The 144179-nt window shown below is 43.0% G+C and overlaps 2 protein-coding genes, 1 long non-coding RNA gene and 1 pseudogene across 13 annotated transcripts; 1 reads left to right on the plus strand and 3 right to left on the minus strand.

Moving 5' to 3' along the window:
• Positions 1–20184: 20184 nt before the first annotated feature.
• Nkx3-2 (NK3 homeobox 2) lies at positions 20185–22922 on the minus strand. Its single transcript, NM_007524.3, has 2 exons — positions 22181–22922; positions 20185–20879 (listed from the first exon to the last, which is right to left on the minus strand). Exons 1-2 carry the CDS (start codon positions 22644–22646, stop codon positions 20344–20346), a joined length of 1002 nt encoding a protein of 333 aa, NP_031550.2. The 5' UTR covers positions 22647–22922; the 3' UTR covers positions 20185–20343.
• Gm46910 lies at positions 21337–23787 on the plus strand. Its single transcript, XR_001784850.2, has 2 exons — positions 21337–21705; positions 23526–23787. It is a non-coding gene; the product is annotated as a predicted gene, 46910 (long non-coding RNA).
• Positions 23788–46239: 22452 nt separating this feature from the next.
• Bod1l (biorientation of chromosomes in cell division 1-like) lies at positions 46240–103057 on the minus strand. 11 transcript variants are annotated; one of them, XM_006504053.3, is made up of 28 exons: positions 102634–103017; positions 96742–96866; positions 92360–92550; positions 90913–91527; positions 90147–90296; positions 87455–87621; positions 85811–85922; positions 85165–85303; positions 82671–82743; positions 75702–80862; positions 74910–75113; positions 72833–72906; positions 71824–71908; positions 68757–68800; positions 67406–67466; positions 65874–65944; positions 65391–65463; positions 63854–63933; positions 59864–59942; positions 59462–59538; positions 58592–58667; positions 58474–58508; positions 56740–56785; positions 53772–53821; positions 53584–53665; positions 52929–53082; positions 50499–50639; positions 46240–47651 (listed from the first exon to the last, which is right to left on the minus strand). In XM_006504053.3, the coding sequence occupies exons 1-28, from the start codon at positions 102868–102870 to the stop codon at positions 47534–47536; spliced, it is 8520 nt and encodes a 2839-aa protein (XP_006504116.1). In that variant the 5' UTR covers positions 102871–103017; the 3' UTR covers positions 46240–47533. The 11 variants fall into 11 exon arrangements, with proteins under 11 accessions (XP_006504116.1, XP_006504113.1, XP_017176552.1 ...); XM_006504050.4 differs by having other exon boundaries at positions 74910–80862; positions 102634–103057; XM_017321063.1 differs by lacking the exon at positions 50499–50639 and having other exon boundaries at positions 72833–72897.
• Positions 111409–112954, minus strand: Gm5298 (predicted gene 5298; annotated as a pseudogene).

Here is a 144179-nt window from a genome sequence, read left to right on the forward strand (position 1 = left end):
AAATGTTTTAAAATACTTTCTCGACATGAAATCTATCGGACTTATGCATTATCTGATATGAAAGTGATATGCATAATACCTCCCCTGACTGAGCTCCCACTCTTTGCTTTACAGCTTGAATATGTGCCAGCACTTTTTCTTTCATATTGGCATTTCCATTTCTAAGCCTAACCACTGGTTTTGTTCCAAAAAAATAACATTTCAAAACAGAACAGCAAAGTAAAACATTTCAGACCTAGCAACTAGGACCACCTTCTTGAAAGGCAGGTAATGTTTCTTGGAGTCTAAGTTCATAGCCAATTCCACCATTTTGACTTGGACTATTTTAACTTAGTAAACATTTCTCTTTTTCAAATACAAAGTTCCGTGAATTTGTGTCTGTTCAGGGAAGCATGGTTATTCATGTCAGTGGAGAGATTGCAGCTTCAAGTGGGAGCTAAAATGTACACCCTAAAATCACATATTCCCACATTAAGCACTTATTGTCTGTATAATGAGAAGCAATCTATTAGTATACTCTTATTTTTATGTGTTCGTAAATGCATAAATAATGTATTTATAAATATAATGTACAAGTCTTTCAAAGGAGGACATGGAATGCCATTTGGAAGGGTACTAACTATAGTCCCTGGCATACAGCAAGCATTTAGCCATGTGGCTGCTGTTTTTATATTTAATTTGGTGTGCCTTGTATTCAATAAATTTTTGAGATCAGAAATGAAAAGTCTCATCTACTAAAACTATCAATAGTCAATAGTCAATCTAAATATCAATTGATCTATCACAGACTGCTTGTTCTCACCAGTTAAAATGTAGATTCTTAACTCATATGACCTCTCCTCCCCCCTCTCCGCCTCCACCTCACCCTCCCTCTCCTTCTTCCCTCTCTCTCCCTCTTCCCCTCCCTCTGCCTCTCATTTACCCCCTTTCCCTCTCCCCCTCCTTCCCCCACTTCTCTCACTCAGAACAAAAGCCAACAATTTTTCTCTCAAATACCTGACGATCTGTTCTCATAACCAGATGGGAAATGGCAATGGCAGTTTTCCACTTGTCTTCAATGTTATTTCTGTTGTGAAAACAACTCTAGTCTTTCCCTTCTTTGCCGCTGTGCATCAAATCATATTTTATAATTTGCTTCAAGATCTGTCTTGAAGATGACTTTAACATCTTACATCATATCATCCATTGTCAAGCACATCCGCACTGTCTCTACAGCTCTCTTGAAGACATGGCGACATTTTTAAGATTATTTCGTTCTTTATCAGGCTCCCTGTTCTTTGCTAGGCAAACCAGTCCTATGACGATAGCTATCCTCTTTAAAATATCTTTCTTTGAAAACAGAGACTGAAGTAAAAGAATAATTTAAGAAGCCACAGTGGCTCATTCTATGGAGATGAGATGAAGATTACTTCAAACTCACTGAACAAAGACAAGTAACAGGATCACCTGTTAAGAAAGCAGGGAAGGTTCCATGTAAAAATTTAACTCATAACAAAAGTGGCCCAAGCAAGCCAATAGAGAAGCCACCAAACTAATAATGGAATTGCTATGTGGTCTTCTAAAATAGGATGGAATGAAGAAACGGACCCCGGGGCCACATCCATACAGAGCAAGAGCTTCCTGCTGTCCTTCCAGACTAGCACCAAGGCCAAGTGTTCAGTTAACAGTAGGCATATAGAGACAGTCTTGATTTGGCCAGCTTACACTTAGCCATTTTCTTCTTACCTCCCTCCATCTGTGGAGGCAGGCATCTAGAAGTCAATAGGAGTTCAGGGCACATGAGCAGGTATAAAGAATGCCCACACAGCTCACCCAAGCCCATAAAAGCCAGGAAATGAACAAGTTCAAGTTCTCATAGTGTGTTAATGTGCCCACAAATGTACCTCCTTCATATATTTAACAGCTTTCGTGTAGTAATGAAAAATATCGTGTAGAACCCATAACTGTATGTGCAAGGTGGGCTAATTAATATGCCTATTTATATTCCTTAATTGTTTCATTCCTCATAATTTTTTTGGTTAATGTAACACAGAAAACTTTTATAGAAATGGTTTATATTATATATGGAATTTTCATGTAAAAGAATCCAAGGTGAACAAGAGGGGGAGGGAGTTCTAATGGCATTCTTACTGAATTTCATGGGCTGATAGCCTACCTTTCCTTAGACAAACAGCCCATCTAGAACAAGTTCTCTCTAGAACAAGAAAAAGAAGGCAAGGCTTCCCGTGACGTGGCCACTTGGTAAGCTGTATAGACAGCTGAGACTGGGAGTTTGAGGTGTGGAAGCTGTTTTCATCAGGTCACCCCAGTTGGGCCATCTCTGCTTACACCCAGGTATTAAACCTGGCATTTGTTTGTCCTAATGTGTTTGTCAGTTTCAAAACTAGGGGAGCTTGGAATGAAGGCTTGGATTTTTAAGTTCTCACTATTGCTAGTGAGGTCTGGGTTTGGGTTGTTTTTCTAAGAGAAGCCAAACGCCATGGAAGATGTTTTTCCATCATATTTTTTTCATCACTATTTAAGCTAAAGGTTAGAGGAGGATGGAAAGATAGGGGTACATGGTTTTCTTTGGGGAAGGAAATTAGAAGTCACCACAAATAATTCACCTGGGTAGTTACGGGCGAGCAAACACTGTCTGCTTGTGACTTCTTGAGGACATTGCCTTGCACTCAAGGGAGGGGCGTGGCCTCTAGCTCCATTACAGACCTTGAAAGGAAAGGACTTTGAGAAGGGAGAGGGAAGGGCCATGTTCCAGATGTGGGTTCACATCAGCACTTGCCAGAGGGTCTCTGCAGGTGGCTCTTACTGGTTGCCAGGTTCTGTACAAACCAAAGCCTGTTGTGACCCCCAACCAGGCTGGCTAATGCAATGGCCCAGTTCTCTGAAAGAAAAAGTTGGCCTCTGCCTAGCGGTTGCAGTAGGCATGCTGGACTTGGAGATTCAAAACTTTGCAAGATTCAAGACGACAAGCAAAACTTAAACCTCACACTCTTGGTGCCTGCGGCCTCCTCAGGCTTTACCCAGACTGGTGGCTTCAAAGGTGCTCTCCAAAATGCTTGAAGACAGACTGCAGTATTGTCCTGAGCCCTGTACAGAGTAAGCCTCAAGATTTCAGGTCGGAGAAAGCTACTCCCATGCCGAGAGAGGGCGCTAGAGCCAGGGCACACTGATCCTGTAGACTCTAGCAGCTTTTCAGGTGCTAGGTGGATTAAAGGTAGCTGTAGCCCCAGGGTTATTACCTCGCTGCTAAAACCGAAGAGCAGACCTTTATCCACACCTTATAGACTCCCTATAACATGGAGTTGAGGCCAGAGTCCACTCATCCTCCCTGTGAGATGCAGCACCACCTACACTGGGAGCAACCCCGGGGGCATTCAGACGGCTGGGCTCACCTCGCCCATTAAAATCAAGCACCTCAGGCTGAATTTTCCCACTTGCTGAAGCTAGACTAAGACAAGTTCTCTCTCCCCTTCTCCCCCACTTCACTCCCTTCTGCTGGCTCTTGCCTCTTGGTCTTAGGGGTCTCTCTCTCTCTCTCTCTCTCTCTCTCTCTCTCTCTCTCTCTCTCTCTCTCTTTAAGGAGACAGACAGATTAGTTCCGCCTGACACAAGGACCTGTGATACAGAGGGGATTGAGAAAGAAGCAAAGCCAAGCATCCAGGAGCAGAAAGCGGCCCACGCTGGTGAGGGGCTCTGCCTCCACCAGCACAGAACAAAACAAGAAGAAACTAGAGTAGGAGAAGCCACACCACCACCCTGCCCGCACTTGAATGTAACCTCCCCATCACCTCACAGCGTCTAGGTTTCAGGTCCAGGACCTCCTGTAGTTATTAGAGGGAAGGAAGGAGGGGGCGACCAGTGCAGAAGGCTAAATACAGTCAGCATCCCCTTGGACTCTCCTGTCCCTGGTAAAGGGAGGGAGGAAAGGACGGGGGGGGGGTGGGGGGGGAGGGAGGGGACGGGAGGGGCAGACCGGTTTTTTTGGTCAGATAACAACAAGAGTTCAAGCCTGCAATTCCCAATTCCACCAAACTCACACCAGCATGAGCCTCTTGCTTGCATGACCCGGACCCCCAGCAGGGTTACACTCCTCTGCCTCCTCCGCCACCGCCAGCCACCGTTTCTGTCTCTTACTCACCCACCTGTTCTGCTCTGCTTCCCGCCCCCCCCCCAACCAAACCAAATTGCTGTTCCTTGCTAAGTCTTTTCTTCAAGCACTGTGGGATGCTGGTAAGATTTTGGCCACCACAAAGAACTCACACACTCTAAGGTAGAGTGCAGGGTGGGGGATGGTGCTGCACCACGGACTGGGCCACAGTTTATTGAAAGGAAAAAAATAAATTGTGAGTAATTGGATGGCCATGACCAGCACACATCCAAAGCAACTTCAAAGGCCCTCTTAACTTGTACATTTTTGGAGAGGCTAAGAATGGCTCTGTACTCCAGAGCACACAATTTCCTCTTTGCAAGTTCAGTGTCACCATCAAAACACCAGGAGAACAGTTCCCTCCTCTTTGGCAAATATTCAGAGTAAGTTTAACAGTTGCCTCCGTTTGTTTGTTTGTTTGTTTGTTTTCCAGATCTTTCCACCAACTTGCTCTTCTGATGGGCTCGAAGAGAAAGGGTCCCAGAGGAGCAAGGCATGCTGGGGACACCTTGTCCCCACTCGCCCATCCCAGGTCCCAACTCCAGAGAAAGGTTTAGTTCTGAGTTCTGACCCCTACGCAGAACAGAAAAGTCCCGAGCTCTCGGGAATTAGTAACAATAAGGCGCAGAATCAGAGAGGTGGAGAGAGGCCACAAGTGAGGCAGCCGACTAAACTGGACACCCTCACTGAACACTGGAGCAAGTGCCCAGAGCCTTCTCTGGCTACCGTCCGAAATTCTAGTAGCAAAGGCCTTATGGTACCCTCCACTGAAATGGATCGAAATTGTCTCACTAGTGCTTCCAAGGCTTTCAGGGAAAGGCTTTCAAACGCACACATGATTTTTTTTTTTTTCTCTCAGAAATGCCCCCAGAAGGTTCTGTTCAGCTTTTTAGTTTCAAGCGTTTGGGTTTTGGCTTAATCATGGGGGCTCCCGGTTTTTCAGTACCATGTAGCAGATACATCATCAACAATTTGGATGCTGTAAGCCTAAGCCTATATATAAACAGAGCAGCACACACTGAGCTATTCCTAAGAGGAAGACAGTGACGCTAAGTCCGCATCAGGATACCCTTCTCAGAATGTGCCTTTGTGAACACAGAGTTCGGTCCTTTCTTTTCTAGGCACTTAAAAAAAAAATACTAAGTATCAAATGATCCCACTTAAATGTTTTTATTTTTTAAAAAAGACAGTTATCAAACTCCCTGCACACTTGAAAAGAGCCTTTCTGTCCCACCCAAAGACCTGAATTATAGTAGGTAAATTTGCTTACCATTTGGGTTTTCTCTCAGGTGCACAAGGGCAGTATCAGCAGCTGAAACACATCTTGGGACATATCCAGTGGAATTCTAGATCCTGGGCTCTCTACAGAATAGCTTAGAGATGAGCTTTTGACAGTCCTCTGTGCCCCCAGAAACCCTGGTACAGGAACATTGGTAACTAGGTCAGAGAGGCTATGGGTGGTGACAGCCCACCCAGCAAGTAAGTGGTCTTGAACTCAATCCTTAAAGGGCTTGTCTCTTAGTAATCAGCTACCAGAGAAGTGACCAATCCATTATCTTCCTGTAAACTGGCAATGCCTGCAAAAGGCAGTTCATATACTAAGACGGAATAAAAGCTAATAATACTGAGTTCTTGTGGAAAAACGTGTCTTTTTAAGCAAACAGAAAGCATTCATTCTATGCCTTGTATGGTTTAAAAGGCTTTGCATAATGACTGGGAAGCCCACACGCCTAACTGGGGAGCTCTGGACAGTTGATGGCTTCTGAGGAGTGGGGAGTCAGTTTTCTTTAAAGGCGTGGTTTCCTATACTCAGAAGTATATGGACAGCACAAATTGGAGTTGAGGGGCTATTAACTAAACTTTTGAAAAGAATACAAATCTGGGCAAAGGAAGGACAGATCTGGGAGGCAGTGCTGGAAGGTGTTGGGATGAAGATGATGAAAATACAGTGAATGAAATTCTTAAAGAAGCAATAACCTATTTTAAAATCTTTGTATTTATTAAACTTCAGAATACCTCTGAATACTTCTGTAGAAACTTCAGAATAGTTCAGAATACTCCTGTAGGTATGATATTCTTATTTTACACAGAAAAAAAAAGGCAAAAGGGGATTCTCTGTAAGCTCCAGAGTTGCTAGTATGTTGCAGAGCTGTAGCTGACATTCAGACCTCTGGCTAGGGCTCCCTTCAAATTACCATCTTTGGGCAGCCCAAAGGGCCTCTCTCTGCAAGCAAGATCCCTTCAGCTTCCATCGGTCTATGACAGTTTCTATATTTGTTTGCTTATTTGAATCTAGTCAAAGACCTCGTTTTCCTTTTCAAGATAGCTGTGCTATTTTCCAAGAATAGTAAACATGCCTTGAATGCTTTCTATATGCCAGGCCTCCATAATAAGTACTTACTGGATGCTGGGTACTATTCTATAAGTCAAGCTATTTAACATTTTTATTTCTTTAAAATGATAACCAGTACCCTATGGAATAAATTTTATTGCCACCCCAAATTTACAGATAAGTAAGCTGACAACCTAAGGACTCACAGCCTGTAAAGGATACAGTTGGTGCTGGCACCCAGGCTGAATGGCTCCACACCAATAAAAATGGAGGACTCCCGTGCTCTGAAAACCTGTGAACTGATACCCTATCTTCTTTTATCTTCACAACTTACTGAAGTAAGTGCCTTTGATAGAATGTCCATTCTAAGCTAAAGCTTCAAGCAACCTAAAGGGACCCACCACTCCCACCAATGGCCTCAGATTCTACCTTGGCAACTTGAGCAGTCAAGTCAACTCTTGCTGGTTTGAGGCTTAAGGCTTGTACCTGGACAGTAGTGTGGCTACAACCACAGTTCTGTGCATATGTATACTGTGCCAGTTACAAAGATCCTTTCATTGGCCCTTTCCATAAGTGCCTGGGAACCCCCTCTATGTTCACTAAAGGAACTGAAACACAGAAACACAAAAGCATCACTAATCTCCTCTGGCCAATCAAAAGAAGCCACAGGGCTCGTACTTTGTATCAATAGTTAAATGTCTTCTACTTCCCTTCATGAAAACCTCAAAATATTGTCACCTAAAAATACATCCAAGATCTTTTTAAACAGCAAGGCCTCATTTTGGAGGTGGGTCGCGGTAGGTGCTTGCATTTAACACACCTGCACCTCATCCTTTTCTCTCCCCTTCCCCTTCCAGGAGTTTCACGAAGTTAGTTGGAAATAACTACTGAGGTTGTGGAGTGAGACTGTGTAGAAATATCCTTCCTGGCGAGTTCTAGGGACCGGCAGGGGAGGGGGAATAGAGAATGATGTCAGGCAGGCTGGCCCACCGGTGATGTCCAATCAGAGTGCAGGAGCAGAGAGCCACTTGGCAGAATTCACTCTCTAGTTAATGTATCAGGTGCCTGATGTCATTGACCTACTGCTTCGAAATGCCTAGCGCTCAGAAAGGAGCATCAGATTTGGTGTTTCCTGTGTCGGGGGATGGGGGAGGGCAGGGCACATCAGGGAGCATTTGCCTGGCTGGGACTCACTCACCCTCTTGAACTCGAGGCCTGGATACTCTGGTCACCCCTTCCCCCACCCCCTTCATTCAGCTCAGAGCTCTGAATCACAAAAGACTGTTGAATTTCACCCTTACTCCAAGGAAGCTCTGGGCATTTCTCTGGTCTCTGGCCTCTCTGGGGGGCATTTCCCTTGGCACCTGCAGCTTTCTTTCTTTTGGGGGAGTGGGGCGGGGGTTGAGAGGGTTTCTCTGTGTAGACCAGGCTGACCTTGAATTCAGAAATCTGCCTGCCTCTGCCTCCCAAATGCTAGGATTAAAGGCGTGCACCACCACTGCCTGGCTCCTGCAGCTTTCTTACACCAACCCTTGCCAGCGCTTCTCTGCTTAGGTGAGTCAGTGAACACTGAGGTCCTGTTACCTGGACTGAAGGCCTGTCAATTTCTTAACCTCTTTTATAAGTGAGACTTTTAGACCCATTTTACAGAGGAAGGACCTGAAGATCTGTGATGTGTGTCTAAGGCAGTGTTGTTAAGTTGTGAGCTGACACCCATCACCCATTGAGCTATAGATAGGACATGCCTTAAGAGATGGACTTCATCAATTAATATAGGGGCATTCTGGCCTGCAGTGGGCAGGTTGAGGGCCTCCTCTAGATCTGAGCCTGAAAGAAATGAGGAGGGAGGGAAAGGAAGACACTTCCTATAAGCCAGATACTGAGGGTCCCTGGAGCCTAGACCTCTTAAGTGTGCAAGAGTTGCGGACACCTCAAACCAGTCTTTGATTTGGCTTTCCACCAAATAGCCTCAGCTTCCCCACACCTAAAGTGGCAATAATTATACCTGGCTCATGTCAACCCTTGAAAGCCAGAGGTCACCTAGGAAGTCTTTAAGAGCTGACGCTTGGGCTCCACGTCCCCTGGAACAGGGCTGTGTAATGGTTTGACCTCTCTGGGTCTCCAGTTTGCCCCTTGGCTTTAACCCAGGTAGGTTGTCAAGGTTTTCACAAAGCTTTGCTTCAAGGATGATTTTGAAACTTTCAAGTGAAGGCTTAAGCTTGTTCTTCATCCCCTGGCTGAAGGACACAAACAAGAGCTTCATGCCTCGGACCTGCAGAGATCATGCAGAGCAATAGGTCCTAAGGACTACCATGTTATCCAGCAGAAACTGCCCTCTCTCAATGACCATGGATCACCCTTAGTTAACCAGATGCCCCAAAGTTTGTCACATTCTGAGGCTTCTGAGCACTGGGCTTTCCTTAGAGGTAGAAGGGACCTTGCTCTTGAGAGAGGTAAAGAACTCTGAGAAGCCTGCAAAACCAAGCCCACCCTCCGCAAGCCTCATTGCTCCACCTCTCTGGGCACAGTTCTGGACTCCAGACCAGACTCTGGCTTTGGGATAGCCAGGCCCAGAGTTCCCCCTGCCACATATGGTCTGTGGATTTAGGTGTCAAAAACCGGAGAATTAGAAATGGTAATTTTCCGTCATTATGGCTGAAACGCGATCTGTCACAACAACTGGAACATGTCTCCTCGCTAGCGAAAATAATGTTCGTGATTAGGAATCATTATGCACGTCAAGCCGAGTCCATTAAGTTGTAGGGAGAAATTAGCCTTGACGGGTGGAATCAAACTACAAATATACAGGCCTTGCCTTCAGGAGGCTGGGTAGCAGCCCTGGGAAGGAGGCAGTCACAGTTGGGTGTTTTCTTAATAGGAAACTGCCCAAAGAATTAATACCTCCTTCCCACCCCCTTTAGGAGTCACCCTTCCTCTCACAACTGCCAAGTCCCCACCCTAGAAGTAGGAGTGGAGCTTAGATGTATTTGGTCAAATCCACTAGTTAGAGACTTTGATGTCCCAAGGCCCTCTGGCCAGTTCTTTGCCACCACTTCCAAACTGTGTGACCTTGCCCAAGTCACTTGACTCTGCCGGAACTTTGCTCTCCATCTGTAAAAGGATAATCCCCACCCACTTCACAGAATTCTTATGACGACTAAGCAAAGCCAGGTATGGGCTAGGAACCTGTAAAACTCTCCTCAGCTTGTCCTTCTCTGCACTGGGAACAAGATGGCAGAAGACAGGGTGTGTGTGTGTGTGTGTGTGTGTGTGTGTGTGTGTGTGTGTGTGTGGTTGATTGGCTGTCAGTGAGAAGCTCCGCCCCCCCAGGACATGAGGAAGGTGAACAGAATCTTTGAATCTCAGAGATGAAACTGAGAATACCTGTTCTGCCTACCTGACCCCACCTCCATCAGGAAAGAGAGAACCAGAGCACCAAGTCCACTTATGCTGTCTCCCTCCTCCTGTGCCAGCTGCCAGCCCACTAGGAACCAGGATGCTACTTCTCAGTATCCACACCACTGCCAAGAAGTGGTGTGCAGCAAGTGGGGCAAGCTTAAAATGCATCCTTTTCAAGCTGCAGCCTCTGTGCCCTGGATGCAAAGGGCAATTTACTATTCCATCTGAGCAGTGAGTTCCGAGAGAAAGAGTCTCTCTTTTTAGCAGGTGAGAAGAAAGGGGGGGAAGGGGACAAGAATCCCCTAGAGTCTAAGCTTGAAGTCCTAATAGTCTTTAGAGAGCTTCTTCTATGCCAGGCACCGACTCTACAGGATGATAACTCCTTTCATTTTCAAGGAAAACTATGTGTCTCACTTGTTCCATGAGTGACAGAGCCAGAAATTAAAGAATTCAACAGAACCACAAGACTGAGAAGAGCCAAGCTTGATCTCACCCCCAAAGCGTCTGTGCTCCCATCGTGAGATATGCACAGCTCCTTTTTACCAATCAGCGAATCTGCCTCTCAAGTTGTGGAAATGGGGCTAATCTGCCAAACTGGGCACCCAGCACAGTGCTGGACGCCTCAAGTCACTCATTTAGTCCCTAACTATGCCTGCCTGCCTCTTGTTTGTTTGTTTGCTTGCTTATTTTAATCTCTGCCAAAAATGCTATCCTTGTCCCAGAACCTGTATGCTGGGGAACTGAAGACAAATGTGGAGAGCCCTGTGGCCAGCTGTGAGTCTAGACTTGTACCCACCATCACCAGAAACCAGCTCTGTGTAAGTGAATTGAGAAAAAGGTGGACGGGGAAGGGGCAGCTAGCACTTGGAACTCCAGGCAGTCTTCCGTTGCTCCAATGGTTATCATAGCCAATGATGTAGGAGGGAAGAAGAAAGCCCCATCAAAGACCAAGCACCAATGTGCAGAAATTTGTGTTTGATCTTCCCTGTAGTAATCCACCCTGCTCTCTGTCAATCCATTATATATCTTCTTTTTGTTTCAGCAGCATCCTCAGTGTCGGTGTCTCCAGCTAGATGGTAGAGCTCTTCCCTCTTCTATATCACTGGCACAGAGAAGGAATTCAACAGATAGTCATGCATCTCTAGACAAATATATGAGTTAGGATTGAATGGTACAAGGCAGAACAATTCTACAGCAATGGTTGGTCTCATTAAAAACACTCAAAGGACCTCCGTGCAGCACAGTAACACAAACCTGTAATCTCATAATCCCAGCACTCAAAAGGTAAAAACCGGGAAGACTGGGAGACTTAAGCCCATTCGAGGAGCTTAGATCTGACATGTGCTCATGGGAGCGTGGAACACGAACACACACACACACACACACACACACACACACACACACACACATTATGTGAGAACTCCAAACCAGAGTGTGTGGTGTGTGTGTGGAGTATGTATTGTGCACTGTGCACCAGAATCTCCTCACCATTTATTTTGAAGCCACAGCTGTGATGATCAAGGATAAGGGGGACTTGCTGCTTTGAAGGTTTCTGATGAAGGCTGACTGATCTTACTGTTTGGACTATGTCAGTCACTATTGCTCTCTGCCCATTTTTTTTCCCTGCCCATAAAATAATTTTAAATGACACATATCCTTGTTTAACTTTGCAAATTTATCGGACAGTCCGCAAGCATTTTGTGATGCCAACTGCCCCTGAAGCATAGGGTTCAGTGACTGTCCCATCTTTGCTGGGGCTTGAGGGGGCATCCCAGCCAAACATGGCTCACTTACTAGGGCCGAAGGCTTTCTAAAAGTCACTGTGCACTGAGGGTCTTTCAGGATAACTGTGTTTCTACCTTTCCTCGTGTAGCATTAAGAAGATAACCTTGCCTGAGACTCTGGGACTCTCACAGAACCAGCACAGCTTGTAGAGAAAGTATCAAAGAATTCATTCTGAAGACTGCAGAGTGATTCTTTCATTTCATATCAGTATGTGCCAGACCCTGCGCTGGAAATCCGCACAACAAGATCAGTTACTGGAAAGCAACTATCTCCTCCATTCTTTAAGTTAAATCCCCACCACGCTGGAGTATTTAGCTATATCGCACCAACTAGGCCATCCAAGCACAGGCACTCTGCAAAACGCTGAACTCTGTATTTCTTTAAGGTTAGTACCTAACCAAGAATGTCTCTACCCATCCCAGTTGGGTCTAGAAATGGCTCACTCAATTCTATAGCATCTGTCCAATTTTGAAATTTAGTTCATTTTCAATATGATGCAGAAATGGAGAGTATATTGCCAGAGCACCGTTTTTTTTTTTTTTGTTTTGTTTTGTTTTTTGTTTTTTTTTTCTGGCCCTTTGCTTGTGGTGGGAGGAGTTAATGTATAGTTTCATACATTCAAGAGGGAGGAGGTAAGGCAATCAGGCAAGAATCCCCAGTACTGGCAAATGAGAGTGTGATCTCTAAGACCAGCCTAGGTTTTGCCAGAGGCTTTTGTCCCAGAATTCATGCCCAGCTACTTGGAAGAACACAAGTGTAGGTCTACAGATCTCTACAGAGGGCTCACCTGTCTCTGCGCGTCCCCTTTTCAGCTTTGTTCTGTGCCCCACAGAATCAGAGTCTGACTTTGAAGTGCTTTTCTGGTTTTGTTTTTTGTTTTTGTTTGTTGTTGGTTTTCTTTTCTTTTTTTTTTTTTTTTTTTTTTTTTTTTTTTTTTTTTTTTTTTTTTTTAACCAAGGAAGCTGGAAGATCCTGACTCTTGTTAACCAATCTTTCCAGTACATATTCTTTGCCAAAGAATGCCAGATTCGGTGGGAAGTGCCTGTGTAAGGTGCCTGTGTATCTAGCTGGCGCACTCATCAGAGAGTCAGGAAGCACCAACTCTATCAGTGAACCTGGTATCGCTAACCACTATGTTCAGGTAATACATACTCGGGTGGTGTGATCTGCTCAGAACAGACTTTAAAACTCAACGTTTGTGTATGAGGTGACCCCAAAGACTAGCTGAGACCTCACTGTGGAGAACAGAAAGATTCGTGAGAGTAGGGAAAGTCTGCTCAGCCCACCTTCACAGGTTGCCTTTGTGTCTGGACGTCTCTTCCGTCCTGTCTCACAGCCCTGGGAGCCAACTCAGATGATGGGAAGGAGATGCAGAACAGTGCCATAGACCTTCCTAGCAAAGCCGGCCGCTGAGGTCAGTTACCCTGGTGGAAGCTATTCAGCCCTTCTGAGATGCAGGGGCTCAACCAAAATGGATCTGCCTCGGTCAACTGTCAGAAAGAAGTGCACCGGAGCCGAGATTTAATTCCTCACGCAGGTCAAATCTCTAGAATCTTTTCCAAAGCCAATAGCGGAGCATAGAACAGAACAAAGCCTAGGTCGGTGGAACTTTTTCCTTACCTAGGGTCCTCCATGACCTCTGAACCTAGGTTCATAACTTAAGATGGACAGTCTCACTCTTACTCTTAGGACTGCACGTAGTAAGAATGGACAGATGCGGCATGTGGAAGTCCGGTGTTGGCTCTGAGGGCGCCTCCCAGCCTCTATAGCCTGGCAACGTCCTCTCTTGAAGAGAAGGCCCCGAAGCCAAGCGGTTTTTGTGGGTGTCAGGGCGCAAAAACCCCAGCGACACAGTAGGCGGCCCCTCTCAGGGAGGCCTTCACGCGCACAAGGGAAGCCTTTCAAAAACATTAATAAGCTTATTAAAATGAGCAGTTTTATTGGCTCTCGTTTTACAATGAGCCGCCCACCCTCGCTTTCTGGTGGACGGTGGCGCAGAACGCACTTGTGACCGTTGTTAACCCTTAATGTTTTGTTTTGTTTTGTTTTTCCTAGCAAAGAATTGGGACTCTCCTTAGTGTCCAGCACGCCCTAGAAGCGGGAATAGTCTCGGGTCTTCCCGTTTTAGCGTGGTGGGTGGAGAAAGGACTTCCTCTAGGAGAAGCTGAATTCCACAAAACAGCTTCCTAATCCTGCGGGGGAGGGAAGGCAGAGGGAGTCTGGATAAAAGCTTTCCGGTGAAGGCCTGAGGATCTGCTCTTTGGAGGAGACCCCAAATCCTTCAAAAAGAAACAATGCTCCTCCCCCAAATAAAAACCAAAGTTGCTCAGTAAGGGCTGGAGGATTTTTTTTTTTTTTTGGTTTTGTTTGTTAATAGATACTTAGAAAAGAGAAGCTAGTTACTTAGGTAAAATTCACCAACTTATTTGGCAAAGCTCCCTTTAGGTTTGTGATTTCCCGGACCTCAGACAGCCTGTGACTTGAATGTATTGGTCAAGCGGGGATGGGGGGACGGGGAGTGGGGATACTGGACACCAGTTGACTACTTCGCTCTTTCAGTGCGCACCGTGCGCGGAAATGATCCCATCTGGAGCATCCTCACACGCCCCGAGTCCTAGGAAGAGAGCCCTGGTGCTAGAGTGAGATTACTGGAGACAAGATCTCTTCAGGAAGCCCCCAGAAGCACGCACAGACTTCACGCTAGATCCTCACTAAAGAGGAGAGAGCACCCAGCCCGAACAGCGTCTCTGGCTCTTGGCGGACACACGATCTGTGCTGAGGTTAATGTTGAGACCCTTAGGTTTATGAACGGCAGGGTGACTCGTGGCAACTGTCCTGCCAGCAAGGGCACAACAAGGATACCCTAGCGAGGCAAAGAAACTAGAGCGCATCTTACACCAATTGTTCTCCCAGGCACGCACACTCACCCACCTAAGCTTCGGAGGAAATAGAGGAGCATAGCAGCTAGCCAATCTCAAGCAGAGACTCCAGGGAAGCGCGCCTGCACCCTCCCTGCAACATTGTATCCACCTTTCAACTAGATGCCTCAGCCTGGAACTATTCAGGTGGCCAAGTTAATCCGGTTAACTCTGAGTCCCCAGTTCCTACATCTCTTGAATTATACCAAAATTAGATGTTTGACATTTCCATCACAGGAGGGGCAGCTGCAGGCATACACTCCACAGGTCTGAGAAAATTTTATCATTCAACTTAAACTTGTACTTTACTCTGGACCACCCCTGCTAGCAGGGCCTTCACAATCTCATAAACGTATTTTTTCCACATCTTTTTAAAAAATTTTAAAAATTTTATTTTATTAGATATTTTCTTTATTTACATTTCAAATGCTATCCTGAAAGTTCCCTGTACTCTCCCCCGCCCCCGCCCCCCTGCCGCCGCCGCCCTGCTCACACACTCACACTTCTTGGCCCTGTCATTCCCCTGTACTGGGGCATATAAAGTTTGCAAGACCTAGGGGCCTCTCTTCCCAATGATGACTGACTAGGCTATCTTCTGATACATATGCAGCTAGAGACACGAGTTTTTAAGGACTCGAACAACCCTATGTGTTCAACAGGAGGAAAAACAATGTATTAGATGATGTAACTGTTTGTAATAAAACGATTTTTTTTTCTTCCCTGCTTTGGTCTTGCCCACACCCTTTTATTTGTCAGGGCTTTAAAATTTCTTAGTAAGTTGACCTCTAAGCTCGATGGGCCACAGTATACTTGGGCTCCCCTGAGTGTGCAGGCAATCAAGTCAGATTATCTGAAGTCAACAATGATGTCAACAATGCACAATTAACCATATTAAAGAGTTGCTCACTCCTTAATAGTTTTCAAAATCCATCTACACTTTTGTGATTCACTTCCAAACCCTGGAGTGCAGCACTCCAAGATAACCCTTTCAGCAGCCTCTGGGTTTTGAAAGCCTGACGCTGGTCCACTTGTGTGATGGTGGGAAAAACCACCTTTCCTTCTAGAATCTCCAACTCATCAGACAGAGGACCTACCCTCTAGAGCACGGGCAGTGCTGGTAACCCCAGCGGGAAGGGATTGGAGTGCTTCTTCCTGTGGTAAAGAATATTTCATAATTGCTGTTGTAATAATTATCAGCGCTATTATTGTTGACTATTGTTTCCGTTGTCTTCTTGGATGGTCTCAGATTAGGAGCCCCTGCTGTGGCTCCCCCTGGGAAGTAGATGCTGTCCGATTCCTCCCACTTCCTTGCATCTCTGTCCTACTCCCATTAGGAGAGCTGCCTAGGTGAGTGGTTGCCTAGGATAAACCCCCAGGCATCCTGGTAGTAGCTGGACTCCCAAACAGCTCTACACTACTTTCCTTTAAGATTCCTGCTGGTAGGAATATCCCTAGACTGTCCACCTTTGGGGCCCACGAGTTCCTTGGCCAGTTTTGAGATTGAGGTACATGCCCTCTGACTCAAATCTCACATCTTAGACTCATGAAGTTCTCGTGAGACGAGAACTTGTTTCCCTTTGTGCAAACAAGTTGAAGTCTGCAGACCTTACAGGTGGTTGCCAGATTCCACGTTTTGTTCTGAAACACATACAGAAACTTAGGTTGAGGACAGCATTGCCAGCATTACCCCTGCAGAACTCTTAAGCTTTGGCAATAGCTGATTAGACTGTTAGAAAAGCTGGCCTGGTGGGATGTTTGCAGGCCTGGGCTGTGGTTTGTCTCTCTGAGGTTCTTGGACTTTTTCTACCAGGCAGTATTCACAGATTGAGGTACGTATACACAAGACCCCCCCCCATCCCCGCCCCTTACCCTAAGAGAAAATCAGGGCAATTCCTGTGAGCAAGACTACAAGCCATGCCCCACTGTCCAGAAGCCTCAGGCACCACTCTCCAGTCAGCCCTGGCTCCAGCATTTTTTCCGATGCTGGCATTGCTGGCTGCTGTGCAGAGGTATTAGGACAGGATGAGATATTTCTGAACTGTCTCCCAGGAAGTCATATTTGCCATCATCTGCCTACTTTCTCAGTGTTGGGGGCTGTGTAGTGAGGAGTCCCCACTGCAGAAAGCTGTCCATCTTCTGAAAATAGGACCAAATTTTCAACTTTCCCAGCTCTATCAATATTCGACCAAGATACTCCCTGGAAAATTTAGAGGCCCACAAACTTAATATCATGGAATGGGACACACCTTGAGATAAGTAAAGCTTATCTCAACAGACACACACACACACACACACACACACACACACACACACACACACATCACAAAAATTTTATTGCTGGCCAGACTGATTTCAGGGCAGATCAAAGCTCATTGCAAGACAGTTCCTCACATAACTTCTCCCTTTGCTTTAATTGCCTGTAAGAGTGAGTACCTAGTACTCACTAACCTAAAACCCCTAAGCTCACCTTTATGCCAACTAAGGGTCAAACGTACTATAGGATGAAGTGGGAAAGGACCCTAAACTCAGGCTATATTTGTAACTGCTCTGGGAGAGGGGACCCAGGCAGCAAAGATAATGGGAAGGAATCACATCAAGACTCTTTTGATCAGAGATCAAGATGTGTGTGTGTGTGTGTGTGTGTGTGTGTGTGTAGAAGGTTTTTAGTTTTATAAAAGAAGGAAAAACAGAAGGAGGAAAGAAGGAAAGAGTAGATTATAGAGAGAAAAGCAGATGTGTGAATATAGTAATATTGTGTATTTCCAACAGTGCGTGTGTCCACGATCATATTCTTCCGTGTGGGATCCTGGTAAGCTGAGCTGGATCCAAAGGTTATGCTGCAGCCTCAGGATTCTTACCATGCAAACCCAGCAGCTGCCACTGTACTAAACAAATGGAACTAACTTCACTTGGGTTAGTTCCATTTCTCCAGGACAGCTTCAGAGAGCTAAGAGCAACTCTCCAAGGCTGAGTCCAGCAATCGGAGACCTCCCTACCCACTGAAAATGGGGTCTGCAAGGGAAGAGGGAGCTGTGAGGGTGCGACACTGGACCACTGGACGTCTGTTCGTCTGTTCGTTTTGCTTCTCTAAAGAATCTTTAGCTCTCTCCCGGAATCTGCAGGGATTAAACACAAACTGCATCCTTAGCAAGCAGGGCTAACAAGAGCCATTGTCAGCGGGGCTGACATCTGCTTCCCCTTCAGGAACATTCTGAATTGTAGCAGTCTTAAGGCGGACCAGTGGGGAGCAACAGGGAGAAGTTCCAAAGTTCAGGGAAAACGCATCACATCACGGCAAATTATAAAATAAACACTAGATATTTTTTAAAAATTAAAATGATCACAGGGACCAAACGCCTGGTAACTGGGGTAAAAGGAGCAATAAGGCCTAGCGGCTTTGTCCTAACACTTTCACTGTTTGTGCCCGCTCACTTGTACTACTATGCCCTGGTCACCTTGGTAGGCCTAGGCTTACCCAGGAGACTGCGGACTTTCCTGGTTCCAGTGTTTAGAACCCCAAGGCCTGGAGGCTAGAAAGCTGAGAAACCGTTCCTACTGGGAAGGGGAGTAGGGCAAACCAAGTTTCAGTTTTGGCTGTTCCCAGGCAGGAGTCAGGAATGTGGCACTGTGGCTTTATCTCATCCTCGCTTGCCAGGGATTCAGCTGAAGCGACCTCGAAGGCAAGCATTCAACTCCAGAAGACTCTGTGGACATTCTGGGAAGTCTTGTATAGCTGGGGCATGTTCATCTGTACTCCTACACGGGGGCCCATCTCACCCTCCACTGTCCTTGGGCTTCTGTGCAGATCAAATGATGCAAGAGCAGGGCTCTTGAAAACATTTTGGATAGAATAAGTTTCGCACCTGTAGGAGCAAAATGAGCAGGAGACCCTCTCCTGGAGTACCATTATTGGCACTAGACTCTCCTTAAATAGGATTAGAACTTCAGCGAGAGTTTTTGGTTTTACAGCCCATTCTGAAAAGATCTGGTCATTTTGGAGAAACACTGACAAAAAAAAAGAAAGAAAGAAAGAAAGAAAGAAAGAAAGAAAAGAAAAAGAAAAAAGAAAGAAAAGAAAAGAAAAGAAAGAAATAGAAAGAAAGAAAGAAAGAAATAGAAAGCAGAGAGGAGACTGGACGACGGAGAAAAATCTGCAGGTTTGGGTGTTGGGTGACTTGCCTGTGAGTTCTGTCAACCTAGGGCTTCCATATTTGAGACCCTAGGACTGAAGAAAATACGGAATCTTACACATTTGCTTTGAGACCCAGTGAGATTCTTCTGTGACTCTGAAGTTGTGATTCCCCAGGTTTTAAAGCCTTCACAGCAGGTGGCCAGCAAGGCTGCTGTCGGGTTGGGGATGGTTCCAGAGCGAGGATTCTCTCTTATGCACAGAAATGCTGTGGAGAATGACCCACCCTTGCCTCCAACCCGCTTCCATCTATCTCCTCGTCCCAGAGCCGCACCAAGAAAATTTCACAGAAAACAAAGCCCCGGGAGGGCATGATGAACTAAAGTTTATAAATTAAAGAGAAAAAAATACAGCGAATAGAGTTTCCAAAATTCACAAATCTTTTAAAGATAACTCTAGTTGAGTGCACAGTGCCCTTAAAGAGGCTAAAAGCTGCGAGGCTGACGGAGACACGTAGTCTCAGTAACAAGCAAGGCACAGAGGGTGTGGGGCTGAAAGAGAGGGACAGGGAAGGTGGAGGAAGAAGCGGAAACGCAGGCCAGGGATATTCACATTGAATACAAAAATAATCGTTATTTGAATACAAACAACCGAAAAGTGCTACAATTCTCAACTGTCTTTGAAAAGAAAGATAGAAGGAAAGAAAGAAAGAAAGAAAGAAAGAAAGAAAGAAAGAAAGAAAGAAGAAAGAAAGAAAGAAAGAAAGAAAGAAAGAAAGGGAAAGGAAAGGAAAGAGAGAGAGAAAGAAAGAAAGAAAGAAAGAAAGAAAGAAAGAAAGAAAGAAAGAAAGAAAGAAAGAAAGAAAAGAAGGAAGGAAGAAAGGTGGGATTCCGAAAGGGGCTTTAATGATGGCGGTGGACCGTCTTTGTGGGTCTCCCAGGCATTTTCCCTTTGGGTATGGCACTGAATTTACAGAAAGGTAAAGTGTAGGGAATCCCTGGCCTGCCCCGCACTGAAAGGCTCCCATTCTTACATTCAGCGTCCAGGAGGGCGCCCCGCAAGGGGTGGAGTGAAGGTTCCCCCAAATCAAACCCTTGGAGGTTCAATTCAACTCCTGGCCTGGGGCTGAAAGGATTCTGCACTCCTTTGTCACAAATGTAATTTTCAAACATTAAAGATACGTAGATACAGATCGGTAGCATGGATACCATGAACTAGTGTGGCCTAGCGCCAGAAGCGCCTGGCCGACCCGAGATTCCGAGGATTCAGGCTACCGGGGGTCTCCAGGAGTCCTCTCTACTCTGGGCAAACACCAACCCCTGGCAGACAGAATCCAAATCCAACGTTGTTGTGAATAATAAATAGCGTCCCGAGGCTTGAGGATCGGTGGCCCGGTGTGCAGAGCTCCTGGGGTCATAGGGCGCAGCTGTTCAAATGACAATAAGGCGCCCTCTGAGGGCAGACTCAGTTCCAGGGCCCTGTCACCCTGGATAGGTGTGTCAAGTCCCAGCAGGATTTCATTCCCCACCTGCCTCATCCCCAGTTGAGCAGAACTCGCCTGCACAGAGTACACCTGTCCGTGGCGGTGCATACGGGGGACGCAGGAATCCTTCTTTGCCTCGTCCCAAGGGCTTCACTGGGTACCAGCAGCGGCCGCGCACGTGGACAGCGCCCAGCCCGGGAGACAGTAGTAAGGGTAGTAGTAGGAGGGCTGCAGTGGCAGAAGGGAAGGTGGCCTCAGCACCTCTCCGGGCAAATACTGTCTTTGGTCGTCACGCACCAGCACCTTTACGGCCACTTTCTTGGCGGCGGGTGCAGAGGCGAGCAGGTCGGCGGCCATCTGCCGGCGTTTGGTCTTGTAGCGACGGTTCTGAAACCAGATCTTCACTTGCGTCTCTGTGAGCTTCAGCGAAGCTGCCAGGTCTGCGCGCTCCGGCCCGGACAGGTAGCGCTGATGGTTAAAGCGGCGCTCCAGCTCGAAGACCTGGGCGTGCGAGAAGGCGGCCCGGGAGCGCTTCTTTCGCGGTTTAGGGGCTGCGGGCTCTTCCTCCTCCTCCACGCCGCCCGCCTGCCCGCCGCTAGCCCCGCTGCCCGCGGCGCCGCGCAACCCAGGCACGCGTGCACCTCCAGGGCTAACGCTGTCATCCTCGCCTCTCGGGCTGTGGTCGCCTGCGGATTCCGGTAGGAACAAAAAGCAAAGAACCTGTCAGACTCGCAGAGGGGAAGATGGGTCTCGGTTGCTGTGGTTTCTTGCGGAAGATTGGCAAGGGAACCCACTTTGAGCCTACTGAAAGGGGAGGAGAAGTTCCAGAGGGTTCTGTTTCAGAACTCTGTCCTCCACGCTTCTCACATAATGTATCTTTTCTGCTGCTTGCTAGAGCAGTAGGGGAACAGCTCTTCCCGAGTTTTCCAGGCCCCAGATTTCCTGCAGGAATGTAGGATACTTGGCCTGAACATATCCACAAGTTTTGTTCTGTACTTAGCCCTGAATCGTGGCTTTCTACACTGAATTTCTGTTTCGAGTTGTACAGCACACCTTTGCACACCCACACCCACACATCCGTTGACTACAGGAAAGAGGAAGGTGGTGGTGGGGAAGGGTGCAGATCTTGAGGTCAGAGGTATAGAGAGTCTTCCGTCCTAAGAACCCAGAACTGTCAGGATACGGCAACAGGGAACAACGCGAGGCCCCAGTACACTTGCCTCCCTGTTCTTTGCATGAAAATAAAGGGAAGCCGGGTGCAGACAGTGAAGACCCTGATCTGAACCCCGTTTCCCAGCCTTTTCTGTGCTTCCTGCAGCACCGCCTGCAAAAGAAGTCAGCGCTCTGGCCGGCTCGAAGCCTATGCGAGGCCTACAGCAGACTGTACCCAATAGAAGCCAGCAGCCGGCCTTTCAGACTAAGAAATATACCCGTGAGTGGATACAGAGTCTTGACGATCCAGCGCCTCCCAGACCACCTCAACCACACTTCCCCACCATCTCCCGCCTTCAGGTAACTGCTACTTTTGTTTCTAGCTCCCTAGGTACTCAGCCAAAGGCTGTTTTGCCAGTCCTGGGGTAAGGGAAGTTAAACGCGCCCTTTCCCAAGGCTCCCCACTCCTACGCTGTGACAGGATCTGCAGTCGTTGGCATGGCTGTGTCAGGGATCTACCTCATAGATTTTTGGTCCCCCTTTCCTAAATCTAGAGATTTTAAATGGGCACAGCTGAGGCACTGCAGATGAACTCAAAGTTCTTGGTGCAGAGCGCAGGCCACATAGTACCAGGACACCCGGCTCTAAGAAGCTCACTTGCTTCAGGTTTGGGGCAGCGCGCGCCAACGCGAAGAACTTGGAGACTTCGCTAGCACTAAGCCCGGCAGGGCGTCGTGTTCCCACAGTAGGCCCACCCCGCCTCAGAGTGCTTGACCTCTTAACCCACCCCCTTCAGCCCAGCCCCCTTCCTGGAGAACCCCCCGCAGCAGCAGACCTGAAACGCTGGCTGACATCTCGCTGTCGCTGCGGACCGGGGCTTCCTCCTCCAGGTCCTTGGCGGCGTGCAGCTCGCAGCCTGGCTGGTCCAGGCCCAGGGTCACCCTGGCGCGGCCGGTTCCACTGGCTCCCGGGACATCGGCGCAGCGCCTCCTGCCCTCGTTCTCTTCGCTCAGGGCTGAGTCTGAGTCCCAACCTCCCGGACTCTCTGCGCTCTGCCCCACGGCTGTTCTGGTTCGGGCGGGAGATGCCAGAAGAGAGTCCTCGGCGCCCCCCAGCGCACCGGCCTCGGTCTCCCCGAAGATCCGCCAGCAGCAGACGGCGGGCGCCGCGGTCACCGCCACCTCTGTGCCCCCTGGTGCCGGGCGCCCCTCCGGCGTAGCCAACCCGCCGCGCTCCTCTTTCTTGTTGAGGATCGCCTGGATGGAGAAGGGCGTCAAGGTGCCGCTGCCGCGCACAGCCATCTGCGCCGCAGATCGGAGCCGGCAGCCAGGAGGGCAACTGGGGCGCGGGGACAGCTTCGAGCCTGACACGGAGCTCTGGGCGACCTCAGCGCGAGTGAGAGGGGCGCGCCAGGCCCCCGCAACCCACTCCTGCGCAGCACAGCAGCCCCCGCCCCCCTCAGTTCCAGGATCCGCGCCGACCCTCACCCCACCTCACAGGCCCACCTCGCCAGGACCCCCTCCCCTGGAATCCAGCGCCAGATGCTCTTCTCCTACAGCCCGGCCGATTATCTCTTCGCCCGTGGCCCTCTGGGGACCGGCCCGGGTCTGTCCTCTGGGGAGAGGCCGGCGAGAATTGTCAAGGGTCCTCTCCGCGTCTGCAGTCGCCTCCGGAGCGCCGCCGAGGCGCACCGCCCAAAGTCACTTTTTCTGTGCGCCTCTGTCTTCCCGGCCTGTAGGGCTTCGCTCCTGGCGGGTCCTCCCTCTTCCCCTCTGGGCTGGCTTTTCCGGAGCCTACTCCTCTGGCGCCCGCAGTGACAGCTGAGGCCCCTAAAATCGGAGAAGAGCGGGGACACCTTTTACCCTCTGCCGGGGTTTTATCTGTTTCTTCTCTTTGCTTCTGCGTTCCACTGTACCCCCCCCCCCCTCCCATCAGAGTGTCATTCCTCACCGCTGAGTGACAGCATCGGGCCACGCCCCTTCACTAGCTGTCCTGGGCTCTCCCGGCAGTGGATTGGCTGGTTCCAACTGGAGGCCGTTGACTTTAAGAGACTCTAGTCCACCAGTTGAGTAGCAAAAGACAGGGTCTGATTTAACCCCTTCCCTCCTAAACCTGGTTCTCAGTAGCATCCTTCAGCATCGAGGAGAACCATCATCCCGAAACTTTGTTTCTGATTTCAGTTCCGATAACCATCGACTCTAGCGCTTTTCTGGAACACCAGTATGAACCCCAGCTCAAAATTTCGGCGAAAACTCAACAGAAAGCATCTCCAGATGTGACGTATAGTTTCTGTTCTCTAGGAAGGAGCCCAGAGTCGAAGAACAAAATTCATCTTTTTTTTTCCTTCCACTCTTAAAGTTTCTCAGCTGTTTCTCTGCTAATGCTCTTTACTGAAGTAATCTGATAATTAAAATCACTCTACTAAGTACTCCTATCATTTTACGTTTGATTGGATTGGATTTCTGTAGACGACTTAAAAAGCTAGGTTGAAAAATATTAGTTAAGCACCAAGTGGGGCGAGGAATTGGAAAGCATTTGGGTAGAGAATTTTTGGAGCTGGGTATTCGTCTCCTTGGGCAATCAACTCTGAATTTAATTGGATTTGTTCAATTTGTTTTACATCAAGAAGAAAACATAAAAATGCTTTTAATTTGTTCTTTAAATATTCTGTTTCTTGTGAGTTGAGAAGGAGTAGATAAGTTTGAAAGAGACTAGCTGGGAGTTACACAATAGTGAGATCCAGAACTGAGATTTAATGCCCTTAAAAATAAGAACCAAGTTATTTTACTCACTAGAAGGAAGTAAATACAAAATATAAACATTGTGGTTATGTCAAAACATATGTTGCCTATTTACTAAACATCTTTTTAATGACAAGTTTGTTCAAGTGACAAATCTTACTGACTGCTCCACAAATGTGACCCGAGGCTTGGTCCAATACACAAGCTTGAACCTCTGAACACATTTAAATAGTTGTGATGTTAATTTCAGAAGCTGAGGAGGCCACTTCATTGGTGTCATTAAAATAGGGAAGGCCTCCTGCAGCTGCTTCCCAGAGCTGATCCGCACTGCGGGGGAGAAATCGTTACCCAGTCAAAGTCGTCCGCCTCGCCTCGGGAGGAAGGTTAGAAACTTGTAGACTTCGTGGCTTGCAGTTGCCTGTTTTCCTGCCCTATGAAGATGCTGCAGGGTCCCTTGGGGTAAGGGATGGGCCTCTCTTGAAGGGGCTACAACTCTTCATAGTTCTTCACAATTGTGTAAGTTTTGAGGGAAAGATTTAAATTCGTTGTTAGTAGCTGGCAACTATAACAGCCAAGGGACTAACTTCTGGCTAGGACAAGGATCCAATGAAATGCTTAAGAGGTTTCAAAATGAGGCTCTCCACTCCCCCTTCAACATTTTCATGCTTTTATTAAAATCGATTTTCTCTTCTCTGCATCCCATGCTGGGTGTTGAGAATGTGTATAGCTATCTTGACTTAGGGGCTAGTGGAGGACGAGGGACAAAGCTTGATAGAAAAATGAGGTTACTCAGGTGCAGAGCATGTGTGTGATGGCCTGTGGACATGGGGCTCTCTCGGTGGGGACAAGAACCAGTGAGCTCTGGACATGCTGATGGACAAGAATATCCAAGAGTGTAATACCTGAGCGCTAGGGTTAGGTTTGGGTATCCATATGCTTATTTGAAGTAATGATTACTACTTATTTGGCAGAAATAACCGGTTTTGTTTTGTTTTGTTGTCTTTTTTATCTCAAATCACAAGTTGACAAGAGGTAAGTGGCAGACATTTTTGAAGCTCGGAAAACCACTTGTTCGGTCATTTTAAAAGTTGTTGGCATTGCTGGTTTTTGCATGAGAATAACGAAATGGTTTCAATCCGCCTCTCCAGGAGGCGCGGGGCGACGGAGTTTGCCAGAGGTTAGCAGATCGTTAGGTCTAGTGAGTGACCGGTGCAGGCAGGGCCAGAAGGAGATGTGTTTGGAAGAAGATAAACACTCGGTTCTGAGCTACGGAGAGAGGAAGCCCCTGAAAGAGTAAGAAGTGAGAAGAGATGAAAAGGCGTTGGGGGCTATGGCCGGATGCACTGAAGTACCTAGAGTACATCCTGAGTCAAGGTCAGCTCAAGAGGTCAGAGGAGGTCTGGAACTGCTCGGCTAGCATAGGCATACCCCCCCAACCCCCTTCGAGGACAACGTGGGTGATAGCCTCTAGGCTAAGCATCCAACTTCGGAAAACCCGTGACTGCTGACAACTGTGGCTCTTGGCCTGGCGCAGGCGCTGCTCTCCGGCCTGGACTGAGCAGGAGTCGAACGAGTTAGGGGTTCTGTTTTGCGACAAGATCTGTCATCATTCTGCGCCTGTCTTCGTGGCCGCACGCCCTTCTCACCTCCCAGGTTCCACACATTCATACATGTATTCCTCTTCTCTTCTCTTCTCTTCTCTTCTCTTCTCTTCTCTTCTCTTCTCTTCTCTTCTCTTCTCTTCTCTTCTCCCCCCAATCTGTTCCTTCTCCAGCTGCCTCCTCTTCAAGATCCTTGCGTGGGTCTAGCACCTCTTCTGCAGTCTGGTTCCCGTGCGCCCCCTACGAGCTGCGCCCTGGGTCCCCTAGGCAGCCTAGGCCTGGTGTTCTGCTGGGCGGCGACGCTTCTATCCTTCGCAGAGGCCATGCTTTTGGAATGGCAAAGCCGCGAAAGATGCTGTGGGATGAGAGAACCCACAGCTTCAGTCTTTCGTGGCAAGCTTCTGCGCACACGCAGGCATTTCTTGGGCGCTCAAGTCAGTAAGGGAATCTTCCCCAGAGGTCAAGCTGCGACGCTTGGATGTCACCAGCACCTCTCCTGACCTGGAGAGCAGAGGTTGTCTTCTCTTCCCCTTCCCCGCACTGCCCCTAGCTCTCCGGTGCTGGGCACAGGCGGAGCTCAGCTCTACCCCAGCAGGCCACATACTGCAGACACTGTGACCTGGACTGAGGAAGTCACTTGTTCTCTCCGTTCCTTTAAAACCAGGCGTACAGCGGGGCTCTCCGCTGGCTGTAAAGCTGCGGGAGCAAGCGAGGAGAGGATGAGTTTGCTGGCTCACTGGAGCTGAATAGTCGCTCTGGGGATTGTCGGTTCTCATCTGCAGGCGCCCCCCGGGGGATCTACAAGCAGACACAGTACATCAAGGGTCAAGCCAGTTTCCCCAGTGCTCTAGTCAGTCGGCCCCTAGCAGGGGTTTTTACGCACAGCGTTCTGGTTTATCAGACTGAAGCGAGACACTTCACCAACGCAGGCCAAAGTACCGCTAACACACCAAAAACCCGAAGGTTTTTTGCTTTATTAAAAAAACAGACCTCCCAGGGCTGTGATGAGTTGAAAATCATTCTTGCTTTACAGAGACCAAGCAGATTCAAGGCTGTCAGTGGGTGGCTAAATCAGTATTCAAAATTGTCTGTAACCAACCAAACCGAATTTCTCACCCAACGGAATTTCTCACCCTAGCTTGTTCTCGCCAACCTTGTCTTTGCTCGTTAAGTGTTTCCTTAGAATTTTCTGTTTATTTATTCATTTTAAAAGATTCCAGTTTCTCTTAACCCGGGAGAAACCAAAGAAAGCACGCAAACCTAATGATGTCTTCTGTTCTGGACATTAGACAATGCACGAGCGAACTCAGGCCTGCGAGTTGAAACCAAACCTAGTAAAGAAAAGAGAACTATTTTTTTTTTTAATTTTGGTTTCTGTCTTAATATAAGTAAGCAACGAACTCTAGTTATACCTAGGAAGGAACAACTAGATGGTAGAAGCCATTGGGTTCAGAGAAAAACAAAAACAAAGAAACAAAAAACCGTGTTCTCAAGATGCAAAGAAAATGCCACGGAAAACACTTTCCTTTGGAGCGTAGCTTTCGCGCACGTATGAAAAAGAAACCAAACCACCCACAGCACGCACGGTGGAGGACGAGCGCCACCTAGCGAGCCCTCTTCCTGAATGTGCAACATACCCACGCACCTGATTTAAGGGAGAGCCCCACAGGGTGAAAACAATGGTTTGTTCTCAATTTCGCGTTTCTTCCGTTTCTCTGTCGTCCAGTAGTAGAGACATTCCATTTTAAGGTGATGCGGGACTTGTCAGCATCCTTCCCCCTATCAATGTTCAGTTCAGTAGTGGGCATGAGGAAAGGATTGGAAAAGAGCTAGAGAAGGTGTTGGATTCAATTGTCCTAGAGGCTGATTTACTAGAGAGAACTGGACCTGGTCCATCCGTTATTGCCCCGTGCAGGCTCTTCGTACTGTTCAGTATGGCTTGCCCTATGATGATTAAGGTACAAACACCTGAGAGTTGATTTGACACAGTAGGAATACTTTTGAAAATATCTTGTTTTGGTCTCTCTGTCTGTCTGTCTGTCTGTCTGTCTGTCTCTGAGAGACAGGGTCTCCTCCGTCCCAGGCTGTCACTCATAACCATCACCAGATTTAATGACTTTACCATCTACCATAAAACCTGAAATTCTGTCTACGTCCGACACTAACACGTGCCTCCTTCCTTCCCCATCTTTTGCCAAAACACCATTCTATCATCTCCACGAATTTGATAATGAGGACCAGGCCAGTCCCTCGGGAATGCCTCTGCCTCTCCAGGGTTGGTATTGAAGGTGTGCAGCACCACACCTGGTTCCCTTGGACACTTAGTTGTTTGTACCTCTCAGTAATTCTGAGACATGAAATCAATGCATATGCATAATTTGATGATTCACATAATAATACTAGGAAGACCTATTTATGCATAGAAAAAATCACACATGTAGATATTTCTTTCAGATCTTGCTTACAGTTCTTTAGAATACAGAGTCAGGATTTGGGGACTCTGTAATTATTTTATTTTTAACTTTTAAGGAACCTCCATCTCATTTTGTCATAATGTCCACACCATTTTACATTTCTACCTACAGAGCACAAGTATTCTAATTTTTCATCTCGTTACCAACTTCTGTTGTTTTCTGTCTTTGTGATAGAAGCTGTTCATTAGAGCATGCAGTGGCACAGTGCTGTTGGATTGCTTCACATTTCTTTAAGGACAGCTGATGGACTTATCGGCCATATGTCTATCTTCTAGGAGAAATATCTATTTGAGTTGTTTGCTTGTTTTAGAACTGGACTGTTATCTGGTAGCTGAATTTGAGAAGTTCTTTATACTTTGTAGATATTGGTTACTTATAAAAAGGACAGTTTGAAAACATGTTCTCCCATCCCATCTGTCAGTATTCTGACAGGACTCAGTGGGTTGGATGGAGGTGAGAAAAAGGACATAATCCAGGTGTGTTCCGGATCTGGTCTCAAGAGCAGATCCGGACTTGTGCTGACAAAGTTATCAGTTTTCGATGGATTCCATCTCACATACTGTTTAGAGAGTCAGACCCCAAATACTGACACCACGTCAAATGGGTGACTTCCCTAGTCAGTCTTCTATTGCTGTGAAGAGACACCATAACCAGGACAAATCTTACGAAAGAAAACATTTCATTTGGGGCTTTCTTACAGTTGCAGAGTTTTAGTCCATCTTTATCGTGATGAGGAGCATGGGGCCACACTGGCTGACACGGCTGGAGAAGTAGCTGACGGTTCTACATATGGCTCCACAGGTAACGGGAAGAAAGGGCCACTTTCTTCATGGTCTGGCTTGGGGTTGTGAAACCTCAGAGCCTGCCCCCAGTGACACACTTTGTAAACAAGACTATACCCCCTAATCCTTTCAAATAGTGCCACTCCCTCTGCATTTAAGTACATGGACTCATCAGTTTGAGGGAGAATCCCTCCTGCCACCTGGCCTCACACTTGCTGAAAGAATGAAAATAAAGAGCATTTCATATGTCTAAAGACCTTGAGTAGTGTACTGGCTAGTTTTGTGTCAACTTGACACAGCTGGAGTTATCACAGAGAAAGGAGCTTCCGTTGAGGAAAGGCCTCCATGAGATCCAGCTGTAAGGCATTTTCTCAATTAGTGATCGAGGAGGGAGGGCCCCTTGTGGGTGGGACCATCTCAGGGCTGGTAGTCTTGGGTTCTATAAGAGAGCGGGCTGAGCAAGCCAGGTGAGGCAAGCCAGTAAGGAACATCCCTCCATGGCCTCTGCATCAACTCCTGCTTCCTGACCTGCTTGAGTTCCAGTCCTGATTTCCTTGGTGATGAACAGCAGTATGGAAGTGTAAGCTGAATAAACCCTTTCCTCCCCAACTGCTTCTTGGTCATGATGTTTTGTCCAGGAATAGAAACCCTGACTAAGACAAGTAGCATCTACTTAAGTACTCAGTAGGTGCCAGCCTGCCTGTTATGATTCCCTTAAACAGTTTTCCTCCATATGAAGAACCTAGACTTAAAATCACACACACACACACACACACACACACACACACGCACACACACACACGCTGAACTACCAAGGCTTCAGTTTCAGCCTTAAAGTATTGTCAAGACAACATCAAATCAATGGATCAATAGTTTCAGTTTTTTTTTTAATATTTCTCACAGTACTGGGAATTGAACATTGGGCCCTATGGATGCCAATCAATCACTTTACCACTGATCTATCACCCCCAGAACTCACATGTGCACTTCTTTATATTTGTGTATGTGTGCAGGTCACAAAACAAGAAGGTACACAGAGATCGTAAAACAGATAGGAAGTAGAGAATGAGATGGAGAATATGTAGTAAGAAAGCAGACAGGGATGGAGGAAGGGAGGAGATGGAAGAACAAGTAACTGGGAGAATGAAAAGGAAGCTCCCTGTAAGAGGAAGAAGTGAGCAGACACATGGGTGGAATTAACTATAGTAAGCTTGTGAGAGATCTCACAGGAGCACCAGAGAATCAATGTTGTGTAACAAACTGGCGAGCAAACGACAGGACAGTGCCTTGCAGGTCTATAGACTTGGTTTTGGTGTCACTGACAGCTTGAGAACACTCCACAACCATCCTCTAAGTTCCCATCTCTCTGGACATCCTCCTTCTTCGTACTCTCATCCCCGGTGTTCATGTTCCAACAATGCTCCTTGATTTTCCCCAAAGGCCTAACCCACCAATCTGCCACAATAGGTCCTGTTCCTTGGGCTGGCATGTCTTTCAAAGGCTCATTCTGGGTTCCACAGGTCTGTGGTCACAAATCTCAGACAACCTTAAATCCCTGGGAGTTCCTGTTCTTATTAGTAATGGTCTAACTTTGGGAGGCCAACTGTTTCCCCCACCTCGGTCTTACCCAGGTGGACTGTAACTGTAAGTAGGCAGGCGCGTAGGTGAGTGCTCGCTGTTCACGATTTCTATCGCAGATGCCCCCTCTACTTTGTACAGATGTACAGTACTTCCCTAGTCTTTCCTTTCTGCTCTTTCTTGTCTGAATGGCGATGTGTAGGACTATCTCATCTCCCCTGCATATTTAACCTTTTCTCTTGGAAAGAAGGAAAGCCATGGCTTCAGAATGGTTTCCTCCTCTGCACATCACGAGAATTATGTTTTCAATTGAATTGACTCATTCAGGAAAGTTTTCCCTCCATGATAATAAACCACGATGCTTACATCAAAAGGGTGGTTTTTTTTTCCATTTTTTATTAGGTATTTAGCTCATTTACATTTCCAATGCTATACCAAAAGTCCCCCATATCCACCCACCCCCACTACCCTGCCCACCCACTCCCCCTTTTTGGCCCTGGCGTTCCCCTGTTCTGGGGCATATAAAGTTTGCAAGCCCAATGGGCCTCTCTTTCCAGTGATGGCCGACTAGGCCATCTTTTGATATATATGCAGCTAGAGTCAAGAGCTCCGGGGTACTGGTTAGTTCATAATGTTGTTCCACCTATAGGGTTGCAGATCCCTTTAGCTCCTTGGCTACTTTCTCTAGCTCCTCCATTGGGAGCCCTATGATCCATCCATTAGCTGACTGTGAGCATCCACTTCTGTGTTTGCTAGGCCCCAGCATAGTCTCACAAGAGACAGCTACATCTGGGTCCTTTCAATAAAATCTTGCTAGTGTATGCAATGGTGTCAGTGTTTGGATGCTGATTATGGGGTGGATCCCTGGATATGGCAGTCTCTACATGGTCCATCCTTTCGTCTCAGCTCCAAACTTTGTCTCTGTAACTCCTTCCATGGGTGTTTTGTTCCCAAATCTAAGGAGGGGCATAGTGTCCACACTTCAGTCTTCATTCTTCTTGAGTTTCATGTGTTTAGCAAATTATATCTTATATCTTGGGTATCCTAGGTTTGGGGCTAATATCCACTTATCAGTGAGTACATATTGTGTGAGTTTCTTTGTGAATGTGTTACCTCACTCAGGATGATGCCCTCCAGGTCCATCCATTTGGCTAGGAATTTCATAAATTCATTCTTTTTAATAGCTGAGTAGTACTCCATTGTGTAGATGTACCACATTTTCTGTATCCATTCCTCTGTTGAGGGGCATCTAGGTTCTTTCCAGCTTCTGGCTATTATAAATAAGGCTGCTATGAACATAGTGGAGCATGTGTCCTTCTTATCAGTTGGGGCATCTTCTGGATATATGCCCAGGAGAGGTATTGCTGGATCCTCCGGTAGTACTATGTCCAATTTTCTGAGGAACCGCCAGACTGATTTCCAGAGTGGTTGTACAAGCCTGCACTCCCACCAACAATGGAGGAGTGTTCCTCTTTCTCCACATCCACGCCAGCATCTGCTGTCACCTGAATTTTTGATCTTAGCCATTCTGACTGGTGTGAGGTGGAATCTCAGGGTTGTTTTGATTTGCATTTCCCTGATGATTAAGGATGTTGAACATTTTTTCAGGTGTTTCTCTGCCATTAGGTATTCCTCAGGTGAGAATTCTTTGTTCAGTTCTGAGCCCCATTTTTTAATGGGGTTATTTGATTTTCTGAAGTCCACCTTCTTGAGTTCTTTATATATGTTGGATATTTGTCCCCTATCTGATTTAGGATAGGTAAAGATCCTTTCCCAATCTGTTGGTGGTCTTTTTGTCTTATTGACGGTGTCTTTTGCCTTGCAGAAACTTTGGAGTTTCATTAGGTCCCATTTGTCAATTCTCGATCTTACAGCACAAGCCATTGCTGTTCTGTTCAGGAATTTTTACCCTGTGCCCATATCTTCAAGGCTTTTCCCCACTTTCTCCTCTATAAGTTTCAGTGTCTCTGGTTTTATGTGAAGTTCCTTGATCCACTTAGATTTGACCTTAGTACAAGGAGATAAGTATGGATCGATTCGCATTCTTCTACACGATAACAACCAGTTGTGCCAGCACCAATTGTTGAAAATGCTGTCTTTCTTCCACTGGATGGTTTTAGCTCCCTTGTCGAAGATCAAGTGACCATAGGTGTGTGGGTTCATTTCTGGGTCTTCAATTCTATTCCATTGGTCTACTTGTCTGTCTCTATACCAGTACCATGCAGTTTTTATCACAATTGCTCTGTAGTAAAGTAAAAGGGTGGTTTTAAAAGAGTGGTGTGCCCTTAATTTTAGTCTTCATATATCCCTTTTACATCTTGACCACTGTATGTATCCTATTATCACAACTGATTTAATAACTTTATTTAAAAGACTTGGTTTTAAGTCGAAAAGCTTTACACCCCAAATCTTTGTATAAGTGATATAAAAGCGGATAGCCCTCCCTTTTACACACGCACACACACACACACACACACACACACACACACACACACTGCAATGTGAACTTTGGCTTACAACACACTGGCATGAGGGTACCTCCTGTTCTGTGTACACATTAACAAGGCTACAGAGTTGTTATATCCTACCAGGTTCAACCTAGGAGTTTCTGGCATAGTTGGAAATACTGAAAGGGAATTGCCTGAATAGAAATGCCTACAAGTCCACCAAGACACATGTCAGAATGTTTGCAGCCTTTTTGTTTTGTTTTTGTTGTTTGGTTTTGTTTGGTAATAGTCAAAATCTTAGAAACTGTGATGGTTAATCTTAATTGCCAACTTGACTGGATTCAAAATCATATAATAGGTAGTAAGAAACCTCCAGAGAGGTGTAAATGAGGAAGGACACCCACCCTAAATGTGGCTGTTATCATCCCATCAGCAAAGGTCTTGGACTGACAGAAAAGGAGAAAGCACTGGTGAAAGCAAGCGTCTTTCCTTGTTTCTGCTTGTGGTTACAATGTGATATACTCTTCACCCTGGTTACAATGTGATATCTCATACTCTTCACCCTGGTTACAATGTGATGTCTCATACTCTTCACCCTGGTTACAATGTGATGTCTCATACTCTTCACCCTGGTTACAATGTGATATCTCAGCTTCTCACCCTGGTTACAATGTGATGTCTCATACTCTTCACCCTGGTTACAATGTGATGTCTCAGCTTCTCACTCTGGTCTATTGGCTGTGCCTTTGCACTGTGAACCACACCCACATGAAAATCCTCCCTCCCTCCCTCCCTCCCTCCCTCCCTCCTCCCTCCCTCCCTCCCTCCCTCCCTCCCTCCCTCCCTCCCTCCCTCCCTCCCTCCTTTCCTTCCTTCCTTCCTTCCTTCCTTCCTTCCTTCCTTCCTTCTTTCCTTCAAGTTACTTTGTAACTAATACATGATTCTAATTAATGCTCAGTGGTAGAATGGATAAATTGAGTGTGATGTGCGATGCACTCACAGATTAAGATATTATACATTAACGAGATGAACCATCTATAGTCTCATACAAACATACAGATAGATCTCATACACTTAATGTTTTATATGAGTAACTACCACATCCCTAGCATTGAGTGGCCCAGCACATGGTAGGCTCTTAGCTAATGTTTATTGCATGAATGGTCTCATTTTACCCTGAGCCCTTTGAGGTCACCCAAGCAGGCATCGGGTTTCTTTTTACAGATGATGAACTTGAGACATAGAGAAGCCACATGATTTGTTTCAGGTCACCTGGAACATGGGTGCTTGTCAGAATGCCTGTCACAGAGTGTGTCTAGTAAAATGTGTGTTCACTCAACATCACTCCAAGGCAACCGATTCTCCCCTTAGCCCTTTTAGCACAAATAACATATTTCAGTTTCTTTTGTTGTTGTTAAATCATCTTCTGAGATCTAACTTGCAGATGTTTATTTCCATGATGGGACCTTTTGGACTAGGTTCTGAAAGGGAAAATGCTAGAGGGACGAGCCTTAAGAGAATGAGGCTTAAGATAGGGAGAAAGCTCATCCAAGAGATTTATGGCACGGAATTACAGCGAGCGCTGTCATTTGGTCTGAGTAAGTGTGGCTAGAAACAGGAAGGGGAAAACAGGATCCTGTGGTAGAGCAAGGCTTAATGGAGTGTCAGAGGAACAGATGGGATGGGGCTGTCCTGGGAACTGTCAAAGGAAGCAGTTGGAAGAGGCTTTGGAAGAGCCTCTGTGACATGCAGGTGAACCGGGATAGTGACACATACTTCCTGTGAATGCAAAATGGGTTCGTGAGGTATGGAAAAGGCAAGCCTAGGCATACTGTCCAAGCTGTCTCTGCACCAGGTCAGAAGAGATCAGGGCCCAGGTATGTGGGGGTGGGGGATGGGTGGGCGAATCTTCTTAGACGGGGCTTTCACTGAAGGGATAGAGGTGCTTTTAAAAAAGCACTCTGAAATCCTAAGTTATATCCCTTTAAACTGGAACAGTGCACAGTGCATGCTGGGGAAAGAAGTTTCTGACGGGCCAGAGGGCAGCTTTTAGGAGGTGGTTTTCTCCTTCCATTGTGGGCTCTAAGAACTGAGCTCAGTTTCTCGGGCTTCCACAGCAAGCGAGCGCTTTTACCTGAAGGTCGACTACCTAGGAAGATGAGCCAGATGTAGAAGCAGAAAGTGGCTTGTTCTAATCCTCACGCCATCATCTCAGAAACTCATCTTTCAGTCTTTCTGCACTCTATGTTCTGCCTGGGACTTTAAAATCCACCATTCCCCTTTGCCAGTGGGTGTCCTGTAAGCTCTGTCTAGGGAGCATTGCTTCTCCAGAGAAAAAGAGCCAGTCAGGTATTTAAAGAGGCAAATGCTGACTGGCATTTATTGGGCGGACTTAGTTAATGCTTATGGAGGTTGGTGTTAAATAAACTATGTTGCCCGAAGAACTTGTTATGCCAGTAGCCTGGCTCAGTGCAAGTCCAAAGGCCTTTAGTGAAGAAGGAGGCTGATGAGGTAGCTGTCACTGAAGGCCTGAGAACTGTGGGAGGGGATGGTTGAGTCTTAGAGCCCAAAGGCCAAACAGATAAGTATGGGAGAGGAAGAGGATACTGAGCTCATGGAAACAGATACATTTACATTTTCATTTTCTTCTCCCTAACTTCTGCTAACTGGGTGTTATCTGCCCACATGGAGGGCAGAAGTTCTCTGTGTAGTCCATTCAAACTTACACACTAACCTCTTCGCAGACACATGCAAAACTAATGCTTCACCTAATTGTTAGGAGTTTCTACAGATACTGAGGATGATATCTTAACACCACAACGTCTCTGTTGTGCACATCATTTTAATTCACACTTAGTGTATGTAAATACTAATCATATAAATTAATAATGCTTTAATATTGATAGTATATAAATATAATGCAAGTATTTCACCCATCAAAGTGAACTAATCCTGCACCCCAGTAATAGGAGACAGAGTCTTGGGTGGTCTTTACTTTTCCTTGATAGTTCATGACTTAAATATATGTATATGTGTATGTGTGTGTGTCCATATATGCATATGTGTGTGTGTCTGTATCTGTATGTATGACTGTGTCTCTGTGTGTTTATATACGTGTCTGTGTATGCATATGTATGTGTCTGTGTGTGCATATGTATGTGTGTGTATGCATGTGTGTTTGTGTCTATGTATGTACATATGTGTGTGTATGTGAGTCTATGTGTGTTCTTAACAAAATAGAGAGAAAATATTTATGACAGTGTTCATTTCTGTGACTGGTCATATACTCATAGGTCATATTTATAGGTACATTCTTCTTCTACCCATTCTGTATTCTCTGCATTGTTCTTTACCTTGAAATATGGCCCAAGACCTAAGTCTCTAAGCCTTAGTAGTTCTGTATGAATTGGGTTGTTATAGTTCCCCACAGGACTTAATCATGGGATGTCAGGGGGCATCCTAGAGAGTATTCTGTTCTCTAAACATACTGATTCTTATTCTCTGGGTATTAGTAGAGTAGCTCTACACAGTTGTCATCAGTCACCCCAAACAACGTGATATCCCTTTAGTCTTTTGCTAGGAAGGATGATGATCCCTAGGTTGTCTTGACTTCCAGCTCAATGGAAGTTCAATGCATTTCCTAGTGGCTGAATTCTTCCTTCCTGAGCTAGGACACATAGGCTATCAACGCACAGAGCCATAGGAGCTGGAATCAAAGCTTCTCCTTAGAGGTAAAGTTCAGTGATACCACATCTAGAAATACCGAAAAGTAATTCAAAGAAAGAAAGAAAGAAAGAAAGAAAGAAAGAAAGAAAGAAAGGAAGGAAGAAAGGAAGGAAGGAAGAAAGAAAGAAAGAAAGGGAGAGAGAAAGGAAGGATGGAAGGAAGGAAGGAGGGAAGGAAGGAAGAAAGAAAGAAAAGAAAAAGCAGTTAGCACTGAATAATGGTGGCAGAGCTTCCAAAATCTCAAGCTAAAGTAGAAAAGGTCCTTTGGAAAGTCAGTTGTGTTGGATGGTGTTTTGTTGGGGCAAACACAGGAACACTTCGTTGAAACAGACATAGGTGAAAGACTAAGACTCATGAAGGAACATTTTGCTGAAGTAGACATAGAAGAAAGGATGTTCTATTAAGGTAAGTACATGAAAGGACATGTGATGACGGATTCTTCACTATTGACATGTATGTATTGGTCTGCCTTATATTGTGTAGTTGAGCTCCTTTTGTCAGGACTCTATAGAGAGAAATGCACCAAGAAACTTCTAGTGGTGTCCTGTAGTTTCTGTCGTTTCTTCAGATTTAGGCTGATTGGCAGAGTGATGTCAGCTGAGACAGACTCACGTGTTGAGGCAAGACACATGTTGAGAGGCAAGACCCATGGAGGATATGTGATGCTTGGAGGGAGGATAAAAAGGACTTGACAGACAACGATGGAGCTGAGCTTGGCTTGCTGGTAGAGCTAGCTGTAGATTGGTAGTGGGTCTTGCATCTTCAATGATCTTCTCTTCCCTAAGAGAGACACAACTGAGAACTTCTGGTGTGCCTCCTGGTCCCTCCTGCTGACTTGTGCTGAGGCTGAGATCTGGCTATCTTTTCTAGGTAGAGACACCACTGCTGATTCTTGTTTGCTATCCTGACTGTATGGAACTGGACTGCTGATGTACCATAAAGTGTTTAGGGGTAGATGGAGCTGCCACTGCTGACCTGTGAACTGAACTGCCAATTTCCTGACAACACAGATGGGACTTACTACAAAGAACCATTTTTTGTTTTGTTTTGTTTGTTTTTTTCAAGACAGGATTTCTCTATGTAGTCCTGGCTGTCCTGGAACTCACTCTGTAGACCAGGCTGGCCTTGAACTCAGATATCCACCTGCCTCTGCCTCCCAAGTGCTGGGATTAAAGGCATGTGTCACCACTGCCCAGCTAAAGAACCATTTCTAAACAGATCCAATTCCCCTGTATCCTTTCTTTTCCACTACCTCTGGTGGGTGGTGGACTAAAAGGGAGGTTAAAGTGTTTAAAAACCATCATTAAAAGTGGGTTTAAAGTGAGGGTCCCAGGATCCAATGGAAATAACTTTAGCCATAATGTGCAGAGAAGGGGGAGATAGAACCTGTGGAGAACCATCTCCAATAGATAAGCATGGCCCCACTCACCCATCTTAAAGTTTTCTTAACCCAGAAATATCAAAGGAAGAACAGGGACAAACAATGGAACAGAGACTGAAGGAAGGGCCAACCGGGAATCGCCCCACCTGGGGATATATCATGTCTAGAGACACCAAATCCAACACTGTTGCTGTGGTCAAGAGGCGCTTGTGGACAGGAACCAAGTGTAGCAGTTCCTGGGGAGGTCAGGCCAGTAAGTGACCAATGCAGAGGTGGATGCTTGGAGCCAACCATCAGACTGAACTCAGACTAGACCACCAACCAAGGAGTATACCTAAAGAAATCGTTGGCTTCAGATACATATGTAGCAGAGGATGGCCTTGCTCGACAGCAATGGGAGGGGAGACCCTTGGTCCTGGGGAGGTTTGATGCACCAGAGTAGGGGGATGCTGGAGTGGTGGGGTGGGAGAGTGTGGATGGGTGGGTGAGCACTCTCATACAGGCAAAAAGGAGGGCAGATGTGGAATGGGGGTGGGGCGGTGTCAGAGAGGTAACTGGGAAGTGGGATGGTGCATTGGTGGAGGCAGGTAACCAGGAAGTAGGGTATCATTTGAGATGTTAATGAATGGAATGATTAATAATAAAATAAAAAATAAAAAAATGGGTAGGTTTGAAAAAATTAAAATTACACTAAGCACCTGTGCTGTAAAGGGAGCCTGCCAAAGCCTCCAGGTAGCATTCTTATCTACCAAGATATTTCCAAAATTTACTGGCTCATATGGCTCAAGGGCACAGCAGCCTGCACAGGCACAGGGATCTATTTCGGAGCCTTCCTTCTGCTCCCCACTCAGAGCCAGCAGCTTAGGTCACTTGTGGGTGGGGCAGATGAAAATGTCACTACATTCCAAAATCCAAAGAGGCCTGCCAGGCATTGTGTCTCTTTCTCGGTTTTCTTGTCAGATGCAACAGATGCAGCAGTTTATCTTCGACCTTACAAGAATTTTCTCCACACATCTCCATCACAGGACTTCACTGAGGGAGAAAACCCTGCTTATTCCTTAGCTTCTGATATAACAAAAATCTCACCAACAAACCCAGAACAGTCATCGTTTCTCATCACTAGGTCTCAGTGCTGTAAAGTTACTGATATAATAGAACAGCGCACTGGCTTGTGGAAGGGAAAAGTGACCAAGATTTGAGCAAACCAAATAGTGCATAGGAATGTGAAACTGGGTGCATTATTATGACCCTGTATTCCTGGCCCCAACAGCTGAAAACAAGCTGCTTTGGGGAGGTCTTGTGGGTAGGAATGACAAAAAGGGTACTGTTCAGGTCTAAGGCTGCATAGCCGTTGTCGGGAGATGTGTTCATGTACGGAAGCAGTGAAAGCAAATCTGGTAATGTAGCAAGTCCCCAGACCTTAGCAAGTCTCCAGATGCCACGATTTCGACACACCATTCTGACCTGAGAACCCAACACATAGGACCCAACACCTGCCAAAATGGGAACAAAGACTTATTCCATCAAAGACAGTCCATAGGTCTAGGATTCAGGAAAATCCTTAAATATACTAACCTTGTTTTGGGGCTTCTGTTGTTTTACTTCTTGCTAAGTGTTCTTGCTAACTGAAGTGTGTCAATCAGAATGTGGGTTTTGTGCATAAAAGACAAAGAATAGTGAGGTTTGGGGCTACATGATTTGGGCACATTTCCCCTGCAGTCACTGGCTGTCGATACAGACTTTTCTAGTCAGCTCTAAAGAGTATCCGTGGATGTTCTCTGGTGAACTTACCTTGCAATAGCATAGCACCGGTGTGGCGAGTTTGTTAACCACTTTGTGCTCCCGATGGGTTGTATGCGCACACCTGCCCAAGGGCTAACTGGATTCGAGGATGAAACACACACACACACACACACACACACACACACACACACACACACACACACACACACACAAACACACGAGTTAATTTTGATATGATTTTGCTAGCTCAAAGGCTGGGCGCTTCTAATCCTTCCCATGGCTAGGACACACTCCCCTCCAGTATTCCGCAGTTAACGTCCTTTAAAATCTCTGCTACCCCAGACTCAATCAGGGAAGTGGCCACTCTAGCCACTTAATGGAATTCTTACATGGCTGGTTTGGGGCCTGAGTACCAGAGGCTTTCCGCGGAGATCTCTGGCCAGGCCTGGTGCAAGGGTTCTGGCGAAGGGAAGCAAGTGTGGGCAGGGAAGGCAAGTCGCTTCCCTGCTTCCGCTGCAGCGGTAGGCTCCACCTCCCTCTGTCTCTGTGTCTGCTGTAATTCCCTGCACTGAGTCCAGTCGGGCTGGGCCTTTGAGAAGCTGACTAGCCAGTGAGTAGTACAGCAGAGCCTCAGTAGGCACTTTGGGAGAGCAGATCTCTTCCCAAGTGTTACAGCTCTTAGGACAAAAGGCTCAGACGTTGGAGTAGTTCTCATATACCTAATCCTTCCGGATAGGATTCTTTTATACAGTTTTGGGATGGGTACGGGTCTGACCACAGGTACTTCTCATTGATTTGGTCTGAGACCTTTGGAAAACCTCATTTGCATGTGGGAGGGCTTGATGCTGCTCCTACATGACTGATGGCCACATACCTCTCTGCGGGGGTGGGGTGGGGGTGGGGGGGCTGAAGCTACTTGACAGGAGCCAGGGACATGGAGGTGTGGCCGGACACCTGCCATCCCATGCAGGTGTAAGTCACCACCATCGGGTCACTGGGGCTCCAGTCCTTTGCTCGACTGGGGACCAGGCTGTCTATGCATAGCCCACCACCCCACTGTTGGTTTGACCTATGCCCGTCTCATGGTGATTGGATTTTCTATCCTCTCTCTCCCAAGCCCAGGAATTCCAAAAGTCCTGCCTCTGTCCTGCCCAACCATTGGTTGCTGGCATCTTTATTTACCAATCAGAGCCAACTGGGAGCAGGGTCCCCCAGTATCTTACATGTAGACACTCGTATAAGCAGTTTTTGGGACCTAAATTAAATTTTAACACAAGCAGCTCTAGACCAAAACCACTTCACATGCATTGAAACTACCTCTTGATTAAGCTTGGGATAATCCATTGTTGTACTTCAGCCCCCATCTATCTTTTTCACGTGGCAAGTAAAGTTCAAACCTCCTGCCTGCATGCCCTCTGCACCGTGATGGGCTATACCCGCAAACGGAGCCAGAATCCACCCTTCGCTCCTTAATTGGATGTTGTCAGGTATTCTGTTACAACAATGAAAACAGTAAATTATCCAGGTCAGGAAAGCAGTGTTGGGTTCTGTCATCTGCTAAGTATGTATGTTTCAATCATGCATTCTGAAGCTGGGGAAACAACTCCAAATTGAGCTGGGGTGTCCCCCCCCCCCCCCCCAGCACACTGTGGGTCAGACTTGAGCTGGTACCTTAGGTATTACCTAGTTCCTGATTGGTGAAACACACTGGCCTGTAGGGCTTCTGGAATCAGTACCAGCTCAGAGATGTAGTCGAGTAAGCTCCTAAAGGTGTAACTGTCCCCCTTTCTATGATGAACAATTATTCTGACAAAAGGCTCTAGGCCTGCCTCTTTAGGGAAGAACTGGGAGAAAGATTTACAGTGTATTTTTTTTTTTCAGTAATGTTCTGGAGTTCTTGGTATAGACCCAAATTCCCCTTCAGTCAAGGGGTTATGAGCCTATAAAGTGCTCAAATCTTGGAAGCTCTAATGGTTTACATCTGGCCCTTCCCACCAAATAGACCTCTCTCTGTAGCTCAGGGAATCAATATAGAGGTATTGCTATTTTGTCTATCTGGACAAAGTTTGTCTATTCTGGAACTGGAAATGTGTCCACTGGGTGTCTTTTTTTTTTGTTTTTTGTTTTTTTGTTTTTTTGGGTTTTTTTTTTTTTTTTTTTTGAGTGCTGCTGAAGTTGTGTTCATTTAACTGGAACGTTAACCTTTCTGCTTGTACAGATCTGCCAAGAATTTAGTAGGATGACTATCTATCTTGGAACACCATGAATGATCAGGTAATGGTATAAATTTACATGGGCCAAACCATTTTAATTGCTGCTTTGCCTCTGCTACCCATCACAGTAATTACTGCCCTCTTACCTTTGAGGGTTGAGTAATCTAGGCATCAAATTATACTCATTGCATTTAAATCTTCCAGTTGAATCCCAATGGCACCCACTGTGAGTTGCTGAGTATGAAGAAGAGGGATCACAGAGTCTTTAACAATGCTAGGGCTCTTCCACCAAGCCACGTCCTAATGGACTGGTGAAAGGCACGTGACCCAAGTCTTTGTGGTGTGGATGGGTAGGTGTACTAGCTAGTTTTTGTCAACTTGACACAGCTGGAGTTATCACAGAGAAAGGAGCTTCAGTTGGGGAAATGCCTCCACGAGATCCAGCTGTAAGGCATTTTCTCAATTAGTGATCAAGGTGGGAGGTCCCCTTGTGGGTGGTGCCATCTCTGGGCTGGTAGTCTTGGTTCTATAAGAGAGCAGGCTGAGCAAGCCAGGGGAAGCAAGCCAGTAAAGAACATCCCTCCATGGCCTCTGCATCAGCTCCTGCTCCCTGCCCTGCTTGAGTTCCAGTCCTGACTTCCTTCGGCGATGAACAGCAATGTGGAAATATAAGCTGAACAAACCCTTCCCTCCTCAACTACTTCTTGGTCATAATGTTTGTGTAGCAATAGAAACCCTGACTAAGACAGTAGGTATCATGTGATGATAGTCCAGTCTTCCTTGATAATCCCCTGAGGCTTTTTCATATCTGTAGTGAGGGGAACTAGGTATCTCCAGTTTGCTTGTGGTAGGCCATCCTTTGATCCATGTTGTTTGTAGTCAGTTAAACAGATGAATGAGTAAAGGAATGAACAAGGCGGTTAGTACATTCCCTAACTCTCCAAGTTAGAACAGCGAAGTCAGAATCTGCCCTGAGGGGCCCATACCATTGTACTTTGCCTGAAGTAGCTTTGTATTTTTTCCCCATTACTAGTCTACATCATTAAAATTAGAAAACTCTAGATTCTTTTTTTTTTGTAATGTAATCATGTTATAGGTTTCAAAGCAAACAAGGAGGTAGGAGTGGATCCTGAGACTACCTAAAGTTCTTTCTTGGTACCTGCCTCAGTGGAGGACATTGTGTTTCCTCCTAGCAGTTCAGTCAGTGGTCTCAGACAGATGGGGGTGGGGCAGCCCCATGCTGTGATGGGAGAGGATGTGACTGCTTTAGAGGATACTTCAGGCAAAGAAGACTAATTAAAGATAGGAGTGTGGACATCTACAACCTCATTTGGTCTTCCCATAGATTCCCAGGGCTATATATAACTAATATAAGTTAGTGAGGTCATATAATGCAAAAAACACCAAAGTTAGAATACTTCAGAGACATGTGCATGTATAGCAAAGTGAGGTTAAACATCTGGTTTTGTAGACTGTTGGGAGTGACTTTCTTCATTGTTTGATGATCTCTACTTTTTTACAATTCAGACATGGCTTGATGGTACTATTAACTGTTGATATTTTATAACATCTGCTTAAAAAAAAACAAGTTCATTGCAAGAGGACAATCCAGACATGACTTGATAGTATTAATTGTTGATATTTTATAACATCTGCTTTAAAAAATAAAAATCAAAACAAGTTCATTGCAAGAGGACAATCCAGACATGACTTGATAGTACTATTAATTGTTGATATAACATCTGCTTTAAAAAAAAAATCAAGCTCATTGCAAGAGAATGAAAGAAAATATTAGAGTCCCCTGAGGTTACTTGTTGAGTGAGATGGAAGAAGCCCTAAACACTACAGAGATGACCTTGTTGCCAGACCCATTCATGCTTGCTCTTCATGTCCTCGAGCAAGCTATTATGTCACTGTGCATCCCAATTCTTCAAATTTAAAATATGGAATGTGATAATCCTCCACAAAGGCTCCTTTGCCTTAGAGTTTTTCAAGATGATACACAATATTGATTTCCCTGGATGTTGTTAGAGTCCATGCCTGCTGGGGAAGAATGCTGAATTAACCAGATTCTTCTTGTTTTTTTTTTTTTTTAATATTTTTAATTATGTGTATTCATGGGTATGTGCACATAAGTCCAGTGCCTATAGAGGTCAAAGGTGTTTGGCGTTCTTTGGAGCTGGAGTTACAGGTGGTTGTGAGTTGCCTGACTTAGGCGATAGAAACTGAATTCCAGTCCTCTGTAAAAGCCATAATCTCTCTTGACCACTGAGTCCTCCAGTCATATTTTCTTGATTTCGAAACAGTCTCTTTATGTAGCCCTGGCGGTCCTGGAACTCCCTATGTAGATCAGGCTGGCCTAAAACTCATAGATCTATCTGCCTCTGAATGCTAGGATTAAAGGCATGTGTCACTGTGCCTAGCTTCCTGATGTCTTAATACTTGTTAATGTGCATATAGAATGTCTAGGTAGGACCTGGAGAAAGCCTATCTCCTAGAATCAGTATTTTATGCCATTATTCACTGTCCTCTCCAGCAAGATTCTGGAAATTTGATGTGGTGATAAACAGCACCTTTGTCTTATCTTCCCATCTCAACCTCAACAATGCTCTTTTCTTTAGATCCAACTTTGCTTGGAACATTTAAAACTTGAATTACAAATCTGACCAGTAGTAGGTGCTTTGCCCCTTGCTGTGTTCTGTAGATGTGTCTCTGTTGTTGCTGCCACTCTTGAAGCCTTCAGATGGTGATGCATCCCTGGTGTACACACAGTCCTAGACAGACGTCTACTTCCCAGAACAGTGAGTGGTCTTGGTGGAAAGATGCATGCTGTAACGCTTCCTTATCCCAAGTCTGTATGTAGTTTAGGTTTAAAGATGATTGAACAGTGATTTTTAGATAAAGTGATGTATTGTTGCATCAAGGATGAACAATAAAGACAAAAGCAACAGCAAACTGTTTTTGGCCTTTATTTCATTTAGTATTCTCTCCTTGGATCTCAAATGAGATGGGTTTCCATCTTTTGCAAAGATGCCTGGAGGAAAACTCTGCTCCTGCTGGTCCTGAGGGCAGGGTTCCCCTGCAGAAAGCTTAGCACCTCCTTTGTGCAGGCAAAGGAAACATCCTTCTGGATTAGCGCTTGGAGACTAGGGTTGTTTCCAGTTTGCATCAAGTCACTATGAGAGTTCTCATTAGAAGAGTGGTGTTACCTGCAGACCATTCCTACTTAGGGTGAATGTTACTAGGGTCTGGATTTAGGAAGTCTGGATGGTGAGAGCTAAGCTGGAGAATCTGAGGAAAGAGGCCAGAAACAGAGATGGAGAATAGTGGTAGGTTATGAGTCAAGACCAAGCAGATGTCCTTTGTGGGCCACATCACCCTGGCATCTTCAGGCATGGGGCAACTCTTGACTGACTATGGCTCTGTGATGGAGCAGCTGGTGGATAAGGCTTCTCTGATGGAGTACAGTGGTGGCAATGTTAAGCCCAGAAAAATGAGAGTTGGAGACAATCTGTGTTTAAAGTGGGTTTGTAGGAGAAAGCCACAGGAATTCTGAGTTGGGCATTTTTTATGTTTATGTGTACCGGTGTTTTGCTTACATGTATACATTCACACATGTACACCATGAACATTCTCCGTGCTGGAGGCCAGAAGGCATCAGATTCCCTGGAATTGGAGGTATGGGATGGGACTTGAATCTTTTAAAAAGAGCAACAAGTGGTCTTAACCGTGGACACACCTTTAAGCCCCTGAGCCAAGTAGTCCTTAGGATTCTGGGACTACTATGTAAACGAGGATAGCTCATGCTCTGAGCTCCTCCACTCTGCTTAATACTATCAGCATCAAGTCATGACTGTGAACTGCTCTTCTTCACACTTGCAACATCCCCTGTCCCACAGGGTCATTTCTCTAGTCACCCTTGGCTTCAGAACCACTGGGAATTACTAAGAGGTAGCTGATGGGCTTCTCCACCAGAGCACAATGATGCAGTTCTACTGCTTGGCTCCATATTTACTAGGAGGCAGCTTTTCCTCACGGATAAAATTCAATCTCTATGGCTTCACAATGAGATTGTGCTCAGGTGTGCACTAGTCATGTACCAATCAACTTAACACTGCTATTCTAGCAAAAATGATTATTGGGATTCAGTCTCATTTCTAACCGCATTGGCTTTTAAGACATGGGGAAAAAAATTCTTGTCACTCAAGTTTTAGGGAAACATTTTATAATTTATATATAAAATTTCAGTAAGAAACAATGCAAAATGACAAGAATATCCACCTTACAAGAGCCAAAACAAAAAATAAAATCAAAATTTAAAAAAAGACAATGAAAAAAAGACAAAAAAATCATAACCCCAAACAATAAAAAAACCTACACATAATGAATGTAAATTTTAATTATAAAACAAGAGTATGAACAGAGCATTTAAAATTTCAATCATTTGGCAACTGATCATATCATTGCAAGAAACAGATCCAATCTTAAGAAAATGTTATTTTATGAAAAACTTAAGTCAGACAGTTTGTTCATTATGGGAGTTAAATCATGTTTAAAAAAGAATCTGGCTATATATAAAACCAGTTTCTATCCCGAAAGAACTGTATAAAACATGGCATCCTGAAGCTGAATAGCCTGGAGCAGTGAATCTTCAAGCACTTCTCTTCACTGAACAGACAGTATGGAGATGGTGGCTGAGGCTTGGGGTGAACACAGATGAAAACAATGAACCCACAGAGCTTGCTGCCTGCAGTGAAAGATGTGGCTTTACCTGGGCCAGGTAACTTACGTTAATGGGGCTGGCAGGTAGAGCCACAGGGGCAAGGGTAATCGAAAGACAAAACAGTCGCGGCCTTGGACGGAAGCAGCAGAGTCCGTTCTTTAGCTAACCTACTTTACTCGGATGCATGCGTGAATTTCTGTCTCCTGCCAGGCCATATGCTAATAGTTACAGGGCACTCGGAGTCCTAGAACTCTTCTATTAATGACTGCATAGCATTTAAAACCCTCTTTTTATTAAAAAAAATTAATAAAATAAAATAAACAGATATATAGTAAAGTTCACAGATAAGATTTCTCTGTAAAATAAATAAAGTGTTCATTGATTAGCATCATACATTGAGTAAAATACAGCCTGTTTTTACATGTTTATATACTATACACAGATCCCCATGGGCAGCCTGGTGTCTGATGGGCTGGAAGGATTCCATTCTTGATGTGTCACATTGGAAACCCCAATTTCTGCTGTTAAAATATACAACTACTTTGCTGAGTTCTGATACAAAGTAAACTTATCTTCCTTTATCTGAAGTGAATGTACATAATACCGTCCATGAACAATGGTTTGTAAAGCTGTTTAAAACATAAAATGAACAAGCTTGCACCTAGGAACTTACAGCACATGCAGATCCTTCTCTTGTTTTAAAAAAAGAAAAAGGCCATGGGGCAAGGCTTGTCCATTTTCTTTCCACTGGGTTGTTAGTCAGAAAGCTAGAGCCACCATTACCGCTTTGCCTTTTTCAGAGGGTTTTCGTCTACTTTCTGCTGGCCTCTCGTTCGAGCTCCAGGAGGGCTGACTTCTCTCTTGCGCTTGACAGAAGGGGAGAGCTGTGCCTTTGATCTGTATTGAGCAAAAGCCAAGGTAATGAGGAGAGTTAAAAGTCAGTTGCTTCAAACAACTTGGGAGTTTTTAACCCAGTACCCTGGAGGGAAATCCCCACGGTCTTTAATACCAGAAGTTCTTGAACGTCTGGTTCTTCACCAGCAACCTTGAATAGAGCAGACAGGGCTCTGGGGGAAGCACACAGAGGCCTGCACTCTGTGCCAGACCTGCCACCCTGAGGTACTGACCTTGGTCTTGTTAGCATCCTTTCCTACACGTCCTTTCTACTGAAACACACACAGACCCCACTGAAAACAACTAGCACAAACATAGCAGGAATGTAACCTAGCATCTGACACAGTCAAATCATGTTTCAGAGTAGTATTAGAGAAGCCAGCTTGCACAGTAGGAAAAGGTTTAGAGAAGCATAGTAACTGATTCAACCGTGTCACCATCCTCAGACATATATAGCTCTTGTTGGCTCTCTTCTGCTTCTCAGACAGTGGTTCTCAACCTTCCCAGTGCTGAGCCCCTTTAATACAGTTCCTCATGTTGTGGCAACTCCTGACTGTAATTTTGCTTTTGTCATGAATCATAATGTAAACAGCTGATATGCAGCATACATGACCTTCAAAGGAACTGCAACCCACAGGTTGAGAACCACTGCTGTAGGACAAAACAATCAGACCACAGTGCATGTGTTTACACAACCAGCTCTCTCCTTTCAGCACTCTGCACTGCAATGCTGTCTAAGCACTGCTATTTTCAAACAAAAAATGTCATCCTTGTCCACGTTTTAACTAGTGATTTTTTTCTTTTTAGTCCTTTTTGAGGATCATGTAGTTAGCCTAGGCAAGCCTTGAACTCCCTGTGTAGCACATGACAAGTTTGAACTTCTGATCTTCCACTTCCTAAGTGATCTTACATGCATGCACCATCATGTTCAGTTTATGCAGTGCCAGGGCTTCAACCCAGGACTTCTAGGGAAGCACTCTACCAACTGCGCCACACGCTCAATTCTCTCTTTCTTTCTTTTTTTTCTAGTCATCCTATATGATCCATCTGACCATTTTCACCCCCAACTTCAGTTCAAAAGCCCTCTCGTGAAAAGCCTTCCAGAAGAGCAGACAGCTTCCTTCCTAGGAACTACACAGTACTTTAGGCTTTTAACACAGCACTAGCCACTAGAACTTATCTGCTGTGCCTTTTCAGATTGCAGATTACAGCCAATACTTTCAAGCAACATGGTAACAGAAGATGACAGAAAATACCATGTCACCATACCTATTAAGTTTACTAGTGAGTGTTTTGTCTGTTACAGTAGTTTGAATGTGAGCACTAGTTGTATTGTGAAACATAAAACTATCAAATGCTTGAAAATTCTAAACACATCCACTTCTGTCATTAACAGACATTTCTCTGGGCAGTTGCAAAGATTAGACACATTATCTGGTTATATTTCTAATATCTGCTTGTCATATGGTAAACATGCAGACAATGTTTTATTGATAAATTAAAGAACTGGCAAACTAAAGCTTCAGGATAAAGAGCAATGCAACGTTTTTTGCTACAAAGGCATGGTTATTACTCTTCTGACATAGAAGCAAACACTGAGTTGGATGGGGTTGCAGATGACATGGTTCTTATAGGTTACCTAAGAGTGAGCTGAGAGTGGCTGAGATGCCTGTTAATAATTCATCCCAAGCTGTGTCATGGGAAGCCACTGGCCACACGGACCACTAACTCGCTGCAGAGCTGCTGTGCAACAGGAGCCAGTGTTGTGCTGTGAGCTGTTAGCAGGAGGCAGAATCCTGAGTCAGGCTCCATCTCTCCTCTTGTGGAAACTTGCCAGGCTGACCAAGTCAAGGCCTTTCCTTACACACAGAAGCCTGCTGGAAGTGCAGTCACAGGCCCAACTCTTAACAGTCACAATTGGAACCTCCACCATGTAATTCCTCTGCACATTTAATTCTGAGAAACATGTATCCATGCTGTCCTGATAGTCTGACACTCACATAGATGACTACTTCATCTCATCCAATGGCGATGAAATGAGAGAATTTCCTTCCTTCCTAAGACACATACATACCACAGTGTGCTGTTAGGATCAAACACTGTAAGAGTATGCATGAACAGTCTGTATAGTCGTGGGATCACCTTTTGTTTATGAATGTTACCGTACACAAAGAGGAAGACAAGTCCCACCTCAAGGAAGGAACTTAACAGCTCAGGGAGAGAGGAACATTGGCTACCTACACCACTGCCACCTGCTATTCCTAACTGTTTAGTGCTGACTGCAGATACAGTAGGAAGGAGATGAGAACAGGCTGCAGCAGATAGGAGGCCCTGAAGGAGAGGGCTTAAAGGAAGGAAGGACCTGTCTCACCGAGGCAGGCAGAGAGCACCCACTGCCTAAGCACAGAAGAGGCAAAGGAGGAGGACCATGGGAAGCAGAGGTGAGCCCAGCTGTGGTGGAAGTGCAAGCGCAGGTACCTGTTTGAAAATGCTTCTTGTTTTGTCACCTCTACAATAGTTTAAACCAGAAGTATCTCTAAACTGTGACATGATTCACCACATTGTGCAGACTGAACTATGCACTCAGACATGCAATCACTTGGGAAGAAACATGCCTGACTCCCGTCTTTGGACATGAGAGTTAGCTAATAAGGCTCACAAGAGTCAAGGACAAGTCTGTGTGGCTGGGCCACAAGGCAAAGCCACTAAAGACACTTTTATTTTAAGCCTTCCTATTTCTGGAAACCCATGATCCCCCAAGACAGCTATCTGGTGAAACAGATATCTTTAAGAAAATAGGAAAAGCATTACTTGGGAGTTAAACAACTTGAAGGGCAGGCAGGGACTTACCTTCCTAATGGGGGAGATTTACTAACTTTTTCGCTGGTAGATAACTTCTCTTTTGCTAACTTTTGGCGATTTCTAGGAGAAATTGTTTCTGGGATGCCAAGTTTGGATGTTGCACGTGTAGATGGCTTGCTATGATTCTTTCTGAAACACATTATAGAGACACTGGGCAATGGTAGCACTAGATTCTCTAGTCCGGGGGGCTACTAGAAAGGAAGAGATTTTGCCTGGGCAAGACAGCTATGGAGACTCATAGGATCAAAGGGGCTGGGTCTCTTGATCATTGCTAGTAAATTGGTGTCAGCCAGGACTAAATTCTACCTCCAGGAAACTGTCTTTGCTTTTCCTGTGCATATTTTACCACAATCAAGAAGATGACTCTGAAAAATAGCAAATACGCTGGCTGACAAGGCTAGCAAAGAGCTCATCAAACAGAGCAAGAGGCTAAGGTCACTGAGGGCATGATTCACAGCACTAAATGCTCCAAGTAGTCAGTTACACAAGACAGAAATCCGATTAAGGGAGAAGCTGACTTTCCAGAGAAAAGGGAGAAAAGGACTTATTCAATGTATGGTATGTATGCAATTCAATTTGAAGCAATTCCCGTTCAGGTGCATCCTGAGTATCAGTATCTGTAAGATCAGCAGAACAGCCCTTCTGGATTTTTGGTCCACACCTGGTGTGGACCATTTGTTTCTTAGAGAGGATACAGATTAGAGAGCAAACACTGCTAAGGAAGCTCAGGACACCAAGGCCTGGAAACTGCCCTCAAATACTTGCGGGAATTATTATGAGGTCCCAAGAGTAGAACTTCAAACACACAGAAGTCACAGGGAGGCTGGCATCTACAGTGCCAGGAAGAGAAGGCCAGGGAAGAAGAGGTTCGTCTGCCCTTGCAGTATGCACAAGAATATGACCAATACAGAGGAGGTACTGTGGCTCAGGCATCCAAGGTCAGCAATACAAGAGGATCACAAAGCATACATCTGACCCCGAGCACCTGGGAAACCATGAAGATACTAAAGCCCTGGGACCGACCAACCAATGCCGAGAAATTTAAACCAAACAGAAAGAGTCTGTGAATAAATCAAACATTCCTAAAGAATTTGACAATACTGGTAACTCAAATGACCATTAACCTACATAATAAATGACTTACTCTTTTAAAAATGTATTTTCCTTATCATAAACGATGCCATACATGTATATAATAAACTTAGGCTATTATTTTAAAAGGCAAGCCTGCTAGTAACTTTTAGATATTCTCTGGAAGACAGAAAGTCTAATGAACTTTCTGAAGTTGAGTCCCACTACACTGAAGGAGTCCCAGGACTTTCAGCCTAAGAGTCGCAGAGGTACATAGGGTCCTAGTGGTGCACCCATAGGACGTGCTCACTTTCTCTCACTAGGGCTCATGGTTCAGTCACTTTATTCCTATCGCCCATTCCTCCTCTCCAACCCCTCTCTTCAAAAGCCCAAACACCACACCATTTTAAGGTTACTCATGGAAGCTCCTTGATTTTGTCTTTTGTATTTTAAATCCGACTCTTGAGAAATCAAACTCTGTCACCAGAGGCTAATAATGTCTATGTTTGGAGGGTTTAGAAATGGGTTGATTTTAAATCTTTTTATAAACATGATACTACATTACTATTCTATTATGGTGAGATAGGTGTTAATGGTAAGACTTTCAAAATAAACATTTCAGTTCTTTTATATTAATTTTGGAGAATGATATTACAGAAGATTATGCCAAGACCCACAGTGTATGAATGACACTGAAGATGGAAAATACTGGTGAATACTAGGGAGAGCCATGCAGCATCACACACATCATCTCTAAGTGTTAAGTGGAGAACGGCACTGCTGGTGTTAACAGGTGCACCAACAACATGGAGGGTCTGGGGAGGACTCTGGTGGCTAAATATACAACCAGCTTACTTCCTTTAGAACACTGTCAAACCTAAAATACTTCATTTGATTTCACATACATTGACTTAGAAGAAGCAGAGATCATGACTTCTTCAAGCCCATTTGACCACATATCCAGTTTTCCCCCAGAAGGTTTGCACCTCTATCAGGGTTTGAGAGCACATACTTTAGGGAACATGTTCATCAGGGTCAGCACAGGTGATGTCTGTGTGGGGGCCTCTGGGTTCCTTCATGGTCCTCAGCACACACTGTCTGAGGTAGTAGATGCTTAGAAACTGTCTGGAGAGAGCTGACTAATTTCATCAGCCATGCACTTAAGTCAGTCAAGGACTCTGAAGTAACCCCAGCAACTGAGGCAGAAAAACATTCTCTCTGAGTTGAGACAGTCAAGGCGAAAACATGGAAAGAAAGCGTCTTTGAGAGAGTCCCATGCCACCAAGAGCTGCTTCCAGACAGAGTAGCTGCCCAAGGCCTCTGAAGGCTTCTGGTTGCACCCATTACCTCTGTGCCTCTGATCTGGTGGCTGATCTTGTGGTGGCTCCCAAGGGCTCCTCCTCCTCTTCCTCCTCTTCTTCCTCATCAGACTCCTCATCTTTTTTGTCCTCTGATGTTTCAGACACCGATTTCTGGCGCTTTCTTTCTGGCTCTGAGGATTCTGTTCAGACAGAAGGGTAACACCTGGACTATACAATTCCCAAAGACACTTCCAAAGGACAGCCATGGAATAGAACTTAGGATATTAGCAACTTGGAAGCAGAAGAAGTGGTTTTCCACTTCCTTTTAGTTTCAGTACTTGCAGTTCACAACTGTTTACCTTAATCTCAAACACATTTGGGATAGTTTACTTATGCAGTTCACAGCCAGCATTTGCAAAAAATTCACATGTGCTCAGAAAAGCATCTGGGATGTGCCATTTCTGGCAGGGATTAGAGCCATTTCACACACATTTATGCAACATTTATTCTAGCTGCACCCAGCTGGATTTTTCCTCATCCAAAAAAGATTGGTTAAAAAGTGTGATTCTGAAATAAGACTGTAATTAAAATGTACAGATGTATGTGTTTCTTGGTTTGTTTTTTTCCCTCTGTTGGTTTGAAGTTGGCCTGCTGTTTTCTAAAGAGAGACAGGGCGGGAAAAGAGTGTACCAGACTCATACCAGCATCATCTGATGAAGTCAGTGAGCGTTTGGGCTTTCTTCCTCTCAGACGCATACTTGCTGTTTTTTCTTCACTATCGTCCTAGAAACAGCAGCATTAAAGTTGAAAGGGTGGTTAGCTGGGCATTATCAACTTTATTTATGGAAGATACACTTTGATAAAAAAACAAAACAAAACTAGCACTTACATTGCTTGTACTTTTTTCTTCTAGGTTGGCTATTTCTTTATTGGACTCATCTTTAAAAAAAGCAAACCAGAAATTAAATTTCCACAGTAGATCTAGTCTGCTACCTGTCATCATCCCAATGTTAATACACTATTATATAATTCATTACTTAGGAAACACCATAATAAAAGATCTTAGGTAGGTGACTACATGCAAACATAGAAGGTAGCTCAGTCAGAAAGTGCCTGCCTTGAAAGCACAAGGGCCTCTGAAAGTTCAGAACCCTAGAACACACTGATGAGGTGGGGGAGGGGGGGATGCTATGGCTCAGGGCCAGCCTGTCTACCCAATGGGTGATTGGAAGCTGATGGGAGACCCCGTCTGGAAGGAGGCACACGGCATACCTGAAGACAGCACCTGAGCTTGTCCTCTGGTTTCCACAGGTAGGTACAGACATGCATGCAGACAAGTACAGCAACCCGCCCCACTCTCACATATACATATTAAAAAGACAGACATAAAATGCACTTCTATTTCATATATACCTCATTCGCATGCCTAGAAGGTACTACTCCACAATATTTTTAGTGCATCGGTACCCTGAGTGCAGGACAGTTATGGAACTTTCCACTTTATCATGTCAATATTGGAAAGGTTTTGGATTCTGAGGCTTTCAGGTTTTTGATTGGAAATGTTTCTTTTAAATCTCTTTTAAATCTTTGGATTATGAACCAAAGTAATCCCATCCCCTCTCAAACTTGTTCTCTCAGGCACTCCATCACCACAATGAAGATGGATGGATACAGAGCAATTTCTAGAATTGTATCTACCTGTGTGGTGGTGACGGAATAGAAATTCATCTAACCACTCACCCAAAATGCATGCTTCTTGTAAATATGGATTTTCCTTTTTTCTCTCAATAATTTAAAAGTCTGAGTGGTCAGGTAGAGGTTTAGAAGAAAAGAGACTGGATAATTAGTCATATTATCACAAGCTCCACTGTACCCCCTGACCGAGAATGATTTGCCACACAATCTCAGCCTCCTGGCAGAGAACAAATGAACTGCCTATTGTGGGGTGCACTGTGTGAAGGTTATCTCTGTATATTCAATTGTTGACTGCTGTAACAGCAGAGAGCTGAGTTCTGGCCAGATTTTGGTACTGATGTTCTTATGGCTTATCACCTGCCTCAGCATTTTGTAAACACTCTTCCTCCCTCACCTGTCATAAAGATCTGACAGACAACAGATAGGCAGAAAAGGGAAACAGGACTTCCAGGCTGAGAGAGTGTCTCTGGGAGAAGAATCAGAGGCAGGAAGATTACCCAGCAGGTGGGCTGATGGAAACACCAGCAAAGAGCTGGCCACATGGCTGGACCTGGGGCTAGAGTGGTGGGGATAAATTTAGATTGAGCTAGCTGAGAGTCTACCCAGCTAAAAGTCTAAGCTATAATAAAAATTCATAAGTCTCTGTATCATTATTTAACCAATGGTGGGTCCAGAAAGTTCCACTATAGCCTATATTGAAGAGTTTAGCAATGTTTCGAGTGAGTACCAAAATGGACCTTTTTAAAAAAAACTTTACATTTTCAAGTGTTATCCCTTTACCTGTTTCCCCCTCCCCTTCCAAGAAACCTCCCATCCTATTCCCCCACCCCCTGCTTTGATGAGGGTATTCCTACACCCACCCACCCACCCACTCCCAACTCCCTGCCCTCGATTTCCCTACACTGGGCCTTCGTAGGACCAAGGAGCTCTCCTCCCATTGATGCCTGACAAGGCTGTCCTCCGCTAATACAGTGCTGTCTTTTGTTCTGAAGAGTCACTACACTAACGACCATGAAAAGTTAATTCAATAAGATCAAAGTCTGCCCTAAGCTGGTCATCATTACCCAGAGTCAGAAAAGAACACAAAATCGAAACCACCATATGATCACATAGATCAGAATCTTTAAAGTGTGTTCAATGTATAAAGATTTCTTATTGTCCAGATTTAAAATACTATAATAAAATCAGGTTAAAAAGCATACCAAAGCAGAAGCCTTCTTCCTCCCTTAACAAACAAAAATAAAAGCCCACCCTCCCAAAGCAAACAAAAAACCCAAACCCAAACCAAAACAACAAAACCTTAATTTGCCAAGAGCCAAGAAAAAAACCTGAAGCAGAATGAAAAGCTTGTATAATTAGGCGTGCAAACACTGTCCATGGGTTCTGTACTTGATGTATCTTGATGGCCAGACTCCATGATTCTCAAACTGATTGTTATCTATTTACAAACAGCTGTCATAGTCATCTTTTCTGCATACTGCCAATCCTTTAAATCCACTGATAGTACTTTATTTCGTTTAAAAATCTTAAGCTATGAGATTAAAATGTACAAACTGTTAAAAATCTGGAAAAGACAGACTAAATAATAAGTAATACTTCTATTAGCCTCCTATCCAGGGGCAACCATTATTAACATTTTGGAATTTTCTCTCTTTGGAATGAGGACAAAAATACTTGAAATAATTCTTTTACGATCTCAGTCTGTAAGATGCACAGGTTTCTCTTACAAATTATCACTCCTCTGAGCTCTGTAGGTTGTTGCCATGAGCAACAACCTTCATAGTAACAGTGCTTCAAGAGCTACTTGTTCTGTATTATCTCAGCAGAATACAGCAAACCACAGCTTCAATACTGTGCTACATTTATCTCCAGCCTTCACTCTTTTCTTGTCTACTGCCTTGTCCTGCAATGACAGTGTCCCAGACTCAACTGCAGACTACAGAAAAAACAGTAAGTATATATAACTTTCTTTTTAAACCAAAAGTCAACTTATTTCATTGAGAAACAACAAAATTGTAAAATCTTCCTTAACAGCTAGGCTAGGTTCCCTGCTTAAGAAGGAAAAACATCTTATTTAGAAAATCACTCTTAAAAGTTCTTGCAAATGAACTGAAACAACAGCCCCTCCTTAGACCACAGGCAGAGGGATGCTTGGAACATACCTGCTTGGCTGACTTTTAGTTTGCCACTAGGTGAAGATTGTTCTACCTAAGTTTAAATGAGCAAAAAATAAGAACAGTTTGTCATTATCATACAGGAAGACAAGCAGTAAATGTTAAGGCCTTTATTACATAATCAGAGTAATGAGGATCTGTCTCCTGTGGCCAGTGAAACAGAGCTAGCAAGTGTGGATGCTCTCGATTCTGACCAGTCTCTAACACAGGACTCTTCCCGAGCACCTTGGTACATCTCTGGAGACTGAATGCCACAGTGGTGAATTATGTTCAAAGTTGTCGGCTTTCCCTGAGGTCAGTCCGACGTTTCACACGTGGTTCTCTGCGTCTGCAGCCTGATAGGACCATGAGAAGCACTCTGGTGCTACAGTACTGTACTATTTCACAACTCAAGGGAGCAGAGGAGTGCATGACTGGCCACGAGTCACAGGTCTGGGAGTACGTGGCAAAGCTAATATCTAAATCAAAAGTGATGTTTTCTAAGCCACTGCTCATTGCCATTGAAGTACATGGAACGAAATCCTCCTACAATGATTTCACTGCATATGTACTCCAGAGTCAAGGAGATAAAGTAGCAGTACTGGGAAATGGCTGAGTTAATAATGTGCCTGCTTCACAGACACGAGGGTCTCAGTTGAGATCCTAGTATCCATGTAAAAAGCTGGGTGCATGTACTGGCTGGTCTTGTGTGTCAACTTGACACAGCCTGGAGTTACCATAGAGAAAGGAGCATCAGTTGGAGAAATGCCTCCATGAAATCCTGCTATGGGGCATTTTCTCAGTTAGTGATCAAGGGGGCGGGGGACCCTTGTGGGTGGTGCCATCCCTGGGCTGGTAGTCTTGGGTTCTATAAAAGAGCAGGCTGAGCAAGCCAGGGGAAGCAAGCCAGTAAGGAACATCCCTCCATGGCCTCTGCATCAGCTCCTGCTTTCTGACCTGCTTGAGTTCTAGTCCTGATTTCCTTTGGTGATGAACAGCAATGTGGAAGTGTAAGCCGAATAAACCCTTTCCTCCCCAACTTGCTTCTTGGTCATGATGTTTGTGCAGGAATAAAAACCCTGACTAAGACAGTGCAGAAATGCACATATGTAACCAAGAGTTGGTGGGAGAGATGGGTAGATTCCACTGGTCAGCCAACCTATTTATATCATGAGTTATAGGTTAACTGAGAGACCCATCTCAAAAACTAAGGTGGAGAGTTAAAAGGAAGACATCTGATATAGGCCTCTGGCCTTCATGTGTGCATGTACATGCACACACATGCATTCACACATGTGTGCTCCCACATGAACTCGTGCACATACTATACCCACACCCACACAAAGAGCAATGATGGTTCCCCTGCACTAAAATTAGTGCATAGTGAGTACAAACACAATTCAAGAGAAAATCATAAGGCAGCAAAGGCCATCAGAAGCTTCCCTTGACAAGTTTCCACTCTAAATCACATAAAACAGTCCATTTCTTTCTGTATCTTAACCAAGGCTCTTTAACTTTAGACAACTGCACTCCTACATATGGATGGCATCAGCTCAAGAACAGCTATCAGAACTGTCCATAGGAAAATACTACTAAATCGAGGCATTATCTGAATGGGTAGCCACATTTTAAGAAAGTCTTTTGAAGTATGTAAATAATACAAAGTAGTTTACAACACGAGCTGTTCACAGGCCAAGAGCAAATATTTGAATAGTTCTTTTCCTATCTTTTATAATTACTTACTGTGGTAATGTCAGTCTCTGTTTTGGAATCTTCTTCTAAAAAAATAAAGTAAAAATTTACTTAGAAGATCAATTTAGAAAGCTCTTGTATATAACTTGAAGATGTATCTAACACCTACTTGATTTAAAGGCTGTTTCTGCAGGGTATTTGCGGGGTCTTCCTCTTCTCCTTTTAATAATTATTGGATGATCATCCTAACAGGAAAACGAGGGAAAAAAAATCCCCATCAATAAAAGAATAATTCACCCTCCCTTGAATCAATTCAGTGCTAACTTAATAGGAATGAAGCCCAGCTTAGGTGCAATTTTAGAGTTGTATTTCTTCTTACTGTATGTAGGTAGTCCCCTTGCTTACTGAGTACTGATAGTCCTATGAATCCAGAGTCTCACACGAGTAACAAATGCTTAGTGAGTGTTGTTCCAGACAAGAACTATGTCTGGGTTTTTTTTTTAAACCTACCTGTGGTCAAATGCTATTTCCTACCAAAAAAAAAATCTAGTAAATTTCTCACAAGAAACCATTAAAGAGTTGGTAAACTAGCAATGGATGCTTTGGGATTTAGAGGTCTGTCTCAGGCCACTATCATTCTCTGACGCAGAAGCTAACTGTCAACTTGAATGGGCTGGAAGCAGACATGGCTGGCATGGGGAAGCTGCAACCTCCTGGAAGCCACGACTGTGCCTCACCGAGCTAGGTCTCCTTGGGCCCTCCTGCAGATGTTCCCATTTCCTTCTGCAGCGTTAAGCTGCAAGGCCAGGAACCTGACACTGCCCCTGGCAAAATGTTGGATTGATCCTATCTAATGATGACATAAATAGGATTTACCAAGCAAACAAAATTAATCAGAATGACATTAATAAAGCATACTGTTTAAAAGTGTCCTGCTGCATTAAAAACAGCCAAAAAAGTACTTATGAAAAACTCACAAAGAGGCACATGACACACTGGAAGTTATTTTGAGCGAATAAATATGAAAAGCAGTTCTCACCTCCTGTGACTTGATGCTGCCATCATCTTCATTTGGCTCAGTCTTTTCTCCTGTACCCTCACTGCTGCTAAATTCATCTGAGGAAAAGGCAGAGCTCAGTGCTGTGCTGGTGACCAGGTAAGCATTCATCATACTTCAGAGGACCAGCTCAATTCCAGACACACATACACACATGCATACTTCATTTAATTACCATAATTAAACCAATACACCCAACTAAGGATATACTTTGAGAAGAGGATGAAACTTAAAAATAATGGCCAACTTTACAAATGTAAGCGTAAGGCTCTGTGCTCTATGGAGGGAACAAATGGGCAGGAGGATGCTCCAGCAGGTGAAACTTGGTGCAAGGTGTGGCACTGTGTGGCCTGGGCCCTGGCATCCCAGAGGGCTCTCCCTCACCTCTGTCTTCCAGGCCAGTGCTGCTGTTTGTCTTTGAAGTAACTGAGGAGAATTCCTCCACATCTCCAGAGTTCTCTTCCTGTAGAGAAGTTGAACAAGACCAGTGGTTTCATTTTCAAATTTTTTTTAATTAGGTATTTTCCTCATTTACATTTCCAATGCTATCCCAAAAGTCCCCCATATTCCCCCCCTCCCCCCACTCCCCTACCCATCCACTCCCACTTTTTGGCCCTGGTGTTCCCCTGTACTGGGGCATATACAGTTTGTAAGTCCAATGGGCCTCTCTTTCCAGTGATGGCCGACTAGGCCATCTTTTGATACATATGCAGCTAGAGTCAAGAGCTACAGGGTACTGGTTAGTTCATACTGTTGTTCCACCTATAGGGTTGCAGATCCCTTTAGCTCCTTGGGTACTTTCTCTAGCTCCTCCATTGGGGGCCCTGTGATCCATCCATTAGCTGACTGTGAGCATCCACTTCTGTGTTTGCTAGGCCCCTCATTTTCAAATTTGACTCTGCATTCATTCACACTTCCGTGAGTTCCTCTCAATAACAATTTCCTATTTGACACTTAGAATCCTATTTGACATTTAGAATAGTTTGATAAATGTTTTTTTAAAAATATAACCATCATTGCAGTTACTGGAACTGTTAAAAGAAGATAACAAAAACTGAAGGCAGAAAAGCAGATGTAGATACAAAATACCAAGGTTAGGTTTAGTTTTATTTTCTTCCTACAAAATGTACTTTGTCCATTTAAGAGAAACTCCAAAGGAAGAAATACTCTAAATTGCATTTCTTTACGGAGTGGCAGAGGAGAGGGGTATAGGGAAAGAGAAAGGGGGAATATGTCAAAAGGACATCTGGGGATTTAGTTGAACTAATTTATAGTAGTATCCTCTAGCAGGTAAATTATTCATCAGTAGCTGAAAAACGTTTTGAGCTCAAAATGTCAAGTGAACCCTGAAAGCTAGAGTAACAACTAGGCTAGCAAGACATGCCCACAGGTGTAACCACTTTCTGATTAAAGTCCCACTCTGCAAAATGAAACTCATACTTGGAACTATTTGCTGGACCAAGAACTTGTGACTGGAGCAAACCTAGTTTTTCCATGTTTCATACTATTTCTGCTAAATAGACACAGTATTAAATTGACTCCTAATGACTTAATGTCATACCCATAAATGCATCTCTCAACCCTCATTAGAGTAGCTTCTATTTATAGTAGATACAGAGTAACACAGAGACCCACAACTGGCCAAGGTACAGAAAGTAAAACACTGTTAACTGCTCAGCCCTAAACGGGCTATCTATCCCACATCCCCAAGGCTCAGAGATCATCATCACAGGAGCAGAAATACTGTGAGAGCCAGAAGTGGAGAATGAGTACAATAAAACTGTTCTTTGGACAGAGCAGGTAAATGCATACAGAAGCTCACAGTGCTCGTGACAGTAGACACAAACCCTATACTGCCAGCTGAGGCCAGATCAAATCCCAGCACAAGAGGGAGGGTAGGTATTAAGTCCCACCCCTAGCTCCTCAGGAACTGTTAGCAACTGATAGCTGCCGAGGGAGGGACAGTCAGTTTTCCTTAAATTGTCACCCCCAGTAGGTCAAGGGCTCATATCCAATAATATACGGGCAGTACAAATTGAACTTGATGGGTAAACAAAATTGTTTCTGGGTGAGTACGAAAGAGATTGGAGAATATATATATATATATACATATGCACACATTTATAAACATAAATATATATATTTGTACATATTTCCAATGCATTTTTGAAAATATCTTTTGATAGGTAGGTGACTGCTAAGTAATAGGAAATCCAGTTCTGGTGTTTACTACACAGTAGCATAACTACAGATACTAGTAATAGATTGTATTAAAATATGGAAGACACAATGTTGACTGTTTTCTACCATAAAGAAACAATAATATTTAGGGAAATAAATAAGCTTAATTTTATTTGTTTGTTTCTATCTATCTATCTATCTATCTATCTATCTATCTATGACTGTATCCACATCTTGCTGGCCCATTTTTCAGGAACTTAAATAAGTACCAAACAAAGCCAACACATCTGCATCATAGCACATCTCTGTCTTTCCAAACATTTGTGGTTTTGGGTCTACTTTGAGGCAGATTCTTCCTGCCTAGTAATGAGGATAAGAAGCAGCAACTTGTGTGTCTCCTAGCAATAGCAGTGTGAGCTCAGGCAGTTTTCATTTGTGTGTGATTACACAATGGATGCTCTCTTTGTAGGAGTCCTAAGGTATTCAGTGTGGAAGGTCACTGCATTTAACACTAGGCTAATAGAGCCTGCAAGTTCACTTAGCTGATTATCTGTAAAATCTAATCACATGATGCTGAAGTCCCTTCACCTGTGGAACACCCAGCTTTCCCTGGGACCTTGAAAGCACTTATATAACCAGTACCAAGACACTGAATTACAGCTCATGACAGACAATGTAGCTCTCTATGACTGCAGACACCAAGACTGTTTCTATATTAAATATTCACAGAGAATTTTAGAATAATTTTAAATAAAAATAGAATTAAGATGCAGTTGTCACTTTTTAAATATCCTTTTGGTCTTGGAGGGCATGGGTTTAGAATATGGAAGGTCTGCCCACCTGAGAGAGCCTAACAGCTGTCTGAAGAGCAAGCTATTTACTTTGTCCTCATTAATACATTATACAGGATCATGTATAAAGTGACTTCTAACCTACACTCTTTTCATGTGCCCTAGGCTTTTTCATGTGCTGGATAGTGGGAGGACAGGTGCATGCCTTTGTTGGCTGGTGTTTGCTCAGGCTGTCTTCATGGCTGGGACAGAATGTATTTCCAGTTAGGGATGACTGTTTCAGAGCAAGCACTAGGTCCCTCAAGAATTCTACTAGCTCCTCATGACAAGTAGGAACTCATTTTTATTCTCTGATTTCCACTTTTCCAGTGCCTGAGGTCTTTCTAAATCCAATTTTTATCTTTTTTTAGTTTTGTCATACCAACTTGACAATGACTTTATTGCTTCTAAAAGTGATACATCCTTACTTCATGAACTGTCTTAGGAATGGTAAAATCACCCCTGACCTAGTCTACAGATCACTATTACTGTAAAATGGGATATTAAATAGCTTCTGAACATAGCTTCTGTGCAGGAAAACAATGAAAATACAGAACATATTATCTATGGATGCTCAGGGTTCTATGTACTCTAGCCAAATGCTGTATCGATCTCTGAGCTATTAGATTTAAATAAATGATTTAAAGCTTACATGAAATTGAGGGGAAATAAAGTATCTTCCAATTGCTTCTCTCTTCATTTAGAGTACTTACTAGCTTATGATCCTAGCTGTGAACAGGGCAATGAGGAATGAGTTAAAAGCCTATTCTTTCCTGGGCACAACTCAACTGAAATTCATGGTACTGCGCTACTTTTCCTTCTTTGGCTGTTAAAAATCCCTTTTTAAATTTAGTTCCCAGCCCTTGTGGACACAAGGAGGACTGCTTTAGCAGATTTTATATTTGCATAGAGGAAAGTAACATGGACAAGAGAAGACAGAGAAGATAAAAAGTAGCCAGTCTCAGAAATGGCTCAGAGAACACTCAAGAAGTCCATGGCAGGAAGTGTGCACATCTGGGACTAGAAGGAAGGGGAGCAGAGGGAAGGCAAGTAGCGACAAGCCAATCTGGGGCTGCCAGACTTGGGCAGAAAGTAATCAGAGGCAGCTCATCAACAGTTAATGTGCATCCCCACTTATCACGGACTTCTATGGTAAACTGCAAGCCAGAAGAAAACATCTGAAAATCTTGAGAAATAAGGCCATTGAGCAAAATAGTAAGCAAGCATTATATCTAACTTTCATATTACATCTTTTATAACAAGCTGATTATTGTCAGAAGCATAATGTAGCAGAATAAAAATTACAAGTATTCGCAATGATGCAACTAGGTTCCAAACTTAAAACCAATCAGTAGAAAAATACCTTTGTGTCATGTGGCTCAGTCTCAGAATACTGTCTCTGTGCTGTTTCTATTCTGGAATCCAGGACATCTGGGCTATCATCTGTAAATCAGTGTGGACAGAATCACGAAAGAACAAAAAGTAACTGAAACTGAAATACAGTTCTATTTTAGGACAGTAGACTTTTTTTTTTTGTCTATGATACACTAAAGCCAATAGTTATTCTAAATATTTTTAGAATGTAATGGGACTTGCTGGCTTTCTGGAAAGGGAGCATAAAACAAAACAAAACAAAACAAAACAAAACAAAACAAAACAAAACAAAACAAAACAAAACACCAAAACTTCCAAATGTTATCAGGGCATGATCACTTAACTCTGAGAACCTAGGATAGTTTATCCCAGAACTCAGGAATGGGTGCAGGAGCACTGAGAGTTCAGGAACTCTCAGCTATATCTTCAGACCTTGCCTCAAAACGAAAACCAAACCAAAACAACAATAAAGAAGCTCACAGGGTACCCTGAGTCTAGGGAAGGGCTGAGTGTTCAGAGTCCCAGAGACGAGGCAGCTTTGGCTACTTGAATAAGTTCCATCCAAGAGGCACAGCCTTGAGCCTGAGACCTGGGCTGTGGGAGCAGGTTTGCTTGAGGAAATGAAGTAAACCTCTCAGAGCTTTACACTCTATTCACTAGATATTATGAAGATTAAAAAGTACCATGAATTGTATCTCAATATAAAATATGAAATCAATTTACTACCACAAAATAACCACATGCATCTAATTATAAAGGAGAAAATATGTATTCTTTCTATATGTTCATTCACTTGTATTTAATACATTTCTGCTTGTGTTAGGAAATGTCTGACATGGCAGCCACTAGCAACATGTGTTTCAGTATTACTCTGCAGCCCAGCTAGGCCCAGTCCTCCTGCTCAGTCTCTTGAAAAGCTGAAATTCTGGATTCATGGTATCAGGCTCAGCATTAAGACAGAAAACTTCATGGTGCAGTGTCATTATGTATTTATAAATTCATTACTATGGCCCATACTACCTAATGTACTGAAAAAATATTAATTAAAACAATCCAGCCTTTCATCCACACTGACCATATCCAAATGCTCAACAGCCTCTAGTAGCCAGGAGCCAGTAACAACGAACCATTTCCACCCTCGTAGAAAGTTCTATCACATGGCTGTTCTAGGCCATGTTATCAACAGGATGCAGCAGAGGCATTATTACATGCGCCTCAGCTAAAGAGCCTCATTATCTCTGCCCATTATCTGCCCATAAGAGAATCGCAGCATACAGTGCCATCTGGCCTGGTCATAGGTCCCCATTACAGAGATTTGTGAGATGTCCACAAGTTGGGTTTTCTGCAGGAAATAGTTTCATTTCTGGACCCAAGTCTGAAAAGATCCTGTTGGTGTCTCCAATTCGCCTCAAACATTATGAAGTAATAAACAGTTACTATCTTCATTAATTATTTTCTTGTCCCACGTTACTAAGTATAAGGACTGTAACTTTTCTGACATCTCAAACAGAAGCCCATAGGAATACCTAGTTCTTCTTCTGAGGAGGAGTAATCCGGCTTTCTGTTTCTTTGAGATATTTGCTTTTCTTCCTCTTCAACCTGGAATTAAGAATGAGCATGATATAGGTAGCAGGACCTGGAGCCAGTCATTTAAAGAAGGCTGCACTTTGACCATATAGCAGGGACATAGTAGCTAAGTGTCACAACAGTAAGCAGGCAAAAATGAGAGCGACTCTAACATCCACCTAACTTATATAAAGAAATAGTATTTGAGCAGCACAATTGGTCTTGAAGAGCTTAAAAAACAACAGCAACTACAGAGTTGAATGGGTACAGGACTATGGAGAACTGGGAGGAGGGCAAACAACCAAATTATAAATGAAACTTTCAGATAACCAATCAAAATCCAAAACCACAAAAAGAAAGAAAACCTTCCTACCACCTTTCTTCATGTTACGGGAAAACCCTACATATAACACATGCGCGCTTAAGTGAACTAGGGAACACACCTCTTCAGGATCCGCTTCAACACTGCAACCGCTCAGAGCTTCCGTGCTGCCTTTTCTACCACAGCATATTTCTGAAATGGTAAATACAACAACTAAAACCATATTTAAAAAAACATATTAAATCTCTGAAATAAAACATCTGGATGTTAGGGGAAGCTGTCTAGTCATCCCTTTGAATAGCAGCTATATACTCGGCACTGTGAACAACAGTTCAGATAACTTTTGGTGGATAATAGGATGATAGGGAAATTCCACTGTCTGTCACTGTTGTGTGAATTAAGATCAGTGCTACAAAACTCAAGTTTACACAGCAGAGTTCAAGGCCTTCATACTTCAGCTTTGCAGGCAAACAGTGTCAGGTGTCCAAAGAAACCCTATGACATACTGTACCACAGCCATCAGATCAGCAAGCATCACAGCCTAATGAGGTCAGGCACAATGCAAGTGTGAAGTGACAACTATGCCGTCTGAAGATAAGCTAGCATTCAGTATACTGATGACGTGCTTGTAACCAAGCAAATCTGAACTCACAAACACTGCTCATGTTTTTGAGGAATAGGGACATGCAAAATAGTACTCTACAATTGGAAAAAGCTGCAAAAAGGTTGCAATATTAACACATAACAGAAATAAACAAACAAAATAACTGTGCCATATCAAACAATGTAATACTAACTGTTGTTATAATGAAGTAACTAGACTTACATAAAATAAAGAGAACAGAACCTCAGAACATATTGCAAAATAGGCAAATACTGTGGAAATGGTTTGTAAAACGTGGTTAACATTCACCTAAACAAAGCAACATATGCTACATATCTTTATGAAACTAAAACCATACCTAATTAATGCAGAATAGTAGTTCCCTTTGGATGGGATGAAAGAGAAAGAGATTGTAACAAGGTAGCCCTATTATGGGGACTCACTACATTTGTAACATTTTAACAATTGAGTAAGACAAATATACTACATTTTAAGGTATGCTAAATGAGGTGATGGGCATACACGTGTCTATCAATCAATGTCAGTGTTTTGCTATTGTCTAAAATACTATGTCAAATATGAGTTATCAACAAAATTAGCAGAAACCAACAAAACTCCACATGCTGGTTGAGAACAGAATTCTCTTTTTGGAGCTAGTGACCTTCAGAGGTGATGTATATCAAGGGCTGACTCATGATGTGATATGCTGACCTATTATCATACTGAGCCTGTGACTATCTCTACCATACAAATCACATGAGATTGCAGTTTGTGCCAACACTGGACTGAACCCACAGTGAGGCTGCTGGCAAAGTTGTTGTAGTTAGTTAAGGTCAAATACCAATTAGCTGTATAGCCAAATTACTCAATCTCTCTCAGTTATTCCCAAAACTACAAATGCAATGCTTAATGTTCACTTGATTGGATTATATAAACTACTTAAGAACATCTGTGAAAAGGAACAGAGCATACATAGTACATAGAAGACTCTCAAGAAATAGTAATTATAGTGAACATTAAAGTTATGACAGTGGAACTCATTAACTTACCTTCTTTGTTTTGAGATTCAAAGTGAATTTCTTCATTGATTCTTGACTCTGATTTTTCAACCTAAATATACAATAAACAAGTTGTTTCTCGATAGTCTCACATAAACTTAAAGGCAGGTTAAAAAGTTATGTGTATACCTGGCTGTTTACAACAATGCTGTCAGGACTAGGGGGCATGTTCTCTTCAGCTTACCCAAAAGCTCAAGGATACAGAGGGCCTGCTTTGTGAAAAATATTCTAACTTACTAAGTTATCATGCTTCAATGTTTATTCTCCTTGTCTTTAAAATGATTTTGGCAAAAGCAAAATAAGAAAAAATTCATGTTTCAGAATTCTCTTTCACTCAAAGAACTCTTACAAGTTCACCTCTTTAGCTATAAAACCTCTTGAGCTTGCTGTAGCACACATCGGCAACCCTAGCACTGGGGAGGCTGAGGCAGAAGGACTGCTGTAAGGCTGAGGCCAGCTGGTCTACATATGAAGCAAAGGTTATATAGCAAGACTGTTCCAAAAAGTTAGAAAATCTCCAACAACAAAACTCGTAAGTATGTCTGTTATAAAATTACCTACTCGGCAATCATACTTTAAACTATACAAAGTCTTATGCCTTACAACATTTTACATCCCTCATGACTATTGGCGGTTGCACTCTACTGGGGACTTGGAGTGAGGGGTGGCACACATGGTCTGGTCCTGGAGGTTTCAACTTAGAGGGTAAATTAGAGCCCCACTACAGGGGCTTCTCTTTCTTTTCAGCATAGTCTGTGAGCGTCTAGGAACAGAACTGGGTGGTTCAATAAATTGTGCTAAGGACTCTGACGCCACAGTGCCTGGCAATAAGAGCGCCTTCCCATTTCTTCTAGGACACAGGGAAGAATGGCTAATGGAGATTTGTGAGCATTTTATAAAAATGTTCACCCCCCGGTGTTAGGTTCCCTATAGATACACTGGGGCAACACAAAACAAAATTTTCAAGGATATAAAGAAATTATAAGAATCACACCTGGGGAAAGTGTTTATTGCAATCACAGTTCAGTCTATTCAGACAAGCCTTCTAATGTGAAGTTTAACTCTCAAATTATTTTGTGTACCGTGACAAGAAAATTTAAGATATTCCAATTGAATTTGCAATCCTATTATAATAAACCCCAGAAAGCTCAGAGTTCTTTATCAGGGATGTAGGCAACTGTAGAAAAGATCAAGTGAAAGCTGCTCAACTTGAGTGGAGAGCATGCTTCCACATGGCCTCCTGTACACACAAGTCCTCATAGACTGGTTATCTCTTCTCTACTCATCCTTAAATGAAAAAACACAAAACATCATCAAGGCCCAAACTATTATAGCTACTTACATTTAGTGATTCCCTCATCAATAAAGCTTCCATCTGTAGTTCAGCTGTTCAAAAACATGAGACAGAAGGAAACAACATTGTTTGAAATGTAGAGCAGCACATTTAAAGCTTTCCAGAGCAGAAGAGTTGAACAAGACAATCTCAAGTGACCACTATTTTTGTGAATCATAAAATTCTGACCAATCAGTTTTTACAACCTGTGTTCTGTGTATTACCAGAAAAACAGCTTGGATTTTTACAATAATGTCTGTAGCCCATTAAGTCACTGCAGTGATTTAACCATTTCAATATTCTGTAGCTAAGGAAAAGGTGGAAGGTCTTAAATGTTATCTGTTATACTGCAGTTAACACTGGCTCATTTAAAAATAATGCCAACAGATGAAAGGTTAGGTCCTTTCTCCTCCAACAGCAATGGTCTGTTTATATTCTTTGGAAGTTGAAGTACAAAGCCTACTGTTTCTTCTCAACAATGACAGAATATACATTTTTCTTTTAAACAGCCTCCTTCTATGTAAATAGATCTCTTATTGAATTGTACCTAAACACAGTAAAACAGTCTAAAAGTAGATATGGGAACCAAAGACTGAGAGTGCACAAACATCTCCTTCTTGACAGTGAACATTATACAGTATTTAAAAACCCATACCCATTTAACCAATAAATTCATATTTTGGATTACTTAACTTCCGCATAAATGACTCGGCATCTTGGTGTAGCCTTGAGGACTGTGAATTTCTGTGTGGCTCCTATGGCCATTTCAGATGGCTTTGTCCAGAACGGTCCTCAGTTATGCCCTTTCCCCCAACTTTCCAGATAGCAGTCGTGTTGTGGATTATATGTAGTGTTTCTTGAATCTAAATGATCCACTTTTACATGCCTTACTCATGGCACGTAAGTTGGTTCTCATAGAAGCTAGCCTAATGTTTTGTTGAAGAAATGATTTAAAGAGCTAGCTACAGTAGGTATCATTGCTGCCATCCTAGCATCTTCTGTAGGAACCCAGACTCTGCAACACTATTCAATACCAGAAACAGCACTCGGCTTAACACATTCCTTAGGATTCTGGTCTGAACTAGTACAAAAGCGTTTTCCTCAAGGCTCTGCTTGAGAAAGCAGATCTATAGGAGGATGAGTGTAAGAGCTGAGATTCAAGTTTTACTGGCTGTGCCTGCATCAGATATTCCCTGCCTCATCTCAGCTCTGGGAGCTATACATTTCCTTTAAGGTAGTATTTGTAGGGTTTTATGTTGTTTGCCATCCAAATGACACTGGCTGTGCCACTTGACTTGTAAGATATTTAACACTGGAGAAGGGGCGGGGGGGGGGGTGGGCAGGAAGGAAGGGAGAGAGGAGAAAGTTCAAACCTCAAAAGTGAGAAGTTTCTAGTAACTTCCCCCATTGTGGTGCTGAAGATGGAACTTAGAGCCTTCTATATGATAAGGCATAATCGGCCACTCAGCTGCACCCTGACAGAGCAGTTCTTTTCTTCTTAGTATAGGGCTGAGAAGAAAACCATTTTCTATTGCTACAATTGTTCTCATCCTTATTGCCTTACGCTAATGATTCTCAGACTGGTGGAGCCCAGGGCAGCTCCTCCTTTCTGCTTCCACCTACTCAGATGCCTTTTTCATCCTTTTCTTTCCTTCCTTTCTTTTTAAAAATCATAGTATAAGAATAAAGTACACAGTAGACTTATAGTGAATTTTGTCTGGAGATTTTTTTGTTGGTGGTGGTATTGGTGATTAAAACCAAGGGCTTCCCACATGCTAGGCAAGTGCCATACTTACTGCTGAACTGAATTACACTTTCAGCCACCGCTGGCGTTAGGTACCCCTTTTAGTTAACTGTGAGCATAGCAGATGCAGGGCCAATTGAAAACTCCCTAACACAATCACAAACTCATAGGGCAGATAACATCTTAGTCGTCTTAATGTGAGTTTTAGTTACTTTCTCATTTTTGTGATGAAGCATGCTGACAGAGAAGGAAGAACGTTTACTCTGGCTTACAATTCCAGAGGTGCACAGTCCACTGTGGCAGGGAAGGCATGTTGGCAGAACACAAAGTGGCTGGTCACGTTGTTTCAATGCTCAGGAAGCAGAGTAAGAATGAGGAACAGGTAGGCTATCTAAACCTTTTCCTTCAGTAAGGCGCTGCTTTCAGTAAGGCGACTCTATAACCTTTCCAAACAGCACTACCATCTAGAGACTAAATGTCCAAGTTTATAAGCCTCTGGGGACATTCTACATTCAAACTGGCAATATTTTGGTCATGGAGTCCCATAACTGTCCAGAGTCTTGAGATGAAAACATTTGAAAGCTGCTGCCCTAACCTTTTCTAACTCTGAGACTTTCTCTTAAAAGTTTTATGGCTGACAATAGAGAATGCTGTAGCTTGAAAGAGGAGATGCAAGCTAAGAGTGGTTTTATACTGTTACTAGGGCAACAGCCAGCGTGCTTTGGCTTAGGGCACATGATTGGTTTTTGCAAACAGGCTGCAGCAGCCCTGGGAGGGCAGCAAGGGCAGGGAGAAACATGCAGGGAATGAAGCCCTTGCGCCCAGACAGTTCTCCTTTTTCTGTGATTATTTGGAGATGCCAGATTTAAACAATAATCCTATATAAAAGCGGACGTGAAAGGGGTATGTTAAAATGGAAGAATACAGGGCTCGAGGGAGAAGTCAGCAGCTATGCAGGTGTGCTGCTCTTGCAGAAGATCAAAGTTCAGCTCCCAGGGCGCAGGTCAAGTGACTTACAACTGCCTCTAACTTCAGTTGCAGGAGACCTGACAGTTTCGGCTTCCCAGGTCACCTGCCAACACTCATGTGCACACCCACCCACCAAATACACAAAATTTGAAACAAATCTTTAACCAAAAAAAAAAAAAAAAAAAAATAGAAAAAGGAATTTTCTCTGAACTATTTTAAAAGGTAAGAGGCAAATTCATTGTCTGCCAGTGTTTTACTCGAAACCATCAACCAACTTTAAACTTCAATGAAATTAAAAAAACCAATGCAGAGACAGACAGTGTGAACAACAGACAGTGTGAATGACTGCTAGAAGCAGCCTACCTGCCCCTCTCCGCCTTCCAACACACGGGTTCTCGGGTGCCGCTACAACTCCATGACTTGTATCTTCCTCTGAACTCACAGATATCTATGAAAATCCAAAGCACCACAAAAATAAGCGAGGTGAGCCTAGCTGGCAACTGATATATTTGATGTCTCCTCCCTCAGCATCCAGAATAAATTGAATAATCTACTTCCATGAACTGAAAAATTAGCATGTCAACATTTAAAAACAAAACAGGGAAAATCAGTCCAATCTCACATTTCACTCATCAATGCTTCTTTTACGGCAAAGGGTTAAAATTCTAGCTTAGCACAATCCATGTGGTCCTCCCTACTCCTGATTAAGCCTACTCCTTCACCAGAATGAAGTGTTACAGCAGGGAGCCTGAAGTACCACAGTATATTCCATCCTTTCTCTCTTTGCCTAGGTTTTCTCTTCTTTCTCTTCCAATGAGCTTCAACTCTATTTTATAATTCTGCACCAATGTCCTTTTGCAAACTCTCCTTGCTGCCTGTCCAATGCTCTTTTGGGGTAAGCTCCCTCTGCATTGTTGGTAACCTCCATTCACTGCCAGCTCATCACACTGTTGGCAGTACTGAGGAATCAGTCTACAAACAGGAAACAAGAGTCTAAATTGTATATGGTACAGATCTATCAAAATTAACAACAATTTTATTCAAAACATGAAACCATGGAAAAGTTAAGCAGAGCTATGACAAGACCCAATTACCATTTTTAAAGACACTGGACATGGCAACATAAACATGCCCATAGGAAGGGCAGCAACAGAAGTCAAGGTCTAACGGGAAACCACTAAAGTCACTGAGGCATTGGTGGTAGCTATGGGAACTCGCCTCATGTTTTGCTGACTGAAAATTAAACATGGGTGACAGAGAGACTGAAGGTGGCTACATGTCTGCCTCGAGGAGATGGAATTGACAACAGTACTTTTTACTAAGATTACTGCAGTTCTTAGCTTAGACAACACCACCATGTGTCGGGTCTTACCTCAGTTGTTAAGCCAGTCGACAGTTCCAATCCTCCTATACCCTTTGGTGGTGACTCTTCATTGCCTAATAAAACTCAAAGAATTAACATAATTTTAAAAACTGAATGCAAAAATACATCTCACACTAAAAACGAATGGCATGTTATCTGGTAGTCAGAGCCACCTATGCTGGCTGATTTATTTCACTGTTAGCAAAAGAAGTCCACCGTGGGGGAAAGGGACTGGGAAAAGAAGTCCACCGTGGGGGAAAGGGACTGGGAAAAGAAGCCCACCGTGGGGGAAAAGGGCCATTTGCTCATCTCTGGGGAATGTTTGCATAAAAAGGTAAGCTGCCCAGAAAGGGAGATAAAATATATTATTTGTGCTTACTTCCTAGTATTGTTCTATAGTCAGCTCCACTAAATTTGTCTCTAAAACTATCTAAGCAACATTCTGAACCTTTGAGATTTATAACTACCGACCCGACCAAGAAGGTGATGTATGGTAGACTCACTTTGCTTCCTGACACAGTGAAACTGAACACAGAATTAAAACCTGTCAGGCCGACGCAGAGACAATGAAATCTTCTCAGGGAGCAATTTTATCACATTCTTTGTAACTGTGGCTTATTTCCCTCACCTGCCACACACAGAAGCTGATAAAAAAAAGCAAGAGACTTCATTTCTCCAAGAGCCTGCAAGGTTTTCCTTGTTAAAAGGCTTCTATTTGCTCTTCCAGGGGACAGATTAATAAAAGAATGTAATGTAACTGATTCACACCAACTATTGGGAGTATTCAATTCATTCTAGGCTAAATGTAATGGGAAAGGTAAATTATTTGTTTCAACCCTTAGAATACGTTTATTCCTAAGTTTTTGATTTAAAAAACATTTATTTATATTTATGTACATTGTTCCGCCTGCATATACATCTCTGCAAGGGTGTCAGATCCTTCTGGAACTGGAGTTAGTTGTGACCTGCCTGTGGGTACTGGGAATTGAACCTGGGTCCTCTAAAAGAGCAGTCAGTGCTTTAAAGCTGAGCCAGCTCTCCAGCCCCTTTTATTCTTGAGATTGTATCATTTTCCCCTTCCTCCCTCCAAACTGCCATAGACCCCTCCTTGCTCTTTTAAATTCATGTCCTCTTTTTTCATTAATTGCTGTTATGTGCATATGTATGTACATACATATACATGTGCGTTCTCTCTCTCTCACTCACACACACACACACACACACACTTCTAAACATATAACCTGCTCAGTGTGTACAACATTACTTATGTGTATTTTCTGAGCTATTTGGTGCTAGACAACCAACTGGTATGCTCTTCCTTGGAGAAGATACCTTAGGGCATTTGTTTATGCTGCTTAACAAACAGGGCTTAATCTACTAGCTGCAGCTTTCTGAAGTTAGGCTTAGTGTAAGTAAAGTTGCTTCCTCTTTAAATGTTAAGGATACCATAGTTTATAAAGCTAAAATGGAGATAAATCAAAGTCTATGGCTCCTTCAATTTTAACTCAGAAACTGAGTTTGTAGAATATGTTGCTCTCTACTCATCCTAAGCACTTGTCATACTTGAGTCACTGTGGAAGAATTCATAGCTGTCTTTCCCACTTTGATTATCTGCACCTCTAGAGCCTAGCATAGCAGAAACTGTATACAGCACCTGAAACTGGATAGTATAATCACTGAACTATACCTTCGAAAGAGATTCCTGATTTCCACAAGAATAGTACATTTGAAGGCGCATACCCTCCTTCCAAATATTCTAAACGGGAAATTATTGCATCTTACTTGAATTGCCAACTCAGTTAATAAAAATAGGAGCTGGAAATGTATATGGCTCAGCTGTAGAGTATGTGACAGGTCCAGGATTCAATACCCAACCAACCAATTAAAGTATGGACAAACAGATCTTAAGATGGACGAAGCTCAGAAACTTGCCAGTCATGAAAATCAACATGTTTAGATGCCTCCCCTTAGCCTCCTGACTCTTCTATACTGACCCATGAGTAATGGTCTAGTTTTAATGTTTAAGACACAGGATGTGTTATAAAGTCACCTCTGTTAGAATAGACAATTCTAAATGGACTCTCACCTACACCACACCCATTATCCTCAGGAGGAAGAGTGACATCAAGGTTTCCTTCCCTGTGGAATGACTGCCTTGCACCAGCAACATGTCCCATTTTCTCAGGCGACCCTTCACTAGTCCACGTGCCACTGTGGTCACTTTTTGTAGGCAAGCCCCCCTCCTGTTCTGAAGCACATGGAGCTACATGGCAGACAGCTGAAAGGACTCCTGTGTGGGAAGAAGGCATTTGTGACTCTTGGCCTGTAATACATTTGGTGGTAGTTTTCAAGTTGCTCTCAGGTTCCTGGTGGTCAGGATACTCCAATGCAGCATGTGTGATGGGCAGCATGCCATCAGCTTCAGCACCAGGATTTACTGCTGTCAGACAGTGAGTACTGCCAGAGGTGTCCTCAGCAGGCTTCTGTTCTGGTTCTCTCAGACAGTTTGTCTCAGACAGTGAGTTGGCATTCCTCTCTGAGTCCTTTCTCACTGTTCTCCTGGCTGTGCTACTGTCCCCTGCTGCCTCTGCCTCTGCACTTTTGCTCTCCCTCTGAACAGAGCTCAGCAATGTATTTCTTTCTTTTGCATTGAGGTCTTGACCAGGGCAGTCCATGCCATGACTTTCTTCCTCTCCTAAGCACAAAGCAGTGCCTGGCTGGCCTTGTCCCACTGAGGGCTCACAGACTGGCAGCCTGTCATGCTCCCCCCTGGTGCCTACTGCCATTAAAGGACCTACTCCTTTGCCCATCCTGAATGGCCCAGGGCACTTACAATTACGCTCAGCCACGAGGCTGGGCATGGGTAATTCACACTTACTTTGCTTTGTAGCTAAATGTCCACCATTTCCTTCTGGGTTGTGCGTGGCTTGCTGATTCTCTTCATGCCTGCTTAGGCTAGTGCACGTCAACACACACTCTGCTGTGCTGGTGGAAATAATGGCAGCATCACTCAAATCTTCCCCTCTCACAGTGGTGGCCTGGTCATCATCTGTAGGGATAGTACCAACCATGACAGCTTCGCGTCCTTCAGAAGTGCTTGTGGAAATCATGGCAGTGTCACCTGTTTCCTCTACTGGTATGACTGAGGGACAGACGGACTCCTGAGGGACAGCACTGGACACAGAGCCTTCACAGTCTTCCACTGAACTTGTTGAGATGACTGCATTCCCATCTGTAACAGATGGTGCATTTCTACTTACACCAAAGACAGAAGCTTCACACTCTTCAGCTATGCTGGTCGAAATGAGAGCACATTCATCCTTCTCTTCTTTGCTGGTGGAGGCAAGAGGGCTTTCAGCTTCAGTGGGAGCACTGGGCATAGGTACCTCAAAGTCCTCGGTGCTTACCAAGGCTGGACCTGTAGTGCTTTCCTCAACTGCTGCAACTGGTTGCTGCCTTTCAGCACATGTGACTGTAACAGCGCTAGAAATAGGAAGTTCGAATTCTTCCCCTATGCTTGTGGAAATCATAGCACACTCATCCTTTTCTTCACTTCTGCTAGCAGTGAGCTGGCTATTCTCACCTGAAACTGCACTGGGCATAGGAGCCTCGAATCCTTCCCTGTGTACTCTGACGCCGTCCCTAATTTCTTCAGTGCTCAGAGTGCTCAAATGCCCTCCTCTCACATCTATGACTGCACTTATCTGAGGGGTGCAAGCATTTGTACTAGTAGAAATCATCAAGCCATTGCCCTGACTTTTACTACCTGCTAAGCTGTCCTTGTTGGAAACATCACAACTGGCCGTAGAAGCCATAAGGCCATCGCACTCTTCATTTTTCCTGGGTGACATGTGGCCAACTTCACATTCTGGAACTTCACCAGACACAAGAACATCATCACTGCCCTTCACCAAACCAGTGGAAATAGTTGTATCTTCTACTGTTTCTTTCCTGGTAAGCTGACTATCACTGTGGTGAGAAGATGCACTAGCCATAGGACCCTCACTACCACATAGAACTGGTGGCCTGTCACTGTTTCCTGCCAAGGCACTGGTTACGCTGCTTTCCACAATCCCTTTGGCACTGGAGCAGATGTTGGTGTCCTTGATTTCCTTCTCTGCACCACTCATACTATCAACATTACTGTCATTTGTATTCACAGTTGCTGCCCCAGCCTCAGCATTCACATGGTCTATCGTAGGGCCAATCTGAGCACCCCCCTCTCCACTCTCACAAACCATCATTCCTTCACTTTCTTCTATCCCTGTGCAAGCGGAAGCATGTCCAGGTTCATTTCCTCTTCCAGTGCTAGTCACAACACCCTCGTCCTCATCATCCTCTTCTTTTGCACCTGTGCTGGTCACAATGCCTTCATCATCACAGGGACCAGCAGCCACCAAAGGTGCATTAGTAATGTCCTTGGCTTCTGTGCTGTCCATGGCACTCTCTGCACTTTCTTCTGTTTCAGAACTTATGGCACAGCCTTCCCTGTTGTCTTCTGAGCCTGTGCAATTTGCTGATGCTTCCCCATCTTCTTCAGTAATGCCTGTGCTGGTGACTGCACTCTCACCTTCTGCACCATCAGTTCCAGAACCATCTCCTTGATTGGCATTTGCCTCTTGGGGTTTAGCAGCATTTACTTGGACCACATCTGCACCTGTAACTACACGTTGCTCTTGGGTTTCTACTCTAGTTACCAAGCAAATGAAGTTATCATTTCTTCCTTTGGTTTCAGTACATGTCACAGTGCCTTCTGTTTCTTTTTTAGGACCAACTTGTATCCTATTTTCTTGGGACCCATCAACATCTTCACTGCTCAGAGATCCTGCTCTTATTTCCGTTCCAGCACTTGTAACAGCTCCATCACTTTCAACTTCACCAATAAAAGTAGCCGTCCCCTCAACTGTACATGCAGATCCACCACACTTTTCCTCAGAGCCTGCACTGGTTACTGCATCGTCTTTTTCCTCTGTTGTAATACTGTTCACATTGGCTTCAGCTTGAACTGTATGAGCAGCCAAGGGACCTGCTACTCTGTCTTCTGACTCAGCCACAGCACATTCTCCACTTTCTCCTTCCTTGGAGCTTGTAAGCAAAATCTCACTTTCAGCAAATCCTTCTGTGACAACACCCTTACCCTCTTCAGCTGCAGCAAAAACAGTGCATTCACTGGCTTCTGCCCCAACCTGGAGGGGATGTTTTTTAGGGCAAGCACCCATCATGAAGCCTTCGTCCGCCTCAATACTGGTGCAAGGTAAGGCTGTCCCCTTCTCTCCCACTTCTGATGAAGTGGTGGTGGCATCTCCAGTCTTGACTGTGTTTAACATGATGCCTTTGTCCGTCCCTTCAGTACTAGTAGCAATAAAAGCTTTGTCTCGTCTACCAGATCCAGCTGCCCCCCTCTCCATTTTCCCGTGCCTTTGCTGTGGCACAGGAGCAGAATCGCGCCTAGCACTGGTGTCTACTTCACTGTTTTCAGTCTTCCTTTCAACATCAGTTGGTATTTCTTTATTATGCTTACGTCTGACTGTCTCAGCCTCCTTTCTTGTACTCAGGTCTACGACATGCTCGCCTGCAGCACTGTCTTGCTTTATATCAGGATTTACTTTCAGATCACTCTCTCTCTTGGCTGTGCCCATCAGGCTCCTTTGTTTGTTAATGTTCTTATTGTCCCCAGTCACACTCATTGACTTGTCAGCAAGAGGTATGCTTATTTTGCTTTCTTTACTGTACAGCAATGTGGCCTGGCTATCTTCAGAAAGATGCCTTTTGCTACCGCCATTTGCTTTTGTTGGCATATCCACTGTGAAGCCATCATTACCTTCTTTGCTGCCATTTGTTTTATGTACTTCTGACTTCTTAACAGTCGAATATTGGTTAGGGACATCAGAATGATTTGCAAGGGAGGTACTGGCTCTGCCGCCTTCTGATATGGCTTCTCTGTCAATTACAGGAATTGTATTAGAATTGTGAGATTCTTTCTGAGGAACAACAGTCACAGAGCCTGAGGATGACAAGAGGTCTGAGTCTGTAGAGTATTCAAGAGAAGCATTTCTGTGAGTGCCACATTCCTCGGTAGTTTTGGACATGCCTTTCAAATTCTTCTGCCCCTTCTCGTTTTCTGATGGGGCCCTAGAGAGTGCTTTCCGACTCACTTCAGAGTCTACACTTACTTCCTGGGCTCCTCGCTGAATTGGCTCTCTTTCCCTAGGAGCTGCTTTTGATGGGTTACCTTGGCTATGTACTTTCTTGGTCAAGGTGCTTTTATGGTCAGCATGCCTTTCAGAAATGCTCGTTACTGCTAGTCCACGCCCTGATTTACATGTCACAGCTGCTGCTGGTTTTGAATCTACCATGGAAGTTCTGAACTCATCCTTTAAAACTCCAGCAGTGGCTTTATGTTTTGTAACATTTTCAAAGTCAGTGTCTTGCTGAGAACTGTTACTACTGATGTCCTCAGTTTTAGAAAGTTCAGACACATTTTCAACAGCAGCCTCAGAATCAATTTCCATTGGCTCTTGTTCAGGGATCGATGTGGTTTCTGTGCTTTTTTTTGGTCTCTGCAGAGAGGAACTACTGGTAGTGCCTGACATGTTTGCTACTAACTTATCTTCCTTGGCCATTTCCTGTGACGTGCTTCCTCTTCGGTTTTCACACAGCCTTCTACTTAGTTTTTTTTCTGTGACTGGGCCATTCCCTCTGCCCTTTTCATGACTGCTGTCAACTTCTTTACCATTCTTGTCATCTGGCTTATTTTCTTCTTTCTTTTTCATGTCTTTATTACTATGCTTTAAGCTTCTGCTTCTGTGCCCGTCTGAGACCTTCCTCTCAAGTTTAGAGGAGGTTGAGTCTTTATCTGTCTTATGTTTCTCTTTAATTGATGCTAACTTAGCTCTGTGCCCAGAGTCCTTCTGCGCACTATGTGCTGAAGATACAGTATTCTCTAATGCAGGGTCAGTGACAGTTTCTTCAGAAGTTCTGTCTTCAAGTTTGAACTTGCGCTGCCTTTCTGTGTCATTGTCTTCTGTGTTTTTCTCTTTATCAGGCTTTGGAGTTGTCACCTGTCTTGTGACACCTTCCTGTGCTTCTGTTTCAGCAGCCTTGGTTTGTTTGCTTTGACCTTTTGATTTAGATTTTGACACAACCTTATCTTCTAACAAGCTCTTCGTTCGTCGCCTCTCCTTATGAGGAAGCTCTTCTGGTTTGAAGCTGCTATCGGCGTTAGTGGAGTCTGTCTCACACTTATCTTCAGAACAGCTCTCGCTTCTTTTCTGCGAGGTTACACTGTGCTGCTTGGAGCTTAGAGCATCTTTCTGAAGTTTAGAGTCACTTGACCTTCTTGATTTGTGCTCAGCCTTGGATTTTTCAGACGACAGGTGCTTCTCCTTTTTGTTATCTTTACGTGCATGCTCATCTGTTTTTATAGTGTATTCAGAAACTGGCTTCCCATCTCTACCCAATACTGACAGTCTCCTTTCACTCTTGTGTTTACTTTTACGTTCAGTTCTATCATCTGAAGAAAGTTTCGTTTGTTGACCTTGCTTCCGAACACTTTCCTCTGTTTCGCCCTTCTCAGAAGAGTGAAGTTCAGTCTCGTCGCTCATTTTATGCACACTGTCACCTTTGTGTTTGTGTTTTGACGATGGCTTGTCTTCTGATTGAGCTTTCTCTTTCTCAGGCCTCTCCTTGGCAGACTTTGCCTCTTTTTTAGGTAGGCCTTTCCCATGTGTTTCAGGATCATCTTTCTTTTGATACTTTTCATTTTTAAGGGTGCTTTTCTGCTTCTGGGTTTCTTCCACATTAGTTTCTGAGCGTTCTGGTTGTTTTTTTCCATCTCTGGTATCTGTTTCTTCCTGAGCTCCTTCCAATATAACAGGAGTGGATGTCCGTCGCTTATATTCTCTTTCTACTTTTGATTCAGTCTTGTTTTCATCTGCTGAATGCAGAGACTCTGACAGCCTCCTGGCAGGTCTACTTGGTTCACCTTTTCCATGAGTGTGCCTGAGGTCCTTGGAAGAGGCCTTTTCTTTTTCACAGTACTGTTGGAAAACAAAGGATACTTAGAAAACACATTTTAGATACAAACTTAACATTTGGGTATAGCTACTATGTGAGCTCTAGAACATCTGAGGCACTTCTGCTCCATGGATGAGGTAGCCCAGAGTAAGTACCAGGCACCAAGAAGTGCAGTGTAAGTACCTAGGTGATCACACTCTGCATTTCACATTCTTCCCAGTTATACAGAGCAGTTATTTCATCTAACTGGTTCTTGCCTTTAGGAAGTCTTCAATACTATAAATGACTATAGCTCACTAATACCCGAGTCCTTAGTAAATGTAAGCTAATTGGGGTACAGTGTTCTTTTCAGTTTAAAAATATACATGCTGGCAGATAAGTAAAGACTAATTTTATTTTAAAATTTAGAAACACAAATCACTTACAGAAGTCATATGGATTTAGACTATTTGTGCAAAATTTATAAAATTCCAAATGTATACAGTAACTGAGTAACACTGTAAGCATATACATGTGACATAAGCATAAACATACATGTATATTCATATGTTCTGGGAAGATGCAAAGTACCTGAACTTTCCTCTCCACCCCAGTTTTGGCATTTAGTACATTAACATGTGCAAGACTTCCTGAGATAAGTTCCAAAAAAAAAAAAAAAATCACAAAGGAAAGTTAAATATTTAAATATATACAGTAACATATCAGGACTATGTCTAAATATGACTCTAGTTTCTGAATAAAGAAACTTACTGGTTATTAACAACTACTAAGCTATTAGTGTCTCTATCTCAGAACATACGATTATGAAAATATATATGTATATATATATACAAATAAAGACTTAAATTCAGTTAAAGCTAAATCTGACCCAAGAAAATAACCCAATACAGGGAGAAATACATTCACTGCATAGATTTTCACAATTTAAAATGTGCACATTTTGGATACAACCTTAAGTGTCACATACAAGCCAGTGCTTAAAGTAATTGAGAATGTATCCATTCAGTAGATTAATCAATTGTTACATAATTATGCACATTAAGAGGTAACACAAAGTGAGCAAAGTCTTAAAAAAATTTGTTTTTTTGTTAGAATACTTCCCCTTCCAAAAAACTCTATACATGTGGAAACCAAAGAGATAAAATAGGGGACCTACTCTGGGCAATTTTAGTTTTCTCTTTCGTCTTCTTACTGACAATTGTGTTATTGCTGTATATAAGAAACAGGGTGAAGAGGGTAAGGGAAGAGAACGTACTCTCTACACAAAACTAAATATGCATCAACCCATTACAACAGGTAATTCAGGCCGAATAGGAAGAGGCTAAAAATGTTGAGTGGAATGGTTTTTAAGACATAATACCGTAAAGATCATATTATACTGTTTTGCTGCAAAAGAATACTGAATGACCCACAACTAACAAAAGGGCTTTGACAAGGGTTTCACTAAGACAAGTGTTGCAGACAGCCCTGGGGCTAATTATATTTGATGTTAATTCCCTTCTCCAAACAAGGAATAAGTCAGCACGCAGGTGATTTCCTGTAAACCTCTTCCCACCTTAATGTATAAAATAAAGGCTCGAGCTGGTGATTGGGCAGAGAAAGAGGGGGAGGTGGAGCTGAAGGTTTTGGGAGAAAAAGGAGAGAGGACAACAGAGGAGGAGGAGGAGGAGGAGAAGGAAAGTGCAAGTTCTAAGGGGTCTCTTCTATGGGGAAGATGGTAGTGTAGCGGTAGATCTGCCCAGTCCAGGCGCACAGCATGTATTCATATTAACTGTGTTGTGTTTTCATTGCCCAGGCTTATTTGGGTTGGAGATTTACCGCAACAACATACCTCAGTTGTTTTGAGGGCTTCTTTGGACTCTTCCTCAGCCTGAGGTTTCTTTTTGGAATTTTCATCAACATTCCTGAGAGGGGAGCAAATCAAATATGAACTTCCAATCTGAATCTAAGAACCTCACAAGAGAGTTGAAACTCTTTTCTGTCCTATTCACTTCATGTGTGAAGGCTGGTTACACTTCAATGTAACCTTATGTTTCGTCACCAGAGAGCACAGTTCAAGTGTGGCGTGAACATTCCGGGAACTAAAGGAAAACATGCTACAAAGACAGTTCCTAACGTGCTGCCTGCGAATACTGTGCCCACCGTGCAGACGCTTGAATGTCTCACCATCATTTGAAGACGCAGGAAGGCCTTTTTGACTCAGAGCTATCTGAACAGGGTACAGAAACCTGAGAACTGATCCCTCTCTCCGAGTTGTGTAACTCACGTCTCTTTAAGTTTATGGCTAATGTACAGAATTGTCATGATGGGCTCGAGAGAGGCTCAACCACTAAAAGCATCTGGTGCTCTTCTACAAGACCTGGGTTCAGGTCCCAACCCCCACAGGACAGCTCACAACTGTTGCTAACTCCAGTTCAAGGGTACCCAACCCTGTCTCCTGGCCTCCGCAGGCTCCTGCACATATGTGATACACAGAAATGCATGTAGACAAATACACATACACACAAAATAAAAACAAACAAGTTCAAGGAAATAATTGTAATTTAATGGAACAGTAAAACTGTAGACTACGGTTCACATTACAACATAGCTACTTTCAAGAGTGTCTTTGCCTTTGTAATTCTTCAATAAATAATTGAAGCAATGAAAATACATTGCTAGAAAAAAACAAAACAAAAACAAAAACCCAAAACCCCAGCTTTCTGTGAAGAGGAAATCATGGGGTGATGTCAAATAGGTGCTGAGAAGCCTGGTGAGCAGATGCAACCTCTGTTACTAAGTAGTTCCCACAGGCCCAGACAAAATACTTCTACACGTACTTCCAGGAGCCCAGAAACTGAACTCTGAACAAGGACAAATGTTACTGTATGTACACTTTCTGGGATACAATCTAAAGCTTCCGTCAGATTTTCACAAAATTACTAAAAATGTACTTTAAAATGCTATAGCTATCAATACAATGAAAGATGATAAAAAGAACAAATTCCAAGGCAAGGCCTTCATAAGCACATAGTAACATCTAAGTCAATGTGAGGTTCTCTCTGACTAATTTTTTTCTTTTTTTTCTGACAGGTTGTTGTTTTCTTTATTTCTGTCCTGTTTAAGTACAAATCATCCCCACGGGTGCATCAGTTCCTGCTTTTCTATTAAGAATGTCAAGGTTAGCAGGATGGCCCATTAGGTAAATCTGCTTCCTGCCAAGATAGGTGACCTGAGTTCTATCCCTGGACACGCAGAGGATAATGCTTCCCCTAGAAGCCTACGTTGCCAAGTAAAGACCGAGTGCTAGGTGTGAGATACTTCTCCTCAAGTTATTGGTTGGGAAGGGGTCTCAAAGATTCCCAAAATAATACTACCTATTACCAGTGATCTCGGTTGCAAGCGTAACTTGATAGTAAAATCCTATTGCTGAAAACGCCACAGACCTTGGTCACAGGGCATGGAGAAATCAAGCTGGTACTATTTTGAAAGATTCTTTCCTGCTGGGTAAATTTCAAAGAGCCAGAAGGTATTAAACAGGTCCCTGGGGATGGAGGGAGTCATCAACAGTCCTACAGAGCTGTGGATCCAAGAGCTCCAATAACCATCAGCATGGTAAGATATGCTCATAGGTGCAATAGTGCATGAGTATTAAGAATATAATTTATCATGTTCTGGTTGGAATTAAGGCCTGATCCACAAGAAGAAACACAAGCCTGTTACGGTAAATTTGACTAATATACATATTAGCCATACTAATATTAAATACTAATGACATTTAAAATGCATGATTAGAGACCTCATGAAACCTAGGGTGAACATACTACCTTTATTTTGCTGAACAGATATTAAATCAAACTGCCCTATAAATTCCTCTCTCTAAAAAAGCCAGGTATGATGGCACACAATAATTCCAGTACTGGAAAGGCTGAGGCAGAAGGATCAGAGTGAGCTCAAGGGTTCCAGGGCTATTTGTACACCTACCGAAATATACAAATAGTTCCCAGACCTCAACAGAGATGTCTGTGCAAAAGATGATTGTTAACACAGAAATTCACAACCCATCAAACTGCAAAGATTAAGTGAAAAGGACCCTTTTAAAAAAATAAATAAAATAAAAAGTAAAAAGTGTGGGGGGGAGATAGAGTCTCTGTCTATAGCCCTGGCTGTGCCAGAATTCTCTGTGTAGATCATGATGGCCTCAGATTCACAGAGACCCCATGCCTCTCCCCCTCCCCCCACCATGTCCAGTTACTTTTTCAGACAGCCTATGCCCACTTTCAAAGCTGTTCTTCTGAAAATGTACCACTAATATGACAATCAGAACATAGTAGGTAAAAATGCACCTTGAATCTTTTCTTCTTCTTTTGCTTAAGGCTACTTTCTTCTCTAGAACTTTCCGTTCTTTAAGGACTTCTTTAATTCTTGGGGCTTTGGGTTCCAAAGTCTTGGCTGATGAGTCTTCTAGGTCCACAGTACTTTTGCCTAGAAAGTAAATAAAGAAGCTTTAGTTCCGAAGACAGTTCTGTAACAGTGCTGTATTTACTTTTCATTACAGTTTTATACGCAGTATAAAACACAAAATAGCTCCGAATGAGTCTCAGTTTCTGCTAGGAAAAACAGACATCAATTTTGTTGTATTTACTGTGCCAGATGCATGCCAGCATGAGGGCTGTAGCACAGTCAGGGCAGAGCTAAGTTTGTGGTCTTGATTTCAATCCCCTGCATCAGAGAAAATAACAAGAGTAAAGGGAAAAAGCAAAGATGATGTGAGGTATAGGCTAGCTGCACTACCATCACCAGAAATGCTCAGCTACTTCTATCTGAAATCTATTCCACCAGTAGAGCAGGATAAATTCTTCCACACTTAGGAACTTTTTTATGTGCATATATAGCACCTTTTTATGTGCATATGCCACAAGCAATATGAGACTAACTAGAAAATGGTGGTGTGGATATGATACTCTCAAATAAAAGTAATGTCCGCTATACCTTGGCTCTTCACTTTAGAAGATTTTGTCTTTTCTGCTTTCTGCTTTCGTTTTTCTTCAAGTTTCTCTCTATTGATTCGTCTTCTTAAAAGTCTCTCTTCTTTTTCTTTAGCCTAAAACCATAAAATTACCTGTAGATTATCAGGTAGAAGCCAAGACACTCTGAAAGAACTTATGTGAGAAAACAGCTGAGAGTACCTCTCCGAGGTATTGATCTGGCTCAGCACACTTGAGTGAGACCTTGGGTTGTAAACCTCTTGTACTCAAAGTTGTCCCTACCGACAAAGTTTTAGTTTGTTCTTCTGATGTTTTTACACATTAACAGAATATGCAGAAGCACACATATATCAGGTTACAAAGATGACTCAGTGGCTAAGAGCACGTGCTGTTCTCACAGATGTCCCAGGCTGTTCCCAGCTAACAACCATCATTAACTCCACTTCCAGGGGAATCTAACACCTTCTAACCTCTGCAGGCACTAGGCATACATATACACACAAGCAAAACATACACATAAATCTAAAAAAAAAAAGAGGAACAGACATTAACTGTGTGTGCCTAGGTACAGATGATAGAGGCACAGATAGGAAAATTGTCATTATTGTTTTAGAATGCTATTGGTTTGAAGGAAAAAGTGTGATCTGAGAAAACGTGATGGGAGGAAAAGGCTATAGACACATAAGTACCAAGCACAGTGGGTATGTCTTCAGAGCTTCAAGTGGCAGGTAATTCTACAGCTAATCTGACTTGGTGGTTGTACTCCTGGGCCTAAACCGTGGCCTTGGGACTTTCTGTTGGCAGAATCTCAATTAGAGAGAATTCACAATCATTTTGTTATTCTAACCACCCCTTTCTGGTCAGGGCTCAAAGCCAAACTTTCAAAAATCCAATTAAAAAACCCAACAGGTGCATAAGTCCTATCCAATATCCTCTCTAAGAGCTAAGCCTGGAAGGAAAGCTAACTAGCAATCACATTTTATAGTGTTCTCTTCAATAGTTATTTCTATAAACTCCCTAATTGTGACATAAGAAACATTTTATATTTTTATGTTCCTTATATTGTAAGCCATTTAAAAACTAATGAATTTTATTTAAAAAGCACTCAATAATTGAATGGTACTTGACAATTGGAAGCATTTTCAAACCTAGAAAATTGGTGGACTACATTTCCCTCAATTTCCTTATACTCCTTACATACTGTATCTCTGCATGAAATGAGTCACAGGGATACAAGCACTTTTACAATATGAAGCAGACAGTTACATTTTTTCACTTTCGTTAGTAACAATGATACCCCTTTGTGTCTATTCTATGCAGTTCCATGGCAAGCTCCCTGAGGGCAAGACCATGTCTGCTGTGTGCATAACAGTACCTTGCACAGGCTACCATTCAAATTTTGTCAATCTGTTGTAGTTGGCTAAATCACAGTTGTGGCTTGTGACTTCTTTGAGGGTTGACCAATACTTTCACAGAGGTTGCATATAAGATATTATAATTCATAACAGTAGCAAAATTACAGTTATGAAGTACCAAGAAAATAATTTTATGGTGAGGGGGTCACTATAGCATGAGCAGTGTTTAAAGGGTTGCAGCATTAGGAAGGTTTAGAAGCACTCTAAATCTGCAAGTGATCAACTGGACTTACAATGGATTGCCGCCGTTGCTCCACTGTGAGTTCGTCATCAGAATCACTGTAGTACTTTGAGTAAAGATACGGTTTGTGAACATAAGCATGCCGTACGCCTCTGGCTTTTCCATCACTAGAATCACCAGGTTGAACTTTTGCTTTATTCTGCTTGTTTTTCTCTTCATCTGGAAAGAAGCAAATATAAAAAGTGCTTCTGTCAACAAGCATCAACATGTCATATATGCAGCAAAAGATACTAATATACTTCAAATGTATTTAAAGGTCCAAAGGGGTTGTCTGTATGAGAAAAGAAACTGACATTTAAAAAACTACAGTTCACCTCACACATAGAGGCAGACCAAGTTAGACATTTGTGTTATTAAAAGACAAAAGAAGTGTAGAGGAGAGTTGCACAGAGCAGGGCAGAAGCAGGACAGGCTCAGAACTAAAGAGGCAAAGGCTCCACTCTGCCCCTAGAGCAGGGTGGATCTGTAGGCTCTACATGGAAGCCAAGTACACACTGGCTGTGCTTCCGCTAGGCCTTTACCTGCTTGTGATCTGATGGGAAGCATCCACTCGGAGGACGGTAGGTGGTCTCTGCCAGTCTAAGCTTAAGTCTCCTTTTACCGTTTACCCTCTGGCTTATTAATTCAGGAGCCCACTTAGTTGAAGCTGCTGGAACCATCTTAACTTACTGTTCCTCCCATCAGTTATTTTAAACAATGTATTTTGACAAATAGTTCTTGGACTTGATATGAATGTTTTTATCACTGTTAAGTTGAAGAAATTCACTTGAAACTATACTTTAAAGCACACTTGAAATCTTCCTTATGTTTTTAGTTTTTTGAGAGTCTCACTATTTTTCTCTGGCTGTCCTAGAACTCACAATGTGGACTGGTCTCCAATTTACAGATATCCACTTGCTTCTGCCTCCCATTGTGTTGGGATTAAAAGTGTACACCACCACACCCAGATCACACCTGAGATCTTAATGCCTAGTTATGTGTTTAGGAATCAATCACACACACCTTACACTAACACCTCTACATTAGGAAGGCAATCTTTCCACTAGACACAGTATAAAGGCGGAAAAAAAGGAATGTTTTCATTTCTTATTACTTATTGTTCTTAGTGAACTTCTTATATTTAGAGCATGTACACAGAAAATCTAACCCCAACAAAGAAAGCAGCCTAGCAGACCCCAAAGCATAGAAAAAGCACAGGGATCACAGGGTAGGGACTCGTCTTCCCACACGGGCTGGACAGTAAGGACCACCATCATAGCTAGTGTACACTGCTGCTCCTATTCTGAATAACTTTCTTCTCCTGGACATACCCATAAAATGTAAAGATAGGAAAGGCTAAGAAAAGTATCTGTGGAGTTAAAAGGCTCTACTCCCCCGCTGAGTTTCTTCCTAGACATCCTATACAAAGCTAGCAGAAAATGTAAAAGATGTTGCCCACTGGCAAGATATGTCAGAGCAAAGAGCAGCATGTACTGGCTACATGCAGACTCAGCTTTGAATTCTGCCCTGGTGCTCAGTGGCCATGTGACTTTGGACTGGATATACTTCAAGACTTTGTTCCCTTTGTTGTGCCTCCTTTCCAGAGCTGCAGAAGTTAAGAAACAGAAAGACATTAGCACAGACTCTGGAACCCAGTAAGAACTTAGGAAGGGTCAGCTGACAAGCAAACTGTATAACAACGATTTCAGCTTTGCTCAGAGAGATCTGGCATTTGCCCTAAGCTTCTGAGAGGTCATCTCTGGGCTCTCATGATACTGTACTTGACTGATGTGTTTCTGCTTTCCTGGTTCTTTTATGGTCAAATCAAAGTCTACTATTGTTAAGATGGAGGAATGGGATTCAGTCCTGCAGCAAGACCTCTTAGGGCTAGAGGCACAAGGGTCACTATGACTATATCCTTTAGCCCAAATAAGAATTTCAGACCAAAGTTCTAGTGAACTTCTCTGGGTTCTCATAGTCTATCCTGATTATAGAAATGGATGTCAAGTTGCCTACAGTTCCAGAGAGGACATACAGAGGGCTCACGTTTGGAAAAGTTTCTAAACTTGACCCTGAGCACACTGTCCTTTCTCTGATTTGACCGTGTTCCTTAGCTTGATCAACTATATTGAGTAGACCAGTATTTGTAGTTATTTGAGGCAGAGCACTACACTAGCAGGATAGCCTAGAACTCCCTATATAGACCCAGTTTTAACAGTTATTCTTTTGCCTTAGCCTTCTAATTGCTGTGATTCTAAGCACAAGCCAACATACCTGACTAGTATAATATACCTGCTTTTGGTGCACTCTGTTATGCCTTTTAGGAAATCAGTTTTTCCAAGGGTGCTCTTTATGACCCTCAAATTTGTAACTGGTGGTAGAAGTGAGGACAGCCTTCCAGCTTGTATTCACCAAGCACCATTCACACACAAACAAAAGCAGCTCTATGTACACCATCTCCTCTCAACTTTGCAATAACATCAAATGATGGGGTTGATCATGGAAAAGTAGGCTTGTTGAGGGCTGGTAACATGTACAAGGATAACTAGACAGACAACCCTGCAGCTCAACCAGCAGCCAATCTTACAATCACAAGGTAGCAGACTCTAGCTATACCATAGTCAGGAAGTAGCCATTAGAACAGAAGGCAAATAACGCTTACCAGCACTGTCACAGAGACATTGAGAAAAATGTATCACCCTTACCCTCTGATGTAATCTCTCCTTCTTCCATGCTCTCAGACACGACAACTTCCTCCTCTGTGTCTTCTTCAAAGGACGAAAGGTCACTGGTGTGGACAGAGCTGACTGTGATATCAGTGAGACCATCCACATCAGAATCTAACAAAGAACAATCTTTAAGGAAAAACAATGAAGCAAAATAAACAACTGATCACAAGAAGGTATTTAAAGCCTAAGCCCTCAATATTAAAAATTTCCTGCTTTAAACAGGAAATTTAACTATCAGAAAAGCAGCTATATAAGTAAAATACAAAGGTAAAATAGTTACTTGAACTATAAAAACTATTGATTTATAATGTAAGGCTATATACAAATGTAGATTTTAAGTAACCGATTATTATTATTACTACCTAGTATTTTGAAGATTAGCATATACAATTTAAGTTGCTTGGAACAGTGTGAAAAAAATGATAATACAAATTATGAAGTTTATAGCTTTTCTGTAAACTTTCTTTTGTCAACAGACACATCAGTATAGTTAAGAAGGCCAACTGAGGCAGAATGATTGGGCTCAGGCTAGCCTGAACTGTACACTAGGCATGCATGTCCAGCCCTGAGATTACTGCTGGGTGCCACCGTGCACAGCGTAGTACTTTTATTGCTTTACAAGTTTTCAAGTTTTGACATGAAAACACCAAAATAAATCATTACAATCAAAAGCCAAACGTGACACTGTCCTCTTCCTGTAAGGAACAATCCCTCTTGAAGCCATGCGGCCTTGTGCATGTACCTTCTTTTGTCCCCTCAGCAGCCCTGGCTCTGCTGTTGCTCTTTTCAGAAGGAAGCTTTGTGCTCTCCACTTCTTTGTCCTTTGCTTGTCTCTCATCTTTCACTTTCTGTGTATCTTCATTCCTTTTAGAGTGATCAATTTTTTTTTCAGTCTTTTCCTTCTTCTCTTTCTTTCTCTCTCCTTTCTCATTACCATCGGGTTTCTTTTCTCCTTTGTCCATTGATTTAATTTTTGGGTCAGTGCTTTCCTGCTGAGCATCCTTACTTAGTAACAGTAAGCTATTATTCTCTTTCATATGATTTTTAGTTTCTTCCACTGGACAAGGGAGATCACTGGGTTCTTCTGACTTGAGAGCAGCTTCTAGCCCATCTCCTCCAGAATCAGAGGTAGCCTTTTCTCTCTCAGTCGCATCTTCTGAGCCTCTCTCCTTGTCTGTGCTAACGTCAGTGCTTGGCTGAGATGAGAGTTTTCTGGATGTTCTCTCACTGACCTTGGCATTTGACATTTCTGTTGAAGCTCTGGCAGCGTTAGCTTCTTGGTTAAGAGAAGTTATGGTTTCCAAGATTGACATGGCATCACTGGCTACATTAGCACTGGGCCCAGGAGCAGGAGCACCTTCAAGGAGAAGATAAGAATAAATTGGTCACAGTCAGCTATAGGATGGATCACAGGGGCCCCAATAGAGGAGCTAGAGAAAGTACCTAAGGAGCTAAAGGGGTCTGCAACCCTATAGGTGGATCAACAATATGAACTAACCAGTACCCCGGAGCTCTTGACTCTAGCTGCATATGTATCAGAAGATGGCCTAGTCGGCCATCATTGGAAAGAGAGGCCCATTGGTCGTGCAAACTTTATATGCCTCAGTACAGGGGAACGCCAGGGCCAAGAAGTGGGAGTGGGTGGGTAGGGGAGTTGGGGGGGTGAGGGCATGGGGGACTTTTGGGATAGCATTGGAAATGTAAATGAAGAAAATACCTAATAAATAAATAAATAAAAAAAGAAATAAATGTATGAAAAAGTAGATCCCTCTACTTCACTGACAGTACACACTACTGTTATAAGCTGAGCAGAAATGCATGTTCCTGTAGGCTTTTCAGGTACAAAACTAGTACACATACTCAAAAATTTCTATCTCCTAAGTACATAGTGTCTTATAGGAAAGATGCCAACACATGTGAGACCATTCCAGTTGTGAGAAGAATGCCTTTACTATTTCAGTGACATTCTCTCTTATAGCGAGTGTGCACACACACACACACACACTCACCATTATTATAATGTTTTTTGAAATTAACTTCAAAATAGAAATGTCATGCTAGTTAGGGAACTTGAGCAATATTGAAAGCACATATAATTTCACTAAAGTAGTCAAAAGGAGCAATGTATTAAAAACCAAACATCTCTATCCAGGCAGTCAGAACAAGAAGAGCCTGGGAAAGCAAAGCACCTTGGGTAATGACAGAAGATTCTGGCTTCTCATCATCAGGAGCTGTGCTGCCAGCAGCTTCCTCTTTGTGATTCAATGTGGCCAGGAACTCGTGCACAGCTTTTTCTACCTGAGGCCTGAATGTGTGGTTGATCTTTGGATCCACAACCTGAGAAATAATTCGGTCAATACCAGACTCCAGCATTCCTGATCTGAAATACAAGCAATTCACAGGAAGGTAAAGAAATAACTTTATTATTTGCACAAATTATTTTGAAGAAAATAGTGTCTATTATATATGTCTTCAAGACTCTATTTGGGAAAGTTAATACAGTAATGGTTTTAAGTATGCTATACTACAAAGACATTTGTAAACTGTCCCCCAATGCATTGCTGGTAGAAAGACTAAAACACAAAAAGGCCTCTGGAGTAGCTGCAGTACTACAGAGAATAAGGGAGGTCGTGCCTCTCTCAACCTCCATCCCTGGAACATAAGAGGATTCCATGAGAGATGAGTTCCAGGCCTAGTAAATCTCTTGACTCTGAAATGTTTTCTTCTTAAAAAATAGAAAATATAAACTTTTTCTAAGTCTTAGAGTTTCTAGTTAAGGTGAACAATATACACAACATATATTTTCATCAAATTGATAAACAAGAAACAAGAAAAATAAAAACAAAACTCAAGATGTCTGGCTTTCTTTTTATTACTTTCCTGCTATAAAATAGGATGATTTAGTCATTTAAAGAGGTAGGTTATGAATGTCTTCTACATAAAATGCACCATGCTGGCCACCAGGCACTATAGACCAGACCTGAGCCTGGGCCCTGTGTTGGTTAAAGATACAGATACAATTACAATACAAGAGGCTAGACATTAACATACACAATGTATTGTGGGGAAAGAGAAGAGTAAAGAATTATTGGCTGTGTTCACAATAAGGTGGGAACACTCCACAAAGAGAAGTCATGGAGCTGAGTCTTGCTGTGTATAAAAGAGGGAGGGAGGAAGGGGGCTATAAGTCTAAGAGGACAGACAGAGGAGTGACAAGAACATGTTTTAAGTAGCACTTGTGTAAAATGGCATCTGAGCAATACAGACTTAAGATCACATTTCTTCGTAGATTGCACCAGGAGGAATCAAAGTGCACAGGACAGTGTTGGGAGACCCCCATCTTTCTGGAGAGAATGGGTAGGAGGTGTTGACCTTTATACTGTCAAATGCTGTTTTTGAGTGTACCTGTCTGAAGTGAGGGTGGACTGGATTTTCAATTCCCAAGGCACTTTGAAGCCATGTGATAACATAATTCTATTTATGTGGGACATAAAGAAAAATGAGCTGACATGCAACAAAGTAGGTTACCTGCTTTTTCAAGTTATAAAATTAAAGAACAGAATGCAAATCCTGAAAACACTGCTGTATCTTAAAGCTCTTTTTGTCCCCTTTAAAGATGAGTTGCGAATGTAGCAGAAAGAATCACTAAAAAGTTTTGCAGTAAGGCATAAGTACAAAGACATAAAATTAAAGAAGAAAACCTACTGAACCCCAAAATATTGCTTCGGTTGCCTTCTCTGTTTGCGTATATTTTTGGCTTCTTGTCCTGTAAACAAGAGTACTCTTAAATGTAGTCTTCCTTCTCATGGAGGAAGATCTTATGTAAAAATAGGGTCTACTGATCTACTGTTCTGTAGACTCCCTGCCTTGGGGTATTCCCTAACTGCAACTCAGAGAGAAGTCTCAGCCCCCATAGGTAAAGTCTATCTGACAACAGATACATTCGCTGTTAGAGTTACTTACCTGCAGGCCTGGTTAGTGCCTGTCTGTAATACCAACCACTTAGGAGGCTGAGGCAGGATAAACACAAGTTTATGACTGGCCTGAGCAATGGGAAAATTTCAGGGTAAGAGTTCAAGGCCATCTTGCACAAATTGAGCCTTTTTCTCAAAATAGAAACAAACCAAAATGGGCTGAATCCAGGCAAGGTGGTAGATGCCTGTAATTCCATCATTCTAGTCCAAGGCCAATCTAGGCTACATATAGAATATGAGAGCCATGGCTACATACTGAGACCCTACTGTTTTTAAGAAAGTACCTCAGCGATAGAGTGCTTATTTTTGCATGTATGACGAGCTGGATTCCACCCCCAATACTGGAGGAAAAAACTAAATAGATAAGTAAAACTAATCCACTTCTTTCTCTTTTAAAATCCTGCCCAAGTCATTACTGAAAGCTATCCAGTATTTCCAGATTTTGCAGCATGAATACATGCACAGAATAAAAATTTCCTTTCTCCTGAATAAGAAAATAAGCTAAGTTCCCCCACTTTAAGTTGCTGGTAGTAGGCATTTGTTCTATAGAAATGGCAACTGCAATGGCTTAAGTCAGCTGAGTACTTTCTCAAGTGTGTGTGAAAACCTGCTTGAGATTACAATTATTTATAGGGCTAGTCCATCCACGCAGTTCTAGTTTGCATACAACTAAAGAATCCTTCTCTAAGCTGGACATAGCAGTGTACATCTCCTCATAAGGCAAAGGCAGGTGGATCTGTGAGTTTCTAGCCTGGGCTACAGAATGACTTTTAGGACTTCCAGAGCTATGTAGAGAGACACCCTGTCTCAATAAAACAAAAACAAAACAACAAAAAAGAGATGCCCTGTCTCAAAAACAAACAAAGAAAAAAACAAACAAACAAAAAATCAACTGCAACAAAATCCTTCTCTAAGGAAAACTTCAAAATGCTACTATTTCTAACATAAAGCTTTGCAAATAGGATAAGCAAGATGTCTTAGTGGTTAAAAGCTCTTGTAGTACAAGCCCAATGACCTGAGTTGAATCCCTGGATTCCTCTGAAGGAGATTTTCTTTGGCCTCCATACCCAAAAGGTAATAAGGGGACAATGTATAGAAGTCTCAGAAGAGTGGCTGGTGAGTTACCAGAATACAGCTGTTCCCTTCCCAGTCTCTAGTCTCACCACAGGGTTCCTTCACTCACTGCTGCCGCAATGTTTGGCTTCCTTACCTTTTACCAGGCAGGAACTGTGGTCAAGATGTCTTTTATTGTACTAGGGTTGTAAGTGATTGACTTTTCACATTTCCCTCACCTAAAATAAAATGACAGTCCTTGTCTTAGAGATTCTGTATACTAAAGTCTAAATAAAACTCCAGAAAACTGTTCTTCTTGAGACTGTCAACACTGGATAATAAAATAGTGCAAGATTTGCTGGATCCCGTGGACTGGATCATCACTGTAAAGAGAAAGATACCCTTCTCCTGAGAAGGATGCAAGAGCTTCTAAACAGGATGGTGATGAAGCAAAGCAATCATCTGTAGAAGGCTGGTAGCTATCCCTGTGCTCCTTTGCCTGATGTTCTACTCTGTGGAAATAAGGAGCCTTCTTGGCCTGCCACTCAAAAGACTCCTTCTAGTCTCTTCTTTTCAGGAAACAGCTTTGACTTTTTACCAAGAGGTACCGTTAAGCAGCCTTCCAATGGCATCTTTTGATCTCACCTAGACTCTTTCATAGGTTCTCAAACAGCTTTTAAAACACAGTCAAGAAACCTAGTGCTGTTTCCTTTTCTTAAGTACAGGGAGACACAGTTTAAGCTTCCTGGCTCTGGGTTTCTAGCATTACTTGGGGGTTAAATGAACTTTCTAGAGCATTTTTATTTCTGGGGCTTCCTATGGCTTGGAACTATCATACTACATAGGCTTGAGTTAAACTGCTCACCTGTTTAAAGCCACACTTTACAAATGTTAAGTATAAATATTTGTCAAAGCAGGAAGAATAGGTACTCTTTAAATAACTGGGATAGAAAGACTTTTTTGTCTTAGCAAATATTTATATCCAAAAACAAGCAGAAGACTGTAAACCAAGTTCACAATCTTTTTAAGGTAAATAATCCAGACTTTCTAAATATTTCAGCTTTTATTCTTTGTGTCTTATGCTGATGCAAAAATGACTGAACAAATCAAAATACTTTCATTTAGCTACATACTATATATTAGAAGACAACATGTACAACCAAGGGATTGTTTTAAATTTCAGAGCTGTGTCATGTACGTTCTAATTGTTAGACAAGAAAATAGTCATTAATGTAATTGGATAGGACATTATAGCATTTACATCCATTAATATTTACATAGAGATCTTTCTGATGTGTTTTTTTTTTTAAGTCATGCTATTTCTTTTCCCAAATACTTAAATACCTCTCTAAGTCTACAGGAAAAGCTGAGTAAAAATTTATAAAGGAAATATGAAATGATGAGGTCATACTCCAAAATATACTGGACTAAGTCACATTAAACTTCCAAAACTGCTGACTTGAGGAGAATGTATTTCTGGTTGCTTTCAGACAAAGTAAACAACAGCATTTTAAATCTAGCCTGTGCCCCTAACTCAGACTTACTTCAGAACTTGCTGTCGGATATTGTTTCTCAGTTGGTTCTTGTTGAGGTGGGGACTCCATGTATGAGTTGCCAAGTGGTTTGCAACGAAGTTGTCAACTCTCTGCCTGAGATTCTGATAGGCAGGCTAGAAAGAAAAACAAAACCCACAAATGCTAGAAACCTTTAATTCATACAATAATGAAAATCAGTTCAATAATTTTAACATATTTAATAGTCCTAAGGTTTGTTATAGTTGATGGAAAGCTTCGTAGTTATAATTTACAAATACTTCCTGTTTTATCTAAGACAAGTTGTTTGTAAATAGAGTTAAAATAAAGAAGACAACCCTTTTTGTAGACAAACTAGAAGCAAAACACAAATGTTAATGTTAGAGGCCTGGAAACAAAGAGAGGGAGGAAAGAAGTCCTGAGAAAGAATGTGACATATGACCTACAGGGAAAATTAGTTTCAAAGTTGCATGATGTCACCAGGAATGAGAATGACCTTTGTGGACAGAGCCAACAACAAAAGGAAGGAATCATTGGACTAGAAAAAAAATATAATGCTAACAATGCTACAAGTACTATGAAAACTCATATGCTGTATTCTAATGTAGTTAGAGAAGAGAGTCCAACAACAGAAATGAAGCTCGAAACAGACTGGGACTTGGTGCTTGCACAAGGAGGTTTGAGAATGGGAATTCATTTCACATATGAACACAGTGGTTCAACAGCTGAGTGTAAGTAGACACAAAACTCACCTGGAAAAGTATGCAATAACTAAAATAATGAAGGTCTGCGGTGGTAAGAGATGAGGTGGAAGTTACAGACTTAAGAGAAATTACTCAGGAACAGACCACTGAACCATGTACTGTATCTGGGGTAAAGTAGTTCTCAAGCAGTCTTAACCTCTCTTCCCTCAACGGGGATTCGGCACCGTCTAAAGCATGTTAGATTATAACTGAGGAAAGCGAGCAGGAATACTGCACACAGCTCAGGGCACACCCTACAAGTAACCACACTGTCTAAGGCTTAGAAAGCCTACCTCCCCAGTTCTCCACACTGCCCCCCAACCAGCCCCCCCCCCAAAAAAAAAGAAAAGAGAAAAAGAAAAAAGCAGAGGAAGATGAAAAGGAGATCCAGTCTTTTCTATTTAAGAAATGGTGGTGAGGGCACACACCTTTAGTCCCAACACTTGGGATCTGAGTTCAAGGCTAGCCTGCTCTACAGAATGATTCACAGGACAGCTAGAGGTACGCTCTGTCTTGAAAAACAAAACAAAACAAAACAAAACAAACAAGAAGTTGGACTATTTGACTGGGTTGCAGTGGTTTATGTACCATTAATCCTCAGCACTCAGGAGGCAGAGGCAGATAGATCTCTGGGTTCCAGGACAGTCAGGGCAACACAGAGAAACCATGTCTCAATACCAAAATACAATAAACAAAACAAAAAAAGGGTCCTTACCTACATCAGTCCCCTCATCTACTCATCCAGGGATATCTTTGCTTATCTTTTTTCCCTTCAATATAAGTGAGTGGAAGGATTTTATGGAAAACAGAGCAGCATCACCCGGTACCACTCCTCCCTCCCTCCTGTCAAAGGTGCTATCCCAGTAACCAATTCTCACCTAACCATTCTCTCTAGCTGTCCGCCTGACAAAATTCTCATCTTAGAGCTCTCATTCTAATCAGGAGGTCATTCTGGCGCCCAAAGTGAGCTTGCATCCTTTCCACTCCTGTCGTCTTCTATACATACAACCACTCAGCAGTTCTCGCAGGGCACTGTATGTCTACACACTCGTGTCCACACTGCTTGGCAGCTCAGTGATTACACACTGTCCTTTGGTAACTAGGTAACTACCTCCCTAGAATTGGAGATTATGAGATGCTCTTCTATCACTTCTAATTTTCAAGTTTTGCTTCTTTCTCTTTCCCAGGAAAATCACCCAATTATTTATTCATGGCCCTCTTCACTTACCCTAAATCAACGTGAAAATTTCTTTCTAACATTTATAACATGTATTTCTTCTTTTAATAAGCATTTATTAGACTTAAATACATTTAGCTTTTTAGTCCCCTCAAAATAAATTCAAATTTCACCCCCCCCCCCAAAATGTTTCTTGTTTACACTTTTTTTCCCACTAGCAGGGCATGATGGTCCATGTCTGTAATCAGCATTTGCAAGGAGGAAGGACAGCAATGTCACAGTCTACTCTGCCTACATAGTGAGTTCAAGGCCAGCTTGCACTATATAGCAAGCTCCTGACTTAAATTCAAAGTCAACAAGTTCTTCTGGTCAGCAAAGTCTGCAGGTCCTAGCAGACACATCAGAGGACATTCAGACCCATTTCCTACTATCTTTTCCACCCATGCCCCAAGGCTTCTCACATCCTGACATTCCTGCTTGCCCACGCCAAACTCCATCTTCCAAGAGAGTACATTAAATCTTCTAAAAATCAGGGTTACAAAACATTTTAAGTCCAAAGTAGATCAAGAATTATTATCTCTTCTAAAATACAAGTCAGATCATTAACTTTTCCTCAAAACTCACTAACTTCTTACTACAAGAAAAACCCTAAACAATGAATTCACAATGCATTAGAATATGTGTGGAGGGGCCCACTGTCCTCTCTCAGCAGTCCTGCCTCAGGTCTTTGGCACGTCCTCTGCTCTAGGGTTGGAAGGCATCCATTTTTTTCAATTCCTTCAAGGATAGCTCAAATATTATCTTAATTGAAACCTTATCCAGAACAAAACAGTAGGCCTGCTCATGTTCTTCTTGCTTTATTCTTTTGTATAATCAGAGCTGATTATACACTACTTACTTTCTTTTTCCTCTGCTAGGATGAACTGTGAAGCAGCAGAACTCTAGTTTACCGTTGTATTTCCAGCTTCTAAAATGTCTGGTATGTAAGATTTGAACAATGAATACTATTTGATCCATGAACTAACTGACCAGAAGCCATTCATAATTGTGAAAGTATCCAAAACTACCTTCACCAGTCATCAAAATTGAGGCTGAATTTTCTTGGTCCATCAGATTCTTGTCTAGGACACAATGCTGGGCCTCTCAATTGTCCCTCTTCATTCTCCTGTGGATAGTCAATAAAAAGGGGCCAGGATGGCTTTCAAGCCACACAGCTTGAGTCAGACACCTGATGACTAGTTGTCTAGAAAGAGCAGCCTTAGTGGAGTAGCTAGATGTTGGAGCTGTCCAAGGCTACAGCTCTTTCAAGAATGATAGTCAATCTGCCATAGAAACACTCTTGCTTCAGGACCACTGGAGGCCTACCAGGAGAGTTATGTTTGTTGGCTCCAGGAGTGGAAGTAGACACTGGTACCTCTCACCCTGGTGTGGACACACGGAATGGAAGACTGTCTAAGACAGCACCTGCTACTGTTACACATGTATGTGCCTGACACAATCCACCGACTGTTCATAGCCTATATACCACAGGGAAGACTTTCAGGTGGAAAGCAGGCCAGTCTTTCATGTTCAGTTGTGAAGAATACCATACTTCCTACAAGTGGCAGATGAGACTCAAGAGTTCCATTAAAGTGACAGTCCTTTATATGAGTAGGGAATAGTACCTCTATTTTGGCCTACTCATTGTGTTGTTATAAATGCTACATTCCTAAGTAGTATTCTTTTGCATTTTACATATTAGGAAAAATAGAAATGTGATTTAATTATAAATATTTTAAGTTAAAACCAACACATCTGTTATCTAAGGGTGAGGAAGATGGGGGGGGGGGGGTAGAAACAGTGGTACGGAGGGGAAGAGAGAAGGAATGATTATCGAGGAGATTCAGCAACTATGCCCCGCTGTGCTGCTCTCTGGGAAGAGAGTGTCTTCTCTGTTCCACTCTTATCTAGCGTAAGCTTTTTATCTACAGAAGAACATTCTGTGGTCCCTCTCTATACATAGCACAAGGTTGAACCACATGAAAGTACCTCCAGTCAACTACTGTCAACTATTGAAAACAGCACTTTTGACGAGAAAGGCCTAGCTTTCCTTACACTGCCATACCAATTTTTCTTCTTTCACCCAAGGAACATTTTAATAATCTACTTTTAGAAGTTTGGGCAGGGATACCACAGACAATGGTAATATTTAATGGAGATGAGATAAATAACAGGTTGAATTGTAAAAACTGCACCTGTCATCAAAATATTAAAACATTAAATTTATTATACACAATATACACAGTGACAAAACAAACACACAGATTTCTAAGAACATCAAAGTGTAATACCCACCTGTTGCTTGCAAACAACTAGCTTTATATGGGGAAACATTTACCTGACCATGCCTAATATTTTCCTATTAAAATACTTTTCAAAAGGCAACAGCAAGGACTTTATAATATGGCCGTGATAGTCCCTAAGCAAGGGAAGATTATACTACCTATACACATTCAATTAATTGAAGTCCCTGTGAATAAAACCTACAACATTTTGGAAAGGCTACGGGAACGGGCCCAGGACCAGAGTCCTTGGAGAAGATATCCTCAGGTTGTTCGGAGGACTTATTACAGAGGAGATGACAGAGCTGTGTGCTGGTGACCTCAAAGCTCAAGGATATGCAGATGCTGCAAGCACCCCTCTTTTAAAGGTTCTTCATTCAGATCTGCCAGTCTGAAAAAAACCTTACATCATCACAACTCCAATCCAACAGACCAACCCACACTGAAGCAAAAGTAAACAGATACACAAACCCCCAAACAAAACCAAATGAAAGCAACAAATACCCCACAAGAGGAACCAACACCTCTCCCTTCGCCTGCTTCCAGACACACTTTCATAGCTTTTCACCAACTTCACTGACTTAGTCCTGCAACCTTGGCTTGCTGCCAAGATGACAGTTTCCCTGCTAAAGCTCGCTTCCACGTCGGTGCTGGGTGCCTGCAGCCCTCCCCTTCTGCTTGGTTAGGGAACCTTTCTGCTGACCCTTGCCTCTCTGTCCTCTGTCTCCTAACATATAACCTAACACACACCCCCTCCCCTTTCCTTCTTTCACTTCAAGTTGCTGTCATTTCCTCTCCACAGATTTCCAACGGAATGGCTGGCTCCATGCGCTATACCTCTCTTTCTCTCTGTCTGTCTGTCTGTCTGTCTGCCTCTTCTCATCTTAGTAAACTACTAAGCCAGGCAGCCATTGCAAAAGATCAAACGACAGTCCCATCTCCCAACCCACTTTTTTTCTCTGCCCAACTTTGCCTCTCTACCTTTGCAAGTTCACCCGCCCCTCAACATCCAGCAAAATACATTGTAAATCGTTGCCTTACCGTTTTACGATATCTGCAAACGCTACATTTGTTGCATTTACAAGCCGAAGAAACTTTTGGTAGAAAAAAAAAACCAATTTAGGTGAAAAAAGTAAGTAGGTAGTGGTGGCACACGCCTTTAATCCCAGCACTTGGGAGGCAGAGGCAGGCGGATTTGAATTCAAGGCCAGCCTGGTCTACAGAGTTCCAGGACAGCCAGGGCTACACAGAGAAACCTTGTCTCGAAAAACAAAAGAATGAACTCTAAACCGAGTCCCGTTTGCCTTAGTGCTTCTAAACCAGTCTCCCTAGGAACGACTTGGGTCTTGCTTACCACAGTGGTATACTAGCTAAGGCCAAGCATTGCCTGGCACATAATAGGCATTCCAGGCTAGTGTTTCTAGCCGGAGAAAGGAACACAAGGGCAGGGGAATGAATGAACATTCCAAGACTTGCAGAGTGCATGGCACACCGCCGCAAGTCTAACAAACAAACAAACAAGCAAACAAACAAATCAACAAACGAAGCAGCTGCAAAAGGAGCCCTGTATGCAAGACAGTCCCGAGGGTCCGGCTCGGGGAAGTCGCCCCTCGGAGCACACGGGACCCCACTCCCCGCGCCGCCCGCCGCTCTAGCCCCGCACCTTGGTGTCCACATCGGCCAGGCAGTCCCTGCGGAACTGGTCGAAGAGCCCCTGGCTCTTGAGGTGGTTTACGATCATGGCAACGAGCTGCGGGTCCCCAGCACCAGCCCCCGCGCTTCCCGGCCCGCTCGCTCCCGGGCCAGCCCCAGGGCCAGGCGGCGGAGGCGGCGGCTGTGGTTGCGGTGGCGGCGGCGGAGGCGCGGGCGGCGGTGGCTGCGGCTGCGGGTTGGTGGCCATGGCGTCCCGGACCGGGGAGCCCGCGAGCCCAGGCGGGCAGGCGCTCCGAGGAAGGCGGCTACACAGGTCCCGCCGCCTGAGGGAAGCCAACGGGATGTTGTTACGGAACCAGCGGATCTAGAGCAACCCCGGAAGTGAAAAGGAACTGAGGGAAAGGAGGAAAAGGCGGTGACAGCAGCAACTCAAGTCTGGCTACCGGGGCCGCGGCGGGCCAATTCCAGCCGCCTCGAGGCGCGGGCGCCCTCACGAGGCTGAGACGGGCGGGAACAAGTTGTGGTGGCGGCTGCCGCCGGGGAGCGAAACAGAGAGCCGGGTAGGAGCGTGCGCCCGCTGGCTCTCCACCTGTAGCTTCAGCTCAGAGGAGGCAGGAGTGAAGCGTTGGTTTAGTTTCACTGTTGCGGCTGCCCCAAGCCCGCCGCAGTGCGAAGCAGCCGTGGACTTTCTTTCTTTCTTTCTTTCTTTCTTTCTTTCTTTCTTTCTTTCTTTCTTTCTTTCTTTCTTTCTTTCTTTCTTTCTTTCTTTCTTTCTTTCTTTCTTTCTTTCTTTCTTTCTTTCTTTCTTTCTTTCTTTCTTTCTTTCTTTCTTTCTTTCTTTCTTTCTTTCTTTCTTTTTCCACCCACCCATCCCATTCTTCTGGTGTGTCTATCTCACTTGCTCCAACCTACAACCTCCCATTACTGTCTCTTAAGTAAGCTACGAGGGTTTTGCTGCACATGACGGTACTAGCGAGTGAAATCTGTATAGAGTTGTGTCTCAGGCATGACCCGTACACGCGTTAAGGCGTTTAGTCCTTGGGTGACACCTAAGACTGAGTCCTTGTATGATCGGGCTAGTTTTATGTCACCTTGACACAAGCTAGAGTCATCTATGAGGAGAGCACCCTAGTTAAGAAGAATGCCTCCCTAAGATCTGGCTCTAGGCAAGCCTGTGGGATGTTTTCTTAATTAATGTAGGATTAACTAATTAATTGATGTAGGAGGGTCCAGTCCATTGGAGGGGGCTACCCCTAGGCTGGTGGTCTTGAGTTCTGTAAGAAAGTATGCAGAGTAAGCCAGAGGGAGCAAGCTACTCGAGTACTCCAGGACCCTTGCCTTGGCTTCTGCCTCCAGGTTCCTGCCCTGTTTGAGTTCCTGTCCTGACTTCCTCTGATGAGAATGAACAGTGATAATGAAAGTATAAACCAAATTGCCCGCACCCCGCACCCCAGTTGCTTTTGGCCCTGGTGTTTCATTGTAGCAGTAGTTACACTCAGACATTCTACTAATTCCAATTTGCACATCAGGAAACCACGTAAATCATACAGAGTTGCACAGCGGGGGGGAAATCGCCTGACCTGGGACGGCGTTGTCTTTAAAATCTGTTCTTAAAGCTGAGTGGTGGTGCTTTTAATCCAGAAGCAGAGGCATGCAAATCTCTTGAGTTCAAGGCCCCTCCAGTCTACAGGTCTACAGAGTTCCAGGACAGCCAGAGAAATTCTGTCTCAAAAACAAATCAAAACAAAAAATTAAAAAGAGACAAACAACAAGAAAAAAAAAACATAAAAAAAGCAGTCAAGTTTAAAGTGGTGTAAAGTATAATTTAATTCCTTCCTTTCTCCCTTTCTTCGTTCCTTTTTTTTTTTTTTTTTTTTTCCTTTTTGAGACAAGGTCTAGCCGTGTAGATTTCACTGGCCTTGAATTCAATATTTAGATCTACCTGGCTGTGTCTCCAGAGTGCTGGGGATTAAAGGTGTGTACCACCACACCTGCCTAGTATAATTTTCTTTTTGTAAATATTTTTCAAAATAAGTTTTCACAACAAGATGAGATTATAACTTGTTTTTCCTAGTGTACTAACAGTGAAATGCAATACACTAAGTGCTGTTGTCAAGTGTGTATATAATATAAAAAGACTTAATGTTTATTTGGTATATAAGTATATACCTAATTAATTCAACGTTTCCAAAATAGCTAAGAATCATCCATAAAACTGAAAAACTTCACAAATTTAATTAGGCACAATGACTAAACTTTGAAAATTAATAAAAGGTATTTGTTGCTAAAAAGAATTTGTGGCTCCAGGCTAAGAGGACTGGCTACTCTTCCAGAGGTCCTGAGATCAATTTCAAACAACCACAATGTGGATCACAACAATCTGTAATGGGATCCGATCCCCTCTTATGGTGTGTGTGAAGACAGCATACTTATATACATACAATAAATATACACATACATAAATTAAATATAAAATCTTTTTAAAAAGAATTTTAAAATATTATTTACATATAATATACAAAAGGTGCTAAATCAGTTCTGAAATATATGCAGGTATAAGTTGATGATAAATTAGATAATTTCTGATTGATATTCTAAACTGTGTGATGCTTGACTTACTGAAATCTTAGAAGTAGAGTGCTTGCATTCTGGAGCTCCAGTTATACTGATCTCACATAGGAGATACAATGTATCTCGAGCAATGCTCTAGCCTTGAAAAACTTCCCAGACAGACTGAGAAGAATCCAGGTCACCGATCTGTACCGTTGGCCTGTCTCAAAGGCACTTTTTCTTTCTGTTTGAGGGCAGATTCTAGGGCTGGGTATTACAGTTACCCGAAGAAAAGGGAAGGGGGCACAGTTCAATTTTTATTTTTAGAAAGCTATTTAAGTAGTTCTTGCCAGTGGCCCTGTTTACTTTGTGTACTCCGGACTGGCTTATTTTATTTTTTACTTATTCACTTTGCATCCTGCTCACTGCCCTTCTCCCAGTCACCCTATCCTACAGTTCTTCCACCCCCTTCACCTTCTCCCCTGAGCAGATGGGGCCCCCTGGTATACCCCCACCCTGGCACTTCAAGTCTCTCTGAGGCTAGACACTTCTTCTTCCTCTTATGCTAGACAAGGCAACCTGGCTAGTAGAATATATCCCATGTACAGGCAACAGCTTTGGGGATAGCCCCCCATTCCAGTCCTTCAGGACCCACATGAAGGTCAAGCTGTACATCTGTTACATCTGAGAGGGGAGGCCTAGACCCAGCTTGTGTATGCTCTTTGGTTGGTGGTTCAGACTCTCAGAGCCCCAAGGGACCAAGTTAGTTGGCTCTGTTGGTCTTCCTGTGGAGTTCCTACCCCCTTCCGGCCTGCAATCCTTCCCCCTATTCTTCTGTAAGAGTGCCCAAGCTTCATCCACTGTTTGGCTCTGGGTATCTCTGTCTAAGTTAGCTGCTGAGTGGAGCCTCTCAGAGGACAACATACTCCTGTCTGCAAGCATATCAGAGAATCATTAATAGTGTCAGGGATTGGTGCTTGACCATTAGATGGGTCTCAAGTTGGGCCAGTTATTGGTTGACCATTTCCTAAGTTTCGGTTCCCTCTTACGTGCCTGCATTACTTGCAGACAGAATAAATTTTGGGTTGAAAGATTTGTGGGTGGGTTTGGTGTTTCTATCACTCCACTGGAGTTCCTGTCTCAATACAGGAAATGTCCTCTTCAGGTTCCATATCCCCCGTGTAGTGAGTCACAGCAAAGGTCACCACCATTGATTCTTGGGTGCCATGTCTTGTCCTGGAGATGTTCCCCCCACCCCCAACCCCTGACCTCCTCACTCCTGTCAATTGAAGATCTCCATTCATTTTCATGGCCATCTCTCCTGTCCTTCCCCACACCTGATCCTGAACTCCGTGTTCCCCTCCCCCTTCCCTTCCATTCAGGTCCCTCCCTCCATCTGCCTCTTATGATTATTTTATTTCCCCTTCTAAGTGAGAGTCAAGCATTCTTGCTTGGGCCTCTTTGTTTAGCTTCTTTGGTCTGTGGAGTGTAACATGGTACCTGTGTTTTATGGTTAATATCCACTTATAAGTGAGTATATACCATACATGCCCTTTTAGGACTGGGTTACCTCACTGAGAATGAGGTAATTCTCAAGTTCTATCCATTTGCCTGCAAAACTCATGATGTCTTTGATTTTAATAGCTGGATAGTATTCCATTGTGTAGATGTACCACATTTTCTGTATCTATTCTTTAGTTGAGGGACACCTGGGTTGTTTCCAGTTTCTGACTATTATGAATAAAACTGCTATGAACATAGTTGACTAAGTGTCTTTGTGAGATGTTGGAGCATATTTTATGTATATGCCCAGGAGTGATATAGCTGAGTCTTGAGGTAAAACTATTCCCAGCTTTCTGAGAAGATGTCAAATTAATTTCCAAAGTAGTTGTACAAGTTTGCATTCCCACCAGCAATGGAGGAGTGTTCTCCTTGCTCCACATCCTCACCAGTATATGCTATCTATTGAGTTTTTGATCTTAGCCATTCTGATGGGTGTAAGATGGAATCTCAGAACTGTTTTGATTTGCATTTCTCTGATGACTAAGAACTTTGAACATTTCTTTAAGTGCTTCTCGGTCATTTGAGATTCCTCTGTTGAGAATTCTCTGCTTAATTCTATACCCCCTTTTAAAATTGGGTTGAGTGTCTAATTTCTTGAGTTCTTTCTAAATTTTGGTTATTATCCCTCTATCAGATGTAGTGTTGGCGAGATCCTTTCCCAATCTGTGGGCTGACTATTTGTCCTATTGACAGTGTCCATTGCCTTACAAAAGCTTTGCAGTTCCATGAGGTCCTATTTTTCAAATATTGATCTCAGAGCCTGCGTCATTAGTGTTCTGTTCAGGAACTTGTCTCCTGTACCGATATGTTCAAGGGCATTTTCAACTTTCTCTTCTATGAAATTTAGTGTATCCAGTTTTATGTTGAGGTGCTTTATCCACTTTGACTTGAGTTTTGTACAGAATGATAAGTATTTTAATTCTTCTACATGTAGACATCCAGTTAGTTCAGCACTATTTATTGAAGATATTTTCATTTTTTTTCATTGTATGGATTTGACTTCTTTATAAAAAATCAAGTATCCATAGATGCATGGGTTTATTTCTGGGTCTTTGATTCGATTTTGTTGATCAATGTGTCTATTTCTATACCAATACCATGCAGTTTTATAACGATTGCTCTGTAGTACAGCTTGAGGTCAGGGATGGCCATTCCTCCCAAAGTTCTTTTTATTGTTGAGGATGATTTTGCCTATCCTGGGCTTTTTTGCTTGAGAATTTCTCTTTCAAGGTCTATAAAAAATTGTATTGGAATGTTTATGGGAATTGCATTGAATCTGTACATTGCTTTTGTTAAGGTGGCCATTTTCACTATGTTAATGCTACCTATCCATGAGCATGGGAGATCTTTCCATCTTCTGACATCTTCTTCAACTTCTTTCTTCAAGGACTTGAAGTTCTTGTCATACAGATGTTTCACCTGCTTTGTTACAGTTACACCAAGATATTTAACATTTTGTGTAGCTATTGTAAACGGTGTTATTTCCCTAATTTCTTTCTTGGCTTGTTTATCATTTGTATAAAGGAGGGCTACTGCTTTCTTTGAGTTAAATTTGTATCCAGCCACTTTGCTGAAGGTGTTTCTCAGCTGTAGGAATTCTCTGGTGGAATTTGGGGGTTGCTTGTGTATACTATTATATTATCTACAAATAGTGATACTTTGACTTCTTCCTTTACAATTTGTATCCACTTGATCTCCTTCAGTTGTTTAATTGCTCTGGCTAGAATTTCAAGAACCGTATTGAATAGATAGGAAGAAAGTGGGCAGCCTTGTTTTGTCCCTGATTTTAGTGGAAATTGTTTAAGTTTCTCTCCATTTAGTTTGATGTTGATTCTTGGCTTGCTGTATATTGCTTAGATTATAATTATGTATGTTCCCCAATATCCCTGATTTTTCTAATACCTTTAACATCAAGAGGTAATGGATTTTATCAAAGGCCTTTTCAGCATCTGATGAAAAAAAATCATGTGATTTTTAAATTTCAGTTTGTTTATATGATGGATTATGTTGATGGATCTCTGCATCCTCTGGGATGGAGCCTACTTGATCTTGATGGATAATATCTTTGATGCATTCCTGGATTCAGTTTTCAAGTACTTTATTGAGTATTTTTCCATCAATGTTTATGAGAGAAATCAGTCTGAAGTTCTCTTTCTTTGTTGAGTCTTTGTGTGGTTTAGGTAGCAGTGTGACTATGGCCTCATAGAATATAGCCTCAAACTCATAGAATTAGTTTGGCAGTGTTCCTTCTGTTCCTATTGTAGAATAGTTTGAGGAGTATTGGGTTTAGCTCTTCTTTGAAAGTTTGTAGAATTCTGCAACAAAACCATCTGGCCCTAAGCTCTTTTTTTCTTTTGGTTGATAGACTGTTAATGACTGCTTCTGTTTCTTTAGGGAATATGAGCTATTTAAAAAGTTTACCTGATCTTGACATGATGTTGGTAAGTGGTGTTAGTCTAGAAAATCATCCATCTCATTAAGATTTTCAATTTTGTGGAGTACAGACTTTTGAAGAAAGATCTAGTGATTCTTTGAACTTCCACAGTGTCAGTCATTATGTTTTCCTTTTCATTACTGACTTTGTTAATTTGGATACTATCTCAATGTCCCTTGGATAGTTTTGCTAGGGGTTTATCAATCTTGATGATTTTCTGAAAGAACGGCTTTTGGTTTTGTTGATTTTTTTGTATTGTTTTCTTTGTTTCTAACTGATTGATTTCAACCCTGATTTTATTTCCTGCCGTCTTTGGTGTGCATGTGTGCTTGCTTCCTCCCCCCACCCCCTTCTTTTTTGCGCTTTCAGGTGTAGTTTTAAGTTGATGATATGAGAACTTTCTAATTACTTTATGGAGCCACTTAGTGCTATGAACTTCCTTCTTAGAACTGCTTTCATTGTGTCCCATAAAAGTTGGGTATGTTGTGCCTTAATTTTCATTGAATTCTAGAAAGTCTTTCTTATTTCTTTCCTGACCCAGAGATCATTGAATAGAGAGTTGTTCAATTTCCAAGAGTGTGTAGGCTTTCCAGTGTTTCTATTGTTAATGTTTTAAATCCATGGTGGCCTGATAAGATACAAGACTGTATTTCAATTTTCTTGTATATGTTGAGGCTTGCTTTGTAACTGATAATATGGTCATTTTTCAAGAATCCATGAGGTGCTGAGAAGAAGGTATATTATTTTGTGTTTGGGTGAAATATTCTATAGATGTCTGTTAGGTCCATTTCATTCATAATGTCTATTTGTTTCATTTTTCTCTGTTTAGTTTTTGTCTGGATGTCCTGTCAGTTGGTGAGAGTGGAGTGCTGAAATCTCCCACTATTAATGTCTGAGGTTCAATGTGTGATTTAAGCTTTAGTAATGTTTCTTTTACAAAAGTGGGTGCCCTTGTGTTTGGGGCATACATGTTCAGAAGTGAGATATCATCTTGGTATATTTTTCCTTTGATGAGTATGAAGTGTCTTTCACTGACTCTTTTAACTAACTTTGGTTGAAAGTCTATGTTATGATATATTAGGATAGATAGATATTCCAGCTTGCTTTTTGGGTCCATTTGCTTGGAAAATCTTTTTCCAGCCATTTACTCTGAGGTAATATCTTTATGCCTGAGGTGTGTTTCTTGTATGCAGCAGAATGATGGATCCTGTTTTTTAATCCATTCTGTTAGCCCGTGTCTTTTTATTCTAGAATTGAGTCCATTGATGTTGAGAAATATTAATGACCAGTGGTGGTTATTTCCTGCTATTTTTAAAAAAGTTTTTCAAATATTTTTATTTCCTTCTCTATGTGTGATAGGTGTCTGTGGAAAGCCAAAGAGCACTTGGAGCCTCCTGGACCTGGAATTCTAGAGGCTGTGAGCTGCTGCACATGGATGCTGCCCTGTGAACTCGGGTCCTCTGCATGAGTGGTCCACACTCCTAACTGCTGAGCCATCCTTCCCGCCCCCAAAACAAGAATTTAAAATCTTCACTAAACATTCAAAGTGGTGTTGGAGAAGTACAGGTAGAAAATAACAGGGACTTCTTGCTATCATCACGTACTAGGAAAGAGAAGCCCAGACAACCACCAAGGTAGAAAAGTAAAGAGTAGGTTAGCCAATTGGAAAGGAAGTGTGCACTCTGTCCTACCTCAGAACTCTTTATTCTACCTCTAGAATATCATTACAAAAATTACAGCCATCAAGAACTCATGCCCATTGCCAGAAGTACAGAGGAAGGAACTAATATTCTTAACTGAATATCAGAAAAATGTCTTTACAGAAATTCTGTCATATGCCTAATATACGACACACAAGAAACCTGTGGGATGGCTTAGTATCTAATACCATGATGTTTCTATGGGAAAATACCTTTTGAATAGGACACTTACTTACAAAGGTCTCTTGGGACCCCACTCTGACCTAGGGAGGCTACTGCTTAGACTTAAGTTGAGAGAGAGAGAGAGAGAGAGTACCCAACTGTGAATAAGCAGAATAGCTGGAAATTCTTAACAAACTGAATGTATCTGCAAATGATGCCCAGGGAATTAACAGATAAAATACATCAGGGGTTAATCTCTTTTAAAGATGATTTTGGCAAATGTAGAAACAGATGCAAAGCTGGAAACAAAACTCAGCAAACTGATCAGGAACATGGTATTTTATAGCAAATTAAAAAATGACTCAAGTGCAATGTGTTCATGGTATAGACTATAAAGGACACAAGACTATGTTTTTGAAAATGTTTTCTCAAAACATAAAGCCCATGATGCTAAGACATTACATTATTGTATCTGAAAGACAGTATGAATGTGTTCACATGCAATGTTGTCCAAAACACTTCTATGACAAAAACATTCCCCTTTCTGTGCTGTCCAATATGGACTCTACCATCAGGTGCATACCTGAAGTGTGGTAAGTGCAATTGAAGGTGTAAAATTTTCATAACTGAGATGGTCACATAACTAGTCAATATTGATGCTTCATGAGTCAAACCTTGGGTTTATTTGGGAGGGTGACTTCTCTAATTACTGCTAAGAAGTTAAGGATTGGGTACAGACATAAGAAAGCTCTAGGTACATCTGAAAGTCTTCGTTGGCTTTGGAGATGAGGTTGTGGCAACCTACAGAAGAAGGGATTTCTGAGGAGAATTCAGTGTGATTGTCCCAGCCCCTGGCTAATGACAGTGGGAGCAAAGGCCTAAGGCTTTGGTCTCTCAGGAGAATGCTGACTCCTGTTTGAGGGTGGGGCCGCCACAGGGCCATCTGTGTCTGAATGTTACTGAGGTGATAGAATGCTTATTTTCGGACAGGGTTTCCAGAGCCTGTGGAAGGCTTAGAGGTAGGAGGAGCTAAGGGCCCACACCCTTTCTGGCCACTGGCAGGCTGCACAGGCCCTTTTTTTTTTGGGATTAAAATCTTGTTCTTGCTCTTGAACACTTTGCTGGGGTCCAGCTTGTTCACAAAGGTGTCGGACTCTTCTGTGAGCAGGCTTGTGTTGTAGGTGATAGGTTTGTACATACTGAACCATTGCTTGGCCTGTGGGCTAATGCCGTAGCTGGTAAAGGCATATTGCCACTGGGGCAGGCCCAGGTGGGTGATGTGATGAGCAGGCGGTAATAGGCAGTAAGCATATCTGTGAGGAAGTGCCAGTATAATGCTCTGTCCAGGAACCATATCTCAGTGTCATGAGCTAATCCAGGTTTCCCATTTTTGTAGACGAGGCAAACTTTCCCATTCCCATTGCATGAATCCAGCTCAAATATTGCACTGCGACAGTCAAAGTGAGGCTTCCCTAGAGGGTGGGCTTCATTTCCTTCTTGAGTATCTCCTCTAAGTCTGCCAGAGTTGGCGCATTAGGAAGTGAGTACACAGAAGAGTGGATGAGCCAAGTCAGTTTTGAAATGCCGTTAGTCACCATGCATCCCCGTGGAATCATGTGGTCGTTTAGCTTCACACTCCAGGTCATGTGGAAACCACTGGTCATCAAGTAGAAGTTTCTCACATCCTCAGGCATCGCACAATTGTTTTTCTGTTCCCAGGAAGAAATCATATGATGTTCAGCAGGCAGCTTTTCTATTATGCTCACCCCTGTCACACCTGGGGAAGTTTCCAGGAGGCGAGTGACGCCCAGGGTCCACTTCTCAAGGTGCGGCTTGCTGCTGGCTTGCAGTGGGGTTGGTGTCTCCTCCATGGCACTCATCCTCACACCACGTGTGCGGCAGCAGCGGCCCCAGTCCCCGGCCTATTTCCTGCTATTTGATGATGGTGGTGTTTGTGTGTGTGTGTGTGTGTGTGTGTGTGTGTGTGTGTGTGTGTCTGTGTGTCTCTGTGTGTGTGTGTGTCTGTGTGTGTGTGTCTGTGTGTGTGTGTGTGTGTGTGTGTGTGTGTGTGTGTGTGTGTGTGTTTTCCTTGTTTTTTGGTTGTATGGAATTACTTCCTGTGTTTTCTTGGATGTAGTTATCCTTCTTTGGTTGGAGTTTTCCTTCTAGTATTTACTGTAGGGCTGGGTTTATGGTTAGATATTGTTTGAATTTGGATTGGTCTGGAAATATTGTGTTTTCTCCCTCTATGGTGATTGAGAGTTTTACTTTTTTTGTTGTTGTTGTTTTTTGTTTTTGTTTTTGTTTTTTGTTACAGGACATCTATCTATCCCGGCCCTTCTAGCTTTTAGAGTTTCTGTTGAGAAGTTGGATGTGATTCTGATATGTCTGCCTTCATATCTTACCTGGCCTTTTTCTCTTAGTAAATTTAATATTCTTTTTTTGTTCTGTAGATTTTGTGTTTTGATTATTATGTATTGGGAAGATTTCTTTCTGGTCCAGTTTAGTTGGAGTTCTATAAGCTTCTTATAAGTTTATAGGCATCTCTTTTTTTTAGGTTTCTTCTGTGGTTTTTTTGAGAATATTTTTCTGGGCTTTGGAGCTGGGATTCTTCACATTCTTCTACTCCCATTATTCTTAGATTAGGTCTTGTCATTTCCTGGATGTTTTGTGTCAGGAATTTTTTTTAGCTTTAACGTTTTCCTTGACTGATGTGTCAATTTTTTCTCATGTGTCTTCTATGCCTGAAATCTCCTGTATTCTGTTGATGGTGCTTGCACCTGTAGTTCCCATTTTCTTCCATAGGTTTTCCATCTTCAGAATTCCCTCAGCTTGTGTTTTCTTTATTGCATTTATTTCCACTTTCAGGTTTTGCACAGTTTTATTTATTTCCTATACCTGTTTAATTGTATTTTCCTGTATGTCTTTAAGGGATTTATTTGTTTCCTCTTTAAAGACCTCTATCTGTTTGATTGTATTTATTAATTTCCCCTTTAAAGGCCTCTATCATATTTTTAAGATTGGATTTAAGGCCATTTTCATGTGTTTCAGCTCTGTTAGATATCCAGGGCTTGCTGTAGTGGGGTAGTTGTCTTTGGAGGTGATATGCTGTACTGGCTCTTGTTGATTGCCTTCATTTGAAGACTTTTAGCCATATGGATGTTTTTTAGTCCCTGGATGTTCTTGTTGTAGTCATTGGGGTGGGGGTGGGGGACCTGAGTCTCCAAGGAAACCAGAAATTCCCACTTCAAGGAGTAGTACTATTAGGAAGTGTGGCCTTATTGGAGTATGTATGGCCTTACTGGAGGAAGCATGTCATTGTGAGTGGCTGTTGAGATTTCAGATGCTCAAACCAGGCCCAGTGTTTCACTGTATCTTCCTGCTGCCTGTCAATTTAGATGTAGAACTCTCAGCTCCTCTCCAGCACCATGTCTACTTGCATGCTAGCATGTTTCTCAGCATGGTGAGAATGTACTAAACCTCTTAAGCTGTTAGCCAGCTCCAATTAAATGTTTTTCTTTATAAGAGCTGTTGTGGTTGTGTGAAGAAGTTAGCTTAGGACCTTTGGAAAATTCCACCAGGCACCCCTCCCCTCTGGAAGAGAGAGGCTAATTACATTCCTCAGAAAGACCACAGGGGGGTTGGTCACTTGCAGATAAGGGAAGCCCAGAGCACATAGACACATTCCTCAGAGCTGACTGACAGTTGGCCACCTGCAGACCTCATTCCTTAAGGACCAATCAGTTTAAAGGTCACACTGTTCTGCCAATCACTTTGTGTCTAGTGGCTGTTGCTCTATTCTACCCCTAAAAACAGTATAAAAACTGGCTGTCCGGGCTTCCCCAGGTCGCTACCTCTCCTTCTGGTGCAGGACAATCCCAGCATGCTGGAACAATAAATTCCTCTTGCTTTTGCATTGATCTCTTGCTCTACATGGTTCACTTTGAGGGTCCCCAGTAGCTAAGACTCCTCAGAATCTTACATTAGTGTCTTTTCACAGCAATGGGGGATGGGAATCTGGGGGTAGACACCAGAAAGTCCCAGATGTCAGGAAAGCATGGGGCTCTCAGGATCCAACAGACATGAGATTAGTTGAAATACCCAAGAAAGGGGAGGGAGAACCTGTAGAGAGCATACCCAGAGGTCAGGCAAGGCACCAGGTTGGGGGATGGGATCACCCACTCATTTTCCAAATTTTTATCCCAGAATTGCTCCTGTCTAAAGGAAATATGGGGACAAAATGTGGAGCAGAGACTGAAGGAAAGGCCATCCAGAGTCTGCCCCACCTGGGATCCATCCCATATATCAATACCAAACTCAGACACTATGGCAAATGCCAAGAAGTGCTTGATGACAGGGGCTTGATATAGCTGTCTCCTGAGAGGCTCTGTCAGAGACTGACAAATACAAATGTGGATACTCACAGCCAACCATTGGATTGAGCATGCGGACCCTAATAGAGGAGTTAGAAAAAGGACTGAAGGAGCTGAAGGGGTTTGCAACCCTATAGAAAGAATAACAATGTCTATCAACCAGATCCTCCAAAGCTCCCAGGGACTAAACCACAAACTAAAGAGTACACATGGAGGAACCCATGGCTCCAGCTGCATATGTATCAGAGGATGGCCTTGTCTGGCATCTATGGGAGGAGAGGACCTTGGTCATGTGTAGGCTCAATGCCCCCAGTGTAGGAGAATGCCACAGTGGTGAGGAGGGAGAGGGTGTGTGGGTAGGGAAGTACCCTCATAGAATTAGGGGGAGGGGGATAGGATAGGGGATTTTCAGAGGGAAACAGGGAAAGGGGATAGCATTTGAAATATAAATAAATAAAATATACAATTAAAAAAAAAGGAAACCCTAACTAAGACAGAAGTTGATACCAGGAAATAGCAACTTGCTGTGATAGGCTGGACACATTTTTGTTTGGATGAATATGGAACATTTTAGGAATCTGGATTACAAAAACAGTTGGACATTCTAAACAATGCTTAATGGATCATTCTAGTAGGAACTTAGAAAACAGTGATGCTGAGTGTTATTTGCACTGTGGAGGCCCAGCTCAAGAAGTTTCAGAGAAGATTCTTGCCAAGGAAAGCTGCTATTGAGGAGTAGAAACAATCCAAGAGGAAGACGTGTGTTTCAGTCAACAAAGCTGGAAGGATTTGGAGATTTTGAAGAGTGTTTGCTGTGATCTCTTCACATAGAGTCTCTTCACAGCAATAGACATTCCTAAGCCAACTTCATTTTAAAGACACGGTTTAAAATTATTTTTAGTAAATTCAATTTGTTCTAACAATTCTAGTTCAATATCTCTGTCTCACAGAGTTCACTAGCATTTCAGGAATTTGACCAGCCTACTATCAACAGGAAGTGAAAGTGTTGACTGCTCTCTAGGAATAGGTTGCATTTTACTAGTTCTAAGCTCACTAGTCATGTTATAGCTTCAGTAAATAATGTGTCAGCAGTATTCTTGTCAGTTAGAAAATTATAAAGGCAAATCCCAAATCTCTTGGACAAATTTTGGAAGGTTTAAATATAAAAGTATTCCAATGAACGGTAGTTACTAGATCTATTACCAGAGGGATAGTAGCTCAGCTAGTCTTGGTTCTCAGTTGTTGATGTAGTTGAAGATAAGTACCCTGTATTGTACTTTCTTAGAATGATCATATACTCACATATAAGCAGACACAACAAGATTATTAAACCTCATAGGTAACGTTTTCAGGAGTATATTTGTTCAGAGCTATCAGTGTTTCTTCTCCTTCTAGGCTTTCTCTTAAAAACAGATGGTAACTGCATACCCCAGTGGGTGACCCCATGACCACTGTATACTCATTGGATTCAGTATATTTAAAAATTATAAAAGGAGGACATAAAGTTGGGAAGGAGATGAGAAGGGAAACTGGAGGAGAATTGGAGGCAGACAATGAGGGGTAGATATGACTAAAACTAGGTAATAATAACATTTTTACTTTGAAATAGAGTTTTGTTTCCCTGGGGATTGCTAGAGAATAGAGTAGAAGGAGAGGATGAAGCAGGAGGCAATGTCAGGAAAAGAGAGAGAAGAGGGCTGAAAATGAATTCTTCAAAATTCATCTTTAGTCTGACACAACTTCTAAAATATTTGGAATATTCTTAGTTTTATACACATTTTTAAAAACTGACATAGTTTGTTAAACTCTCCTTCATTTCTGACAAATTAGCAATTTCATCATTTCTTAGATATTTCTGAATTCCAGTTAAAATATGCTGCCCACTTATAGTATCTAGTTCTACTAAATATGGCTTCTAGTTTAACACAACACAGCAAACAACAACACTCCCAACAGTCTAGGAATATAATTTTCCCAAATTATGCAACTTGAATTACTACAATAATAAAGTGTAAGATTTGCTACAGTGTCAAATTGTATTTTTTTTCTCCTTTATACTCTTCTTTCCTTGAATTTCAGTTTCCTCTTTTGGTGTTCCCCTAGTTTTCTCTTTAAAATTGTAAACTTTTATCCAACTTGGTGGATCTTGTGTTTTTAAGTTGACTTAGATGATAGATTTGCTCAAGTCTTATAAACTAAAAGGAAGCTGGAGTAAGAGTGAACATTAAGTATAAGGCAATTTAGTTGGAATGGAACCCCTTTTTTGAGATAGAGGACTTTTATCATATAAATATAGCACATAACAGTCACAGCAATGTGTACTAATTAGGCATGGTCATATAACATTTAGGTTGAAACCTCAGCCTAAGATTTATGTGCTGCTTATGAAAATAGCTCACTTGGGTCTCGCTCCATTGCATTTTGGGTTTATCCTGTACATTTATGGAAACATAAAGAGGGTTAAGACACTGAGTGATCACTCCTTATTTTCTTTTTCAATGGATCTAATAAGTTCTTTTCAAACAGAGAAGATAATGGATAATATGTTAGGATTTCCTCTGAGGCACCCTGACACTTCCACTGTGTTGGGCCGGAGGGAATTTTCTTTACATCTTTAGTGTATGATCAGTCACTCATAGAATTTCTAAGTGAAAAGGTTCAAGATGGCAATGCACAGAAGAGAAGGAAAAAACACTCTCTAGTTAGATGTTGAAAGAATAGCAGAAGAAAAAGTCTGATGCTAGCAAACAAAGGTTCTCAGGAATGGTCTTAAAGCAAACTAGTTGATCCCCTGGAGACCAGAGGATTGTAGATGAGCCACAGATACCAGATAGAGTCATTCACAGTGCTGAATTTGGGTTTTGCTTTAATTTGGTTGTAGCTGTGCCCCTATTCATCCCACTTGGAATAAGAAAGTATGTGCCTTTTGATTTTACAGGAGCCTACAGTTGAAACACTTTGTTTACAAAGAGACATTGGAATTGCAAGTGTGGAAAGACATAAAGACTGAAGGGCTTCTACAAGTTGCACTCCCATTTTTCCCTTTTTTGTTTTCTCTGTGTAACCCTGGCTGTCCTAAAACTTGCTCTGTAGACCAGGCTGGCCTTAAACTCAGAGAGTTCCTGGCCTCTGTCTCCTGAGTGCTGGGATTAAAGCTGTGTATTACCATGTCTGACTTGAGAATTGTACTGTTTTATATTGTGATATTTACAGGTAATCTTGAGGAGAAAAGAGGAAAACAGTATGAGTTGAAGTGATATGTTTGTGTGTCAAAGTTGACAAAGGGTAAAATGTCAGAGTTTTTGTCAACTTGACACACACCTAGGCATACTTGGTGTATTGCTTAGTTTTATGTCAACTTGACACAAGCTAGAGTCATCAGAGGAAAGAACTTCAATTGAGAAAATGCCTCCATAATACCAGGCTTTGGCAAGCCTGTAGGGCATTGGTCTGTGCATGGGCAGCCTGATCTCCAGTTGCAAATAGGTCTTGAACCCTGGGGGAGGGGGAGCACGATGAGTGGTCATTTTCACCTACATGGGACAGATGTTCGATAATGTCTCCTGGACCCCTGGCTTCTGTCAAAGTTACCACCCCCACAGCCACAACAAGAGAGGTGTGCGACTATCAGTCACAAAGACAATGTCCCAAGCTCCTGGCATTCTAGCCAGGTATGCTCCTCCCCCAAATTACCAAATAGCTCAGTCCACTATAAAAGGAGCTGCTTGGCCCCTCCTCGCTCTCTTTAAGCTCTTACCCTTTCTTACTCTCCTCTCTAGTCCTCCTTCTCTCTCACCCTTCCCCCTCTCTCCACATGGCCATGGCTGGCCTCTCTCTCTCTCTTTCTACCTTCTCTCTTTTTCTCTGCCTTTCTACAATAAAGCTCTAAAACCATAAACTGTCTTCTGCTCATCAAGGCCCACTGTGCTTGAATGATGAGATAGACTTTCCCCTAAGGAGCCAATTCTAACCTCCCGGTGGAAGGACTTCCTATGCTCCAGCCATGGACTGGAACAAGGAGGGACTCTCACCCGCAAGAGAACCACCCAGTGCCCCCTCCGACCTCTCCTCCCTTCCACCCCAGGGCTGTCTGAGCCATTCCCAGGGCCTACATTTTGTTATCAGCTCTTCTGAGGTGTCCAGCAGTGTCTGGGATGCCTGAGGCTGAGAACCTGGAACCTAGGACTGCCCCTTGTCCACCCCCTGCAGAGCGGGGGTTTAGTGGCTTCACACAGCCAGACACCCACCCAGGGCCCCATGGAAAGTGTGCAGCAGTCCTTCTGCATCCTCCTGCCCAGAGCACCAGAACTCTGGCAGGACATGGGTTCTCTCCCACTCTCCCTTTATTCCCCTGGTGCCCACTGCCCTGCACAAGCCTGTAGGTCATTTTCTTAATTATTGATGGGGTTACGTGTGTGTGTGTGTGTGTGTGTGTGTGTGTGTGATTTCATTGTGTGTGGTGCTATCCCTGGGTTGGTGGTCCTGGATTTTCTATGGAAGCAGACTGAGCAAGCCAGTAAGAGACACTCTCCCATGCCCTTTGCATCAGATCCTGCCTCTAGGTTCCTGTCCTGTTTGAGTTCCTTCCCTTATTTCTTCTAATCATGGACTGTAATATGGAAGTGTAAGCCAAATAAACCTTTTCCTCCCATGTTGTTTTATCACAGTGACAGTAACCCTAACTAAGACATTAGGGAAGAGGAACACTCAATTGAGGAAGTATCTATATCAGATTGGTTGGCAGATATATCCATGGGTCAATTTTCTTGATAAAAGACTAGCTGGTCTTTCTCAAGTACCATATAATTTATTACCATTATTTTTTTATTTTATTTTTTTAGGTATTTTCCTCGTTTACATTTTCAATGCTATCCCAAAGGACCCCCATATGCACCCCCCAATCCCCTACCCACCCACTGCCCCTTTTTGGCCCCGGCGTTCCCCTGTACTGGGGCATATAAAGTTTACAAGTCCAATGGGCCTCTCTTTGCAGTGATGACCGACTAGGCCATCTTTTGATACATATGCAGCTAAAGACAAGAGCTCCCGGGTACTGGTTAGTTCATATTGTTGTTCCACCTATAGAGTTGCAGTTCCCTTTAGCTCCTTGGGTAATTTCTCTAGCTCCTCCATTAGGGGCCGTGTGACCCATCCAATAGCTGACTGTGATCATCCACTTCTGTGTTTGCTAGGCCCCGGCATAGTCTCACAAGAGAGAGCTATATCTGGGTCCTTTCAGCAAAATCTTGCTAGTGTATGCAATGGTGTCAGCATTTGGAAGCTGATTATGGGATGCATCCCTGCATATGGCAATCACTAGATGGTCCATCCTTTCGTCACAGCTCCAAATTTTGTCTCTGTAACTCCTTCTATGGGTGTTTTGTTCCCATTTCTAAGAAAGGGTAAAGTGTCCACACTTTGGTCTTCGTTCTTCTTGAATTTCATGCGTTTGGCAAGTTGTATCTTATATCTTGGGTATTCTAAGTTTCTGGGCTATTATCCACTTATCAGTGAGTACATATTGTGTGAGTTCCTTTGTGATTGGGTTACTTCACTCAGGATGATACCCTCCAGGTCCATCCATTTGCCTAGGAATTTCATAAATTCATTTTTTTAATAGCTGAGTAGTATTCCATTGTGTAAATGTACCACATTTTCTGTATCCATTCCTCTGTTGAGGGGCATCTGGGTTCTTTCCAGCTTCTGGCTATTATAAATAAGGCTGCTATGAACATAGTGGAGCATGTGTTCTTCTTACCGGTTGGGACATCTTCTGGATATATGCCCAGGAGAGGTATTGCGGGATCCTCCGGTAGTACTATGTCCAATTTTCTGAGGAACCGCCAGACTGATTTCCAAAGTGGTTGTACAAGCTTGCAATCCCACCAACAATGGAGGAATGTTCCCCTTTCTCCACATCCTCGCCAGCATCTGCTGTCACCTGAGTTTTTGATCTTAGCCATTCTGACTGGAGTGAAGTGGAATCTCAGGGTTGTTTTGATTTGCATTTCCCTGATGATTAAGGATGTTGAACATTTTTTCAGGTGCTTCTCTGCCATTCGGTATTCCTCAGGTGAGAATTCTTTGTTCAGTTCTGAGCCCCATTTTTTAATGGGGTTATTTGATTTTCTGGAGTCTACCTTCTTGAGTTCTTTATATATATTGGATATTAGTCCCCTATTTGATTTGGGATAGGTAAAGATCCTTTCCCAATCTGTTGGTGGCCTTTTTGTCTTATTGACGGTGTCTTTTGCTTTGCAGAAGCTTTGCAATTTTATGAGGTCCCATTTATCGATTCTTGATCTTACAGCACAAGCCATTGCTGTTCTATTCAGGAATTTTTCCCCTGTACCCATATCTTCGAGGCTTTCCCCTACTTTCTCTTCTATAAGTTTCAGTGTCTCTGGTTTTATGTGGAGTTCCTTAATCCACTTAGATTTGACCTTAGTACAAGGAGATAGAAATGGATCAATTCGCATTCTTCTACATGATAACCGCCAGTTGTGCCAGCACCATTTGTTGAAAATGCTGTCTTTTTTCCACTGGATGGCTTTAGCTCCCTTGTCCAAGATCAAGTGACCATAGGTGTGTGAATTCATCTCTGGGTCTTCAATTCTGTTCCATTGGTCTACTTGTCTGTCACTATACCAGTACCAGTTTTGATCACAATTGCTCTGTAGTACAGTTTTAGGTCCGGCATGGTGATTCCACCAGAGGTTCTTTTATCCTTGAGAAGAGTTTTTGCTATCCTCGGTTTTTTGTTATTCCAGATGAATCTGCCGATTGCCCTTTCTAATTCGTTGAAGAATTGAGTTGGAATTTTGATGGGGATTGCATTGAATCTGTAGATTGCTTTTGGCAAGATGGCCATTTTTACAATGTTGATCCTGCCAATCCATGAGCATGGGAGATCTTTCCATCTTCTGAGATCTTCTTTAATTTCTTTCTTTAGAGACTTGAAGTTCTTATCATACAGATCTTTCACTTCCTTAGTTAGAGTCACGCCAAGGTATTTTATATTATTTGTGTCTATTGAGAAGGGTGTTGTTTCCCTAATTTCCTTCTCAGCCTGTTTATCCTTCGTGTACAGAAAGGCCATTGACTTGTTTGAGTTAATTTTATATCCAGCTACTTCATTGAAGCTGTTTATCAGGCTTAGGAGTTCTCTGGTGGAATTTACCATTATTTTTAATTGATATTGTGATAATCCAGTGGTAACAGAAGTTCCTTGTAGAAAAGTAGGTAAAGTTTGTTGATACTAGTGAGTACTCTAGAGATAAGAAAAAGACACAAACTGGACCAGTGGAATCCTCACTTTGGAATTTTTAAAAGTAACTGGTATCCTTCTCCAATGGCCATACTGGAAGCAGGATTCTGGAGTATTAAAAACCCAGGTCCTCAGCCAAGTGGGTAGAGCTGGTCTTCCAACACAGAGTGAGACACAGGCAAAGATCAGGCAAACTAGTGCCCCACCTGGACCGCATGTGCTCCAATTCATCTGTCTCAAGATTCATTTGATTATACGGAACACATTCTCCAAGGAGGATCCTAGCCAATATGAGCAGGGTTGTTTATATGGAATGTGCACTGTTATTGTCACAGAAGGGTATTCATGTCACACAAGAGCATAAGAAACACACAGTGTGAAGAGGGGGCTGAAGAAATTTCATATTTGGCAATATTTACCTTTGTAAACAAACTGAACCTTGACTTGACGATTTCTACTAATTGATGCTGGCATGTGTCAACCATCAACATAAATCTGATATTCTTCAAGATAATTGGATGGTTCTTTTTTAATTAGGGTTTTACTTACTTCAGGGAAGCCATGAATTGGTTAGTCTGGAATCTTTAAAAAGCAATAACCTTTTTGCTAGGAAGATTTGAAGAATGATCACCAAAGAGTTAAACAGTATGCCTCAAGAGGGAGCAAGAGAGAGTTGGAAGGAGAAACTATGACTACTTTTAAAAATGTATAAATATTCTCACTAGTAATTATTAGACATGCAACACTAAATTCTCCATCATACTTTTTTGATATTCTATAGAGTTTATGTTAAGTGTATTTCATACCAATCTGTGACCTAGTAATGAACAATTAGAAGATAAAAGTCAGAAAACTATTTTTTAAAATGTCTGGTAGCAGCCAAGAGTCTTCTTACTTGAACATAAGTTAGAATTTTTATTATTTTAAGCTATTAAGATGCATGAGTTTACTTTAATATAGATTTAACCCAGTAAATTTCCATAGAAGCATGATTAGGTTATCATCTAGGCTTAGAATAAATCTCTGTAAAGAGTAATCATAGGGTAGTCATGGAAGAGGTAACCTCCATCCCCAAAGACTTTTACTTCAAAAGTCGACTAAGAAAAATAAAAGCCTTGACACAATAAAGACTCCCTGGGACCTAAAGACCACTGCTTGACATTTTCCCATTTCAGGCTCCCTGCCTAGCATGTATCAATATAGCCGTTGCTCGACTGCAAAGACCTGAAATCTCAAGGGTTTTAAAGTCAAGTTCTCAGACATGACCAAAGATGAGTTTCATCCACCTCCAACAGCAGACATTCTAAGATCATCTTTATTCTGCTCTTACCCTTTGGTTCTTTCCATGGCATATGGCACAAAAGAAGTACAATATCTGTATTCCCTGAGTCATAACTTGGAGGGATTAGATAGAGATATCCTACTTAGGGCCAAAGATTCCAAGGTCTCTCACTCTCTGCATAATGTCTGGATATAGGTCTCTGGATTTGCTTCCAAATGCTGCAGGAGGAAGCATCTATGATGATGGCTAAAGAAGGAACTGATCTATGAGTACAGTGGAATATCATTGACTTAGGGTTTCCATTGCTGTGAAGATCACCATGACCAAGGCAACTCTCATAAGGAACAACACTTAATTGGAGCTGGCTTACAGGTTCAGTCTATTATCATCAGGGCAGGTAACATGGCAGCATCCAAGCAGACATGGTGCTGGAAAAGACAAGGTGCTGCATCTTAATCATATGCAGCTAGGAGAAGACTGCTTTTCAGGCAGCTTGAATGGTCTCAAATCCCACCCCCACAGTGTCATACATCCTCCAACAAGGCCACACCCACTCTAATAAGCCACACCTCCTAATAGTGCTACTCTCTGGACCAAGCATATTCAAACCATTACAACCATTAAGAGACATTTTATTGATACTATTTTTAATATTAGTTTTTTGGGAGACAATAATATTTTGTTTTACCCTAGGATTTGTGGATCCTGGGCTACCTAGTCTGTTTTTTGATCACTAAAGCAGTGTTGGGTATGGGTTCCACTTTATGGAGTGGGCCTTAAATTAAATCAGATATTGGCTGGTCACTCCCACAAGCTTTGTGTCACCTTTGCCCTAGCATATATTGCAGATAGGACAGTATTGTAGATGAAGGGATTATGGCTGGATTGATATTTGTTTCTATTTTGGTAATGTACAGCAAACTTTGCTGTACCAAAGATTCTAGAACATTGGGTGAAAGTTCTGCAGGTACCAGCTTGACTGCTCTATGTTTAGTGAGTTGGGTAGGTGTTGCCTTCAGCAATGGGGCTTTGCTGTCAATTTGTGGAGAATCAGTCTTGGCAACAACCTAAGGTGTTAGGAGATTCTCATGAGATTTCCTTTGACCAACAGCTCAATTAGATGCAATCCATTCCCTGTACTGGAAGCTTCATTGGTGACGAGAGATGGCCAGTTAGTTGGGACACTCTCTCTGCCATTGTGAGACCCCGAATTAGAGTGTTTCTCCCTAGGAGGTAAAGCCACTAAAACATTCTCCTAAGCTTGTTTTCCCTGATCTCTAAAAATACAGCTAGAAAGAAGCTCTTTGTTCTCTATAGCCAGCAAAAAGCCTTTTTGTTTCTATACCTTACAACCAGAGATGCGATAATTGTAATTTTACCAAGGACACCCTGCAGAGAAGAGCTGTAGCCCAACTCCTGCCAACTCTCCTCCCATCTCCTCCCAATTCCTCAGCTAGCTATTAAAAGCCCCCTACTTTTACCGCTTGGTAACTCCCCTGCCCTGCACTGCGCAAGGAGTTCATCCTCAGCTAGCTGATAATAAAACCTCTTGCAGTTTGCATCAGGTGTGGTTTTCTCTCGAGTCATCGGGGTGCCGGACAGCTCATCCCGACTTGAGCGGAGGCCCAGCTTCGGGGGTCTTACACCATTATTTAGTGATTTCATTTAGATCACCTTCATATATGTATATCTTTTAGGAAAGCGGGGTGTTTTTACCAAGATTTTCTTATTCCTCTGAAAAGGAAGGCAGAGCGTGAGCAGAGGCCACTGCAGAAGGTCTGCTACAGAGATGGGGATGAGACTGGAAGATTGGATTTGTAGGAATGGAGGGAGAGGTGAAGATCTGTAGTTAATCTGCTTCCTCTCCTGGTCAGTGTGGCCTGAGGACTCCCTGGGAATGCTTGCTGGAGTTGGAGCAAGTTGGGATTAAAACAATGATCAGACAGAGGGAGGTTAGGAGGGGAAGATAGGATTAGACCCTCGCAGATGGGGGCAGTAGGAAAGGGAGGCTCAGCAGGTATTCTGCTGCAGATCTGGGGATGAGACTGGGGAACTTCATTGGAAGGAGGTGAGGGAGAAGTGAAAATCTGGACTTAGCTTATCCACGTCCCTCACCGTAGTATACTCCTGTTTTAAAACTGGAGTCTGGTGGTGTTCATTAAGTTCTTGTTTTCCTCCCAAAAGAAAATCTTTGCTTCAAGTCTCTGAAGAAAGAAATTGATGAAGACATCAGAAGATGGAGAGATCTCCGGTGCTCATGAATTGGTAGGACTAATATAGTGAAAATGCCATCTTACCAATATCAATCTACAGATTAAATGTAATTCTTATTAAAAAAGGTGCTTAATAGTGGGGACATGGAACCTGAAGAGGCCACCTCCTGTAGCCAGGTAGAACCCCCAATAGAGGGATAAGGACACATTCTTTCAAATAAAAACATGGTCAGGCTTATCAGCAATACCCCACTTCTAGTACCAACTTCTGTCTTAGGGTTTTACTGCTGTGAACAGACACCATGACCAAGGCAAGTCTTATAAAAAACAACATTTACTTGGGGCTGGCTTACAGGTTCTTAAGCCCACACCCAGAGTGACACACCTATTCCAACCAGGTCACACCTATTCAAACAAGACCACATCTCCAAATGGTGCTACTCCCTGGCCCAAGAATATACAAACCACCACAGACACCAACCCACCCACAAAAGTCTCCACCCAAAATTTATCCTGCCTAAAAGAAATACAGGGATGGAGCTGGAACTGAAGGAATGACCAAACAATAACCATCCCAACTTGAAACCCATCCTATAGGCAAGCACCCATCCCTGACATTATTAATGATACTCTGCTATGATTGCAGATAGGAGCCTGGTATAAAATGTCCTCTGAGAGGCTCTACCAACAAGAGACTGAAACAGATGCAGATACCCACAGCCAAACACTGGACAGAGTTCAGGGATACTTATGGAAGAGTTGCAGGAAGGATTGAAGGCCCTGAAGGGGATGGGAACCCCATAGGAAGAACAACAGAGTAAATTAATCTGGAAATCTGGGAGCTCTCAGAGACTGAGCCACCACTCAAAGAAATACACTGGTTGGAATATATGTAGCAGATATGCAGCTCAGTCTCCATGGCTACCTTGTTTGGCCTCAGTGGGAGAAGATGTGGCTAATCTGGCAAAGACTTGATGTGCCAGGGTGGAAGGATACCCAGAAAGGGGGCCTATCTTCTCAGAAGAGAACGGGAGGGGTGATGGAGGAGAGACTCTGTGAAGGAGAGCCCTAGAGAGGATGTAAGTAAATAAATAAATTAATTAAAAAAATGAAACCATTGGGGGTGAAAAGAAAAAAGAAAAAGAGAAAAAAAAAGAGAAAAATTCTAACACTTTTTTTTTTTTTTACAGATTTTGAAAGAACAATTCTCAGCTTCATATGGAAAAACAAAACCCCCAGGATAGCTAAAGCAATCCTGCATAATGAAAAAACATCTGCAGGTATCACCATCCCTGACTTCAAGCTGTTCTACAGAGCAATAGTGATAAAAAAACAAAACAAAACAAAACAAAACAAAACAAAACAAAACTGCATGGTATTGGTATAGATCAGGAAGGTTGATCAATGGAATCAAATTGGAGACCCCCCCCCCAACACATACACACATGGATGATAAAGAAGCCAAAACCATACAATAGAAAAGGGAGGACATCCTCAACTGGACTAACTAGACGTCTTCATGTAAAAGAATGCAAGTAGTTCCATAGTTATCACTCTGGACCAAGTGAATCAAAGACCTCAATGAAAAACCAGATGCACTAAGTCTAATAGAGCAGAAAGTGGGGAATAGCTCTGAACTCATTGGTACAGGAGACAGTTTCCTGAACAGAACACCAATGGCTCAGGCAATAAGATCAACAATTAATAAACAGGACCTCATAGAACTGAAAAACTGTAAGTCAAAGGACACTATCAGTAGAACAAAATGGCACCCAACAGATAGGGAAAAGATCTTTATTAACTCTATATCTGTTAGATGGCTAATATCCAAAATATATTAAAGAACCCAAGAAACTAGACATCAACAAAATAAATATTCTGATTTAAAAATGATGCACAGAGTTAAACAGAGAATTCTCAATAGAGGAATATCAAATGACTGAGAAATACTTAAAGAAATTTTCAACATCATTACTCATCAGAGATATGCAAATTAAAACAAACTCTAGGATTCAACCTTAACACCGATCAGAATGGCTAAGATTAAAAACTCAAAGGACAGTCCACGCTGGCGAGGTTGTGGAACAAACGCAACACTCCTCCATTGTTGGTGGCAGTGCAAATTTGTGAAGCCACTCTGGAAATCAACTTGGTGGTTTCTCAGAAAACTAGAATTAGATCTACCTCAAGATCCAGCTATACTACTCCTGGGTGTATACTGAAAAGATGCTCCAACATCTCACAAAGACACTCAACTATGTTCATAGCAGCTTTGTTCCTCATAGGCAGAAACTGGAAACAACTGAATGAGTTGATGTCCCTTAACTAAAAATGATATAGAAAATGTGGTACATCTACACAATAAAATACTACTCTAAGTAAAATAGAGGATCTGCCCAGCCATTAAAAACAAGGACATCATGAATTTTGCAGGCAAATGGATGGTACTAGAAAATACCATCCTGAGTAGGTAACCTAGACCCAAAAGGACATGCATGGTATGCACTTACTTATAAGTGGATATAAGCCAGAAAGTGCAGGATAAGAAGGAGGGTCCAAGGGATGATGGTTGAATCAGTCTCAGAGGCATAAATAAAATATATATTGAAAGTGAGTGGAGGGAGGGGACTGACTGGGAGATGGGATGGGGCAGGGGTTGGAGATCAGGTGTAGGGAGACCAGGAGAGATAAATCTGTTGAAATCTGTGGTGAGTGGGTGGGTGGGGCAACCCCTGGGTGTGCCAGAGAGGCTCCAGGGTGTTATGGGGGCAACTCTTCCTGAGACTCCTAGAAGTGGGGGGTATGGGTCCTGAAGTGGCCGTTTCCTGTAGCCAGGCAGGACTCCCAATGGAGTCCCACTGGGAGGAACCCACCCACAAAATTTTTGACCCCAAATGTGTCCTGCCTCCAGGATGAGGAAGGACAAAGATAGAGCAGAGATGGAGGGAATGGCCAACCAATGACTAACCCAAATTAAGACCTGTCCCATGGGCAAGAATCAACTCCTGACACTATCAATGATACTCTGTAAAGCGTGTAGACCTGACAGGCTCTACCCAGCGTCAGACTGAAAGAGATGCAGATACCCGTAGCCAACATTGAATGGAGGTTGGGGACACTTATGGAAGGATTAATGGGCGGGGACACAAAGAGGATAAGGACTCCACAGGAAGACCAACAGAGACATCCAACCTGGACACTTGGAGGCTCCCAGAGGCTGAACCACCAACCAAAGAGTGAGCATGGGCTGGACCTAGGCCCTCTGCACACATGTAGCAGATGTGCAGTTTGGTATTCCTGTGAGTTTTCCAACAACTGGAGTGGGAGCTGTCTCGGAATCTGTTGCCTAGCTGACTGAGGATGCTGTTCCCCTAACTGGACCACCTTGTCTGGCCTCAATGGGAGGAAATGTGCCTAGTCCTGCAGTGACTTGATAGGCCAGGAGGGTGAGGTGGAGGTAGGGTGATACCCAGAGGGTGGCTCCCCCTTCTCAGAGGAGAAAGGCAGGAAAGAATGGGGATAGGATCTGCATGAGGGCGTCCTGGGGGTAGCCAATACTGTGATCAAAGTGAATAAATAAATTAAAAGAGAAAACCAAGAGCGATTGTTCCTACCATTCTGTCTCTTTTCCTGTCCCTGTGCCTCTCCCTGTCCCTCTTCCTCTGCTCTCTCTCTCTCTCTCTCTCTCTCTCTCTCTCTCTCTCTCTCCCTGTCTCTCTCTCCCTGTCTCTCTCTGTCTCTGTCTCTCTCTCTCTGTCTCCTTCAGTGTAGTTCTTTTCAATACAACCTGTCCACATATTATAATAATTTGGGAAGTCTTTCCAGAAATAGATGACTTCTGGGCTGCACTCCAAAGTCAGATTCAATTGGCTTGGATTTCAGCCCAAGAATCAGTCTGTTTTAGACGCATGCCAAGAACAGTGAACACCAAAGGCTGTTAAGCTTCTCTTATTAATCCTCTGTGAGCCTCAGTTGTCTCCCATGTTTAGGATGTGGGATAAACCCACACCTTGAGAGCTCATATAAATTCTAAAGGAATTTGCAGTCTTCCACTTGTTCAGATTACCTGCAGTTCCCGCCTCTTGTGTCCAGGAGCATTTTTCATGAAGTGTTCAAGAATTCCCACTGGGGTTCTGCAGGTGAAGAATAATTCTGGGGCTTCGTCTCCCCGTACCAAAGTGGTAAAGCCCTGTGTTCTGGACACTAGCCCTCAAAGTGGTTCTTCAACATAGTGGATGGTAGCTATCTTCTTGGGTTGCTCTTTGTTTGTTTGTTTGCTTGTTTGTTTGTTTTTGTGTTTTCGAGACAGGGTTTCTCTTTGTAGTCCTGGCTGTCCTGGAACTCACTCTGAAGACCAGGCTGTCCTCTAACTCAGAAATCCACCAGCTGCTGCCTCTCAAGTGCTGGGAGGAAAGACATGCACCATCACTGCCAGGCTGGGTTGCTCTTGGTAAAGGATATCTTCTACAAAATTGTGCTAGTAGGGTCACAGACTGTAATAAGTCATTTCCTCTACTTCATACATATACAACGACACTCCCCAAGGTAGAGCTCAGAAGCCAGGGGGACCTCTCACAGTGTGGCACGGCATTCCTGCCAAGGTCTAATAACCTATTTTGACCACACAGGCCTGGGATTCCCCCACCCCACTCCTGTTTCTGTATTTTTCTTCTTGGGCATTGTTCTATTTCTTCTTGCTAACTGACCTTGCATCAGTCCATTAGATGTGCTCTAGTAGAAGTAATACATACCAAACCATCTTATCCCAGAACCCTCGTTGGGCGTCTCTCTCTCTCTCTAGGTATAGATTCACATATGCCAAATATATATGAGAGAAGATCAGTCATGCCTACTCATTATTCTCTTCTGACCTCTTCCCCAGGTTATTCCCAGGGCCCACCTCCTAGCCCTATAAAATTGTCCTTATCCTCTATCCAAGGGGTCAGAATCAATGTTTTTTAACTAGGCACACCTTAAAGGATTGTCGGAAGGATGATTTCTAGGACTAAGGACCAATTTGGTGGGAAGCTAAGTCCAAGCATCACCACAACTACTCAGAACACGCAGGTTTTCTTACCTTCTGCAAAGTTTTGGATTTCATTCACAGAACAGACCAATCTGTTCACAGCTTGCAACTTGTGAACAAGGTTGATATGAGTGTGTATCTTACGGGATTGGTGAGAATAAGCAATGGGATACAATGTGGAAAGTTCAATTGTAATGGATAGTTATTGTCATTCTTAGTAGTTACATTAATTTGATCTAGTTACTGTGTACTTTACTTTGATCAGTGAGTGTCCTGTGGTGTCTTTCTACTCCTATACTGACTTCAGTGTGTGATGATCCTGGTTCCTGGTCAGGGCAGTTCAGTGGATTCCAGGATCTTGCCATACCATCAATTGTATAAGTCATACTCACTAGGGTGATGTGGCCTCTGCAGGACAGGCAGAATGTGAGTGGGTGTGGTGTTACCCACTCACTCCTCTTCTGCCCTGCTTATACAGTCTGAGAGGGCAACTGCTGGCCAGGTATCCTTAGGATCCCCCCCCCCCCCCCGGTAGATTCAAAGCTTTTCACATATCATAAGAACATTGAGGAGTGTTTATTTTAATTAATCCCCTCCCCTCCCCGCCAAATGTAGTAGTGATTTTCCTGGTGTTCCTTGGTCTGGTAGGTTCCTGTCATTTAGGAACCTGGAAGAGAGGAGGCCAGTACTAAACCTACACAGTCACTTAAAAGATTAAAACACAGCTGGGCGTGGTGGCACACGCCTTTAATCCCAGCACTTAGGAGGCAGAGGCAGGTGAATTTCTGAGTTCGAGGCCAGTCTGGTCTACAGAGTGAGTTCCAGGACAGCAAGTGCTACACAGAGAAACCCTGTCTCGGAAAAACAACAACAAAAAAAACCAACCAACCAACCAAAAACAAACAAAAAGCAAAAACAAACAAACAAACAAACAAACAAAAAACAACAGTTAAAACACTTCTACTTTAGGGGCTTAGGCAGCAAACATTTTAAGAATTATTTACATCCCCCCCCCCCCCCCCGCAGCTAAGATCAGGTTCAGGGTTCTTTCTAAGCTACCAGGAATGGATGATGTGGAGAGGGAGAGCTCTTCTTTGTCAGGTGTGCCTCTGTTCTCCTTCTGTCTGTTTCTAATGAGGTCCTAGGAACAGACAGGAAGAAAAGCCAAAAGAAAAGTCAGAAAAACACATCTCTGCTGTGAATGCCTGTGTGCACTTCACTCGGGATTCGAGAGGGCACTTTTTTTTTTTTTACTCCATTAGCAGAATATCTAATGTGCTAATGTTTGAGAAAGCAAATCTGCAGAGGGAGCTGCCAGTAAGTTATTAGCCGTGCAGACCACTGGATCTGTCTTACCACCCCCACCCACTTTTGGCTATCAGACTTATTTTTATTTATTTTTGGCATGCACTCATTTTCTACATTATTAGTTTTTAAAAGCTTGCTCAGGATGAGATAATGCATCTCGTTCCTTGTTCTGGACTCTGGATGATTTGTCTGTCGTGGTTAAGTGGAGAACTCAGACTTTTTTTTTTTTTTTTTGAGACAGTCTCCTAGCCCGGCTGTCTTTGAATTCCTTGTGCAGCTGATGGTGAGCTTTAGCTGCTGATACTCCTGCCTTCATGGCTCTACTGCCATGACTACACATGTGTGCTGTAATCACACATGGCTGGTTATGTCTGTTTCCTTGGGTCAAATATATATTGACTAGCCACCATTGATGGAGTGTGACCTGCCAAGTAGACAAACTTGGGTTTTAACTTGGCTGAGCTGGATATGATCTAGGCATTGGCATTACTTTCCAAAGTAAGCTTGTGTCTCATTTTCTTTATTATTATTATTATTAATTTATTATTATTATTATTATTATTATTATTATTATATTACAATCCAGCTATTGCCCACCTCCCAGTCCCTCCTCCCACTGTTCCTCATCCCATTCCCACCTCCTCTCCCTGTCTCCAAGTGGATGCTTCCCCACCACCAGGTCTCCTCACTCCCTGGGGCCTCAAGTCTCTCTAGGATTAAGCACATTTTCTCCCACTGAGGCCAGACCAGGCAGTCCTCTGCTACATATGTGTCAGGGGGCCTCTGACCAGCTGGTATATGCTGCCTGGTTGGTGGCTCAGTGTCTGGGAACTCCCAGAAGTCCAGGTTAGCTGAAACATTTCACTTTTCTTAATTGCTTACTGCTGTTTATGCTTTTTTTTCTTCCATGAAGTGTTTTGCTTAAACTTTGAAAGGTACTAGGTAAAACAAAAAAACAGACAAACAAACAAACATACTTCAGACCTAGTGTGCTGCATTTTAGATGCTAAATAAATAACAGTTCCTTTTCCATAAAAAAAAAAAAAATCCTGACAAGTCCTTGTTCTTAGTGCTGCACACAAGGCAAACATGAGAGAAATAATTCAGAACGGCAAGTTGCCTTTCATGTGGCAGCCCTCATGGAGTGGTGCGCCCTCATGGAGCACACTGTGGAAACGGATGTCACATGTTACCAGGAATATACGCTGTACTTGCTTAGCTGTCTTATAAGGCTTAGGAAAGGGCAGCTGGGAACACAGGTGACACACATTTACAACTATGGTTACAAGCCTGCTTTGAAGGAGTCAAAGGTGATGCAGTGTGAAATTCATCTAAGAAGAATGAGCATCAGGATGGTGGCAAGCATGTGTACATGGTACTCCTGAATCTTCTCAACCAAATGGAGACAAATGAGCTTCTACTATTGGTTGAACAATTCTTTGGTTGGCTGGGGACTGACCTTCTTCCCTCCAAGGATGTTTAGAAAATACTGTAGAACATGTTGGGAAAAATAATAAATAGACTGTCCAAGCCCACCAATCCAGCAGTAGGATGCCCTTTGATGCAGTTCCAATGTGACTCTCTGAGATCATGTGTTGGTAACTTAATGGCCAGTGTAGTGGCACTGAGAGATGGAGTCTTTAGGAGGCAGTACTATCACAAGAGCTGTGCCTCCATGAACAGATGAACACTGCCATTGCAGGCGTGAGTTAACTGTTTAAGAGCTCTAGTAGGAGCCTAAGAAATGGATGAGTTTGAGAGTTAGTATGGACAAAGCATATGCTTTACATTTGTGAATATGTTAACTAAACCCATTATTCTATATGCTAATTTTAAAGAGAATGACTGTCTAGCAAAACAAAACGACGAAAATTGAAGTTCTTGCTATTTCTAAGCATACACATCAATGATGTTAGGCATATTTATATTAATTTGCAAAACCCACCATCGTCTGCCTAAAGAAATTATTTGTATCTTTTCCACATGAAACTTTGTATACATGAAACAATGAACTCACTCCAGTTACTGTCTTACACTCTGACACATGCTATATTAGTTTCTGAGTATTAATTTGTCTGCCTTAGGATTCTTAGTTAAATGGGCTTATTCAGTATTTGAAAGAATATTGCTATATTTGCTGTGATGATAACTAGTTTTGTCAACCCGATTCAACAACCGAGAATCACCTGGGAAGAGAGGCTTTACGGGGGATTTTGGCTTAGATCAGGTTGGCCTGGGAGCACTGTGGGGATTGTCCTGCACTCACTGTGGGTGGCAGGATTCCATAGCAGGGCATTCTGTATTGTTTAAGAGTAGAGAAGGTCAAGCTTAGCAGAAGCATGCATGCCCCCCTTTCTGCCTTCGACTGAGGATGCAATCTAACTGCTTCTCTCAAGCTTCTGCCTCTCTGACTTCCAGGACCCAGAACTGTGATCTACAACAAACTGTGTCACCCCTAAGTTGCTTCTGTCAGGGTGTTTTTGAAACTAAGCTAAGACATACTCTTAGGCCATGTTTTACTTATGGAGTCATTGTTTAGTGAAAGCAATTAGGCTCCTGCTGTTTGATTATTACTAGTGTTGCTGCATTAGGGAATATATTCAAGGATGGAAATGCTATACCACAGAACTGTTCCATGTCGTATGTTTTCAGGACTCTCCATATATTCCCCACACAGCTTCTGCCATTTTCCCATTCCAACCAGCACCATGTTAGGGGCCCACGTCTTTCACAGCCTCTCCATTAAAAAAAAAAAAGTTGCTTTTTATTTCATAATGGTCATCATGACATTTGTAATGAGTTATTTTCTTGTTTCAAACCCCATTTTCAGTGGTTATATAAGGGCATATAAGGGTTTTTGTATCTGCCATCCATTGGTGAATTCTAAAGAAATATTCATGCAACCCTTTCCTCCTTAATTTTCTTTCAAAACAGATTTATTTATTTACTTATGCACGTATGCATGTACATGTATGTGTGTGCGTGTGTGTGTGCATGCCATGAGGTATGTGTGGAGGTCAGAAAATAGCTTCTGGGAGCCAGTTTTCTCCTTCACTGCATAGGACCTGGAGACAGAACTCAGATTGTCGGTCTTAGTGGCAAGTACCTTTATCCTCTGAACTGTCTCGCCAGCCTATTTGTCGATTTTCAAGTTATTTTTCTTGACTGATTTTTAGCTATAGGATTTTGAAAATATATCAATTTATTTTATTTTAAAAATACCATGCAATACATTTTATCTACTCATTTTTAATGTTTATTTTTAATTTTTATTAATTTTTATACAATACACTGATCATATTCTTTCCCTCTTTATAATTTTCCTTCCTCTAAATGTTCCCAGATTCTCTCCACTCCTGTCCACCTAACTTCATGTTGTTTCTCTCTGTATTTATAAAAAAAAAAAAAAAAAAGCAAAATAAACCACCCAAAAAACCAAGAAAAAAAAATCTGAAAATCAAAACAGGCAAAAACAAACAAACAAAAAAAAAAACAAAAAAAAAAAAAAGAAAGAAAAAAGAAAAAAAAGGAAAAAAAAAAAGAAAAAAACTAACAAGGGGAAAACCAATAAAATTAAAAAAAAAAAAAAAGCAAAACAAAAGCACATGAAGAACCATGAAATCCTCTTTGCATTGGCCAACTGTTCTTGAAAATGGATCCTGCCCTGGAGTATTGAGGATTTACCCAGTGTCACTCCACGGAGAAAACTGGTTTTCCTTTTCTCAGAAGGTATCAGTCAGAACTAGCTCCTTGTTTATAGATGGGACTTTATGCTTGCATCTCCTTTATGGTGACAGAATTTTGTCTGCTTTGAACGTGTGCAGGTCTTGTGAGCTCACTCCTGTTTCACTCTAGAAGACAGTTTCCCTGGGGTCACTCCTCACCTCTGACTCTTCCACACAGATCCAGGAGCCTTGAGGGGAGGGGTTTGATGTAGATGTCCTGTTTAGGAAATGAGTGCTCCCTAGTCCCCGGTGCTTTGCAAATATTTACTCTCTGTGAGTTGCCTTCTCATTATGGTGACAGTGTCCTTCAAAATATAATACAGTGTAACATTATATACATAGCCTGTCTTGCTGTCTCTTTAATTACTCATCTACTTTCTATTGTATGATTCCAAATGGTCCTGAGCAGATGTCAGCATCTTGATATTAGATAGAGAGGTCAGAGCTTTCGCTGTGCCCTAAGTTTTCTCCTTAAAACAAATGTCCTATAATGCTTCCTTAAATGTCTAGGAATAAAGTTCACACACAGATCCTCCAACTTGTCTGCAGACATGTTTTTTTTTTTTTTTTTTTTTTTTTCAGGTCACTATGATGCCCATCCTACAAAGAAAAAAGAAAACAATTTCAGTGCATGAATGTGTAGGAACAGCTACATTTGAAGGCCCCATGAAACGCACAGGCATTTGGAAGTAAACACAGGATTGGTGCAAATTCAGAGTGAAGGACGGGAAGCATCCTGTGAGCTCATGTCCTCTCTTGTACTGTTGTCTGTGAAAAGGTTTTCCAGATGGTGACTAATTATTGGTAAAATTTCTCAACCATCTTTCCTCAGTGGAATTTGAATTTAAAAAAATCACCATATTAGTACCACGAAGGACTTGGGATATACTTCAGCAATAGCTGTTTTTATATGCATAATTGGCTAACCACTCTGGTTCCCAGCGAGTCGCATATACGCAACCACCCAGGAGCTTTTTGGTTTTGTGAATGAAACATGCACACACACACACACACACACACATACACACACACACACACACACACACACACACACACACACGTCAGTTAATTTTTCCCCTGCTAGCAAATGCTCCCCTCCGGTACTGCTGAGACTCCTAAACCTTCCCCTGCTACCCCAAACCCAATCAGGGAAGTGGCCAGTGGCTACTTACTGGAATTCCTACATGGCTTGTTGGCTTTCTCTCCTTCAGCTCTTATGTCCCATCCTTCTCTCCCGAGTCATGGCGATTCAGTGTCTTTCATTCTTCCAGTTTCTAGGTCACGAAAATCTAAAGGTCCCACTTCAGTCTACCTGCCCAGCCATTAGCTGTTGTATTGATCGATCTAAAACCAATTGGGTGGGAACAAGGACCTTCAGTGTTTGAACACACAGATTTCTGATTTAGGGGGCTGGATTAACTCAAAGCATTGGAACCAATTCCCAACATTGGGTCATGGTTTTTAGTAATTGCTTAAACTCCCCCTTTCAAATAAAACACCCCATAAGCAACAATAGCAGCAGTAGCAACAACAACCCGTGGGGAAATGCTTTGGCTTGAGGTATAAGGTGGAGCTGCAGTCATATCTAGATAACTTTCCCCACTACTTGTGTATCCCGGGATACATAGTCCATGTAGCATATTTTTCACGATGAAGGACTGTCCCCAACATCATTGTCATAGAGTGTCTACTTTTCTTGCAATGCCATCAGGTGCCTTTTCATCATAGAGACAACCATTCCACACATTTCCAAAATACCTTAGAACTGGGACTGGGGTCTCCATAATCCACTGATTTCTGCATTGTGTCCAGTTGTGCCTCTTTATCATGGTCTTCATTCACTGTCAAGAGAAGTTTCTTTGATACACTAATATATGAAGCTTTGGAGCTAGGAACGAGAGATAAGAGAGAACACGTGGTATTTGTCTTTCAGGGTCTCATTTACCTCATGCAATATAGTCTTTTCTATTTCCATCTATTAACCTGCAAAATTCATGATTCATTTTATTTTACAGCTGCATAGTGTCCCATCGTGTAAATACATCACACTTTCATTATCCGTTCATCTGTTGAGGGAGGGGTATGTAGGTTGTTTCCATTTCCTAGCTACGGTGAATAGAGCAGTAGTGAACATGGCTGGAGTAGTCTGTGGAGTAGGGTGTTGAGTCCTTTGAGCGTATGCCAAGGAGGGGGTATATCTGGGTCACGTGGTATAATATTTATTTATTTATCAGCTATTTGAGGATTGATCACCTGTTGCTTTACATTATGGATGTATCAGTTTGTAATCTCGTTAACACTGAAGGAGAGTTCTCTTTTCCCCACATTTTTACCAGCATTTGTCGGTTTTTTAAAAAATTATTTAATTTATTTACATTTTATTTATTTATTTATTTATTTATTTATTTATTTTGTTTTTTTGAGACAGGGTTTCTCTGTATAGCCCTGGCTGTCCTGGAACTCACTTTCTAGACCAGGCTGGCCTCGAACTCAGAAATCCACCTGCCTCTGCCTCCCAAGTGCTGGGATTAAAGGTGTGCACCACCACTGCCCGGCTCATTTACATTTTAAATGTTGCCTTCCTGGTCCCCCCTCCATGAGTTCTTCACGCCACCTCCTCCCCCTTTTCTTCTGAGAGGGTGCTCTCCTACCCACCCACCCACCCATCCGCTCCTGCCTCACTTCATAGCATTCCCCTTCCCTGGATTATCAAGTTTCTACAGGATTAAGGGCATCCTTTCCTACTGAGGCCAGACAAGTCAGTCCTCTGCTACATATGTACCAGGAGCCACAGAGCAGACCAAGTATGCTCTTTGGTTGGTGGCTTAGCCTCTGGGAGCCCTGAGGGCTCTGGTTAGTTGATACTGTCGTTGTTTTTCCTATGGGGTTGCAATCCTCTTCAGCTCCTTCAGTCCTTCCCCTAGCTCTTCCATTGGAGTCCCTGGGCTCAGTGCAATGGTTGGCTGTGAGTATCTGCATCTGTCTTAGTCATGTGCTGCAAGAGGTTCTCAGAGGACAGCCATACCAGGCCCCTGTCTGCATAGTGTCGGGGTCTTGTGTCTGCGGATGGGATTGATCCCAAGGTGGGGAGGTCTCTGCATGGCCTTTCTTTCAGCCTCTACTCCATTTTTGTCCCTGCATTTTCTTTAGACAGGAACAATTCTGGATTAAAAAAAATTTGAGATGTGTGGGTGGCTCCATACTTCAACTGGGGGCCGTGTTTATCTACTGGAGGTGCTCTCTTCAGGTTCTATCTCACTGCTGTTGGGCATTTCAGCCAATGTCATCACCATTGGGTCTTGGAAGCCTTTTGCATACCTGGAGTCTGTGACTTTCTAGTGGTCCTCCTGCCTCCCATTCTCAGATCCTCACTGCTACATATTCATTCTCCTGGTCCTCTGGACTTCTCTTCTGTCTCTTCCCATACCTGATCCTGCATCCCCCATTCCCATCCCTGCCTCCTCTCCCACCCAGGCTCCTCCCTCACTCTGCTTCCTGTGGTTATTTTGTTCCTCTTCTAAGTAGGACTGAAGCATCCACACTTTGGCTTCCCTTCTTGTTAAGCTTCATGCTGTCTGTGAGTTGTATCATGGATATTCTGAGCTTTTGGGCTAATATCCACTTATCAGTGAGTACATACCATGTATGTCATTTGAGTCTGGGTTACCTCACTCAGGATGATATTTTCCAGTTCCATCCATTTGCCTGGAAAACTTGCAAAGTCCTCATTTTTAATAACTGTGTAGCATTCCATTGTGTAAATGCATCACATTTTTTTTTATATCCATTCTTTGGTTGAGGGACATCTGGGTTGTTTCCAGCTTCTGGCTATTATAAATAAGGCTGCTATGAACATAGTGGAGCATGTGTCCTTGTGGTATGTTGGAGCATCTTTCAGGTATATGCCCAGGAATGGTACAGTTTGGTCTTCAGACAGAACTATTTCCAATTTTCTGAGGAACCTCTGGATTGATTTTCTAGAGTGTTGTACCAGTTTGCAATCATACCAGCACTGGAGGAGTGTTCCTCTTTCTCCACATCCTAGCCAGCATATGCTGTTGTTTGAGTTTTTGATCTTAGCCATTCTGACTGGTGTGAGGTGGAATCTCTTGATTTTCATTTCCCTGATGGCTAAGGATGTTGACCATTTCTTTAAGTGCTTCTCATCAGTTGTTATGTTAGCCTTAGCCATTCTGACTGGTATGAGGTGAGATTTCAAAGTAGTTGTAATTTGCATTTTTCTAACTGCTAGAGATGACTAACACATTTTATTTCTAAGCCACTTTTTGTTTCATCTTTTGAGAAGTCTCTGCCCAGATCGCTTGCCCATTTTTTTAATTGAGTCATTTGTTTCCTTGACTCTTTGTATTTTTGAGTTCTTTGTGCATTCTAGATATCAGCACTCTGTCAGACTTATAGCTGGCAAAGATTCTTTGCAGCTCTGTGGGTTTCTTCACTTTTTTTTTTTTTTTTTTTTTAGCTTCCTCACTTTTCTTCCCTGGGTCATTTCCTCAGATGTGCAGAAGATTTTTAGTTTTGTGAGGTCTCATTTATCAATCTTGGACTTAATTTCTGGGCGAGTGGAATTCTATTCAGAAAATTCCATCCTTCATCTGTGTGTGGTCCTTTGTATGTTCCCTTCCAGTAGCTTTCACATTTTGGGTTTCAAATGGAGAGCTTGGATCCGTGTTGGGTTAGTTTCTGCCTGCATGACAGATAAGGTTCATTTCATTCTTCTCAATGTGGATATTCTGGTTTTTTTTTTTTTTTTTTTTTTTTTTTTTTTTAGTATCATTTGTTGAAGATGCTTTCTTGTCTCCAGCATATGTTTTCAGCCTCTTTGTCAAGTATCAGGTGGCTGTATCTATGTGTATCAACATTTGGGTCTTCTATTTTATTCCATTGGCCTGCATCTCTGTTTCTGTGTCAGTACCTTATTGTTTCTATTATTATATCTCTATAATATATCTCGAAATTTGGACTGGATATCCGTCTCTCATCATTCTTTCTGCTCAGGATTGTTTTTAGCTACCTAGGGTGTTTTTTTTTTTTTTTTTTTTTTTGTGAGTCCATATTACTTTTAGGCTTTTTTTTTTTTTTTTTTTAATCTTTGTGAAGAGTGAGATAGGGATTTTGATTAATATCTCATTGAATCTGTAAATTGATTTTGCTAGAATGGTCATTTTCACAGTAGTAATCCTACCTATCAAAGAACATGAAACAGTTGACACAGTTTTCAATGAATAGCACATATCAGCATACTTTTCATGCCCTTGAAAGCCTATTTATTGTGTACCAATAGAAATTCTCAGGGTTGGGTCACAGAGATAGCTCAGTGACTAAGAATACTTCCTGTTCTTGCATAAGACCCAGGGGTTCAGTTCCCAGCATCCACATCAGAGTGCTCACAACTGCCTGCAACCACAGTTCTTCAACTACCATCGTTTTCTCCTGCACTCTGCGGGCACTTGCACTAATGGGGTGCACATACATGCATTCAGGATGCAGGCGCTCTCTCTTTCTGTCTCCCTCATACCTCTCTTTCTCTCTCACACACACAAATAAAAATAAATAAATATGTTAAAATTGTCCCTTTGAATTTTTCTCTGAAGATAAACACATTTTCATCTTTGCTGTTCCCTGTGCTTCAGACCCTTTAAGGGCAAAGTGCCCTTCTAACCACCTTTTCCCCCTTTGATCACTGGACCACATCCAGTCTTGAGCTGAACATTTCAGACATGCTAATAATTTGGCTCCAACTTATGGGAGAAAGATGTGAACTGATTGGAAAAGAAAGAAGGAAGTGACAGTCTTTGAGCTTGTATCTCGCACTTAGTACACTTGAACACTGCATTGACCATCGAATTTGTTTATTCTGTTAGAGTCCGGTGAATTCAGATCCATAGAAACTGGGTAATCAAGAGGTCCCAAGGGAGGATTTGGGACTCTTACTCAGAAGGGGAAACTAAATAGTTATCAGAGGTGGGTAGAAAGAGGGAACTGGGTAGGAGAGGGGGCAAGGAGTGGGACAGAGTGGTGATTAGGGGTGTGTGGGGGCTGGGAGAACTATAGAGAACTATATATATATGGGAGAACTATAGAGCCTGAAGTGGCCACCTCCTGTAGCCAGGCAGGGCTTCCAGAGGAGGGAGAAGAACAGAAATCCACCCACAAAACTTTATCTACAAATTTGTCTTGCCTACAAGATGGGCCTGGATAAAGATGGAACAGAGACCGAGGGAACAGCCCACCAATGACTGTCCCAGCTTGAGACTCATCCCATGTGAGACAGTTAACCCCTTGACACTATTAACTATATTCTGCTATGCTTCCAGACCGGAACTGTCTGCATAACTGTTTCCTGAGAGTCTTATCCAGCAGTGGATGGAAGCTAATGCAGAGACCCACAGCCAAATATCAAGCAGGGCTTGGGGAGTCTTGTGGATGAATGAGGGATAAAAATAAGTAAGTCGGAGGGGTCAATGACACTACAAGACGATCTATAGAGCCAACTAACCTGGGACCACGAGGGCTCACTGAGACTGGGGCACCAACCAGGGAACATGCAGAAGCTAGACCTAGACCTTCTACACATCTGTAGCAAATGTGCCGCTTGGTCTTTTCACGTGGGTCTCTTAACAAGTGGAGCGGGGCTCTCCAGGTCTCTGTTCCCTGACAGTGGATCCCCTTCCCCCTACCTTGGCTGCCAGGTGTGCCTTGTCCTGCTGGTACTAGATATCCCCGGATGGCATAGTATCCAAGGGGGAACTTCTCTGAGGAGAAGGGGATGAGGCAGTGGAGGGAGGGATTGTTAGCATAGGACTGGAAGGAGAGGAGCGGTGTGTGTGTGTCTGTGATGGGGATCTAAAGTGAATTTTTAAAAAGTAAAGTATTGAAAAGAGGGGAAAAAGAATCCCGTGTTAGGGAGCGCATTTATCACGTGGAATTTACAGGAGAGAGAATGGGAACTGAGCTATGGAGTTTCTTTCTTCATGTTACCTAAGCACACACAGAAATCAGGTCGGACAGGCGTCGTCTCGTTTTGCAGACTCTGAGACAAAAGATTTGAATGTAAGTGATGTATCTGAGGGAGGTGTTTACGATCTTTTGCATCTCAGCTGAAAATATGCCCTTCAAGATGTGCAGTATTGAACTAAAGGATACTCACCATTCCCGCGTTTAAAACAAGCGTGGTGTTAAACTCTCCCAGTAGGGGGCGCTGAAGGATACTGCAGTAGCATGAGTCTTGGGGCTTCCCAAGTTGAACGAGGTTCAGAATTGAATGCAGACTCGTTCTGTGACAGTGCAGCAGTGCATTGGTGACAATCTTTATTTCACTTTCTCAGCATGGACTGTAGAGCCCCTAGTTGCTCTGCGTTTCTAGAGGGCTTCAAAAAGGCCCCCGAGTTTACTGGCGTCTGTAATTACACGCCTTAGTCCTTGCTGGCTGCCGGTCTTCTGGGCTGCACTGTGGAGCAATAAACCTCTCTTTGCAACCGAGTGTGCACACAGTTTTGGCTTGGCTTGCAGGGCTGAGCACTAACTGTCCCCTTCCAGAAAGTTCGAAAAGACTTCTGCTAAAAGTGCTGTAGGACCCTGACCTGCACCATTAAAAGCTGAACGCCTCTCTATCTGCACTCTGCAGTGATTCATTTCAGACCCTCTGAGGCCCGATTAAAGCAGTAACTTCGCTGATATCTTGTGGGTAGAGACAAGCTTATCCCAAAAGGGAATCCCTTTCAAGTTTGTCTTTTGCTAGTTAACTCTCTTCAGCCCTAGGTTCTTGGGAGAATTTCTTTTTATCATAGTTATTACATATCATGGTTAATGATTCTGTGTGAGCACGCGCGCTCGCGCTAAAGTTCTATTTTAAACTTACGTCGTGTTGTGTTTGTTAGTTGGCCTGTCCTAGCAGACCATCCCAGGAAGACACTTCTATCTAGAAGCCAACAT

The sequence above is a fragment of the Mus musculus genome, chromosome 5, assembly GCF_000001635.26.
Source record: "Mus musculus strain C57BL/6J chromosome 5, GRCm38.p6 C57BL/6J".
Classification (NCBI taxonomy): domain Eukaryota; kingdom Metazoa; phylum Chordata; class Mammalia; order Rodentia; family Muridae; genus Mus; species Mus musculus.

What these genes read in the sequence shown, in the direction of transcription:
- Bod1l (XM_006504050.4), bottom strand. Translation starts at nt 102,870, where the DNA reads ATGGCCACCAACCCGCAGCCGCAGCCACCGCCGCCCGCGCCTCCGCCG. An exon ending in ATCCGACAGCAAGTTCTGAA is followed by an intron (nt 92,551 to 96,741) that starts GTAAGTCTGAGT and finishes CTTGTATTTCAG; the next exon opens with ATCAGGAATGCTGGAGTCTG. An exon ending in AGGAGAGATTACATCAGAGG is followed by an intron (nt 87,622 to 90,146) that starts GTAAGGGTGATA and finishes GCTTCTTTCCAG; the next exon opens with ATGAAGAGAAAAACAAGCAG.
- Nkx3-2 (NM_007524.3), bottom strand. Translation starts at nt 22,646, where the DNA reads ATGGCTGTGCGCGGCAGCGGCACCTTGACGCCCTTCTCCATCCAGGCG. An exon ending in GATGTCAGCCAGCGTTTCAG is followed by an intron (nt 20,880 to 22,180) that starts GTCTGCTGCTGC and finishes CGGAATCCGCAG; the next exon opens with GCGACCACAGCCCGAGAGGC.